The sequence below is a fragment of the Hirundo rustica genome, chromosome 2 (genome assembly GCF_015227805.2).
Source record: "Hirundo rustica isolate bHirRus1 chromosome 2, bHirRus1.pri.v3, whole genome shotgun sequence".
NCBI classification, from domain to species: domain Eukaryota; kingdom Metazoa; phylum Chordata; class Aves; order Passeriformes; family Hirundinidae; genus Hirundo; species Hirundo rustica.
Genome location: NC_053451.1, coordinates 110,902,899 through 111,047,077, shown reverse-complemented (window position 1 = coordinate 111,047,077; position 144,179 = coordinate 110,902,899). Strand labels below are relative to the sequence as shown.

The 144,179-nt window shown below is 45.9% G+C and overlaps 2 protein-coding genes across 2 annotated transcripts; both read right to left on the bottom strand.

Moving 5' to 3' along the window:
- Positions 1-24,271: 24,271 nt before the first annotated feature.
- MID1IP1 (MID1 interacting protein 1) lies at positions 24,272-26,036 on the bottom strand. The gene is made up of 2 exons (XM_040055461.2): positions 25,725-26,036; positions 24,272-25,544 (listed from the first exon to the last, which is right to left on the bottom strand). The coding sequence occupies exon 2, from the start codon at positions 25,385-25,387 to the stop codon at positions 24,893-24,895; it is 495 nt and encodes a 164-aa protein (XP_039911395.1). The 5' UTR covers positions 25,388-25,544; positions 25,725-26,036; the 3' UTR covers positions 24,272-24,892.
- Positions 26,037-59,377: 33,341 nt separating this feature from the next.
- Positions 59,378-142,960, bottom strand: TSPAN7 (tetraspanin 7). The gene is made up of 8 exons (XM_040055086.2): positions 142,813-142,960; positions 76,959-77,147; positions 74,716-74,790; positions 73,163-73,258; positions 71,254-71,409; positions 67,059-67,142; positions 60,863-60,935; positions 59,378-60,542 (listed from the first exon to the last, which is right to left on the bottom strand). The coding sequence occupies exons 1-7, from the start codon at positions 142,891-142,893 to the stop codon at positions 60,867-60,869; spliced, it is 750 nt and encodes a 249-aa protein (XP_039911020.1). The 5' UTR covers positions 142,894-142,960; the 3' UTR covers positions 59,378-60,542; positions 60,863-60,866.
- Between the last annotated feature and the right edge of the window lie 1,219 nt (positions 142,961-144,179).

The window sequence follows — 144,179 nt, the reverse complement described above, 5'->3', positions numbered from 1 at the left end:
CACCTCTCCAATTTCTGCTTATAATTTTGAGTCACCCTTCACATGGCTCTTTTGCTCTTGTGCAAAGACCAACTTTGAACTTTGTGCGTTACCAAGTTTTCTTCACTGTGACTTCTCTTTAGAAAATCATCCAAATTGAGGCCATTTTACTTTCAATGCTCTTTAACTTCCTTAAGCTGAAATGGCAACCTCGCTGGGCTGCAATTCGGACAACCTTCAAAGCTTAGGGAAGCAAATGTGACTTTTGCTGTACTTATCTAACGTCTTTAGTTGAAATCCTTGCTGTGCATATGGTTGAAGCACTAGGAAGTGTCAGAATTTACTGCAACTCCTAGATAAGTTGGAACAAAGGATTTCTCTCACATCTCTTACATACATTAGAGGGTGTATCTGTATCTCCTTATTGCTAAAATTTCACCATAGCTGGACTTCCCAGGGGGTTTCTGCACCCTCTCCATCTTCATCAGACTCAGTACGGAGAAAAATCTCCAAAGAATATTTTTTTCAGTTTCATTTCTGATTTTCTCCAATGCAGTTTGATTTTTTTTTTCCTTCTTTCTCTAGAGCGGAACATGGAACTTAATCACTACCAGGGCATCCAGGGGCTCCACTTAGAGCCAGGCCACTCTAAATTATATCCAAACATCTAGGAGGAGACAATTGCTGCCTCATAGCATGTACAACTGGGATGTCTTCTCTAAACCAGTGAGGCAGAAATAATTGTCTGCAAGATCCCACTCTTTTGTCTGTAAACTTCTTAGAGCTCTGAAAATATGACACAGCTATAGAGGGGTTAAAGCACCAGCAAAGACCGTGTGGTACTCAGAGAGAAAAGCCCTCTGGTGAGTGTTTTTCCTTGCATCAGTGCATAGGGGAGACCTCTACAGCCCCAGGTCAGAGACCTACACGGGCTGCACATCCCTCTCCAGAGGAGGCACAAACTCCCTCTGCCCTCTTGTCACTGACAACAAAACCACGGGGGACAAATTTGGTTCCATCCCACCCCTCCACTTCCATGCGCTTCTCCTGAGCCCCTTCCTCCTGGCTGGGAACTGGCAATCCAGGAAGCACCACATGCTACAGCAAAAGCCAGATGTTTGATCTTAACAAATTCAGCATGAAATAATTTTAAACCAGAAAAATAAAGATGACACTTAATGAGAGACCTACGCACAATTTTTACCTAATGAAACTTTTATTTTTTTTTGAGTACAGCTCAATGCAAGAACCACCTAAACCATTAAAACTGAATTACTAGCACGGAAATGCCCCCTTTGCCACGCACATAAGTAATTAGCCTTGTATTTTGAATATGGAATATTAATAAATAAAACTTAGCACCTATGCTGCGACTGTGTTTCGAACTGCTTTTAAAATTAATTAACTCTCACCAGCTTGTGCGAGGCAGAAAAACATTATTAGCCTAGTTTTTACACACCGAGGCTGAGAGCTTTCTCCAGCCTGCAAGCTCCTTGGGCAACATCACCAGCGAGCTCTTTAAACAGCGCTTTTAACTCCTGCAGCTCAGATTATTTTGCAAAGGAAATTGGCTTCCTCTCCTCGAGATGAAAGGAGCCAGGAGAAGAGAGCCGTCAGTTCAGAGGTCTAGATGTGTTTTATTTAAGTCCCCGGGGCTCCGGCGATGCCTGCCAGGTCCCCGTGCTGGCTGGGGGGATGTGGGGCCAGGCACGGGGGGTGTGAGGAGGGCTTCTCCCTGCAGTTACAGCCTGGAACGAGGTGGGCACGGGGCAGAGGCTCCAGGCCCTGGGCAGCGTCTCCTGGGTCTGCTGGCAGCAGACCTCATCAGAAGCAGGATCCTGAGCTGTCAGCCTTCCGCAGGGGACTGCAATTTTAGAAGAAATTGCTGTGCCAGCTTTCCTACGGTTATTACCTGGTTCCTCTTGGCCCAGAGCCAGAAACCTCTGGTCTCAGCCAAGGTGCAGCTCTCAGGCCCTGGAGGCTCAGACCTGAGCTGTGACTTGGGACCGGCAAGCCCTGAAGAACCTCCCTGGGGCCAAATGCTCCTGGACAGGAGATGGGAGAGCTTTGTGGGCTCCTTTAACCTGCTCCAGGACGGGACAGGAGCCCCGGGCACGCTCCTGGTCATCACCCCGACCCTCAGACAGGCTGCTCTGCCCGGACACACCACACAGCTGAGGATGCACATGAGCAACTGATTTGGCTGGGGCCGAGATGTAAGATTAAAACGTCCACAGGCTTCTCCAGGGCTCGGTGAGGAGCTCTGGAGCCCACGTGCAGGCACAGACACAAGCTGTCTCCTCCTGGAGACTTGCCAGAGTGGAGCCAGCTCCCCGAGCCAAACCCGGGGCAAAAGGCAGGGTTGTTTTGGTTCACTTCTGTTTGCTGAAACTAACTCGATGGAAGAACTAAATAAAAGGGGCTTGTAGGATTGCCGCTGCCAGGTGACAAAGGCCATTTAAGGAAGGCCATGGCTCCTCCTGGCCTTACCTCACCTTGCTGCTGGGTTTTCCCCTCACATCTCCCCTCTCACACGAGCCCTCTCCCCCACTTTGTGGCGTTTTACTTCCTCCAAGCTTGGCCCCACGCTGGTGTGTGCTGCACTCAGGAGAGCACTATCTACACCTGATAACACCACACACTCAGGTAACAACTGGCTGACTGGTCTGGTGCTGGCTTCTGGCAAAAATAAGTTGTCCTCTGCAGCAGCATCTCAGATGGAGTAAATGGTCCTTTAAAGCACAGGGGACTCTACATGGACACGGGTTTGATGGTCCTTGTAAAGCACAGGGGATTCTACACAGCCACATGTTTGATTTAACTTCTGAGTAAAACTTGCAGGGGAGGGGAAAAGCTGGGAAAGTTACAAATATTCTGCAGATTTCTGCAGTAGGTGACAATGTCACAGGGAAATGACCCCTATTGTCACCACCCTGGTCTCTGCAGGAGTTCAGGCAGCACTGGGATGTTTGGGGCTTGAAAATCTGTTGCCCAAGCATGGCCAGTGCAAGCCTGAAAAGCTCAGCAAGTTCCTCAGTGTCAGGAGGTGCCAAGGGGCGGTTCAACCATATTCTGCAGTCTCCTCTCTTCAGCAGAGATTGTGCTTGGCAAGACCTCATGGTACTGGCATGTCACATCTCAATTAACTGGGTCTTAATTTGTAGGAAAAAAACCCTAAACCCAAACCCCACCATCACTACCAAAACCACCCAAACAAAAACCCACAAACAACAAAAAAATATAAAAACCAGAAGAAACCCCAACAACAGCAAAATTCAATAATAATAATAATAATAATAAAATCTTTGAAAAACCCCACAGGGCTCCTCTGAGAGCAAGTCCCAGCAGAGCTCACAGGTGTGTCAAGCAGTTCAAGCATGTGAGACCAAAGGCAGAGGCTATCCAGGGGAAAGACCGAGAGGGTCCCTCTCTTCTGGGCTCTTCTTCACATAGGAGATTTGCTGAGCTTTAACAGCAGCAGGATGTAATAGAGTAGTAGCTGCTCCCTCCTCCAAATGATCATTTAGCCCAGGCTTACCAAGCCATTCATTTCATGCTTATTAACCTTTGGAGTATTGTTTTGTCCAGACTGCCAGACAAATTAACTTTTAAGAGGGGTCTATATGGATGTCTGCAAACTCCCTTAGACACAAAGCAACTCTTAAGGAATATTTAATGAAATATGTAACAGTCAGTTTATCTATCTATAAACTAACACATCGTTCTGGACAACAACTCACTGGAAGTGCTGTGGGTAATTCTCAGGGGGGGGAAAAAAAAAAAAATCTAAAGAGGCAAATAGGGAAGAAGAGCAAGACAGTCAGATGCATCTACAGAAGTGCTCTAAAATCCCCATGCCAGATCCCTGCACAGCACACCAAACCCAAGCACTGCAGCAAACTGCTGGGAGGAGGTGGCAGTTCCAGGGGATTCGGATGATGCTCATTTGTCACTGTGGAGAAATGTGTGGAAAGCAGATTCCCTAAAAATTGCCCCAGAGATTTTCTCTCACCACATACTTGCATGCAGGCCAAGTCTCCTTCTAAACATACTTTGCCTTTTGTCTTGTTTTTCTGACTTCCAACAACAACCCAAATAAGCCTCTGGAAACAATGAAAGCATTAAAGGAAAATGTCATGCCTATCAATAAATGCCTTTGTGGCTGTGGGAGCAGAGAAGGCATGATGTCACTGGGGGGAATAGCTTAGAAAGTTCCATTGAGAAAAGGGATCTGCCTTTAACACATGCAAAGCCTCCCAAAATATGCGCTGTGCCACCCAGATATCCAGGAGAGCACTGAGCTGTGATGCAGCACAGGCCAGGTAACTGATTTAATTCAGAAGTTACAGAAGAAACTTGTGCTTATTTACCATGGGACACAGAGAGGGGATAATTCTGTGAGCAAAGACATCGAGGGGAGCATTCTCCATATACTGAACATAATGACAACCCCTCAAGGTGTATGTGAAATGCTGAGGCTGGGTGAAGCTCTGCAGCTGAGCCCTTTGCTGGGCTGTTGAGTTCCACTGCAGGGCTTTGTGTGAAATCAAATAACAAGTTTGCTCCTCTCCCCTTGGCTGCCTGATGGACCTCTGTTGGCCTCAAGTGCATGACAAAGGGGTGAGCCTCTTCTCCTGGTGACAGAGATGTTAATTTCCTTGTTGACTTGGTCCTGAACTGCACTGGAAACAGCAGTCCGGTCCCTTAGGGCAGCAGGGTTCAAAAAGCCACCCCTGTTGGGATGGGAGTTCAAAATGGATGGTTCAAAAAGCCACCCCTGTTCACCTTCCAGCTCCCACCCTTCAGTGGCTCAGCTATTTTAAGTGCATCACTTAGCAGCTTTCTGGCTGGTGGCTCTCTATACTGACAGGCACACTGGATTGAGATCAGATGGCAGGATTTTGAATGTGAGAAGACCCAAAACTCTGATGGTTAATTTTGGATCCAGATGCTATCTTCCTGAAATTTCTGGGAGGGTGGGATCTGAAATTCTGTTTTCTGCAGCTACAGAGGTCCAGAGGTGAGTTGGGGCTTCAGTTTGGGGGCGGGTAAATGCTGCTGTAAGACACTTAACCACCTCTTCAGTTCACTAAAAACCTGAGACTTCTCCACCTATGAATAAGAGCGAAAAAGCAGAGTCCTGTACAGCAAGGTCCTGCAAAACTTTCTGGTTTTCCTCTCTGCAGTCACCCTCTTCTAAGGAACAACTCTGGAGGAAAATTAGATCAACTTACAGTGTTACAACAAGCCTTATACTGAGAAAGTACCGACTCCTGGCAGTCTGTGCTGGGATATCTAGAAATTACAGACTTTTGCCCAAACCCACAATCTACTGGGCTTTTGCTGTTGATGAAAGGCATTAGCTGGTATGAAACAAGGTGAGCAGAGAGACTGTCTGTGTTTGAGGTCATCCTCCCTCTCATTTGCAGCATGGCAATTGCCTGCTGTCAGAGGCATCTACAGGTCGCAAACAGAGGAAGACAGCTCCAACCGGAGCACGGGGAAGCGCTGAGGTACAATTTTGTTCTGGGAGAAGTGGTGGTTTGAAAACGCCAGTGCAGGGCTCAGAGCGTGTCTGCACTGCAGAGAGCAGCACTGCAGGACGGCTGAGGGGAAGGACACAACCTCAAACACAGGTGGAGTCCAGCTGACAGGGACTTAAACTGGCTGGAGTGCAGAGCTACATCCTCTCCCCTGTGTACCCAAACCGTGGGGCAGGTCTGCTCCCTATTTAGCGCAGTCCTGGGAGCAGGCTGGCACATGCCCCGGCTCCCTGCTTGCCTGCAGGTTTCCTTGCAATGTAGTCAAGGCCACTGCAGGGACTGCTGTGGGCCTGCACCTCCTCACAGCATGCAGGGATGTGCTCCCTTCCCGCTGATGGAGATGCTGCATCGGCCCCTTCATCGGGGTGGATGATTTCTGGCTCTCCTCCCCCCAAAAGTCGAGTTGTTACAGCTAGAATCCACTGAACGCTCCTGTTTATAAAGCAAAGGCCAGCACAGCTCACATTTCCAAAGCATAGCTGGATCTGGTTTAGAGAAAGAGCAGTGGAGTCATAACAACTCATTCTGACATTAAATTCAGCTGTCCCACTTTGGGCAGACTCGGGAAGCTAAACAGCTGAGGCTGAAGTTAACCAGACCCTTTTAAGGGTAGATTTGTGCTCTAAAACGCTACAATTTGTGGTTGGTAGGGTTCCTGTGCAATGCTAGCACGCGAAGGGTCACACCGAATGTCTACCATATGCTGCACAGGCACAGTTTCCTCTCAAGGTTTTGCATTATTACGTTTGTTTTTTTTTCCTTTAATTCCCTAGGTTGTTGTTGGAAGTAGATGCAGTTGTATTGCTGGGAGGAATTTCACCTGTTCAAATCAGGTTTTGAGGGATTGGGACATACATTTTTTTATGTTTCCTGATAAGCATTCCACCCCTTGTCCCTTCAAGGATGGTAGTCGCGCTTCTCATCTCCTTGCACAAAACCCAAGCACCTGCGGCTGTGCTGCACAGGGCTAAGGCAACACAAGAGCCCTTTGCTTACTTAACACAAGAATGTAAATGAATGTCAGTCTCACCTCTAATGTCACACAAGAGTCAACACAGGAAGATTATATTCTACCAAAAGCCTTGGCCTGCAGGTCACTGTCCCCCTGCCAGCCTACTCCAGCTATTCCGGGAAAGTCAACAGACCTCGACCGGTCATCTCTTCCAGGTGGGTCAACAAATGATACCACTGAGTTCATTTAGACTTTTAAAAAGTGTAGCTTTTCTAACTGGGAAAATATATACTGAGCAGATTTCATTCTAGCTCAGACACGCTTACACAAATTAGAGTACAAAGTTCCTCTGCCTGTTTTGTTTCTCCACAAAAGCATTTGCAAAAAAGGGGCAACCCACATCATTAACTGTACCAAGTTGGTGAATCAGCCAATTCTATATTTAAGTTTCTAATTCTGAGTTTCTACACATGATGAAGAAAGATTAGCTGTCACAATTTGTGGACTACAGTCAAAACCTGTAGCTTTTAAACACTTTGTTATAGGGCTCCTGAGTTTTGGCTCCAGCTGCAATTTCAGGAGATCTATTCTCAGTGAAGTTGTGGATCAGATGTAACAGCCAAATTAACGCAAACAAAAGGTAGCAGGTCAGGTAACTTGCAGCATAAATGCTTGGGAACCCACTCACATTACTCTTTACACAGACAACTTTATTTGGAAGTACCTGTTCTGAACAATTCAAAATCACATTTTTTATTGTAAGGGAGGCAGAGTTAGGCTCAGAGAGGTTCAGGATGAGAAGAAATAAAAGACTGGTTTTTATAGTAATGCATTCTGTTTCCCAGCTGAATCTGTCCTCAGGTCTTACTAAGGACATGTAGAAAGTGCTATAACTCCCATTTGATGTGTAGCATAGAGGTCTGGTCCTCCATTTAGTTAACAGCATTCTGCTCACAGCCATGGTAACTTTGCCTGGCTGTTCTAAGGTATTTCTGCAGCCACTGGAAAAATGTGAATTTTAATATTCCACATGGATATAATAGAAATGTGAATACCAGAAGCTCTCAAAGCAGAGCTCATCCTTCAGCTCGTAAGTGGGAAGCAATGGCTTTCTTGACTTCATAGCACTGTTGAAGATTCAACAAACTTCCCCTTCGACCTCCACATACTCTAGAGAAGGATTCCAAAAAGGATGATACTTGAGTTTCCCTAAAGCTTCACATTTCCTGGAACACATAGTACAAAGACTGAGAAGCATGGCTTCAACTGAGCATGTGAGTGTTCAGATCCAGTGAGGGCTGCACTGGATGGAGGATGAGGAAGAAGTCGAAGAGATGGTGTGGGAGGTGTACAGGCACTCCTCAGTCCATCATTACACACTTACTGTTTTTAAGATCACTGATCACATTCAGACTAACTTTAAGATACTGGATTAGATTGCTTTGGGACTTCCCTCAGCCCTTAGGAAATTTTCAGATGTTTCTTTTTAAATCACGACTAATTACAAGATGTGAGCTGATGCACAACAACTTTGTCTTTTTCTGCAGCCATCTTACTCTTACCCAGCCTTGTTTATTTAATGGTGTCTTAATCCAAGCTAATCACGTCCCTAGCAGCGAATTATGTTCGAAATGACAATGAATTATGTTAGCAGGAGGATGGTCAGGGGAGACCAATCCAATCACTTCTATTTTTTTCAGCATACCTTAATCAAAAATGGCAGAGAAGAAGACACATTGTAGAGCAGCAGTTGAGAGGAGTGAAGTATTGCTGAATGTACTTGGGCCTGCATTGAGCAAGTGTGAAGAGAGTGTAGGACCCCCCCATCAGAGCTGTGCCTTCAGCCTTGTGCTGATTGCAGGGCAAATAAAACAGGGCTCTGGGGGAAATGGGGAGAGGAATGAGGAGGGGGCTGAAGGAGGCTGGCTAAACAGTGTTACCTGGACTTGAAAGCACATTTAGGATCATGAATAAATGATAATTTATTAGTCCTGCACTAAGAGCCTGCACTAGCCTTCAGAAAAGCCCTTAATGGGTCAGCACACACTGAGTGTGGCTGGGGCTGAGCAGAGTTCCCCTGGCTGATCTGAGGAGTGGGAAAAGAGAGGGGACAGGGGGAGGAGCAGGCTGGGTGTATCCAGACTTGCAGCATCTCAGTGGATTCTGAGCAGAGACACAGTGCACTGCAGAGCTGCACAGCTCCTTCTCTACCCCAAGCTGTTTGTTTTCCAGGGAAGCACTGTAGTAAGGATACTGGGTATTTATTAGCCTTTCCAATGCCCCGACAGATAGGCCATATGTCAAACCTGCTATTTACCAGGAAGCACTTTTATTGATTATTTGTGATAAGAGAGTAAAATATTGGCAAATGCTCCTCTTACTCCTTATCATGAACATTGACATAGAGCAAATTCCATGCACTAGTCCCGTACTTTTTTGGCAATAATGTAGAAAGCTTAAATAAATCCATTCATCTCGCAGCAATGTCGCTCCTGGAATAGCTGCTTTGTAGCAGTTATTCAGTTGCTGGGAAGTGACAGATCAGCAGCCAAACAGCACAGCCAGTCCTGGCACTCCGAGGGGATTATCTGGGGCTAGACAACCACCCCATGCAAAACCAGATGCTAGCAACAATTTACTAAAGCGATATGTCCTGTCCCACAGCTGAAAAGTACCCTGGGACCCTTTCTCCATCTGCCTGCACACAGCTCTCCTTTGCTTCAGCCTGAACGATTCAAAAGTACATTTCGTCTTCAACAGTTTCATATCTGCCACAAACACCATGAGAAAACAGGACAAAGCCTCCTCTGCAGCGGGAAAAGAATCTTAATGGACAGCTCTCTTTCAGCAAGCTGTAGGGAAAAAATATGCTTCTAAAAAGGCTGTAAATAAATTGAGATTCAGCCTAAGTGAGTGCAGGCTGGTCTGTTTTGGGGGGAGGGAGGAAAGGGAGGAGTACAAAGTAAGAGGCACTTAGAGTCATGATAAAAGCTGAGAATCAATAAACAGACTCTAGAAGAGTGAACAAAATGCACCAGGATTGAAAATGAAAAAAACCCCAAAACTCAGACCCTCCAGCCTTGGGGAATTAGTGCTGCATATACAGGAAAAGAAAAATTAAGGGATCTTAAACTGTCAATGGCTGAGGCCAAAACCCCACACATCTTTAGTTCCCTACTTTAAAAAATATCTAATATTTCCCTTACCTTAATTTATGGCTCTTTAGGACTGGAATCAAACCCAGAAGGGTTGAGGTAGCAGTGTTCTGCCACTCTCAGGGGTTATGCTTGTGTGATGGGGTAGGAAGGAATACTGCAAGGAGAGGAGGCTTAGGAATTTGCCTTGGGAAGTCTGTAACCATGAATTGTATACACTGAATCCTCTCAGCTCCATACCAAGTTTATAACAAACACATGCAACGGAATATATATTTATTCTGCTTCTATTTCTTTCTTCAAAATGTCTTTCCATAAACCTGTTGGGCTTCTTAAAGCTTGGCATCCTGTTTGTTTAAGATGCTCTTCTCCTGCTGGAGATGTGCTTTTTCAGGCTGAGCACAGGGAGCTCAGGCAGTGAAGCTCTAAACACTTACTCCCATCGATTCCTACTATCATGCTGAGGGAAAAAAAAAAAAAAAAAACCAAAAAAAACCCCACCTCTCACCAGACTCTGCTCATGTCACGAAAATGCATAGGCAAGAAGACAGAGCACATGGAAAAGCACCTTGTCTCAGCACAAATGCCCCCGTTGATGACAGCAGGTTTCCTCCCTCAGGGACACCAGTTGCATTGCTGGTCCGTGGGGTGAGGTGATATTTCCAGCATTGACAGCCCAGCTGTGGATGTGTGAGCAGGTCTGGCCCATCCCAGCAGGAGTTTTCCCTGTGGGACTCTGTCTGACTGCAGTGAGTGGGAGCCAGAGCCTTCACACTCAGGGATAGTGACCTGGTACTGGGACAGTGAAGAATCCCAGAACCACAGAATATTCGGAGTTGGAAGGGACCCACAAGAGTCCAACTCTTAAGCACCAGAGCAAACCCGATGGGCTGCCCCAGGCACAGGTCTTGGTCACACTTTGGAGGAGGTTTTCCCTCATCCAAACAGGCTGCAGGGATCCCACCAACCTTGCAGCAGGCAGGTCCCTCAATGCCTGCCCCAGAGGCATTCAGGCAGTCAAGCCTTGTGTGCAATGAACTTTTCTGAGGTTTAGGACCCGCTTTCTCCCAGGCATTGGACCAGCAGCCCATGTGGCCCACGCAGCTTGCTCTCCCTTGGCAGGCAGCCCATGGCAGATTTTTCTTTCTGGAAAGGATGCCTGATAAAGAGGCTTGCTTTAAGCCTGGTTTTCAGGAAAAAGAAAAAAAAAAGCCCACATGATTTTCCTCTGTGAATGTACAAATGCCTGGATCTCCTTTAGCAGGCTTTGAATCCATCAGCCCAGCTCACCCAGGTTTGACAAAGGAGTTGGTATTTCCAGCTGCATATTCTGGCTGGGCCAAGCACATGGAGGTGGCACATGTCAGGGGATATGGTGGAGTGTGTACCATTCCCCACGACATTTCCCTCTCCTGGAAACCAGAGCCTGGGGCTGGAGGGACTGGGGCACTGACACTTGACTGTGTTTTGCCCTCCTACAGCGCGAGAGCAAACCTGTGGGACCCAGGGATGCAGAGGCTTGGGGGTTTTGCAGTCCAGACACAGCCAGAGATACCTGGCTCTGCGGGTTTTGTGGGAACAGGCAGCTGGGTATTCATGCTCTTCTCCAGGAGAAGACTGAAGCCTGCGGTCATGTTTTGTGGGCAGGGAACCCCTATGCCAGAGAAAACATGGAGACAGACCTCACAGTGCCCCAGCTTCAAGAAGAGCTTCAGCTGAAGCTTTTATTTCCTTAGATGCCAGAGTCAACCAACACCGAGACAGATCTGTACTAAACCATCTGGCCATTGGCTCTTTTACTTGCTGCTCCCCATCTTCCCTAGGCAGCCCCCAGCAGGCTCCCTGAGCCCACTCCACTCCTGGGGCTTACAGCTTAAGAGGAAAGTATCTGCATAAATCATACTTTTCATAGTTTGCAGTTATATTCTGCCCTGCACATCTTCACATCTGCCACAGGTTTTTCTCAAGGTCTCAGCTCTACAGGCAGGATTCTTATATTCCCTAGGATGCAAATCTGAAATCACAAAATGATCTCATGCATTTTTGTTTTGCTCTGGTTTCAATCTCCCTTCCCTTTTCCAGCACAATTCCAATATACAGAGTATGTTTCCCTGTGTTCATTTTCAACTATTTTCTATTTCCATTTTTGCGTATTCCTTCTCCTTGCTCTCTCTTCTTGTCTTTTGTCTCCTTTCCTCCTTCTGTCCTATTTCAAAATCTTCCCATGAGCCAAGCCTACTATCTGTAAAGAGTAATGCTGTCAACTTTAATAGGAGCTGAATAATTAACTCCTATGGTTTTCACCTTCCCGTTTTTTTTCCCCTGCATCCTCTGTCTGTTCCCAGACCAAAAAAAAAAAAAAATTCCCAGTTCCTGCTTCCATTTTCAACTTCTTTGGAACTTACTTGAACTTTTCTTTCCAGTACTTACCTCATGCCCTTCTGCAGCCCCTCCTTGAGTCTCTCCTGCTCTTTTCCCTCTGTGCATCTCACAGCAAAAAAAATCTGTCTAATCTCCCATTTTGCTGGCTACTGAGCATTTCAGCCCACACCCACCACTGGTGTATGGGAGCACCTAGTGCATATTAAGATTAGGATCTCTCTCCTGTTCTTTCCCCTTTCCTTCACGAAGGATGCCAAAAAGGCTGCTCAGTCGTTCTGCCTCTTCCTTCCTTGCTCCTCCCTAGCTCTCCTGGAGAAAGAGAAAGCCCAGAGATGTGGGTTATGCAAAATCATAATTAAGCCTGTTAAATGCAGGAGAGATTTACTGCCTTGCTTTCTCCCCCAGAACACGACATGAAGCCTGATGTAATATCATCCAAATCCATGCAAGGACTGAAATAAAACTCCGCAGAAGGAACAGACCCCAGGCAGAAGAGATTGGCAGAGGATGCGTGGGAAAAAAGAACTGGATGGGAGAGAAGACTGTAGAAGACAGGAATAAAAGGGAATATTAAAGGAAGCCCATGTTACCTGACACATTATCTCCTCCCTTATAATCACAATCTCCCTTGAAATCTGTATTTCACTGAAAGAAATCATCACTCCCTGGGGAAGTTATTCTAGGAGGCTGATCTAGACAGTAGGGTAAAGGAGGATCCACCCATCATGATTTCAGCTATTTCCTTCTCACAGTTCATAGGAAAGTAATTTTCTTACAGCCACTGCTTCTCTCAAAGTTCTGTGCTGTTCTGGGAAATAAAAAGGAAATGGGCAACTTTGTGTACCACCCAAACTTCATCACAGAAGTGCAAGCAGGTCTGGAAGGGATTCAGTAACCTTGACAATAACAAAAAAGTGTGGATCCTGCTCCCTTCTGTCCCCAAAACCAGGAGAAGACAGTGGGAGATATTCACTGGAGTACCTCCTCTTCCTGCAGGGCCAGGAGGGAAAGGAAACAGAAATCAACAAGAAGGGTTGAGAGATGAGAGCATCTCCTACCCTTGTCCTAGGAGCAAGAGAGAAGAGGAGATGGGAAATGAGGATGAGAACATCTAGATTTTCCTGGGCTGTGAAATATCTGCCTGGGAAAAGCAGTAACATTTAGGGTAGGGTGCTGGGAGCAGTATGGGGAGCAGAGGACTGAACCTAGCCCTGAGATTTCTTCAGAGATTTCTTCAGTTCCATCGTGGAAAAGGGCCAAAGGTGAAGTAAACTTACACCTATGTTTTAGAAAATGTGCTTCCAGCCCTGGAAGTCTACTTGGGCTGCTGCAGGCAGGCAGTTCTCCAAAACATAGACGCTAAATGCAAAATATACAGACAGGAAAACCACCCCAAGCTGCCAAAAAACTTCTCTGAGAAGGAAAAGGAAAGACAGAGGAAGAAAGAGAACATGCAGAAGGAGAAAGAAGGAAAAAACCCCTAAGATCATAAAAAAATTAATTCAAAATACCTTAATTCACAAAAATTCAAATCAGCTGTGTTAAGTAAATTGTGCTAGTAAGTTAGAACTGCCTTGACTTGCCTTATCTAGACAAATCATGTGCATTTGCCATGATATTCTTGCAACCAGAATTAGGTTTCTGCACGTTTTAGTTCTCCTCCTTTCCTACTGGCAGGAGCTGAGATGGAAATGATGAACAACTCTTTTCATATGCGTCTCACCATTTCCCCTTCCTTGATTACTCAAACTTTCTGCTCCAGGCAGCGTAATTAGCAGCTCTTTCTGCCATACTGAGGCTTTGCAGCAGGTACATGACACCAGCTCCTGTCCCAGTCTCAGTCCACAACGCAGCATTAATGTGGTGAGGTTTTCCACAGACTTCCATAACTGCAGGGAAACGCAATAAATCCACGTCCATTTGGGTGAATTACAACCCCAAAAAGAATAACTGGAAACTTGCTTGCGAAAGTCTGTAAACTTGAGAAACGGCAGCGTGTGGTTTGTGATGAGAGGTAATGATGTTGATTGTCACTAGAAGGAAAAGGATTGCAGTATAAATAATGCAAGAGGGAAGGAAGAAGGGACAAACAAAAATAATGTATTGTTGGTCATAATCAATAATAATCATCACACAGTTTTTATGAGAACCTGTCCTCCTTGAAGAGGAGAAGGCATAGGAGCATATTTCAGTAGCCTAAAAATTAGAATGTTAAAGAGAAGTAAAGCAGACTATGTTTTTACCACTTGTCAAGTAAAACACGACATGTTCCTGAGTAAATAAGGCGGTATGTCTGCTGGCAAAGTGTGCGGAGTAAAATACTGTCATCTGTATATTGAGGGAACTCAAATCTGCCAATTCAGAGAAAGTGGGGCTTCCTAGAAATGAGTAATTTCCTCCAATTAATAATGAAAATACTCTTCTCTCTTTCCTTATGGAACATCTCCTCTTGTTGGGTCAATTTCTTGGGGAATCCCCCCAGATCAAACTTCAGCCTGAAGAACTTGTGCCTGATGGTTCTGGTGACTGGCCTTGTCAGAGAGCAGAGTTTAGGAGGCATCCTCAGAAAACCCTTGGCCTGATAAACTCCTGAAGTCACAGAGATTATCTTTTCCCTAATGACCCAAATGTGCCTTTCTCTGCTCCACTGCCCCAGTGACAGATCATGCCTTTTTTGTCTGTGCACCTCGGGGTGCTTTCCTTTCCCTCTGTAAAAGCATCTTGATTTTTCTAGTGAAAAATGAAGCACATTTACATGTTTTCATACATCCATGAAACTCACAAATAATGGAAGAGATCTTTAAAATGCATTTGTGTTTCCTCTGCAGAGAAAACTGAAAGGAGTGAGGTCAAAGACAACTCACCATCTCTCCAACATTAGTCAACGTGAGACATCTATTCTTAGCTTTGCTTCACATCCTTTGGTATTCTCGTTCCTAAATACTTATGCTCGCTACCTTGAAGCTGGAGCAAAGGTGACCCACTCTCCTGCCTTTAAATGCAATTTAGAAAAGTGAAGACATGGCTGCACAACAGAAATGATGACTTGGCAGTAGATGCTCTTCCAGAATAAGTCACGCTGCTTTCCTAGGAAGGGGCTCTTACCATGCACTGGACATCGACCAAATTACTCTTTTTTTTTTTTTTTTTTTTTTTTTTTTTTTTTTTAAACTCAAAATACTGTCCTGTAAACCATACACTGACCCAGTGACATTCAGCATAATTGAGTGGAAGGAAGATAGTGTATATCTTAGCCAACAGAGACCGAACGATCAAGCACCCAAGGTAGTCACACTGTGTTCCCCTCAATATGCTCTGACAGTCCACAGACAGCTGGTTGGTCATATGGCGCCAGTCTCTTTCCCCCGCTTCTAGCTGCTACGCGATATTAAAAGGAGAATGAAGGACGGGAAATCCCTTCTTAAAGCCATGTATACAAACAACAGCTGCACCAGTGCAGATGGAAGGGGATCCTGTCCAAAACACACAGTCAAAAGAAGCAAGTGCTTCAGAGTCTGATGGCCAGTCTCTCCTGAGCCTTTAATGGAGAAAGCCACCGCACCTGGAGATGTCCCCTGAGTCAGGGGAGCAGGGAGAGGGATTTGGTGTGGTAGCCCCTAAAGCCCAGCCCCTGATGCAGAGGGCGGCTCCCACCACCACCACCGTCATCAACATCCTCACCCTGGGTGACTGTGTGACTCAGGCCGTGGGGCAGGGCCCTCAGCCTTGTTTCTGATGGAAACTCTTTTCCAGAATTGTCTGAGTAAGTCATTACACACAGGCAGACCAAAAGGGCACTGTGGATCAAGGCATCTTCCTCATCCTGTGTGGTGACCCCAGATCAGATGGGGGCGTGGTGAACAACATTCTCTCCTCCCTTCCACTTTCTGTACGAAGGAAGCTGGGCAGGAAGGTTGGAGGAACACTGTGGGTTAGCACTCTCGTTCACATTGCAGTGGATTCATTTCTGCTTCTCATGGAGGCAGAATCTTCTGGCAATATCAACAGGCGTTCCCTCCTACTCTTTCATGGTGGTACAGGCTCCTGCCTGCCACCTCCTGTGTTTCCTAGGTGGCTGCTCTAAGAGTAGGGAGGGAACAGAAGCTGAGAATCAGCGTAGGGCATGGCAAGGCTCCAGTGCCACAGGGAGGCTATGAGAAGGAGGCTGCCTGGGAAAGACAGTGCCATGCAGAGCTACCTACCCAACGGAGAGAATTAGGCAAAATTCTTACTGCCTCCCTTTGCTCTTCATCCATGGTGATTGCAACAACAGCACTGCAAAATTTTACCTTGCAGTGATGTGGAGGTAAGAGAAGAAGTTGGTTGCTCTTGCACCACAGTCAGATCCTACCTCCTGCAGAAGACAAGGTGAGCCAGAGGAGAGAACTGTGCCAAAATCTGCATTCCACTACACCACAGCACCCACGAGAATTGGTTTTAGGCTTAGTAGTGGTCTCATACCATGTCTGCTGAGAAGGACCCCCCACAAAATACTCTGCCTTTTTACCCACTGGCACTTTTGAGGGGTAGAAAAGACCTTCTTTTCAATCCAAGTAGCTTCAAGTTCATCTCTCGAGGTTTCTTTAAGAGTGGTTCACCACTTCAGGAGCAACCTGCTCTCCTGGCTCTCAGTCTTCTGGTCACAGCTTTACTTTGCATGGCATCCTTTAATTAGAGAGCAAGAGAGATCTTGTGCTCAGGGCGCTCGCTCCCAGGGAGGGCAAGTCCCGGGCTCCCATCCCTGCACCAAGGCCTGGCATGTGTCAGTGCCTGCATACAAGAGGCACCAGGGATCCTACAACCCAAAAGTATTAAACCCTTTCACACCAAGCAAAATTCCTGCCATGGCGCACTCAGTGTCGTTATGGAATCTCGTAGGTGTTCTCTGGAAAGCTGGGACACAGCAGGATGGCAGCAGTGCTGTTGGTAGGGCTCTGAAGGAGCTGAGGGTCTTGCTCCTAAACTCAGTGTGGGAGCATCTCCTCTTGGCCATGGCTCTTAAATGCCGTGTGGGAGCATCTCCTCTCTGCCATGGACACCACGAGGGGACGGAGGCAGCCAAGATCCAGAGGGATGAGGTGTGACCTCAGCCTCCTCAGTGCTTTCCCCCAGCGGTTCGAGCCGCCCTGCTGAGTGTCCCGGCTGCCAGGAGGGTGGTGTGGGGAGCTGGCACTGTCTCCTTAGAGGCTGCAGGCTCTGGCACAAGGAGCCGGCGCCCGGCAGAGGTGGAACATCAGTGCTGGTCCTGCCCGGCATCTCAGCCCCGAGCAGCCGCCAGTTTCAGCGATACTGCAACTCATCAGCATACAGACCTCTCTTGAAGATGGGACTCAGATGACACTTTCACAACACGCTTAATCCAATCTACTTGAAAGTGGCTGCCAAGAGGGGAGGTCTGACTGCCTTCTGGCAGCGCGTTCCCAACCCTTCCTCCAACACCAGCCCGCAGCTAATGCAGCTACACTTCTGCTGAATGAGGGAATTAGTACAGCTGAGAGCTTTATTCCTCTACTAATTTTGATCTGGATCAGCTCCCTAAGCCGGGTAACTCCATTGCTGCATGAGTGCTGGTGCCAGCACAACAGAACCGGGGAGCTCACGGGGCTGGGATGGGAGTCAGGGGAACAGAGCAGGATCAGCCCTCCTGGCACTGCCTAAGCTTAAACCAGTCAAGAAACCGTCACTGCTGGGTCTTGAAATAAAAAGCCCTTCAAAAATAGTGATCGTGTTTGGTTGTTGAAATTAAGGCTTTCGTGACAGTATTCACCTGGATGAGATTTTATTTTACTGTTTGAGAAATACCACGTACCAAGACCAGTGAAAGCTGAAAGAAACCTACTGCCTGTTTCATTATAAGCAGACTTCTCAATTTCTTTAAATGAGGCATTTTTTTTGCCTGATGCCGAACTTGAACACAAAAGCCTATATCAGAAATGCTAAGGCCACGATCTGCCAGCTCCCCTGCTTTTCCTTGTCTCTGTTCAGGCTCGCTACAGAGTGTGTTTTTCTCTCAGTGTGTGATGCTACAGTTAGTAGGAATGCCAATTATTAGGGCACATCAAAAGATGAGCACTGCACACATTAGCAACAGAAACCAGTTTTCTGCCTTGTTGGCTCTGCCTTCAAAACAGCTATTTAGACATTGATATTTCTCAAACTATGGATTGGTGATCAGCTGCCACTATTGAAACATTTTAAAAAGAATAGTGCCTCCACATGAAAAACAGCAGGTTAATAAAAGAAGTCAGGTTTAATTACACAGTTCAGATAATAAAATACCCTGAAATCACCTAATACTCCTGTTTGTAGTAATTGCAGTTCAGTTCAAGACTGAGAGCTGTCTGGATGACAAAATGATCTTGGTTTGCCAGGAATTTCAGAGAGGAAAAGTCTCGGAGAGTGGAAAAGGAAATGAGAAGGACGCATATTGGTTACGGGGTGAGAAAACTCCCCATCGCCATTCTCCATTCCAAACATTGTACAAACTGTAGTAAATCCCTAAAGGAATGGTTAATCTTGCATCTGTCTCCATGCTCCAGCACCTAAACCAATGACCAAAAAGCACTCCCAAAGCAAGAGGGCTGCCATGCTCCTGTGCTGTGCTCTGAATCATGACTTTTTAGGCAGTTCAGATACAGACGGGAAAGGGAGATGCACTTAGAAAGGCTCAGCTAAAGTGTCTAAAGTGGTGTGTCTGAGCCTGTGGGATATTGACCTTGCTGTTTGCACCCCAAAGTTGGTAAGATAAAACAGGCCAGAGCAAAAAGACAGAATCATTTTAGAATCAGATGTATGTAGATATACATGATAAAAAGATACAACTGATACTATGACAGACCTTACAAATATGGGGCAAACTCATTCATTGTTTTGTGATTTAACACGGAGGCACCTGCTTTCTCTGTAAGTTCTCTAAGCTTCTACTGTGACATTCCTTCCAGAACAAAATTCAAAAGCACAAAAACTGGAAGGTGGTTTCCTCATTCTATCACTCCGGGTGAAATAAGGATGTTTGAACAGGCAAGGAATATTACTTTTTACAAAGAGTGCCCATTCTGGCAGTTGGCTACCAACAAAAAGATATACCATTACTGCACTTCTATTTGCAAGTTTGCTTTTGGAAAGGCAGTTTTAGCTTCATTCCTTAAAACTAATCTTGACCTAAACTTGTCATGCAAGTCTGTGGTCTGGAAAAAAAAAAAATTGCAACATTGGAACTAACACATTCAGGTAGCTTTGGTTGTTTAGGGGCGACAATGACAAATAACAGAGAAATGGAGCCGGAGATGCTTTTGCAACACTCACCTTGATTGCACTTCCCTCAGATTTTGTGGCAGGTTATAACCCATTGTGTTCTTTTTTCCCTGTGTGTACTATCACTTAAGATCTTTGGAAGCGAATTACATCATGTGCATGAAATTGTGCAAAGCATTTGACACCGTCCCACACAACATCCTTGTCTCTAAACTGGAGAGACGTGGATTTGATGGGTGGGCAGCTCCGTGGATAAGGAATTGCCTGGTTGGTTGCGCTCACAGAGTTGTGGTCAATGGCCCAAGTGCAGGGCAGTGACCAAAGGCGCTCCTTGAGTGTCAGTATGGGATCAATGCTGTTCTGCATCTTTGTTGGTGACAGGGACAGCGGGACTGAGGCACTCTCAGGCTGTGTGGTGTGCTGCACACGCTGCAGGGGAGGGATGCCACGCAGGGGGACCTGGACAGGCGTGAGAGGTGGCTCTGTGTGAACCTTGTGAACTTCAACAGGGTCAAACACAAGGTCCTGCATGTGGGTCAGAGCAATCCCAAGCACAGAGAGACACAGGCTGGGTGGAGAATGGGTAGAGAGCAGCCCCATGGAGAACAGCTTGAGGATGTTGTTTGATGGAAAACTTGACATGATCCAGCAATTTGTGCTTACAGCCCAGAAAGCCAAATGTGTGCTGGGCTGCATCCCAAGATGCAGGCCATGGGAGGTGATTCTGTCCCTTGATTCTGCTCTCACAAGACTTCACCTGCAGTGCTGCATCCAGCCCTGGGGTCCCCAACACAGGAAGGGCTTGAACCTGCTGGAGTGAGTGCAGAGGAGACCACAAAGATGATCAGAGGGGCTGGAGCACCTCTCCTGAAAAGACAGCCTGAAAGGATTGGGATTGTTCAGCCTGCAGAAGGGGAAGCTCCAGTGTCACCGAGACACACAAAGCAGTCACACACAGGCAAGAGATTTTCGCAGAGGTCCTTCCCATCCCAGCTCACAGCTGAGAGAGCCGAGAGAAGAAGAGGAGCCCCTTTGTTTATTTTTACTCTTTATACATTTGTGGATCTAGCAGAAGATTGGCTTTTTGGGGTTTCCACCCATCAGCCTCAGTGGCCAGACCAATTGTCAGTTACAATTGTTTTCAGGTTAGAAATACGCAAACAAAGGACAGAGAATGAGAAACAAAGGATTTGTTTATATTACATCTGTGGGAAAGGTAGAAAACTGCTCTAATATTCTACAGTAACTAAAAGATCTGACTCCATTTATGAAAATCAAAAGGCTAATAAAGAAACTCAGAAAAACCAGGGTAACATTCCAGGGAGACCTTATAGCAGCCTTCTGGAACCCAAAGAAGGCTACAGGAAAGCTGGAGGGATTTTTGACATGGGCATGTACAGATAGGACTGGTGGAAAAGGGTTCAAATGGAAAGAAAATAGGTTTAGATTAGATATTAGATTTATTTTTTACTGTGAGCATGGCAAGGAACTGGAACAGATTGCCCAGAGAAGCTGTGGATGTCCGATCCCTGGAAGTATTCAGGGCCAGAGGGGATGGGATCTGAGCAACCTGAGCTGGCAGAAGGTGTCTCTGTCAATGGAAAGGGGGTTGAAACTGCACCTCTATCCAATTCTGTTTTTATGATATTTGAGTTCTTTGGAATATGGTACTTAATATGCTGTTACCTAGATACAAATGATCAAAACATTAAAAGTTTAAACGTATGAATAATAAAAAGGAATACTTCCACTCAATCCCTTCCCATACTCAAGACTTCAGGGAACTAAGTCAGTGAGGGAAAATTGCTGCAGACTTTTCTGTGAAGAGATTAGCGCTTCACCAAATCCAAGGCATAGAAAGGAGATGCTTTCTATTTCTTTCTATTTTTCTTTTTTTTTTTCCTGGTAGAACAGGGTGCAGAGCTTAAGTGCATGATAATAAGATCCTAACACAACCTTCCCTCTGACCACTAACATCAGTGCATCTTTCAGCAAAGCCAGTCTACTGATGACTCACATTGTCTTGGTGCAAGAGCCTGCGCAGAGGGGGGAGGACACAAACCACAAAACATGAATATCTTCATCTAGTTAGAACCCTCTGCAAGGAAGTGCTTTCAGAGGGAAAGTAGGAAGGTGACAGCCTGGCCTGACTCAGCCTAATCTGCTTCCATCAAGCACTGACCAGCCCACGATTCTTCTCCTTTCCACGGAACTCCCACCCATCTCCAACGCCTTTGTTTTTACGGAGAGGAAGAGAGAGAGAGAGAGAAAAAAAAAAGTGAGGCTTTCCCCTCATTTGTCCTCCTTTTGTACACACAAACCCAAGAGTTGACTCATGAAGTATAATGACAGATACTGTGTACTTTTATATATTAACTGATGCATGCCATGAGCAATGTCCTTGAGGCTCCTTGGCTGCAAGATGAATTCTGCTATAATCAATTTGTTAGTGCAAACAATTCTGAATCTCATTAGTTACTGCTCTTCTAATGTCTGCCCTATTCTCTAAGGAGTCTATTTCACTTAAGCAAGCTAAAAGTGACAACTGCTTCTCACCGTGCATATCCCCTGTTTTGAGCATGGCTGGCGTAGTTTGGCAAGCTGTGTTTTTACCTGTGTGTGACTAAGAAATTAAGTCACTTTCCAATGTATTAGAGATAAAAAAAACCCAAAAAAACAACAAAACTTTTTACATTCAACTGATGTAATTTGTCACTAACACAAGTACCAGGATCACTTTACCAGAGCAGCCTAAATGTTTGCTGAAATCTTTGTCCAGCTGGGAGCCTTAAAGTGATCCAGACCTTCAAAAGGAAACATAACTCCTTAATAATAAACCTAATTGTTTTATATAGTGCTGCGGATGGAATTTTTTCCCAGTTCAGCAGCCAACAAACAAAATCTGCATTAAGACTCTGCAATCTCATCTTTGCTTACTGCAATGACAGCAGTCAGCATTTATGTAATTGCCTGACAACCCCACATTTTAGGCCAAGTTGTTTTACAGCAAAGCAGCCAAGTCCCATCCCTTGTCCTTTGCATGAGAAATAAATCTCTGGATTTATCTGTCATTGTCTTTCCCCTGCATTTAGAGATCACTTTCTCGATCCCAAGAGCCTCAATCCTCTCCCATGACCTTGAGAAGGGGAAATTCCAAAGCAGCTCCCAGGTGGGAGGCAGCAGGAGTCTCTCCAGCTGCTGGGACTCTCTTTTGCATGGCTGAGTTGGGATTATCGGGGCTGCTGCCAGCCCAGCGCCTGGGCCCCTGCATGGGAGCCACGTGCAGTTCAGCAACTGCAGCTTAGTCACAGACAAGAGGCAAGGCAAACCCTTGAGTCACAGAATCCTCCTCCTCCTGTTACCCAAAGCTTTACTTCTAAGGAAATGCCACCGTTGCTTCCCCGTAGCACTATACACACTTCCACCAAAACTTCTCTCTTGTGTTTTTTTTTAGAATGCAAAGGGAACGGATGCCATACTCATGGCTGTGCTGCTCTAATGTAACATATTTTTCTGACATTACTCACAGTCTAAATCAGCATCACATTGTCTCTTGTGCAACATTTAAACAGTATTGTCTAAACCCATACCGGGAGAAGTTACCGGGAGATCAAAAGACACACGGGTGAAACTGCACAAGCTGCTTTTGTCTGAGGTTTCGCCGGCGCTCCCCAGCAGAGGCTGTAATGTGGTTTTCAGCTGATGGAGCACGGCCAGAAGGGAGCCACACAGCAGAACAGGTTCTCCCTCTCACCCTTGTCTTCAGAGCAAAACTTCACCATCCAGCACAAGGCACTGCATCCTCTGCATTGCATTAGTTCGACCGCGGAAAGACTGGCAAGCTGACATGTTAGGAAACCAGGGTAATCCCTCTCCTCCCTCCTGACTTTTTCCTGGCATCTTCCCAAGAGGGGAGGGGAAGAGGAGTTCAAAACATTACGAAAGGAACAAGCATCGCCAAACTAAAAATGATCCAGCCTTACAAAGTTCTTCTTTACCCCAGAAGGGAAAAACCTTCCAAAAAACGTATTTTTAAACAAAGATTGAGGCCAAGTGTTTTAACTTACACAAACATCTGCCAACTGGTACCATGTCTCGAGTGCTCATGCTTTACTAAAATGTCCTAACAGCTGGGCTGAAAAATAAGGTGCTAAAGAATATCTGAATTTAAACAAATTTAAACAAAGATACCCTTGAAGTTGAGAGAAAAAAATTCTTCTATTTTTTAGAAGAAAAAAAATCCCAAACTAACACCATCAAATAATCCCTAATTTGATGACAGTAATACAAAGTGAAATCTAAGATGTTTACAAACTTGGCATTTCAGTGCCTGAGAAGAAAACTTACATAATGTAAGGACTTACATATTTGTTAAACATTTACCCTCTGTTATATGTTGTATCACAACTAGCAAGTGCATTTTAATATTAGAACACAGTATAGACAGTCAATTCTGAGGTACTTTACTTCATTAAATGAAAAAAAAAAAAAAAAGTAGAGAGAAAGAAACCAATACAATCTGGATAACATAAAACCAATTAATTCCTAGTATCCAAGGCGGATTAGAGGAAAGAAATGTTAAGAGATTGGGGAGGCAAGTCTGCCAGACCTATTCAGAGGGAGAGAAAAGAGCTCCCCACAGTACATTAAGATACTTCCCGAAAAAAGCAAGAGTCATTCCTAGGCTTTGCTCCAGCTTCCATGAATCGCTGCCTGCAGAGTAACCACGACTCCATCTTCTCAGATTTTGTTAAAGAGACACTGACCTTCAAGCCAACACACACAGAGCGACTGCACCGTGCAGCTGGGAACAGCTTAGCAAAACTCAGGCCTTGTATGGTTAAGTTTAATACGGTCATTCAAACATTTTAGATATGTCAAGTTATCATCACTGCCTAATTGTTTTGATGGGGGGAAAAAAGCCACAAAACCCCCCGTCTCACACATACAGATTTCTGTACCTAGTAAGGCAACTCTGAATGTAACACAGAAGAAAAACAGAAGAATTCCAGATGTTAAAAATATCATTTAATTAGAGAAAGATAAATCATACCAAAAGTTTAGGTCAGTCTTAGTTAATACATTTGCATTTATTTTAGAATATACTCTACATCTGAGTAAAAAAGTTTTAAATAAACTCCAGTACATGTACAACCATGGGACCCCGCCATCTCTCCCACAACAGAGGGATGCTCCTTAGCTCACTGGGTTCCCTCCGGGGTAACAGAAGCAATTTTGTGCCAGTTTCGTTATGTTCATCGGCTTGAGCAGAGCCTCCTTATCAGCCAGCAATGCCACCACCTCGTACACGTACGGGTTTCAGCCTCCCCGCTGGGTCGGGCACAGCGACTGCTCGCCCCGGACCGTACAACGAAAAAAAAAAAAAAACCAAAAAAACCCAAAAAAAACCCACGGAGGGGGTCAAAATAATTAATAAACTAGTACTGATTAATTTACATCTCTTTCTCTCGCTTGTGCGTCGGTAGAAAACCTGCTGCAGTCCTGGGAGCGCGCAGGGAAGCCCCGGCCCGGAGCGCTGCCCTCGGCCACCGCAGCAGCGGCAGCGCCGGGCGGGGACGCGCCGCTCCCGCCGGCTCGGAGCCCCTTCCCCCGCTCCCCCCCGGCGCTCACTGCCCCCAGCTGCTGACGCCGATCTCCTGCTTGTATCTGTTGGTGAGGACGTTGGCCTTGCGGGTGAGCTTGGAGAGGACCGAATGGAGTCCGCTGAGGTGGTAGTGGAACTGCTGCTCCAGGTCCTCCTCGCCCTCGCCCTCCTCGGCGGGCCCGCCGCCCAGCTTGTCCTTCTTGCGGGCGGCCTCCTCGCCCGCCGCCGGCTGCACCACGCCCCACTCGATGTCGTTGCGGATGGACTTGAGCAGCATGTAGTGGCTGTACATGTCCCTGCGGGAGAAGTAGGCGCCGGGGTCGCCGGGCGGCAGGGCATCATCCCGGGGCGGGCACACGGCTCCCGCCGCGTCCAGCTCCTCCAGCAGCAGCGGCACGTCGCGCAGCAGGCTCGGCACCATCACCGTCTGGTCCATGTTGTTGACGGCGCCGATGAAGCGGTTCATGGCGTTGAAGAGGGAGTACTTCTGGCTGTACGAGTCGCAGATCTGCATCATGCTGGCGGCCGGGCAGGCGTGCTCAGCGACGCGGCTCGGACCGGACCGCGGGGCTCCTCCGGCGGCGACTTCTCTTCCTCCTCCTCCTCCTCCGGGCTAGCAGCACCGGCCGACCTCCGTCGCGGGCTGGGCTCGGCGGCTGCTGGCGATTAGAGTCCTGCAGGGAGGCGGTGGCGGAGGCGCCGGGGTTAGAGGCTGCTCTCCCTCCCTCCTTCCCTCCTCCCTCCCCCAACCCGCCTTCCCGTCCCCTCCCGCCAGCGTCTTCTCCTCCCCCGCCGCCTTTATTCCCGGCCCCGTGTCCTTCCTTCATCCTTCCCCTCCCCGTCCCTTCTCTCACCCTCCGCTCCTCCGCCTGCGCTGCTGCAGCTGCCGGGGCTCGCTGCCGCCGCTCCCCTCCGTACACAACGCAACGTAGAAGGTCTCCCACGAGTCCTCCCGGGAACCGGGTGTGGCCGAGGGGATGGCAGCCCCGCGCCGCGCCGGTGAATCAAAATTCAAGCGGTCCCCAGCCGCCGTGCCGCGGCGAAGGCACCCACCGCGGTCCGCAGCTGCTCCCCGCCGCCCGTGGCCGCGCTCCCATCCCCGGCACCGTATTTATAGCGCGGATCTCACAACAAGGTGTTCCCCAGTGCCATCCCCCGCGCCCCCACGCCAAATAAAGGCGGCGGGCGGCGGCCACGCCGGCTCCGCCTCTCGCCCCCCACCGGGGGAGTGCGCCGGGAACGGAGCCCGCACCGCGGGCATCCCGAGGGGGCCGGGCCGCGCGAGCTCGGCGCTGGCGGCACAAACGGCGGGGCTGAGCGCCCAGGGGAGCCGTTCCAGTGCGGCGAGTCCCTCGCACCCCGACGCTGGGACCAGGCAGCGGAGCGCCCCGCAGTGCCGGTGCCGCCGCGGGCAGGGCGGCAGCGAGGGGCAGCGTGACACGGCGGCGCTGCGGGCGCGCCCTCCCCCGCGGCCGGGCGGGGGCGCAGCGCCGGGGCGGGGCCGGCCGAGTGATTGACGGGTGATTGACGGCCCGTGCCGCGGGGACACGCGCGCCCCGCGTGCTGCCCGCGTTCCCCCGGCCCGCCCATTGGCTGCCGGGCGCGCGGCGAGCGTGGCACCGGCTCCGCCCCCCCGCGCGCCGCGTGCCCCAGCGCCACCCGGAGCGGGCGGCCGGGTGGGGAGGGCGCGGGGTTTGTGGGCGCCCGGCTGAGCTCGCGTTGCCACCTCACAGCAGCTTGCCGAGAGCCGCGGCTCCTCCACCGCCCTCCCGCGTTACTGCTGCCGGGGGAACGCGGGGGGAGCTGGGGCAGCCTCCGGGCGGCCTTCGGGCAGCCTTTGTCTGTGTCCCGGCGCTGCGCGGGGCGGCGGGCATCACCCCACAGCCTCACCTCCGGGCGCGGCCAATCGGCGCGCCGCCCGTCCGCCCCCCGCCAATCAGCGAGCAGCGGCAGCAGCCAATAGGAAACAAGAGCACCCCCCCCACACACACGCCCCCGCCATGGTAACAGGCGGGCTGGCCGCGAGCGCCGCCGCGGGTCACGTGGGGCCGAGCGGCGCGGGCTGGGGGGGGCGGTTGCCGTGGTAACGGCTCGAGCATCGCCCGGCTCGCCGGGGCCGCGGCGGGCGGAGCGGCTGAGGGGGCGCGGCCGGGCCGCTCCTCCCGCACCGCCGGGAATGCCGCCTGAGACCGGCCCGGCCTGAGACGGGCCTAGAGCCCTGCCCCGCTGCCCGCCCGCCCTGCTCCCCGCAGCCTCTGTGATCCCCGGGTGCCGCCAGGCCCGGGCCCGAAGGCAGGAGGCCTCTCCCCCGGTCTGTGTGAGGGAGGGGGCCGCGGGCGGCTCGTGCGCTGCGGATACTTGCAGCTAAGCTGTAGCCGGAGATACGGGCTGGTATAAAATTATGAGTTGTTCGCAGATAATTCACTACGGGGAAAAGAAGAAATTATCTCACCGGGCCAGAAAATTGGCCGCGACTTATATTTGCGTCTTTATATAGATGCGGTGTGTCGTTAATAGACCATTAACGGTTTTGCTGCCTTTAATTGAAATACAGCCCGCGCTGAACGTTCAATAAATTGGAAAAAGCAATAAATCTTTAGAAACAAGGGGAATTGGTTTATTGTCCAACTTTCCAAATTAAAACAATTAAACATTTGAACAAAATTAAAACTGAAGTCTTTACCTGAGGTTACAACGTGCTGACTGTGGAGGAGGAAGAGTTGGCAAAAGCAACCCAGCTTGGAGCTGCAAAGGGGGGAAGTGCCTCTGTCTTTGGTGTGATGGTATTGTATGAATTAGTGCCTGAGCATGAAATAATTTTCTCTCACACCTATCTTCTTTATTTCCCAAAAGATATAACCACACAATCTGCTTCCAACCTGGCTGTAAATGTTTCCTTATTTTAGGGGGGTGTGTGCCTCACCTGTTAGGCTGAGACAGATCGTATTCAAGTCAAAATTAGCAGCAGAAGGGAATTGGCTTATTTTTTTTACCTTCCTTATGTTCTGATCGATTTTGGTAGGTGACATAAATGTCCCTGGTACCTGTAATTTGCATCATGAGCGCAAGCCTGGGTAGGTTTGATTCCTTTTTGGTTCAAACAAAATAAAGGAGCACATATTCCTTACTCCAGTGGTATGTAATTGACATGGCTGTGCGCATGAGAGTAAAAAAAAAAATGGCACTTTTTCCACTCCTCTTGAGAAAAAGATGGATCTCATTTGAGGCAAAAAAACTTTTATATGCAAGTGGCATTTGTTTGAAATATGTCCTCCTCAGAATGATTTGGTTATCGTGGCCATGCAGGCCATGAAGGGGGATCAGGTGGAAGGCCCTTAATGCGCCCTGAGCAATGAGGAAGTTTGCACGTTTGCTCTCTGGCAGTCCAAGAAAGTGTAAATGTGTACCTTTGCCCAGCATGGTCCTGCATAAGGAGACCAACGTGGCAACATGCAACAATAATCTTTATCCAGCACCTCAGCTGGATGGAGCACTCCTGATGTACAAGCCCAGCAGAGCGAGGTGAAAACACGTTTCTGCTCGAATAAACTTGTTTCTGCTATTCAGGAAAGCAGAAGTCACATAAAAGTTATTATATTAGCTAAAAACCTTTAATTTTCTCAGAAATGAATGAGGGCTGGTGGTGTTCAGCCCTTTGTGGACAAGAGCCTTCTTTCTTTCTTCATCCTGAAGAAAAACAGGGATGAACTATAGCTGTTAGTATTTAGCTGTTCCTGTTACTGAGCTATTAATGGCATTAACTGTTTGACTTAGCTGTAAACTAGTTTTTAGCCCCAGGAACACCGAGGTTAGTGCTACAAAGGTTAGCTATAGGAGCAGAGCTGCTACTGGCCTGTTTCCTCTGGCAACATAAGCAGCTGTGCAGTGTTTTTCAAGTAAAGACAGATGATTCTGTCAGCTTGCGTGGGTTTTCATACCATTTGCGAGGCCTATCTAATTTCTCTGTTCAGTGGCAACAGGATAACAAACCGTCTTTGTTCACAGTTTTCCCAAGACACGTGCTGGCACGAAAGAGGTGCCACTGGCACGCTGCAGACCAGAAATGGCTACACTTTGGTGGCTATGAAGTTATTCTGCTGCACAGTGTTTGCAAAATAAGATGAGATCTTGTGCGGGCAAGAAGTGATAAATATGTGCAAATATTTAGTGTTGCATTCTTCAGGCTGGGAGCGCCATTTGGGCCAGCCTTGTAAGGGCAACATCTCTTGGGAATTTCACTTCCTCTCATAATCTGTTGTCAACGTGACATGGCAGATTAGAGTTCAGCCTTGGAAACTGCGAGTTGTTTCCTTCTATTCCTATTTGACATATATTTTTGCTCAAACTTGGGAACCGCTCCCATCATTTTGGGAAGCGGTACAGATGCACGCATTTAACACTTCTTTCTCTTTCTGGAAGCGAGTCCAGTTGTACCAAACACTGAACCGGAGAAACCCGTCATTTCTCATCCAGAAGGAATGTATGCAAATTTATCATCTTAATTGATGCCTCTCCATGAGGTTCATATAATCAGCCCTTGTAGCTTAACATGCTAATGAACAGGGTAAGTAGAAATCTAATATATTAAAGGAATGCAGACCAATTTGTCTGAGCCCTGCTGAGACCTGCAGTGTAAGTTTTGCAAAGATTTACTCATCTCTCTCCTATCTTTCACTTAGCTCCTTTTACTCCTCTTCCTGTTGGTCTCCTGCAAGTGGAGTGATTCTCCGAAGTGCGCAGAAGCCTCTGTGAGGATGTGCAGAGGGGTCAGGAGGATGTTTGGACAAGGCAGCGGTGATGGTAAAACCCCTTTCCCTCTGGCACACGCACAGATCTGCCCAACACCGAACGCTGCCAGGAGCAGCACAAGAGCTCAGCGTCCTCGTATGCTGGCACAGAGCAGCAGTGCACAGTGAAAAGTGTGGGATCCAGCGGGAGCTCTGCTGGCAGTGGGATCAGGGAGCAGTGCTGGGCAGGTAGGCAGCTGTCTCAGGCAGCTGAGCTCCTGCAAAGCCCCTCTGAGTTGCCTGGCTGCAGTTTGCACCCGGGTCTCTCCAGGTCTGTTGAGTCCTTTGCTTCCTCAGCTTTCCTGGAAATCATTACAGGCACAGCTTCAATCTGTTTGCCAGTTACTGTGTATTTTCAGAGCCTGGGATAAGCTAGCTAGTGCTGCGAGGTCAAAACAGGCTGAATCTTCTTCCTCCTTAGAGGAGCCGGTGGGATAAATGCTGCCACAGATTGTTTGCATGGCGTGTGCGTAGCATCCCTCTCCCCTATCTCTTGCCAGCCTCATCCATCTTCCCTGGAAGCTGGTCTGAGCAGGCACTGCAGTGTGCAGTGCCCAGGACAGCAGCGGCCCTTTTCAAATGGCTCCTTAGTGCTGCCATAATAAGCCTGATAAATAAAACATGGCTTGCAGACACGGATTTACTGGAGAGGGCTAAGGGGGCTGTAGCTCCCTCATTAGTATCTCCCGGTGCAGCATGTGTGCTCCTCATTATGTGGCACAGTGGCGGTTGTCTAGTCATCCATGATGAGGCTGCAGCCACTCCAAGGATGCACCAGGGATCCCAGGGATTCTTTTTCTTTTCTTTTTTTTCTTTTCTTTTTCCCTCCTGTGTTAATAATAGGAATTTAGAAGGGAAAAAAAAAAAAAAAAAAAAAAAAAAAAAAAAGAGCTTGAATATGAAGAGGATGAAGGGGAAAAGATTGCAACCTGGTCTGATTTTTTCTCCCTTGCATCTCTGTAAGTCAGCAGCAAACGCAGAGAAATCCGTATAGCTGTGCTAATATGGAATTGGCATGAGCAGGATCGAGACCTCTGTACTGCAGAAACTCTTATTTTGGGGAGCTTTGTTTCTGTTCATTCTAAAATGCTGCTCATAAACTTGTGGCCCAAGTATAAACTTTATCATCTCCCTCAGATTTTTTGTCTTCTGCTCAAGGGAAAGGAAGCAGTTTGGCTGATATCCAGTTCCTTAAAGCCAGGGACTCAGGAATCTGGGTTAATCTGAGCATGGTTCTTGGAGGTTTGATCCAGCTGTTCTTTCTGGCCATCGCTTAAATCCCTCCTACCTCCGGCACACAAGTTACAACTGCATCATCTTAGTAACCCTGTGACCAAGAGGCATGAGAGTCTCCTCTGAGACTGTAATCTCACTCTAAACAGCTCTCTGGCGGGTGCTCGTGAGTGGCGATACATCATGCAATTTTCTCCTTTAGAGGCGTGCGGTGTCATCTCCTCCGTGATCCCTGCCCTGCCTGGCCTGTGCCGGTGAGCCAGGGACCAGGGCCTGCCTGGGAGCGTGTTCCTGGCACGGCTCTGCATGGCTGGGGTGTGTGTGGGGTCAGTGAATAGTGTTAGCAAAACCTGCCCCTTCCTCTTTGCCTCTCGGCCACGCTCTGGCAGGAAAGGAACCTGTTTAGGATGGCTGGAGACTTTACTGGTGTAGCAAAATAATCCTCAGTAAGCTCAGGACTTTTCTGTAATGGTATTTAATATGCAGATAGTCAAACGAATGCCACTGTGATATATTTTTATGGACAAATATTATATATTAAGCCCTGATTTATACGTTTGAGCGTAATACCTGGGGCTCTGAGGAGAGCCTTTAATCTCTGTCAGCGAGGCAGCACACATGCTAAAGCGCCGAGTAAATCTGCACGGGAGCGCTGAACTGAGCGCAGCATATATCAGAGTTCTTCCGCCTGATAAAATTAAATACACGAGACCACCTTTCTGTGACATTAGCGGGCTGATACACAGGGGCTGACAGCAGGAAATACCGATCTGTGCTTCCCACTCTGACCCAAACGCGCACCATTCCTGCTGCTGCCGCCACCCCCGTCCCAAGGGTGCCGTCTGAAGCTCCCAGAAGACGTTCCTGGGTGGAGGAAGGTCTCTGTCCGCGACGTTCCCCTTCTCCTTCCATCACCTTGCTCCCATGTGACCGCCTGGGTGCAGCCGGGGGGTGCCGGTGCCCTATTTCCCCTTCACAAGCGCGCGTAGTGAGGTGAGCATCGTCTCAGCATGGGGCTCTGCATTTAATAATCTCACCAGCTCAACTGTTTTTATCTGAATCTCCCTCCTGAACTGATAAATCTAAATTGCACATTTTCTAACCCGCTTTAGCGGAGGGGGAAGATCTCGCAGGTATCCTCAGGTGACGCTCGGGCTCTGCCGCGCCTCTCCGGCTCCATCTACTGCGCTTTCCCGGGACTGCCGCCGCTTCCCGGCCGCTCCCGCGGGAGCTGCGCCTTCATCCCGCCGAGCTGGCGGGGAGACGGGAGCTCTGCTTTTGTTTGGAAGGCCCGGAGCTGTCCAGGCGGTGAAACAAACACGGTACGCGTTCGTACAGCCCGATAAATTGTAATTCCTCGTTGTAAACCCGGTCACTGGTTTTCAGCGCCCGGCTTGCTGGGTGAATTCTTCACTTCCCGGCGCTCGGGAGGAGAAGCAGCAGAACAAAGGTGGCCACGGTCTCCGCAGCTTTCCGTGCTGGCCGGCGGAGCGAGAACTGGGGACGTGGCAGGACGAGGGGCTGGAGGAGAGCTCTGTGTGGGGAGGAGGGGGTTTGCCTAGGAACAGATCTGCTCGCTGCCAGAAAATGCCGAGGGGGAAAATACCGACTTGGACTTCTGCCGTCCGATGAGGACTTAGAGGGCGGGACTAGAGGCAGCAGAATTTTCCTGTGGAAGTCCTATCTCTTCATTTTACACTCAGTATTATTCATTCAGCTGCTCTGAAAGAATATCCTACTTTTCCTGGCTCTGCAGCTCAGAGCTGACATGGAGGCGTTGTGTCCTTATTATAAGCACTCCCATTATAGTGTGGTTTTGGCTGGAGGATGCTGTGTGGTTAAAGACGACTATTACAACCAAAAATAGTACCAGAGCTTCCCGAATGCTATGACTATTACGAATTTGTAGGATTAATATTTAGTTACTCTACAAAAAGCAACAAAAGCTGGAAGTCAAAATCAGAACAAAGTGGTGCTAAGGACTGCATATAACTTTTTAAAAAATATATCTATTCATAGTGCATATTTCTGTAGGTGATAGATTAACATAAAAATACTGCCAGTTTTTTCAGGGTTGTAAAACGCAAGGTACATAATATATTATTTTTTAATTGAGACTCAGAATATCTGAGTTTGAAATTAATTTATTTCAATGGCAAGTAACATATTTTTCCACGGTCTTTGTGAAAACTGGAAATAAGGTAGATTTGGCAGCTTAGCCTATGAAGTTCTGGGGCAAATCTCTAAACCAAAAGACCACAGGGTTTTGTCCTGGCTTTGATGAAGTTCTGAAAAGAGCTAAATTAAATCCATGCTGTAGCCATATGTGCAATTTTGTTCTAGTGGAATAGCTTATAGCTGTCAGTGAATTTCTCCATACTCCCAGCATTGTGTAAGGGATGACACAAGAGCCTAAAGATTACTCTCTCCAGTGGTAACATGCATTTGCAGCCTTAAAATTATTACAACAGCTTTTTTTTCATTTACATGGCTGGAGAGAATCTGTTTTTGCACTAAATTTGTATTTCAAAGCAGATTTTTGTGTCCATCATTATCACTGGTTTACAAGATTTCTCTTCCTCCCCCCCCCCCCCCCCCTCCCCTCTCTGCCATTTGGGGATGTGGGAACAAATGAAATAAACCCGTCATAAAAAATAATTTTGTCCAGGTGGAACATAAATCAGCCAAAAAAATATTATTCTACATGGCAAATAAAAAGCATATGCTGTATTATTTAAAGCACAGCCTCCATATTCACATACAAAATTAATGCTACAGTGGGAGGTAAAACTGATGGAGGCAGACAATGAAAATATTAGGAGTAAAACATCATGCCAGGAACAATTCAAGCAGAGCCACTTGCAGGGTCATGGTCGTATTCCATTTCAGATGGGCATGGAAATACACTGTGGGTTATTCTTCTCCAGAGATGCACACATAATAAGCACCTGCTCCCCACGTCTACTCTTCCCTTTTAACTGTTGATTTATTGGATGTTTCTGAAAGCTGTGGTCAGGCTTGTGAGGGATATATAACGTGGTGCCTGCAGGAAGGAATGGGAGTGGGCAGACGAGCTGCCACGCTTCCCGTCCCTACTGTGGGGTGAAGGGCTGAGGGGGAGTCACAAAAAAAGCTGGCTGCTCCTCAGCTTCCAAGGGAAAGGGACACCACTGGGAAGTAAATCATAGCCATTGTGCCTGGCTCGCACCTAGGAAAGTCGGTAAAAAATTATAAACCGTGCTCCTTGCCTCCAGCTGGAGGAAATGGTGGGTTGAGAGGAGAAACACACAGCGTTCAGCAGTCTAAGGCACCAGAAGGGACCTTTGCCATCGCCAGGTATTTGTCTTCCACATCATCGAGGAAACGATATATGAGTATAAAACATAATACTGCATGTGTTTTAAATAATTTTCAGAAGATTATGAATCCACCCTTCTTACATGCGTGGGAAGGTACGTACCACTATAAATATACTATATATTATATACTATAATATGTACTACTGCTCCCCTACTACACTGGGGACATTATCACCAGCAAATATTTATTCTCATCCTGTTTCTCCCTGGACTGGGAGGGGTTTTCATTTCATTCGTCTTCTGAAGTGGAGCCTCACTAAATAAGAAATGAAGATAATCTTCAGATAATGTTGAAGAGGGGTCACTACAAAGAGACTTTGAATTAACATCATGTTTATCCCTGTAACTTAACAACAACAACCAAAAAAAGTGCAGACAGAGAATGTTCTTGCTCTCTGCCATTCTATTTCACTATTCTCTGGTATTTTCTTCTCTGCAGCAAGTGTGGAGCTTCGCAGCCATGAGGTCTTGAGATATTCTCATCTTGCTGGTCCTTGAGTGACACAGCATGCCCATTTAGAAACAAAAGAAAGAAAAATTTATTTAATTAAAAATGTGAATCAGAAAATGTAGGGCTATTGAGAATCATCCTGAATTGCTCATTCTCATACACGGCAAAAAAAAAAAAAAAAAAAAAAAAAAAAAAAAAAAAAAAGATGCACTCTAGCAACTGGAGTAATTCATGGTTCAGTTCCCCTATGATGGTAAGCAGTTTATTGACCTAGAACTACAAAATCATTCAGAATGACATTTGGGAATGCTGAACTTCTGACACAAATCCCCTGATGTAAGGAAATGGAGAGGGCAGCCACACAACCTTCCACTGAGCCCTGCTGTGTGTTTAAATAGCAGCAGGAGAGGTGCACCTAATTGAGAAAAGAAGGAGAGCAATATAGGAGCAAGCGACTCCTGCATTTTAGCCCTGGCTCTTTCAGTGGTCCTGAGTCAGTCACCTTGGGCCGGACATTCAGGTGTTGATCAGCCAGAGCACAGGCCAGGCTTCACACAGGGCTTCCTGTGCTCACTCCTGAGCCCCTTGGACCTCACTTCCACACCCAGAGAGCGTCGGGGCGTTTAGAAACCACGTCCTGGTGGTGCCTGCTGAGAGCTTTTGAGGAAGGATCCCTAAGGTCTGTTCTTACAAGTTCATGATGGAGCTGTGAGTCCACCCCAGGTGCAGCTCTGCTCGTGACACCTCTCAGTCCAAGCCCTGGCTCGTGTTGTCACCTGCAAGGAGACACAGCCTTGGCCACCGCATTTGCTTCAAGGACCTGTGGGGGCTTCCTTGTAGCATGAGTGCATGGGCAGGAAGGAAAACCGGCAGACCTTATCTCTTGCCTGGCAGGTTGGTTTCCTGGCCAGCAGAGGGTTCTTGACTCAGTGTGAATCTGTTTCCTTGACAGGTCTGTTGAAAGGAAAACATGTTTCCCAGCCTGAGCTGCACACATGGATCATGTCTGCTCTACCATGTAACTGGAAGGGAGCTTTGGGCATGGGGTTGGCAGAAAGCACAGCCAAACTTAGGAAGCAAGCACACCTCCCAAAATGGGGGGATGTGAATTTACTCTCTGATGGCTTTCAGCTCTAGTAATTTCAAGTGGTCCAGTAATCTCAATTTCTATAAATAACACTGAAAATGTTCTCGCACAGAAGCTTTATCTTTTGGCTGATGCTGTTAAGATGCTGTTGTGCCCAGTTTTTGCTGTAGCCAAATGGGACTAGAAGGAAATCAATAGCCCCGTTTTGCCTGTCACTTACTTAAGCTTGATTTGAACCCATGTTTGTAAAGCTGAAAGCTTTTGTAATCCACTGTTGCTGTGCCTCCCACAGCCAGCCCACCTCTGAGAATTTCATATTGCTACATTTTAGGAAGAAACTTATTGGACAATGAAAATACATGTTTGTTTCATTTTAATAAGTTGAAATCAACACTTTTTCTGTTATTAAGGTTGTGCCACAAAGAGACTGCTTTGAAAGGAGACGCATCTGCACAGAGCAAAGACTTCCATAATTCATTCAGAGTTATTGGTCATACCCACAATATTAGTGATAAAAATTGATTATCCATTCCTGCCTGCTCGACGATCCATAGCTTTTTTTTTTTTTTTTTTTTTTTTTCCCCCATTCATATTATAAGTTGGTTTATACAGGGTGAGACAGTGTTATTTAAAGAGCCAAGGACAAGCATGATACATCTTACAAAAAGCCCACACCAGCAGAAAGCAGAATTCTTAGTCTTGTCTTGTCCTGAAAGTAGAAATAATGTAGATTTGGCAAGTATCTTGACTTCTTTCAACCCTGAAGAGCAAATACCTTTCTGTCAGTGCGTGTGCACTGCCCATTTACGCTTACTGCTGCCCTTTTATCCCCAAGTGCAAAGTTTGGGACTTGGTGGAGCACTGTCACTTAAAAAAGAGTTTTTTGATATTCCTAACTCACTTTGGGACTGTCACTGGCAGCTCACAGAAGGCAGGGGAGAGGGGGAAGGGCTGAATATTGCAAGCATGGAGAGAAAAATTAAACCGAGGGACAAAGCTCAAAGCTTCCTGCAGAACTTTGTGAGCGAAAGCTCTGTTTTGAACGTCATGTTTCAGCAACACGGGCTCAGCTGCTCCCAAGAAGGGGACCATGCATAAGACACCTCCAACAGGGTGGCATCATGCCCATTAGCATCCAGAGCCTCATACACTTTCTTGCTGGGGAGAGGAGGAACGTTCCTACCATCAGTCTTGTGTTCACAAGCATTGAAAGGGCAGAGAAGTTTGGATATCCCCTTCTGATGTAAACATTGCAAAATCTCCAACTGAAGTTGATCCTTGGAGTCTAACAGGTAGATGTGGTTGGAGAACAGAGGTAACCCTTAAATGGTATAATTTGTAGTGTTGCAGTTGTGAGGATGAGTTTATTGACATGACCTTAACTCCCTGTTAAGAGAGTGATTAAACCGTGACACTCCCTTACAAAAAATAGAGAGGGATTTACTGGCCTGCCCATATCTATATCTATATCTATATCTATATCTATATCTATATCTATATCTATATATATATATTTGTTTTTTTTTTGGTGTTTTTTTTTTTTTTTTTTTTTTTTTTTTACTTAGACCTAAAAGGTTTTTGTTTTTTGATCCAAAACTGGATCCTGCGGATTCCACCTTTCCCTCTGTAACTCCTTATAGCATAAACAGGTATTATCTGCGCACAAGGGAAAAGGGAGAACAGACACCTCATAAAAATACTTCACACCTCAAGTGCATAGGTGGTAGCTTCCCTCACACAGTAAAACACCCAAAGACTGACATGAGATTGAAAGGAGAGGTGTTTCCGCTTGGGACTATTAAGTGTAAATCTATTTTTGTACAATAAGGGGACGAAAAACATTTTGCCACTCGGTTGCTGTGTAATCTCCTTCGGAGCGAGGGCTGCTCGTCCCGCACGGGATCTCGAGCTCCAGATGGCAACCGCAGCGCCGGCCACTAATGCCAGCAAGAGCCATAAGAAAACCAGCCGCGTCTGCATCCTTACAGCCCGCTCACCCTCGCTGTTTGTGAGCCGCATCCGAATCTTTGTTTAGGGCGCGATCTCCGCGGCCGGCCGTGGCTCGCAGGGGAGGCAGGGCACGCAGCGGGGCAGGGCAGCGACGCGCAGCCTCTCCCCGGAGCCGCGGCCCCGCTGCCGGGCCGGGGCGGCGCGGCCCGGCCTGCGCTGCCAAACCTGGCGCGGCTTTGCCATCTAGCGCCGCGCCTCCGGATTGCAGGAGCCAGCACCGCGCGGAAACGCGGCTATTGACGGCAGGGCCCGGCTGGAGTTACCGGAACTACAGCTTGGGTGGGTTTCGTGGCTTCTTATTTTATTTTGGTTTATTTTTTAAATTTTTTTTTTTTCCGACGTTAATTCGCATCGATATTTTACGCGCCGCAATGGAAGAAGCGGTGAGGGTTTCGTGCGTTCGATAGCAGTGAGTGGGAAGGGGATAAATCACTGGTGGCTCGCTGGGGAACCCTTCCCTCACGGATTTGCAGTGGCCTAAAACAGGGTGTTTAGTGTCACTCGGATCTCCCGATTTAGGGTTGGAGCTGGCGGAACCGAAGCCGCTGCAGCGCTGTTGCCACCGCTCAACTTGTTTGGCAAGTGAGGCTGCTTTGAGTTGTGAGGGACACGATTTTACAAGGGAAGGCCTGGGAGCAGAGCCAGGTGAATCCATCTCAGTGACACCGAGTAATGGCTCCCATCAGCTTTGTGGACCCCTCCCTCTCACCTGGAAATTGCCCAAGAGTAGGTCACAATTTCCTCACATGAACCCGTTCTTCTAAATTGCTGGGTCAAAAATTTCACTGAACATAGGACATCCCTAAAGGATGTGCAGGCAGTTTACTGGGGAGCCCTGGAGTCACAGGTTGACTGGAAGCATGTACTGAGTGCATGCTGGACTGGAATGTTGACTGGAGCACTGTACTGAGCCTTTTGGTCCAGACACACAGGGCTTACTCTTGTGTATGAATTTCTGATTTACTCTCTGAAATAATTCTCCCCTGTTCATTTAGAGAGTGCTGTGTCTACAAACTTCGGGTCTGTGACATTTTTAAGACTATAACCAGATATGAAAAAATGCCTGAGATGCAAATCCAACCTAATTTCCCATAAAGTACCGATTAATATTTGCTGAACCTTTTTGTTTTAGGTTTAATTTAAACAAATTCTAGTCACCTCTGAAATAGAGAGGGCATAGATAAGTGAGTTTGGCTGCCTCACAATCAATTCCCAGCATGTAGAACTAAAAGGTCTTATGCTTCATGAACTGAATTTAACAGGGACAGGTTTGGACTTTGAATACCATTTCCTAAAAGAAGAAAAAACCCAATCTTTTTGTTAGCAACCAGATTCCAGGTGAGTTTTAGAAATTATTTCTGGCTTTGTTATGTAAAACTTCTTTCAGCAGTTGGGTCCACACAAACATCTTTATAGGCCTAAGAAATTGTCATAGGGAGGAGCTGGCATGGCTTGGGTGAAGGACAAACACATGAAGTGTGTGCCAAGCAGCTTAAAAAGTAGGTAATGATGAGGCAAAGCAAAAGGAGACTGAGTTAGGCTGGAGACTGAGGCAGTCAGAAAGGGTGAAGACAGCAATAATAAACTAATGAGCTGTTTTCAGAATGCCTCTCCTGCTGCACAGGAAAACAGGGCAACAGATGTGCCATCACAAAAAAAAAGAACAAACTTGGCAGGTTTCAGGCAAAGCCATACCACACCCTGTAGGCTTGGTGAGCTATGAATAATACCAAAGTTTCATTTTACATGCTAGCACAGGCTATATTGTCATCTACAATTCAAATCTTTGCCTAGGAGGTTACTGGGTTTGCTACCAAGAGAGAATAACAAAGAAGTGTTTGAAGACCTGGTTTTCTACAGATTCATGGCTTAAGGCTGAGCACCTAAGAGGAATTTGTTCTGTGTAATAGCACTCATGCCCACACTGTACCCTTTCCCTCAGCTGGGAATATTAATAAGGTCTTTTCCTTCCACCTTCCTGCTTTCATGCAACCCACAGGAAATGTCTGTCTTAGACATCTTTGGCCCTCTGTCACATTTGGTTAAATTGGATGGTAAGTTTGAAAGCTGTTGAGGTTACCTGGACTCAAAATCAACAAATGGCTTGAATTAGTCTGTTTTCCTTAGCAAGCTCAAACCTAAATTGATTTCAATCCAGGTAATTTCCAGCTAGTGATAATTTTTATCCCCCTACTTTTGCACTGATTTTATATATTATCATGATTATTCAACACAGAGTTGGAGGGATAAAGACTTCAGCCTTCAAAAAGGATTCTATTGCAGCAGAAAGGATGACCTTTTCTAAGCCTGGCAAGCATTTCCATCATTATCAACAATAATGACTAATAAAGTTATAAAAATAACAGCTGAGCTTTTACGTAATAGCTTACATCTCAAAGTGCTTTTCAGCTCCATTTCTCCGCTTTCAGAGTAATTCTCTCAAAATTCATTGCATTTTTCGCAGTGCTGTTATAGCCCAGTCCCTTCTTGGACAGGACAAAGACAATCACATGGATTGCAGCACACTGCACGTCAGTGGAGGGAGAGGAAATTTTAGGCAGAGACATTCAGATAGATTCCTGTTTGTTCATAAAATATCATGGTTTCTTTCATATTGAAGCAAGGAAGACAGAATTTGAACAGTAGATGTCTTTATTCAGATTTTTTTTCTTTCTTTGTTAGACCGGGCAAACCGTGAGCATCATTGTAGGTGAGACACCCCAAAGCCAATCTCCTGTCAATACAAGGAGTTGAGTTTGGATCAGAGTAGTACAGGAGCACAACAATGTTGATTTTGTGAGTTGTGCAGTGATGTGCGATCGCACAGATCCTGAAACATCCAGAGCTCACACCAGATAATGCCTCACATCCAAACTAGTAAATGCCTCTCTTCTGAGGACTTGAATGCCAAAGATGTGTTCAAAAGCAGAGAACAGGCCATTGAAAACCTTTTGAAAGGATTGCTGCTGAGCTGTGCTTCAGTTTAACTTTTGGGGAAGGATATTTGCTTGTATTCTTACAAAAATGTGAGCTGTGGAGTCTCTGCATGTATTAGGATATGCATACAAAGAGACGGAGAGGAAAAATTACTGAATACTTTATCCTTCACAGATTCCAAAATTGGTGGTAGTTACACGTTGAGGGGAGGCTGAACTCACCTGCCATCAGCACAGAGACAATGATTGTGACATTTAGCAAGCCTGCAGAAAGGGTACGATAACATTAATTAGTTTCTCTTTACAGTATTTCATAAAGGTATTGTTATTATTATTGTAATTATTATTATTGTTATTATTATTGTTACTATTGTTGTTATTTTTCTCCCAGTGCATGTGAGAATGACTTAATAAATTGGACGGGCAAAGCATGATTGGGAACGAAAAGGGTTTCTAAGCACTTTGTTTCCCTCCATCTTGTTCCCTCCAGAAAAGAGAATAAAATCCCATGGTTTTTTGCACAGAACTTTGGGCAGGAGACAGGCAGCAAATAATGGAGCATTCTTTTCTGAGAGCTCAGCTTTGGTACTCCCTGTGTGCCAGCAAGGGTAGGAGAGGGCTGCACACAGCCAGTGCTCTGTCTCTGACCCAAACTGCGCCAGAGGCCAATGCCAAGAGCGGCTGAAGTCCGACAGATGGGCATAAACAGCAAAGGGTTTGCAGAAGGTCAGCACCTGGATGATCTTTAGAGGGAGAAAGGAGTGGCACACCTTTACCTTCTCTTGGGTTCATATGAAAGCAAGTTAGTGGCATAAGCCATGTCCTGTGACGGTTCTGGCTTCTTTTTCCCTGCCAAGGTCGGGATTAATACACGGGAGTCACAAGTCCGACTTGGATGTTTATTATTATTTCTTACCCATTTACCGACTCACGAGCTGTCAGCTCTAACTAGCAAGTTAGAGAAATTAGGTAAAATAGAGTACCTCTAACACTTTCCAAGGTTATTTAAGCGCTAATTACCCAATAAGGAGGTGACACCTATATTATTTATACTTTTAACCCAATAATGACCGCCCAAGGCCTGCAATGTGGACCTTTTTCACCCAATTACAGAAAACCACCTAAATCCATGAAGAAGGAAGAAGGTGAAGAAGGACTCAGACAATGCCCAAGGTCCTCCATCTTGCCTCATACATTACCATATACTAAAATCCCAAATTCAATCTTTTTATCCTGTGAGATCACACGATACTACTCAAATTACACACCCACAACCCCGGTGCTATCACTCAACTCCGGAAGCCTGTTCCATGGCCTCAAGTCAAATGTGGTGCCTGCTTGAGGGTCAGCACCTTTTAGCACAGAGAGCCTGAAATTTTCAGTCTCCAGGGTTCCAACAACGTCCATCTCCCTGAGTGAGACACAAGGACAGCCAGGAGAGGATGGAGCAGCCCTGTTACACCAGCTGGGATGGTCTGGGCATGGAGCTGATGGACCAACAGGATGGGATCCTGAGAAACCAGCCCTCCACCCAAACACTCCTCTCTGATAAAGGAATCTTGGATGGCTCCTTTAAAGCTCCTTAGAGCTACAGAAGCTCTTTTTTTTCTTTTTTTTTGGATGAAATAATGGGTGTTGCTGGAGGTGGAATTGAGACGATAGAAGGATAAACTACACTGAGGCTTCCTTCTGTACCTTGGTGCAATCAGCACAGGTAGCTAAACGGAGGTGCAGCACTTTGGAGAGACAAAGGCAGATAAGGAAAGGACTGAAGAACTTTTCAGAAGGGGTGAACCACTTTTCCATGTCAGTAATGCTGTGTCAGGAATGTTCTTCGATTATTTTTCCCCCCAAAATAATAATATGTGAAGCTGTATGAAGAATGTTTGGTAGGAAACACCAAATTGTGTGTAAAGCTACTTCTGGAAGTTCTATAAATGAGCTTTTCAAGCAACTTACGGAGGTGTTAGGTCAATTTCCATCCAATTTTAATGGGATTTGTGCATCTGTTATTTCGGTCTTGAACAAAATTCTAAAACTGTTGGTTTTCACAAGAGCATTGCTTAACTGCCTTCTTTGTATTGTAGTAAAAAAAAAAAATCAAAGTCCTTTAAATACAAATCAATATAATGGACAAAATTACCATTTGAAAATCATAGGCTACTATAGTAATTTAAAGAAAACGTTCCTAATCTAGCTAATCCCTATTCAAATAAATCCAACAACTACTTTAAGAGGCATATAATGATCTAATGCACTCAGCCAGCTCTGTGTCTCCTTGAATAACTCAAGGGGACAAAACAAAACAAAATTCCAGCCAATAGCCAGATGGGGATATGGCACAACTTAGTAAATTAAAATAAGATGGGAGACAGATGGAGGCCTTTTCAGGAGTCAGATTTTGGTAGCTGGAAAGGACAGTGATACTGAGGCTGTGATAAAATCCCAGCAGATTGGACTTTAAAAAGCTGTGGGTAATGTGTGGTCACAGCCTGACATTAAAAGTCCGTAAACTGTTTGCAAAACTCCACAGATCTCGGATACAAACGGTTTCTTAGGAGCATTTCTGGGGTGTTTGGGCACGAGCAGTGCTGGAGCACTCGGGATGCCGTGAGGAGCAGCATCAGCAGGGATTGCACTGCCCTGATCGAGCCCCTCAGTCAGCTGCCTGGAGGTGAAGGGCCCCACTTGACAGCTTTCAGGGCAGACACAGAGGTCCTTCTCCCTGTCCACCCTGGAACTTCCAGGCTATTTTCTCTCCATTTCAATGTCAGTGAGCAGAGTCACTGTAAAGTGCTTTCCCACACTCCCCCTTCCACTCCTTCCTTTTCAGCATCGTGGGAAATACCGTGCCCACACTTTTCATGAATATTCCCTAAATGACTGAATGTTTGTGTGGGGGGGATCACTTACACCATCCTGTGCTTTGAGGGTTTGTTGCTGTTACAGTATTTCCTCTCTGGCTGCATTTCTCTCCCTGCTCTCCCCTTTTTGCTGGAGATGCAGCACATTGAGCCTTACCATGTTCACATGGGAGGCTTCTGCTTTCTCCCAATCATTTGTATCTCATCAAGCTGAACACGCTGGCAATTACCAGGTGGAATGCTGGCTGCTCTTTTGAATTGACATAATTTTTTATCCAGACTTTCCACCTGCTAACAAAGGCACTCACAGTTACCTGCCAGGGTGCTTCTCCCTGTCTTTTCTGTAATGTAGTGGTTTAGGTGCAATTTGTATTAGGATGCTCCAGAGTGAGAGGATAACCATCAAAAGAATGTGCAGTGAGCTACATGGCCTGGCACATCTTGCCAAACTCGTTCCCATGCTTGTTGTGCCTCATGTCAAGTCCACTACAGGCTATGGTTACTCCAGGTGTATTTCTGACACACCACCTCTCCTCTCTTTAGTTCTCCCTGTGGACATCTTGTTCTTTTTCTTTTTTTTTTTTAGATTAGCAGTTTTCCAAAGGCAGAGACAATTGATCATCCTCTCAGCTTCACCAAGCATGTTAAGTCTGTGCTGCACATCAACAGATGTCACACTGTTTGATGGATTATAGTTTAAGAGCGAAAATATGGCCATGCTAATGAAAGAGACACTTGTGAAGGTGGGAACTACAGACCATGGAACATTTTGTAGTCATTGACACAGCTTGGCAAAGTCCTATTATTTATTTACAGCTGCATTTTGCCCTGTAGCCTGAGCCTGATTGTAGCGGTAGGAGGGTGAAGGAGGAGGAATACTGATGATGCCTGTAAATGCTTCAGGTCCCTGCTGTCTCAGAATCACACAATGGATAAGGTTGGAAGGGACCATGTCCACTGCTCTAGCTGGGATCATTACTCTGTATCTGAGCCATGCACTTTCTTTAGCAAGTGGTTTGAGTTGCGTGGCTGGGTGTGAACAGACTGACCTACTTCAAGCTCCTTTGCAATTTCTAAATTTCCCTGTTTACCCCTTTCGTTGTCAGCTTGTTCACTGTTGCTTATAATCAGAAGGCTTTACTGCCTTTGTGGTTGGTTTCTTCAGACACGATTAAATGGTCTGCGATTGACATCTGGCTCTGCTGAGGTTTGGGTTGCATCTCCTTGGCTGCCTCAATGTCCTCCTTGATTTGGGATTCTGATCACTGCCTGCCCGGGCATGGCACATCATCAATGGGCACTTTCATTCCTGAGGACTCCCTTGTGCCTACAATAAGGCAGTGAAGTGTTTCTGGCTCTCAGAGCACTCTGGAAGGTTATTTCAAGACAGCCTCAGCTGTTGTGCCTGTTGTGCATGCTGGAGCCTCCAGCAGGACTGCATGGAGCTATGGGAATTTCTGAGGGTCCCCATCCCTTTGCAGGAGGCCTGTGAGCTCTCCAGGGCTGGGCTCTTCATCTTCACCCCCAGCCAGAGGTCTTGTTTGGAGCGTCCTTGGTCCTTCAGTAGCTGATAAAGTTCTGACAAAAAACTGATTCATGGAAGAATTTGGTTCCTTTCCTGCTGTCCTTGATCTTGCCAAAGGGTCAAAGCAAGACCTCCTGGTCCCTCTCCTGTGCCCCTCCTCTCCTCTGCTGTTTTTTATGGCTTAACCCAAACTGAGAGCTGAGCCCCAGGCAGCTGCTCACTCACTCCCCCACCAGTGGGATGGGAGAGAGGATCAGAAGAATGAAAGTTACAAAACTCATGGATTGAGATACAGACAGTTTAATTACAAAAGCCCTGTGTGCCAGCAAAGCAAACCAAGGAATTCATTCACCACTTCCCATGGTTGGGCAGGTGTTCAGCCATCCCCAGGACAGCAGGGCTCCATCACGTGTAATGGTGACTTGGGGAGACAAACAACATCACTTCTAACATCTCCCCTCCCATCTTCCCCAGCTCTGTAGGCTGATCATGATGCCATACGGTACGGGACACCCCTGTGGTCACTCGAGGTCAGCTGTCCCTGCTGTGTCATGTGCTCCCAGTGTCACATGCACCTGCAGCCCCCTCGCCGGTGTGTCAGTATGGGAAGCAGAAAAGGCTTTGATGCTGTGCAAGTGCTGCTCAGCAATGACAAAAACACCTCTGAATTACAGACACTGCTTTCAACAAATCCAAAACACAGCCCCATACAACCCTGTGAAGAAATTTAGCCCTACCCCAGCCCAAACCAGCACACTGCTATGGAGCTTTGTCTCATTTCATATGTTACAAGCTGTGCTATCTACACTCTTCATCTGCAATGCGTCTTTTAATCCCTTAATTTCAGGTTTGTGAAACACTGCAGGTGGTGACAGGGACAGGATTCGTCTTTTCCATGACATACTCTTGTGTTTCTGCTGAACAGCCCTGTGCTTTTCCTATGGATGCAGTTGGCCCCTTGCTTCTGGGAAGAATTTTTTCTTTTTATTGTTGTAGCTTTTGGTGATGTGGTGGTGTTAGACCCTCTTGGTCTCGGGCCTAACAGCGCAGGTATATGCAGTCTCACAGCCTACAGCTTTTCTTTGTCAAGTTCATTGACTTTAATGGATTAAATGACAAATACCCAATGTAGAGATGCCACTCACTGGAAAGTTTGGCATGGCCAGTTTTAATCTTCATACTAAATTTCCTGAATTTCGTGGTCCTGTGCTTGCTTGCCTGGCCATGGTCAACTATGACTGTCACTAGATGTTTTCACAAGTGAGAGTCTTAAAACTTGACAGATTTTATTCCCACTGTGCTTGAAGCTGCTCCTTTAGTCTTTCCTGTCAAGACCCTCCACATTTAACCTTCACCTCCCAGTTTTTCCTGTTTTGAGCTTCTTGTGATTCTTTCTGGTTGGAAGCTCTTCAAGGTATTCATCCCATCTGCCTTGTTATCACGCCTTGTAGGAAAAGTTTCCCCCTTTCCCCTGGGTTTTTCATGCACTTTTCCTCTGCCTGCTTTACTCTGGCATTTCCAGCCACATGCTTTTTGATGTTTTCTAGACACCACTGTATAGATGTGTTCATTCATTTCTGCTTTGCCCAGTGGGATCTCTGCACCCACGCAGAGGCTGCCACGTATCCTTATTTCTGTAGCCCAACAGGAGACATTCTGCACGCCTGTAGGATGCTAAACGAAGATGTGTTGAGAGCTGATCAGTTTGAAGTTACGGGGTTTCTTTAATACGCCAGACTAACAAGGCTAATTATTTCTTTTGAGTCTGTTTTAAATATGTAGGATTTTTTTTTTTTTTTTTTTTTTTTTTTTTTAAATCTCTGACTTCTTATGCAGAACATTGATCTTTGGTAGATCATTTATGTAAAATGTATAATTTCTGAAGTAATGTTCTTCCCTTCTTACCCTCACTCTCAGCTCTCGACTCCCACCACTAAAACCAACAGAAAGTGACACTGGCTGTGCTCTGTCCCATTTTCCTACCAAGAAGCAGGCCTTTATCTGATTTATTTTTCATGGCATGCTTCCATGTCCCCTACAGTTAATCTTTAACGCTTGGTGGCTTGATCTGTAGTAAGATTTTTAAAGTAAAGAAAGTCACAGCCCTCCAACACCACCGAGCTTTAGTCTGGGTGTATTTTGGAGCTGCTTCCCAGCTCCGTGTTCAAAGCACTGCCAAAGTCAGCTGGAAACTTGGTGCCCCACGGTGACCCACGAGGAGATACAGCGGCTCAGAATTGCTGCTGGGCTTAACATTTCCCTGGAGATAACCCAGGGATCTTCTCCTCTGGGCAGAGACTGAGCCTCGCCCTACAGGGGCTCTTCCAACTTGCACTAAATGAGACATCCATTATCTATGCCAAGGTGGGGAATTGTATAATAAAGTCCTAGTATGCATTGCTCTGATCCCTTGCACAAAGGCAATCTATGAATTTCACCTTTCCTTGATTAGGCAGTCTTCTCCCAAGCACCTGAGCTGCATGGAAGTTCAGGCCCAGCCACAAGAGCTCTGAACAAGCCCTGGCTACGTGGTTTGAGGGGCAGAGCCCTGCCTGGGAGAGGCTGGAGCTATTCTGGGCTTTGGGTGCTGGTGAACAAGCTTGTTTAACAGAAGAATATCTGAATCCTCAGTTTTGCACCCATGATCCTAACTATATAAAGAGAAATCTTTCTTTAACCTTGTGGGTTTGGTGCAGAAATCTTCGTATCAAGTTCCACTGATGATCAGTGTGTCCAATTGTGCATTTCAGCAGTACCTCATCTACACCTGGACTCATTAATAAGAGCTGATTTACAGGAACAGCCACTGCTGGAGAGACAGGGATCCTCTCTTCCTTCATTTATCTCCCTGAGCCCTGACTAAAAGCACTCCTGAGATGAAGGGAGTGGACGCACAAACAATTGATAGCCAGCATAACTTGTTTTCCCCCGGTGGAGCTGCCAGAGCAATCAGCAGAAACCAAATTGGGACCAGTTTCAGGCGACTGCCCTTTGTTTGCCATCGATTTCCGAGCTCCCTCCGTGAAAGGCTGATGGGGCTGCCGGGGATTCAGGGGATGCCGGGGATTCGGAGGATGTGGGGGATGCAGGGATGTGGGGGATTCGGGGGATGCTGGGGATTCGGGGAATTCCGGGGATGCGAGGATGTGGGGGATTCGGGGGATGCTGGGGATTTGGGGAATGCCGGGGATGCGAGGATGTGGGGGATTCGGGGGATGCCGGGGATTCGGGGAATGCCGGAGATGCGGGGATGTGGGGGATTCGGGGAATTCCGGGGATGCGAGGATGTGGGGGATTCGGGGGATGCTGGGGATTTGGGGAATGCCGGGGATGCGAGGATGTGGGGGATTCGGGGGATGCCGGGGATGCGGGGATGTAGCAGATTCGGGGAATGCCGGGGATTCGGGGGATGCCACCGCGCACCCTGCCCCCGGGTCGAGCTGCCGCCGTCTCACAAAGAGGCGAGGACGACTTTGATTCACGCCCCAGGTGAAATGGCAAGTACAAGTGCGAAGCTTGAAAGGGAAGCGCCAGAAAGCAGAACACGAGCTCCTTCAGCGGAGACCAACAGGAGCGCCACGGAAACAACAGCGTTATCCCCGTAGCGAGCGGCAGGAGCGGATCTGCGAAGGCAGGGAATCTGCCAGCTGTCCTTGCAGCAGCACCGCCGGTGCCACGGCGCATTAAGTGGGAACGAGGAGAGGTGGTGAAACAGGTGTCATTGCGATGGTGCTGAAAGGGACGCTGGCACAGCTTGCAGACCTGAAATGCGGCCTCTCCGTCTCCTGCGTGGGTGCGCGGGAGGTGCGATGCTGTATTGCACTGAGGGCTCCTCCGCCTCGTGGCCCCACGGTGACATCCGAGGATGCAACATCCTGAGCTTGTGAAACTCAGCCCTGACCTTGTTCGCAGCCCAGAATAAGCAGAGGACTGTTCTGAGTGGGAATACCTCAAACAAAGTGTTGGGTACGGCCGTGCTTGGGACCGCTGTGGTGAGCTACCAAATCCCTGCTGCCCTGCAGAGCTGTGTCTGAGAGATCAGCTTTAAAAGCACCCAGACCCCTTTAACTTCTCCTTCCCTTGCCATGTTCCCTTCCTTCCCATAAGGCAAAAAATGTATTCGATTTCAATCAGGGTATAAGTTGTACAGGTATATTATACAATGATGATGATGATAATGATGATGATGATAAATGGCTGTCTTTTTTACACACACACAGATATGAGTACCACCACATGCTTACATTATAGAAAATGCTCAGTATAAGAACTATCACCTAAGTATGGTTTATATGATCATATTTTTACTCTGAAGGAGAATTGGTAAAAATAATGAACACTGGTAAATTGGAAAGTGTTTATAGGGTTTTCCATGGAACCTTGTGCTCAATAACCTGCATAAAACAAAGAAGTTCACATGGAGGGCTGGTGTATCATGCCCATCTTCCACTTTCAAGATGGTACAGGCCAGTTTGTTAGTCTGCCCCTAATACTTTCAGTTTATTATTTAAATCAATCAGCCATGGGTTGTTGAGCTCTTTTGAGACTGTGCTTTAGAGGCAGAGATGTGAACTCTCACCGGTACCTTCCCCAGGTGGCACAGACACACACCTTTCTCAAGAAATCAAAACGTTGAAAACATTAATTGGTGGAGAAACTACACAAAGCTTGGTCCTGGAATGCAGTGCTGAAAATTGCACTGTTGGTACCAACACGGGACTGGACTTCTGGAACCGGGAAATGCAGTTCTTGTAGACCTTGGCAGCTGCACCTCGGGCTTGTGTCCTCCACACATGACTGAGGTTTAGTCAGGAAGATTGGGCTGGCCTCAGCATGGCAGAAAAGCCAGGCCAGCCCCTATTTGCACCAGTGGCATTTCGGTGGATGAGCCACAGAAGGGAATGAATTTTCAATGTCTTTTGTGTGCTGGAACTCTGTAACCAAGTGAAACTGTGCTCTCCACCAGCCAGGGAAGGGATCAAAACTCCTGTGAGAGGGGAGATAAGAACTCTCCCATGCCATTTATCAGCTGCTTCCTGGCGTGCTGGTGCCAGGGTGAGCATCGCAGGCTGGAGCGAATTGTGGGAATTGCACCTGCCCTTGCACAGCCACTTTGTGGAGGGATGCAGCCCCATCACGAGATAAATGAGGCTCTAGGGATGGAAAGGCCACCTGTTTCAACCCCTGAACATGACCTTCTTCAGGCAGCAGGAATCATGGAATTAGAGAACCACAGAACCACAGAGCAGTTTGGGGTGGAAGGGACCATAAAGTTCATCGAGTTCAACCCCCCTGCAATGAGCAGGGACATCTCCAACCAGATGAGGTTGCTCAGAGCCTCACTCCATGTAATGCCCTGTTGCAATTCACATCTTAAAAGCAGCTTGTTTTTTTCCCAGAGAGATGACAGTTTGCAGTGACTTTTGGGGCACCTGTGCACACAGCATGGTTTGTTTGACCACAAGAGAGGACTAGCATGGCCTTGAAAAATGTATCCTACTTATTAAAAAAGAGAGTCCAATTATTCTCAAATACGAGACACTGGTTGGCAAGAGAGAATTAGGAAGGCTGAGGAACAGTCACAGCCATAGATTTTCCAGTTTGGAAATAAGTCAGTGACAAACACAACAGCTCATTTGTCCCCCAGGTAGAATTTGCCTCCTGACTGTTGTAACTGTGCAGGGTGTCCAGCATTTGAAACCCTCCTGGGATAGTGTAATGGTTTTACTCAGCTGGCAATTGAGTACAAAACAACCACTCACTCACTCACTCACTCAATCCCCACCCACTCCAGGGGGATGGAGAGGAGAATTGTGAAAGAAAAGTAAAACTTAAGTGTGGGTCAAGATGGATTAATAATCAAAACAAAGTAAAATATTAAAAAATCCAATAAAAATTATACTACTAATAATAATAATAGTAATTAAAAGGAAAGGCAGAAAGAGAGAAAACCCAAGAAAAACAAGGCATACGCAATACAAAGTCCTGGACTTAGTATAAACACTACTTAGCAAAAACTGGACACACCAGTGTGTTATCCATATTATTCTCAATCTAAATCCAGGACACAGACTTGTGCCAGCTAATCCAGGACACAGACTTGTGCCAGCTACTGTAGAGAAAATAAACTCTATTGCAGCTGAAGCCAGGACAGACAGGCAGCTGTGTGCAACCTCCAATGCAGGATAAAATGCAAATAAAAAGAGTAAATCTGTCCACGTCCTTTTGTCAGCCTTTGCTCTTGACCCACTGCTGTGCACAGCTGTCCTCCCAAAGCTCAGCAAATCCATCCAGACAGGGAGCCAGGGGAAAAGGAGGTGCTGGATGTGTGAGGCCAGGATTGTGGCAGCATCCTGGGCAGGACAATGATTCCCCTGCAGGCTGAGAGTCCTGGCCCAGGGGCTGGTGCAGTGCAGGTAACAGCCACCCAGGCTTTGCATTTGCTGTGGGATAGGCTCTTTAGGTGCTGTATTAATGGGAGTTTTGTGGGGCAGAAAATCTCTAGGGAGGGTTGGTGAGCATCTCCCACTTCAGTAAGTGCATCTGTGTTCGGGGTGACAGCTCCCACTGACACAAAACACTCTCACCCTGTAACTCCCCCTGGTTTTGAGCTTGTAGCTGCCTTTATGTCTCAGAGTATGACCTGACCTGGCTGCAGATACAAGCAGTTGGTATTTCTTCGTGTCGTTGCTGTGATGGCATTAAAGGATAATTCCCTTTTTCCAAGCTTCAACTATTCCTGCAAAAATTTCCCTTCCTCATATTGCAGGCAAATGGGTGAGGGAAAATATGGACTCCAGTGCTGTATGGTTCCATGGGAGACCTAGCCCTGGTCTTCCTTGGTTCTCTAGTAAGATCAAGTCAAATCTTCATCTATTCTGTTTGTTGAAAAAAATGAAAAAAAACCAAACCAAACCCGCAAAAAAGGGACAAATCTCTAAAAAGCAAAACCTGCAAATACAGTCACATTAATTTTAAATATCATTATATTACCAAGAAATGTACTCCTTGACCCCAGATACTTCAAACATAGCAGCTAAGTGATTCCTAGTTCATGTTTCAAAGCTAATTACAGCTTATTGAAGTTCTGGAAACTTCTGCATTGGAAAAAATCAATTTTTTTCCCCCTTGTAAAACTTTCCCTAGAGGTCTGCCAACCTTTCCAGCAATAACAGAGAATAAAACCCTAGTGAGCATTAAACTGAGAGATCTTTTTTTCTCTTTATACTAAAATGATGACACAGCAGGGAAATCAGCCTCCCCAGGGAGCCCCATGCTCTGTGGGAGCATTCCCTCAATCCCCACGACTCCACAGCCCAGGCAGCTTTTCCTTTGGGCCAGGAGCTGAACGTTCCCACTTCCCATCCCATAAAGAGCTGGTGAGGCAGGCACTGAAGGGCTGATGTAGGGATTGCAGCCCTGCTAAGGGTACCTCAGAGCGTGGTTATGGTTCCATGTGAAAAAAAATATTCTCCCGCATGTACTTTATTTTTGAAGTGAAGTAATTGCATCAAAACAATTGTGTGCTGAAAGAAGCTTACAGCTGTGAAATGAGGCACCCATAATCTACGAAACAACAAAATCGAGATTGCCCAAAGCAAGTCTAATGCAGCTCTGTGCTCATTGCACTGATCCCAACAGCCTCCACACTGCCTAATGATCTTCTCTTTTTTTTTTTATTCTTTTCCCAGGGGATATTCCAAGCTCGAGGGGACCCACAAGGATCCAGCCCTCTGCCCTTGCTTGTTCCTCCCCTCACACCAACAGCCTTAGCTCCTCAGCATGGCTGAATTCCCTTGACACATCCAGGGACACGGTGCTCCGATCCCTCCCCGTGTCCTGCAGGCAGCTCTGCACTGCAAGAGGAGAACCATCACAATTCCTGCTCCTCCGAGGGGCTCCTCTCTCTGACACAGAGTGCAGCAGCTGTGCCCACCACAGAGGGGTTTGGAAAGCTGCCTGGTACAGCCTGGGCTGGCTCCAGAGCCTGCTGCCACCCCTGACCCCAGTGTCACACGTTGTCCCAGGGCTGTGGCACCATCTCCGAGCTGTCCTCATCCCCACCGGGGGCTGGACTGTCATTGCTTCCCACGAGAGCACAGCTGGAAAGGGGGAGAGGCTGGAGGCATCTTTTTGCCCTGGAGTGAGAATGGGCTCCCCAGAAAATAAGTGTGAAATAGCAGAGGGAGGTGTGGGCAAGGAAGATTTTTCCAGCAGCCTGCAAATGCGCTGTTGGCCTCCTTAATCAGACCTCCCACTACCCACTGTCTTTCCACAGGGAAAAGCCCTGGGGTCAAGCTCCCAGTGTCATCCTGGACCACTTCCCAATTTGACAGCTGTGCACCTGAATGCTCAGGTTTGTGGGTGTAACAGGGTGCTTTTACAGCCTGGCTGTGCCAGCAGTCCCTGCTCAGTAGTGGCGGCTGGGGTTCCCACCAGAGCCCTGCCCGTGCTGTGCTCACCACCCTGAACAGAAGCAGGTGGCTGTGATGGGTTGTCAGAGCAGGAAAGCCACTGAATTGAGAAGTCAATCGAGTGGTTTTTGCATCTGCACTAACACATACCTCACCAGAAAATGCCAACAATCAAACAGGAGCAGGGGGAAGGGGTGCTGTCACCAGGTGCTCGTTCCCTGTGGTGCCAAAGAGTTAAGGGGACTGCAGGGACACACAGCCCTCTGCCACTCAGCTGCCAAACACCTCCAGACCATAAAATCACCACCTCCAGACAACCACGCAGACGAGTCCTGTTCCACCTGCCAGGCTCTAAGGCACCATCAACACAAGGCTGTGGCCAGCACTGCTGCATCTCCACTGGCTTTCTCAGCTTTGACTCAGGGAAATGACACCCAGATTTTTGTATCCATTGCTTCATCTCCTTTATGAGTAAGAAAAGCCTACAGCACCAATCCGAGCAAATTGTAATGATATTCCATTTTTATTCAACCAGCTCCAGTGCTCACTAGAGCAGGCTCGCCTCCTGCTTGTGACTGTCCTGCTGCCTCTGTTGTCAAACAACGTTGTTTTATAACAACATCCGTGTTGAAGTGGATTATTATTGGGCTGACTACCCCTTGGGGTGTAATGAAAAGCATTCATTAATGCTCAGGGCAGGAGGGCTAATTACTTCTTTATAAAAAATCCGTGCTAATTGCCAATAACTATTTTATTGAATGGGTCTCATAGAGATAATTTTGGTTGTGTTTTGATTTCCCTCTCATACTGTAATGCTTAATGCACAGTCCAAAGAAGCTGGGAACAGCTAGGTTATCCAGATGAGCATGGGGAGGAGACCCCACCACTACAGAGACCAGTGGACCATGCCAGTCTGTGCTCAGCTCAGTGCTCGAGCCTGCTGTGGTGCTGGCCAGGATTTTCTGGGTCTTACACCTTCCTGCCTCCACCAAGCAGGTGGAGACCTGTTTTCTGTACTCCCCCAAGGCACAGCATTGATTCTGGCAGGCCCAGAGAATTCTGCTCTGGCAGAGCAGAGGGAGTGCACAAGGCTCAGGCAGGTTCCCTGCAGAGCTGAATTCCACCTCACCTGCTGGAACAAGGAAGTCCCTGGAAATAACTACAAGGCTGAAGGTACCAAAAAATCAACACAAGCCCTGACCAAGTCGTTTAAGTTCCGTGGAGGAAGCAAAAACTTACAAACACTACATTAAAAACAAATCCCACAGAAATACAGTCAGCCTCTGGGAGCCAGAGTAGGAAACCACCGTGGTCCAAATGTTCCTGCAGAGCCTCAAGAGGTGCCCTTGATTGCTGCTGGCCGTGAATTTGGATGTGCACTGCAGTGGTTTCTGGCTGTCTGACACCTACAGACTCCCACAACAGGCTGCTCTCACACCCAGGGGATGTAAGAGGTGTCCTGGCAGGCGACAGTCCTCTCCAGACCAGACCTCAGACCCCGGGCTGCAGACCTGAGCTGCTGAGCCTACTTACCTTGGAGCTGTTGTCAGACACACCATCAGACTGAACTACTTCCCTTTTCCAACCCCTCTGACTGCAGAAATTCTTTTTTCCTCTTTTTTCTTCTCCTGTCCCACCCCAGCAGTTCTATGGGGTATCAGTCTTCTCTCACATCATACTTTCTGTTTCTTTACTCAAGAACATAAAGCACACAAACCATGCCCTCCATATGCAAGCTGGAAAGCTCTTTCCCCCTGGAAATCACAGTTTTAAAAATATTAATGTTTTTTAACTTGGTTGAATGGTCCCCGTTTTAAGAACAGATAGGGCTTTCAGAAAAAGTCTTTTCTCAGTGCCCTGAAAGGTTTTGAGAGGGCTGGATTAACAAAAAGTTGGTTGCTTGGCACTTTCTGAAAGCATTCTGGAAATACCTCCAGGGGTTGCCTGGAACCTACTGTTTCTGCAAGCCTTGGCCAAGTATGGTGAATAAAAAATAGCATTCAGGTGAATTAGTAGTTGATTTGGGGATGTTTTCACTGTGGCATAGTGCACCAGGGATAGAATCACAGAATTACAGAATAATTTGAATTGGAAAGGACCTTAAAGATCATCTGGTTCCATCCCTGCCTTGGATGAGGCTTCACAGGGCCCCATCCAGCCTGGCCTGGATATTTTGTGTCTGTAACATACACTCCCCAGTTATTGATCACACAGGAGGACCACAATCTAAAATAAGTCCTCGGTGTCACCTACAGACAGCTCCAGACACCAAAAATAACCACAGTGCAGCTACCAGGGAGCAGAACAGGCTCCAGATCTTGAGGACTTGCTGCCTCAGCACAGCTTGCTTTTAATGAGCTTGCACATACCAAATATCTCCAGTCATGCTGGACAAAACTGAAATGGCTTTTGAATAAAATGCTGCCTGGTCGCAACAGGAACAGGTGCAATGACAAGAAAAAGGCAAAAGCAACAGCTTTTTACTTCAAAACCAGGCCAAGCTGGTAGAAACAGCATGCAGAATGCTGACTATACTTTACATGTTTGGAGGGCAAAACGCTTTTACTTACAAAATAGAGAAGTGTCATTTCTGTGTCAAATCATGAGGATTTTTATTTTTGTGATACAGGTTCATAGTGAAGCAGGCCTCACTCAGCCCTGTAGAACTGTGATATCCTGATCCATCCTTCCCCTCCAGTGGGATGTCAGGTATTTTTATGCAAGGGGCTTGGCTGGCAGTAAATTAATTTCCTAGCTTTAAAATTAACTTCAACGGTAATGAGCCATTAAAGTCAGGGGAAGAATCACAGAAGACAAAATCATCTTAGGGGCTGCACTGGGTCCTCCAAGGAGCAGCAGCCTGAAATCCTGTAAGCACAGCCAGTCTCCTCTGCAGCAATGCTCACCCAAGGATGGCAGCAGCAGCAGCAAGGCCTCCAAGAGCAGCCAGAGCTCACTGGTACCTTGAGACATCACCTTCACAGCATCACACTGTCCTCTCAGCACGGCTCAGGGCTGTCCTCCTCAGCAGAAACACACCCTGGGAGGCAGCTCAGGTCAGCACACACATCAGCTGAGGCTGCTGGTCCACCTTACAGCCAAACCAGGCTGGCAGCTCACTGGGACCAAAGCATGGTGGTGCTCCTTCTTCCTCCTCCCAGAGTCCTGCTTCATCTGTTGTCATGATTTTGTGATGGATTTGGCAGTGCTGGGATAACAGCTGGACTGACCTTAGGGCTGTTTTTCATCCTAAATGATTCTATGATGCCCCACTCTGCTCAACCCCCAGCCATGCCCCATTCCTCCCACCCCTCCTGGGGCTTCTCTGGTTGCCACATCAGCTGCTTTCCCTCCCACTCCTGCCCACCCTTCTTTGGCCCAGCTGGTTCACTATTTGCACAGAACACAATTTGTTCAGGTGATGCCTTAAGCTTTAGCTTTCCTGTTTTTCAGATTCTGTGCTGCCTAGGTGTGCAGCTCTGAGCCTCATATCAAGTGTTAGTCAGCTCTCTTCACAGAGTAGGCAGAAAAATCAAATCCTTTCCAGATGGAGACCAAGGACAAGTGTTACAAGTTTTCAGGCCCAAAAGCACAAACAACAGTGGATCGAAGGGAGAAAACTAGAAGGACGGGACTTCATAACCTGAAGCTGTAATTGGACAATTAAACCCCAATATGTAAATGGACCAAAACTTATAAAAGTGTGAGACCTCGTGACCGTTTGTCCATTTTGTGACCATTTTGGGTCCGCCTTGGGTGTAGCCCTGGCCAGGCTCTTGTCCTGCCCAAGGTGTATCCTTCAAGGCCTTCTAATAAACACCTACTTTATTCTCTTAGCTCTGTCTCCTCTCTGTTCCAGGTCAGCCTTCCCAAGGGAGGGATGAGGCGGCCAGAGCCAGCCCGATTCCTCTGCTGCCCATTCAGTTCATACCCGAGGGAGCGCAGGCACCGCGGCCCCTGGGGCAAAGACCTCCGGTACCTGCGGCAGCTTCACCTCCGGAAGGAAAATCCTGCGCATTTGTGCCCGGCTGACACTGACCCGTGTCTCCGCTGCTCCGGCTTTGTTTCCTACGTTCCGCTTCTTTTTCAGGGGGGAGGAACGGAAGGGATGGCGGGGATGCTCCACCCGGGGCGGGGATGCGGCGGTGCCAGCCAGCGCAGCCTGTGTGGTCCCAGCCCGAGCCAGGGGGATTTCGCCAGGGAAGCCCCTGGCAGCTCCCCCACCAGCCGGATCCTCTTCGGGGAAGCTGCCAAGAGCCCAATTAACACACCCACCCCATAAAAGCAGCAGCGGTGCTGCGCTGAGGGAAACAATCGGCGGCGCACTGAAGCGCTTTGCTGAATGGACTCAATTCAGCGCTCAGGCCTTAGAGCGGGGCGCAGCTCAGCTTCCCTGAATGGGGACAGGCGCGTCTGGAGGCCTGCTGACCTGTCACCCAACATCAGCATCCTCAAAAGGAACAGCTCCTGGCACACACAGCTCTTTCTTTCAGGAAAATGAAAAGAAAAAAAAAAAAAAAAAAAAAAAGAAAAAAAAAAAAAAGAAAAAAAAAAAAAAAAAAAAAAAAGGAAAGAAACCCAAGGAGAGGCTGGTGGTGCTTTTGTACTGCGGAAGGTCACCGGCGGCCTCACCCACCTCCCTCCCCTCCGTGCGGCAAGGGGAGACCTGCCCGCGAGTGAATAGCGGAGGGAAACTGGGGCAGCTGGTGGCCAGTTCTCCCTGGTGTGGAAAAACGTGGCCCTGTGAACATCCTGTGCCTGCAGGAGAAGGGCAGCGCTCCGGCATCGCGTAGCCCCAGCAACCGAGCGAGCGGCTGTGACCGCTCCGGAGGCCTCAGAGGAGACTGCAAATGTGAGCGCTGTGACCCGCCGAGCGGCTCTGTCCCCAGCTCCGTCCTGCTTGGCTGCTCAGCACAGCTGCAGGACCTGGACTGGCATCTCCGCCTTTAAAGATGCCTCGCTCCCTCACGGTAGATGTTTTATCGAGGGCGGATTTAAATTTGGGGGTCAGATTCCTGTCCTATTTGCAAAGCTCTTTTTCCCGCTCTGGAAGCGCTGTCTGAATAAAGCTAAAGAGGATGCTATTGGGATTTTTAAGACATGCTTGCAGGTTTGTGCCCGTGTGGCTGTCACCCTTTTAGAGCTGTGGGTGGGAGCGCAGTGACCACACCAGCACCACTCAAGCGTTCACCAGGATCGGATGCTGGAGGCACCAGGCAGGGGCAGGGGGTCACGGTGGCACTGGTGCATGGACAGACAGACAGACAGGGGAAGGATTGGGACTCCAGCAATCAGAAAGCTCCAGGACTTCTCAAGTTTCCCTCTCTGTCCACACTGCCAAGCTAAGGGCTTGGCCCAAAATTCCTGGGTTTGAACTTCCATGGGTTTTCTGTCAGATCTGTGATGTTTCTCTTATTCATTTGAGAGATAACCGCCTGCCTTTCCACGAGCCACCCCAAAGCTCTCTTCTCTCCTTTCTCACCAAAATCTAGAGAGAAATGCTCAACGTCAAAATCACTCACAGCACTAAGGATGGGATTATTAAACACTGAAGATTTTTAACAATTACAAGAATAATAATTGCAGAGTGTATGTATTTGTCATGTGGTAAAACTAGCTGTAGAAGGAGTTTTGAAACAATTCCAGCTCTTTCTCCTTCCCCCCCCCCCCCCCCCCCCCCCCCCCCAGGGGATTAACATTTTTCTCTTACAAGTAAATTAGTTGTTAAAACATGCATAGAGATAAGTCATGCCAAACTGTGCCCGGGTGTTTTACGTTCACTTCCTCCCTCCCAAAAAAAAAGCGTTCGCTTATAACTAAAGAATGAGAAGGAAGCAGATAGAAATCTGTAATGGTTCCATTTATTAATACGTATATCACAAATACTCACAATATCAATGCATTCTCGTTGGCATGCTAGACAGAGGCATTATTAAAAAAGTCCTATTTTTTTAAAAAGGTTTTAAACTTTTGCTTTCCCCCAAAAATATTTCATATGCCTGTTTTTTTTTTTTTTTTCTTTTGTGATTTTTCTTTTTTTGTGTGTCTGTGTTTGTGTTTTTATTTCAATTTGATTAAACAACGTATTTGGTGGCTGCAACCTCAATGCAAAAAAAGAAAGAAAGAAAAAAAAAGAAAGAACAGGAAAAAGGTATGAAGGCCGCAGTACAGCACAGTTCAATTAGTTCATAGCTACGTAATAAAAATAAAGGGAGCAAAAAGTTCTGCCTTCACAGTAAGCAACAACACAGCTTAATAACAGTATTACACAGGATCAGGTTCCGAGGCAAAATGCACTAGACAAAGCCTACCGGGATACGCACTAGGCATACAACACTGAGTAAGAATCAAAGATGTAGAAGAACACCAGGAATAACAGTTCCCTTCAAGCACAACATTTTAACATCATTTTCAAGTATCTTTATGTTATGTTACTGATTCCTTTGTTTTTGGGGAAAGGGGGACAGGCGCAGGGGAAAGGGGGAAAGGATGGAAACCTTAGTAAAGCAATAAACGAAACCAGAAATTAAGGTAAAACCCAAAAGAATATATATATTTCATATACCGGTTTATATGAACGTGTGCGACACTTATTAACCATGGCGAAAGGCTAATTACGCCCTCCAGTCACTACATGCACAGCCCGATCAACGCTGTTAAATGAGTTACCTTTGTTAACTTACGATGCGAACTACTGTGTGACCAAGAACATACAGACGGTGCCGTCCTCGCGCCGAGCCGCGGCCGTGGCGGCCGGCTCCGGGGGCCGAGGGGACCCGGCCGCTCTCGGTGGCACCGTGGAACTTCACAGGATGGGACACTACGCATGGGACAGTTCGGGAGGTGGGGTGCGAGCGTGCGCGCACACGGGCTGGCTCGTGGGGGTGTGCGTGCGTGCGTGCGTGCGAGAGACAGTGTGTGCTAGAACATTCATGTCAGTCTTTCTTCTCCAATTCTGCAGCTCCTGGTCTTCACACAGGCTCTGGACTCCACACTTCTCGAAAGACTGGAGAGCGGGGAGGACGGGGAAAAAAAATAAAAATAAAATGAAACGCAAGCAACAAACCAACAAGCGGGTTGCTTTGGTCGCTGGCGGTATTCACGGCAGGTGTTTTGCGCTCTCTTTCCAAGAAAAATGAAATGGTGGAATTCAACACTGCGTTCCCCTCTCCCCCGCCTTTTTTCCCCCACCACACACAAAATCAGGATGAAAATCCCATAGCAAAGAAGCCCATGGGAAAGCTTAATTCTCAATGAACACACCCAGAATGTAAAACTCGCTCGCAGGAGCACAGTTTTACCACCAGGAAAATGGGGAAAGCTCACCTTGTTACACCATCTCGTACTGGTTAGCAGTAATAAACCGGGACAGACAGCATGCCAGCAGCATCCCGATCAACTGTTCCACACAAGACAGAGACAGAACAGAATTTAAGTGAAATTACATTGATGTAGAGCAGTGGTATACATGTATTTCATGTTCTGGAGTTATTATGCACAACGTATTTATGCCATATTTTAAGGACTGCTCTGATTAGAAAAACAGCATTTAAATTTGTCATCTTTGTCAGATCTTTCTCTTGATTTTTATCATTTATTTGACAAGCAACATGACTCTTTGGTAGTTTTCAATCCCGTTGTCAATGTCTGGCCAAGCCAGGTGTGGATGAATGAATTGCTGGGAGTATCAGCATGTTACAGGCTGTGTTCCACTTGCTCCACCTGGATCTCTCACCACCACCCATCAGCCCTGAGAGCTGGTGCCTTTAACTTCTTTATCACTGTGCCAGAGAAAAGCTCCCTGATGTCCCAGAGTGGTTATGCTTCCTTTACAAGTGATGCAGCACTGTAGAAATGAGCGCTGCAAATCTGGAAACAACTTTTTAAAAAGTCATTCACTATTCCCTTGGCTGTCACTCAGATTATTGAAAACAGATCCCAGGCTTCCACTCATCAATAAGCACTCAGTCTTTTCAATGTTTTGTTGACTGCAGTTTCTAAGTGCTTCCTGCATGTGGCAACAGTGCTAATATGCCGTAAATAATTCAACCTGGCTTTTCTCATTGGGGTTGGTCAATTAATTAACTCCTCAGCATATCCAGAGCATGCCTAGGTATGACTGGCTGGCTGCTCATCCAGTCTGGCCCTTCCTATTTCACTCCTCAGGATTGTGTGTCCCTTCCCCTAGACCAGGCAGCACTCCCTGTTAACACAATCACCAAAATACACATCTTCTGTACCAAGCAATTGCTTGATTCGGGCTGGCACCAGCCCAGAGCAAGGCCAAGCCAGGGTAACTCAAATCTGGATGAACTCTTTCCTGTCTCTAAGATGTCACAGTCCTTGTCAGACCATGCTTGTTTAGCCAGAAATTTGCTCAGTTTCCTGTTTCGGTGTCCACCAGAGCTGTCCTGGGCATTTCAAAAGGGCACAGAGTCACATTTAACAGTGGGTTGAACCCTCCTGTTCCTCCATGCACTCCCTGATTTTGGCACCAAGGATGACACTGCCTTGGTTGTAACTAGATGTGGGGCACTGGTACCACCTCCTGACCAATCTCCAACGAAAACCAAAGCTACCAGGGTCCAGGGGCTGAGTTTTTAGCTGCCAAAACAATATGTGTGAGGTGAAAACCCTCCTCAGCTCTGAAAATCTGACTTGATACTAGGAGACATTTTAGCCATTTTGTTGCCTTTTCTACTCATCACTGGGAGGATGATATAAGCAATTGTTGAAGGTGTTGCTGAAAACCAACCACGTTCTACAGCTTACATGACACTCCTGCAGCTGACCCATGCACTATTTCTTTAGCTCAGTTCAATTTTGGAGAATGAGACTGCTGTTTTGAACAGTGCTATGTATTTCTCCATGCTCTGACAGGCTGAACAGAGTGAGTGCCTCTGGGTGGTTCTGTCCCACCTCCTTCACTCTCACTTTTCTGTGTTTGTGGTGACTTTCAGTCTTTCTTCACGTTCCTTGGTTGGACTCAGAAGTTACTTCTCTGCCTTACTGCATTTTTCAGTAAGATGAACTACACAGTGCATTTAATCCAAATTATTTTCCCCAAGCAAATTCCAGCCCAGACCGAAATCAATTCTTCTCTACAATGGCCAAGAATATATGTACATTGAAGTTGTTTATTTTTCCCCATCACAAGAACCCAAATTACAACCACTGTTCTTCTCAACCACAATCGGCTGCTTTTATCAGGTTCACAAGGGGAAAGATGCTGTAGCCTTTACAAATAGGAAACTACAGGCTTTTCTTCCCCCCTTCAACTGGAGCAGCCTTCCCCAGATACCTCTAATTAGGGATTCTTCTGTTCTGTGTAGGCTGTAACTCTAATAATCAGTGTGTCTAAACTTTGTAGCATCTGCAGGCATCTAACAGTGTTTTGTTTTAATCAGCTCTCTCCTAAGACAAATGGCAGGTTACTCATGAATGTCTCCTCGTGATCTCTGGCCCACTTATTGATTCTTGGCTCTGACCTTAGGCTGGTTTGGGCATTTAAGTGGTTGTAGTGACATAATGTTTAATGGCATGCATATCAAGCCATTGCACACACGTTTTACTCAGCATTTCTAAGTATTACCAGAACATAGCAGAGCTCTAATAAATATTCTAGAAATACTTTGAATGCATATAAAAACATGTGTTTTTCCATGTGTTGACTTCCACATTTAACCACAAGAGCACTGTTCCTCCCGTAGCCAAAAAGAGGCAATATTGTATTGAGTAGCTGGATTTTCTTCACGGTGCTCTTTCATTACAGGCATAACTACAATCCTCTATATTTAAGTCAGGCTAGAGGCTCCCAGACTGTGCAGCCCAGATCAGCATTCTCCACCCTGCCGTGTTCTCTGCATTTGTTCCACCACTTGCCTCCTCTGCTCTTCAGGCAGGAGGAAGCTCCTTATCCTATTGTGCCCCAGGTCCCTGCAGCTCCTTTGAAAAAACAGAAGAATTGGAGTTAAAGGATTCCCACAAAGAAACTGCTGCTGGGAGCTGCATTCATTTCCCCGCACTCTCATTGCCTCTCAAATGCCCCTTCTCGACTTTTATCCACTTATTCATTTATTTGATTTCACTGTCTTGATTTTTGAGTGCTAAGATGTCAGACTTGGTTCTGCATTTGTCTTCTCTCACACTTTTTTCCTTTCTTCCCTTTTTTCCTTAGATTATCTTGGTCTTCTGAGCTATTACATAGGAAGCAGAGGGTTTTCCATACCCTGGTCTTGCCACAGGAAACTTGAAAACGCTGACAAATTCTTTGGTTTAGACAACTGGGAAACCCACACCCTCAGGTGTGTCTTCTGTACTGCTATCCTGTTGGCCACAGGTCATTCCAGCAAGCAGAATACAGTGAATTTCTCATGGTTTCTAGGAACAATCTCAGGCACATCTTAGTTCTGACCATTGAAAACCATCCACAGCATATTTTGTAGCAGTCTTATCCCTCCTGTACACATAATAATTGGCTTTTTAATACACTCATTCTGTAGGAATTACCACTGACTGGAAGCTGTTCTGCATGACATATTTATTACACCTTATTATACTGTAGAGAAAGAAACTGAATTGCAATTTGAATTTCCATTTTATTTTGGGTCTTGGTATCGTCATAGTTTTTCATTCTTTGGGAGAATTTCTGTAAATAGAAATGTGTTGAACTAACTTGGAATTCATCAGCACATCAGGTAAGCCAAAACTGGGGGGGGGTTAATCCATCAGGAATAATTTTTCAGCTCAACACCCTGTCATATTCTCAAAATGCAAATCTCCAAACATGCAGTTTCTCTGGCTCTGTTTTAAAAGAGAGAATTTTCTATGTCACATGTTTATTTGAGTCAGCCTCCCGTGCCGTGGTGTGCCTCTGTCACAGATCCTACCTCCACACTGAATCCACCAGTGTTTAGAAACCGAACTAAAAATTAGTCTCTAGAAACAACCCAGTCTTAGAGCAGATTTCAAGTCACATATTGCACGCTGACGTGGATCCCAGTCCCTGAGCCCTGAGCAGGTCCCAGCCTCGCTGTGCTCAGGGAGTTGTGGCAGACAAGGGGGATGATGTCTGCACCAGAACTGTGTCCACGTTCAGGCAGAGCTACCCACATTAATGCTGACAGTAAACAGAGCAGGTGGATGTTGCACAGTACAGGGGGCCCATGGCTGCATGGGAATTTATCTCAGTGTGATGGGACCTGAATATGCCCAAACAACTGCTTTGGAGCATGTGGGGAACACCTGATTTTCAGTCCTTCAGCACAAAGGGAATAATGTGGACTGAACACTGCACTGAGTCTCCCCTACTTACAATCTATAAACCTCTCCAAGACAGTGTCTCTTGCATTCCTTAAGCCAGTGCTTGCACTGTAGTTTTATCTAGGCACAGCTCTCCATCATCTATGCAGTTTGCATAATTTTATTCTCTGCTGGGCACAACACAGCAATCATTTTTCTGCTCTGAAGAGCACCTGCTAAACGGAAATTATTCCAGCTGGAAGTCAGCATTGGCATCCAAGTCCAAAAACAATCAAATTTTATTTTATTGCTATTATTTCAAACCCAAGGAGCAGAGCAGACAAGGTCAGCAACACAGTGGTTTTTATAAAAACTCTTGACTCTGGTGGGGAGGTCTGTGCCAGTCCTGTAAGATTTCCCATGCCATTACATCAACTTTCCCTATTTCTGGGCCATCAGCACATTCCCCGTGCTAGTCAACACCTAACAAACCACGTGAAGGAAAGGCCCTTGAGCGTGCTTTACTGTAGAAGAGCAACATGATTTAATTTGTCTTTTATTTAGATTAAACTTATTCTCAATAGGAACAGCGAAACCTGGCCTACAGCTGGAGCCCTGCCTGGCATTGCTGCCACACGTTAACCTGAAATCAATCTGCAAACACTGCCCCTGACTGGGCCCAGCAAAACAGATTAGCAGTAATTTACTGGCCACCTTCTATTCCTCACAGCCTGGGAGAGCTGCATTTTTCTCCTCTGCAGCCCCTCTCTCCACTTTGTCTGTAACACCTCAAGCAGCTGGGTATGTCCTCGCAGTGCCAGAGCCCAGTGGGGCTGGGGAGTGACATCCCCACCTGGCAGCAGGGCTCATGGTGCCACCACATCAAAACACACCTCGTTTTCCCCCTCAGTCAGAGGGACAAAGTGCCTTGCAGCCCGTGCTGCCTGCAGCCTGCCACAAAACACCCATTTTCAAGGCTTTCAGGCAGTATTGGTCCTGACTTTTTCCCCCAGCAGCATTTTTTACAATTCTACTTGTCTCATTCTTCTCTTGGATAGCTTTACACGAGGCATTTAAAAAGATGCTTTACAGCCTTCTGGCTATCTAGAGCCCAAGCTGAAACCCAAGCTTGGAGTCCCATAGCAGGGATCAAGCCATAATCAAGGCTGGAGGAGAGTATCAATGCTGTCACCATTCAACAAGAACTAGAACAGCCCATTAAAAAACCCCCTCCACTCATCCATGCACAAACAGCTCCAGATTATTCATCTTTCCTGGATCCCAAAAACCTGCCGTGCAGGCACATGCTCTGAGCAGCTGCTGCTGTGATGAACCAGCACCTCCACCCACACCAAACCACGCGCTCCTCACATCCAGCACCTTGGCTACAGGGCATCAGGCTTCCAGATGTGCCCAGGCCAGGGCAGTCAGCCCAATTTTAGGGCTCCCTTAGGGTGTGTGTATGCTGATGGAGAGGATGGAGGGGGTGGGGCATTTTCCACAGGGCTTGGGGACAGTTTAGAATTGTGCATATTTCCCTCTCTCTCATTTTTGCATGTTTCCAGTAGAGTCCTTGCTGTCACACGTGAAGTCAATGGTATAAAGGAGCATCTTGTTGAAAGATCCAGGTGCTTTACTGCCCCTTCTCGATCAGAAGAACCTGACCACACCTGTACCTTCCCCAGTTCCTGTCTACTGAATATCATGGAACAGAAAACCCCTTCTTAGCTCTCCTCTTGTCGCTCTCGTGCTACGCTCCTTTTGGTGCAGACAAGGTTTAACAATCTGATTTTGGTAGACTTATTGTTTCTCAGTGTTCACTGCTAAAAGGAAAATAAATAAAACTGGTCACAAAGTGTCCCCTCCAGGCTCCAGGTCCAGCATGGGGAGGCCTGAGGGTGCACTCGTTTGAATTCTTGAGTCCTTTAAGAACAAATAAGAGTACTTAGAAAATAGAAGCCTACCCCAACGATGGATAAGCTATTTGTCTTCTTAGCTGTTTATGCTCCATTTAAGCCAATGTTTTATTGGGTTAACCTCTATTTGACCCAGCGGAGGGACAAGTTGTTTTCCTTGAGCTAGTCATTAGCTCAACCGTAACTGATATTCCCAAGGAGAAACTTCATTTAAGTTGAAAAAAAGAAAATCAATGAACAGATGACCTCAGGACTAATGAGCATGCTGAGTTCAGTCCCTTTCCATAATCCTTTCTTCCTTGAAGTCCAGGTAAAGAAAAAGAAGGGAAAAGAAAAGGGGGGAAGGGGAGCGTTTATGCACTTACCTGTGAGAATGCAATCCCAAAAGCCACTCCAGCTATGATTCCCATATTTGTCTCCATAAAACTGGTCACCAAGTCATAACAGCCCTGGAAAACAAACATCATCACTCCTTGTACTGACCTTCCCTGCCATGAATGCATAATTTCCCATTTAAAATGAACTCTGGTTAGACAATATTTCTGCTGTAATTTCCAACTCTGGCACCTCTTTTTAAAATAGCAATTTGGAGCGAATGATGTGGAGTTGTGGAAAAAAACAGTTCCTTTTAGAAACAAATGCATTTCAAGACTTTTAAAATCTAAGTGTGATGTTGCACTCATTTTTATGGGTCTTTTCAAAGAAAATTTGTTAAAAACCAATATAGCTTTGACCTGAAACCAAACTAGTAACAATACACCGATGATATAATACAATACAGATGTCAAAAATGAATAAATGATGCTGATTTCTTAATACTCTAGACATTTAATGGAGTGTTCCTTGAGGCATTCTGCTTGCCTTTACCCATCAAAGGACACCAGGCAAGGCACTGAACAGCATGTAACTTTAAACCATGTAACAAAGTTATCAAGGGATTTGTATGAATTTTCTTGGTTCATTTGCCCTTGGACATAGAATTCCCTGTCCTGCTCCCCAAACCAAATCTTCTCTCTGCTGACTTATTTTCTCAGGCCTCAATTCACAGACTGGGGCCAGAGGATTCATGTACAATATCTGCCCCTCTCTTGGATAAACTTTTTTGAGAGGTTCCCCCTCAGAACAATGTTTGCCAAGATTCTCCCTTCACCTACCTGACCCCTCAGAAAAGAATTTGAAATTATCATCTCCCAGTTCGTGGTATTTAAATTAATCTAAACAAGTGACTTGATATGTGAAGAAGTAAGAAAGATGGCATTTTTTTTTTTTTTCATTATTAACCCATCTGTCCCCACAATCCAAAGCCACTGCTCAGTCCCTCTTGCCACCTTCCTCAAATGACCAACACTCTGGCTTAAGGCCAGTCCTGAGGAGTTTTTTACATTATAACTTTTTCCACTTTATCAGAAATTGGAAAACTCAGAAATAACAGTGAGTTGCCTTTCCCAACCTGGACTCCTGTCCCAGAAGAGAGAAGTGTCTCCACATTTCACCTACACCCACACACCACTCGTTCTGCAAGCATTGTAAGAGCTCTTTACGACCTCAGAGCATCAGCTGCTTGTAAAAAAATAGCAGCAAGAAGGACAAACAATGTCCTTCATTACAGACAGGCCATTCATTAAATAAATGGTACCATTTCTTTAACTTCTTTTATAACATCACAAGACATTCAATACTGAGAGTAATGAAGTGCTCAACCCAATAGTAGCTGAGGACCAGCACAGCTGGTCCTGATTAATTTCTGAAATGTTTATGTGTACATATTAACTATGTTTTACCACAGTGTACAGTAGGTCTGATTCAAACTTGCTTATTTAACCCATCAACTATGGTTTGCATGCTTTACATGTTATGCAATGGATTAGATTTCTCAAGCAGTATTCTCATTCTGTCTGACACGGCTTAATGCTCTCCCAGCCCTTCTGAAATCTGTTCTGTTGAAGGGCCTTCAAGAGATGCAACACCGAAGCACAGTGGTAATTGCAGGGAGACAGAAGATCTTGTCGACAAAACGCGCAATGGGAGGGTTTTGATCACCCTCCTCACTTGAAGACTGTTTTCCCAAGCCACAATAATCTGTTTACTGAAGCACACTGTTTACATATGGCTTAATTGCTCAGTCCTTACTGTGCATGGACTGGGAGTGCGAGCAGCACCCACGAGCTGCATTTCAGGACAGAAGTGTGTGCAGCGCTGTGTGAGCACCTCTGGGTGCTGACCCAGAGATCCGGAGCACAGCAGGGACAGTTCACAAAGGATCTGATCTCTCTTGGCTCCGTGCATGTGTTCCTTTCTTAAGACTTTAGAGAGAAATAGTTCTTGAGGTTTCGTGGTAAAGAACTGTGATTAAAAGCACTAGATGAACGTTAATTAGCTAATCCTAATGACAGCTCTTAAAGTTAGGTATTAGTGCCATTGGAGATGAAGAAACAGAGAGCCTAAACAATTAACCCAAGGTCACTAAGCAAGTTAGGGTCAGAATTGGCAAAGAAAATCCAGGAATGCTGTCCTTTAGTCCTGTAATTATATAATTAGTTTAATCCTCTTTGGTTAATTCATTATTAGTCCTCAGAAACTGCTAGTAATTTGATTAGCTCATAGAGAACTCGTCTTACTGATAGTTTTGCAAGATCCACCAAAAGATGTAATCCAAATATACTTGTCCACAGGCACGGTGAGAAGGGTCTTCCACAACACAGGCAATAAATATTTTCCTTTTTCTCCAACACACAGAGAGCAAAGGGCCTGTTTCCAAGACGAGCAAGGGGTTTGGGTCAGAGGCAATGATGTTTGCTACCTATCTGAAGTGAAAGGATAGGGCCAAACAACATTTTCTCCTTCTTGCTTTTCATTCCCATGTGACTTTCAAAAGCATTCCCCTTTGCTCAAATGTCTGGGACAACTCCAATATCTCGCAACTGTTGAAGAGAAATCTTCAACTTTTGTTTTCCAATGGCTATGTCAGAAAATGACACAAAACCACATCAACTTCCAAGCATTCAAATTTCCTCTAGGTAATCAAATCAAGTAATTACTTCAACGACTTCCTGAGGAATCAGCAGTCTGTGCATTTGACAGGAGAGCAAGGAGCAAGCATGGCTGGAAATGTGTTCCTAGCCCTGGACTAGCACACACTGATCCCTCAGTCGCTTCCTACAATTCAGCAGGCATCCTGTGCCACGGGGAACTCCAAAGTGGACAGGGATTTCCCTGTGTGGGCAGAGCAAGCCTGGCACTTGTGGGAAACAGCAGATCAGTGCTGGGAGTGCAAATGGTACCTAAATGGTTGTGCAGCCAGGAAAGGTTCAGAGTGCATGGCTGTCCTGAACTGCAAAGCTGGGATGTGCTGGTGGAACACCAGTCACAGCAGGAAGCTTCCTGCTGGGAAGAGGAGCAGAAGCAGGGCTCAGGGTGGGCTGCCCAGCAGGCACCATGCCTGCTGTGGGTGCCCTGCACATGCCCTAGATGCACCCTGCCCTGCCCCTCACCTTCCTTCCACTTCTACAGAAAGAGCTAGTACAAATTCACAGAGAGCAGCTGGACAGAGTGGCTCGCCCTCTAGACTTAGGCAAGACTGCTCTGCCGGTGGAGACTGTGAGTTACTCAATCAATGGACACCACCAGCATTCCACACATCTGCAAGTGTGTGGCTCTCATTAAACCATTGCAAAAAAGGAGAAAGGCTTAGTGGAAAATAATCCTCTAGTATCCCTTCACAATACATGCCAGAAAACGTTGTCTACTTGACTGGTTTTCAAAGATGTTTCAGGCTGTGCTCAGCCACCAGCGCAACCTTGTGAGTCACAGGTGACTGAGGTGAAAAAGACAGAAACAGAAGAGACAGAGGCATTTCCATATCTCCCCTGTTGTCTACTCAGGACTTCTATTTATATTTTAAATAGGTCTCTGAAAATAAAATCAGAAAAGAAAATAATCCTTAAGTCTGACTAAGCTGTGCTGCAAGTTAGAATGATGACTTAGCCACAGTATCACTCCTCTTACCAAAAACCTTCCCTCTCTTGCAAATCTCAAGTGAGAAAGAATTGATGACACACTAGCACTTGAAGCAATAACTTGAGCTGCACTTCTGCAGCACAGTGTCTAATGCATAGAAGTTGCATTATTTTCTCTTTATTCTTCCTCTTCTTAGCATTTTCTGTATTTTTATTTTCTAATTTTTCATTTTATTTCTGTTCTCGCAACTTGCTTTCTATTTCTGTCTTCCCAACCCTCTCCTTCAGGTGACCCCAGGGAAAGGGTCACTTTGGCTGTGCTGTGCTCACAGCCCTGCATGCTCAAAGACTTTAACTCGCAATAAATATGCCCACCAATCACCTGTGTTTCCTCAGAACTGCTGCATCTGGGACTGGATTTGAGAAAGGCCAGCTCAAAGAATGTGAAGCAAGCGCAGGACCAAGCCCATCCTTACCCTCACTCCAGCCTTATCTGCACATTATCAACCAACCATTTGAAATGAAACGCAACTGCAAGCAGCCATACACTCCACTGTGGGGCTGGATGGGCTCACAGCTGCCCCTGGCACAACGTTACTGGTACCTTCTGGTTTACTTTGGTGGCAGCCACGGTCATGTTGCGCAGATCCTGAGTGTTACAGTCACTGGAGTTCATGCAACAGCTCGTAGGGATGCCGTGCTTGAAGAAGTAAGGGCTGGTGCTCCAGTTGGTGTAGCTCTGAATGCCACAGCAGCTCAGCTAGGAGGGACAAGGGGCAGGTTTAAAACACACGGACAAACAAAACAGAATTAAAACGAGAACAGAATTAACCTCAGCCCACTTCATAAGCTCATAATCAAAATAAAGACAGGGCACCACAAGTTTTGAAAAGCAGATACCGCCCCTGCCCCATGAATTACAAAATACCAGGGATGTAAGTTGCAGAACATGGGAGCTGATGACCTACTAAAAAGAAGGTATTTTATGAGCAGAGCTATTATTTGTAACATTTGACAGAGGTCCAGCCATAAGCCCATCCTTTTCAGTTGACAGTCTGTTGTGTTTTCTGTTTGTTTTCTTTTTTATTTGATTAAAGGTGACCCTGTAAATTTGAGACCTCAGAGCATTACACAGAATTACATGTAACACATACAGGTTCAAACTAGTACAAATCAATAAGGTGAAGCCTCTCTAACTCACCAAAATAATTTCTAGGACAATTCACTGAGCTGTGAGTAGAAAGAGACCATATGTTCACAGGGTGTATCTAGGAAATCAGCTACAAAACCCTAAACTGGGAAGGATGTTCTGATTTAGATCCTAAGCTAGAAGACAGAGACTCTGACATATGGAGTATGTGCTGAATTTTCTGCATGGAAAAGGCTTATAAATGCAGTTCCTGTAAAAAGAGAACTATGAATGAAATGAGCATTTTGCTACAACAGAAACATTGAAAACCTACTCAGAACTATTTCATTTGGTCAGCTCCAAGAAATCAAAAATTTAAAATACAGGTTAACATTATGAAAACAGACAAATTGACAGCAGAATATACTCAGAATATATTTGGAGCACTGCATTAATGTGCTAACCAGGAGAAGCCAGGTTAGAGTATAGCTTCAGCCATGCTGAAGGGTCCAACATAACTGTAATTTCTAAAGGTCTAGAAGTCATCGATACAATTACATTGACATTTCAGCCATTCATCGAGTTACAATCACAAGGAAAGGAAATTGGCTCATAGAATGTATTGCAAACTGAAGGAACAGCTTCTTGCTATGGTAGAGCTTCCAGTGGGAATGTAAATGTGAATTTTATCACTCTGTGTTGTAGCTGGTGAACTTGGTCTCTTGTGGGTGGCATCCCCAACTGGTTTGGCTGTGCTGTGGCACCTGCTCCTGCCCTGTGCCCTGCTGGAAGGCAAAGCAAAGGCAAAACTGCCCTGCTACCACCCCTGAGGGTCAGAAAGGCTCTTCTCCACCAAGCTGCCGCTCCATCCCTCCAGCACAGCTTTCACTGCCAACCTCAGCAGTTTTCCCCTCCATTTTCCTCTGGGGAAAATATACCCAGTTTTTCTCTTTAACTCACTAGGTCTCCTTTGCCAGCCTCACTCACTGTACTTGTGAAGGGAAATGCTGCAGTTTATCAGTGATGCAGGACACAAGAATGCAAAACCCTGTCTCATCCAGCTCAAATTTAAAACATTTTATAATCTTAACTGGCAAATTCTCTTCAGAACAAGGTGTCTTCTTTAGGAATACAACTGCCAGCTAAACTCATCCGAGATCTGGAACCAACAACGAGCCAGTGGGACAGGCCTTGCCTTTATCAGACAGCTTTTTCACTAAAATTTAGGCATCCTGGGCAAGCGTTTCAGTTGAAATACTTTCCCTTCAGATCAGTTTTGCCAGGCTCCAATTTTGCTTGCAAATTGCAGCTTGCAGACTGAGCCATCAAAACTTCACATTCCTTCCTCTATTGACTAATTTTTGGTATCCAGCTCGAGACTTACGCTTTCCTGTACGTTATCCACTGCATGGCTCCGCTCGTCGTTCTTGTTGTAATTCTGGATTGCCTCAGTGTATGTCCTAAGGAAAGTATCCTTGATCTGTGAGGGTGAGGGAAAAAACCCAAAAAAACAGCCCACGTGAGCAACAAGAAGCACAAAATCTGAAGCAGTTTTAGCAGGAAGCAAATGCATTTCCAAATTTCCTAACAAGACACCCAAACTAGCCTTTCTCAGTTGTTTTTAAGGATGTTTTTAGAGCTGGCAGAGCTCCCTGTTAACTGTCAGGACTCATTCATGCCATTTTTCCAGTGGGGTATCAGACACAGAAACAAGACTACCCCAGCAAAACTGATATGTTTAAAAAAATACTGTAAAATTACTTAACCTATCAAAAAGGTATGATTTTATGCTTTTCCCCCCAAACTCTTTGTCCCAGCACTGAGCCTGAAGGAGACTGCATGCTTCTCCCTGCTCACGGATGGGAGCCAAAGCTTGTGCAAACACCCTGGGGACACAAGCCAGTGGCACCAAAGTAAGCCATGAATCTCCTGACCAGGCATCCCCCGCACCAAAGGGATTTGGGTAAGGAACAAGAGGTCCCTCAGCTGGAAAACATCAGGCACATCACCAGGAATGGCACTTTGACTGGGTGGGAAAGGGGCTGGGGAGCAGATGATGTGAGCAACCCAGACGGCTGTGGCCCTCACAAGCCACTGTCTCTCCCAAAACGGAGCAGTGTGACACTGGGGCTGCTGCAGGTGAGGTGGGATGAAATGGGAATCCTCAGCAGATGGACAGGCACCTCAGGACCACATTAAAAACATTCCACCGCTTGCAAGGGTGAGCAGCAGAAAACTCTATGGCAATGGAAATGTCATGTCAAAAGAGGAGACTCGAAAACCAGCTAACACAAAGAGAAGAGACAAGGAGGATCTCTGGGGTTGTTCTGGCTCAGCCCCAGTGGCATGTAGGTCCATGGACTTACAGCCAGAGATAGACCTGATTACACTGGATAAAGCAGAAGTGTTACTACAAATCTAGACCATCACGCTTTTTAAAAGCTTCTTCCTGCCCCAGTTTCCTACCTCACTCTACTCCTAATCTCTCCTTATTCTCAAGATAGAAATGAAATCCCATCCCACTCCCTCCCCACCCCCCCTCCCCTCCAAGGAAAAAAAGAAAAAGATTTACAAAACAGCAAGTCTGGTGTGATGCAGAAGTTGTCTCTTCCTTACAAAAAGAAAAGCATTTAATCTATTCTGGAGCCCTCAGCATATGTAAGAGAGCAAAGAAGATCTTACATGCTGGACGCACAAAACCTGATAGCTCCAGAGTAAACCACCAGGCAGCTGAGGGCAAGAGCTTTGGCTAAATCCCTTCATTTGGAATCACATAGGATTTTAAGAGCTGTACAAGTAACTGTTGCACATCCCTGGAGATGTGCTGGAGCCCCCGAGCTCAGCACCCCACACGTTCTCCACGCTCCAGGGAACTTCTCAGCAGCTCCTGCCCAGGAGCCATCCTGCCAGATGCAAACTCAGCACATTTCCACCTACCTCGTGGCGAAAGACAAACCCTGAAATGCCAGCCACTAGTTCAGCCAGGAACACCAGGGACAAGAACATGGCATACTGAAAAGGCAGGAGGCAAGAGAAGTCAGAGCATGACAGGCTTTTGTCCCAGCACAGACATTATCACATAAAATGCAACTTTTCCCTCTAGGCAGCCTTCAAAGGTGTTAAGAAACCAAAGGTCTCTCGGAGGAGATACACAGGTTATGACCTGAATGTAGCACGTGTTTATACAACTCACAACTGATATATTTTGCTTAATTACTGGCTTTTCTGACATTTCTGTTCCCACGTTTCTTAGCATTCTTATGTACATTAAAACACACTCACATGCCAGGGGTGAATCCAAGTCACTCACATTTTGATCTTGAAATAAGGATTACAAACTGACCCTTCCTGTTTGCACGGTGCCTGCTAAGGTTAATAGGCTTCCCCAGGTGTTCTGGTTTGTGTTTATCTATCTCACTGCCAGATTGGGATTTGCTGCCTGATTCCTGAAGTTTCTTCAATGAATGAACTGGAACATTGCCTTCACTGGAAATATTCTCACTAGACATATGCTCCAAATACTTCGCTGAGCCAAGGTCCATATTTGGCTTTAGGTGCAGCATTTGGATCAGGAGCTAAATAAACCTTGAAAACAGCGCTTTCAGTGTACGCACTCACCAAGTACTAAAAATATATTTAAGCAGAAATAAAGAAGGTAAAGAAAAAAATGCAAAGTGGGATAGTAAAATTTGAAGTTGGGGCTTAATCTTCTGGAGGAAAAATTACCTTTTTACTCCACCTGCTAAGTTATATAAGGAAAGGAAACATTTTCAATTAAATTCAGTCCTAGCAGGATTTAGTGGAGAAAGGGAAACTTAGTTTTAATGAAAGGTTATTGGGGAAAGGAGCACAACAGTGAACGTGGAACTAGGGGAAAAAAAAAAAAAGGAAGTGTCCAATTAGTGCAGTGTTAAATCACTGTCTGTTCAGGAGAGAAAAGAAGTTTAGAAACATTTCTTATATGTCCAATGAAAATAAGACCACGTGCTTGGAACAGCACATGCTACTGTTAGTGGCATAGCTTTAAGAAAGTTACATGAGTTATGGAGCAGCTAGCAGAGCCTGATTTCCTATGGATTTATTACATCATTCACCTTTATCCCTTTCCCATCTGGACTGCAGTGACTCCAGCAAGCCTCTGCACGTGCCCTGACGGCACATCACCAGCAAGAGACAGCAGTGAGGTATTTGCCAGCTGGCCACCAGCTGATGGAATTGCAGCGGCTACCTCTCCCCTTCCCCTCCCTGCCATCATTTGAGGAAATGAACTCCTGTTAACATGTCCTCCTTTTCCAAAATGCAGCTTAAACTGGAGAAAAATCATCCCATCTCCTTAGAAAAGCAGTCCCAAAATACTGCAGCAGGAGATGCATTGCACTGTCAAGCCCTTCCTCAGCAGTTCAGTGTTTCACAAGTGCTATTTGCACCCTTGAAATCATTGCACATGCAGGATTTTGCTCCTAAATATGCCTAGAAACACAGTTTATCATGGAAGTTTGTTTAACCCGTAGCTATTTTGAATTTTAAGGTAGGCTGGAAAACTCAGAACAAAGAAACTCACAATAGGAGAGGTTAAAGTAGACTGAGGGACGGCAGCTTCCCCTCTGCTCAGCACACCTCGAGCCCCTGCTGCTTTTGAGATGAGGCCAAACATACTATACAGTGCTCTACTTTTTGGGTTGAATTGTTCTAGCCTAGTGACTGTTAGGAGAAAAAGAAGGGCTGGTGTGCTTTTAGGAGGTCCCAACTATTTGTTCCATAATTTCACCTCAGGGTATTAAACTGACTCCTTAAAATACAGTTTGAAAGAATTTCACATTTATGCTGCTTTGGGCATCTTTAAGATTGTAAATATAAATATATTCATCTATCTGGCTCACAGAAAACCAGAATGATTGCAGAACGACTCACAGAGCAATTCAGCAGCATTCCACCCTGCTCCAAACACTTGGGCCTGTGTGCCACGTGTAGCAAAATTCAGTCAAAGTCAGTCAAAAACTGGTTTTGGTGAAGGGCTTTTTTTCTCCCCTTTGTCCGAGAGGCACACACGTTGAACATAAAGATTTATAAAACCTAGCTTATGAGCCTAAAAAGCTTCATCAACATCTGTCAGGGGGCGGGGGGAATCCCAGCTGATCCAAAATCCCTCCTCCCCTCCCAAGGCACTGGGGTTTGCTCACCAGCTTCAGCATCCATGGGCTGCCACGACAAGTGGCAAAGCAGCCGAAGAGCCCGAAGACGATGATGGTGGTGCCCGTCCCGATGAGCACGTAGGGGGCATTGGTGGAGTTCTCAGCAATGAGAGAGATGTAGGTGCCGAGGGTGAGCTTGCCCCAGACGCCGACTGCGAGAAGGATGACGCCGGTGATCTGCAAAGCAGGGGGAAACGCGTCAGGAGGCACCGGGGAAGGCATCCGAAGGCAGCACACGGTCATCCTGAGGGGATGGCAGAAACCTCAAGACTTCTATGAACCTTTTCCAAAGGGACAGACAGACAAGATGAAACTCCAGCATCTGTCACATTAAGGCTACCAGTGAAGGAACAGCTCTCTGCTCCGAGAGACGTGGCCAACTCCCCATGTCCCTCTGTCTGGGTGTCCCCTGCTCCCCTTGATCAGCCTCAGCAGGCGCTGGCATTTCTCCTACCACTTTGGGACAGGATTAGCAGAGGCTTCTGCTCTCCTTCTCACAGTGGCAATAAGAATAAATCCAGCTCTTGTCCATCTCTCAGTGCAACTGTGTGAAAAGTGCTGATTCCTTGCTCTTGCACCTGACAGCTGAATGTCAGAAGCAATCACCCAGGAGCACACCAACCCACAGACATCAAATGCCCTTGCCAAGTCCGGTCCCATCCCTGCACAGCACCGTCTTCACCTCTCCTTGTGCCGAACAGAAGTGGATTCATCAGCAAAATCTGAAAGCAAGCTGCAGAGGACTGGGAAATCTGCAGAACAACTTCTGGTTTCTCGCCTCCGGTTCCACAAAGAGCTGGTTTCTGTGCCTAAAAGCTGCTGAAAGTTTTACCACTGTCCCCAGGGAGGCATAAAAGCAGCCTACACTGCCAAAATGAACAAGCAGCTTCACATATGAAAGAGAGCTCGAGCCTCGTAATAAAAAGCATTTTTAGCTAGCTGTTTGAAACAATTACTAACCCTTTACCATGCGTTTAAAGAGTTTGGTTTCCCCAGGTCTCGGCGGGGCCCATTCAATTTATGGCACACACAGACTTTGGAAAAAAGGAGGAAAGCCTCTTGGTGGTTTATTCCCCTTCTGGTTCTTAACAGAGCTCTGATTTACAGGGACCTAAGGAAGCCTAAGCCCCCAGCGTGCTCGGCAGGGTGCAGAGGGGATGGGATGTTCCCACAAAACCACGCTGAAGATGCACCTCGGGTTGCAGCAGTGCTGGCTGGAATTTTGCTTATGAAGACAAAACACCAGAAGACTTCCCTACAGACCTTTCCATGACCTTTATTTAGCAGAGCACAAGCAGTGGTATAACTAATGCCTACCTCCACCTCAAGGCAAGCCTCATTTCCTTATTTCCAGGACACACTTTTTATCACTGTCTCTCTGTGCCATCACACAGTCTAGGGAACAATGAATGGACTGATTTCTGGTTTGGTGTTTAGATTTTTCTTTAAAACCAGAAGAGACGTGGGCAGATAGAAGACTGGGACAGTGCTGGCCTGAGAACAGGGCAGCAGGAATAGACACTGATCCTGACACTCACCACCAGCACACACATCTTCCCTTTACCTCTGTCTCCTTCCTCTGACCCGAAATCTCCCCACTAGCCTAATTCTGTGACCTGTGGGTTGCAAAAGCAGGGTGCTGTGGGTCCCTTCACACCTGAAATGTCTAAAAGGAAACTCAGAGCACCTTCTCCAATGCACCATCCCACCCCAGTCTTCCCCACTCCCTTTCCACTGTAAAGTTTCAATTCAATGATCCTACAGGAGATGTACAAAGCATTTCAGATGTCCTGGCAGTCAGAGGAGAGTCACTACCAGCCCTTTGACCTCTAGAGCCTCTCTGAGCATTCAGCATCCAAAGGAACTTCTTTTACAAACACCTGGAAGAGCCAGCACACATGGAGCACGAGAGCATCAGTCACATTCCACCAGTGAACTTCTACAGCAAAACCTGGTTTTCATACGGCCCAGCAAGAATTTTAAGATTTGTCCTGGAAATGCTATGACAGCTACAGCCTGTGAGGAAAGAGTGTCACAACACCACTCCAGGTCCTCAGCAGACACAGAAGAAATGAACTGGCAGCTGCACAGCTCAAAATGCCCCAAATGAGACATCTGGAGGGGTGCAGAAAAATAAGCATTTGCAAAGGAAAAAAAAAAAAAAAGAAAGAAAGAAAAAGAAAAAGGAAACAAACAAAAAATCCAAAAAAGCACTCCCAACCAAAAAAAAAACAACAAAAAAACCCCACAAAAATCCCCCAAAAAGCCAACAAACAAAACAACACAAAACAAAAACCAAAACAAACAAAAAGCCCCCTACAGAAACAAAAAACAAACAAAAAGCAAACAAACAAACAAACAAAACCCCAAACCAAAACAAAACCAAAACAAAAAACAAGGAAGAAGTTTGCTTCTAAAAATCAAGGACACCCTACTTAAATGTAAAGATGTGGGATCCTGTCCTTTGGTGTTTTCAAGGGAAAGCAAAAGAGAAAAAACTACCCCAAACACCAGGTTTCAAGGTCTGTCACAAATTTACGGAATGATTTTGATTCAGAAAAAAACCCTGGAGTTTTCCTTGAACTTTATACAAGCCTTGGTTTAAGCAGTAATAGCCACACTGGATAATACAGGCAAAGCTCATATCCAAACCCAACCAGACACCACCAGCAGAGAGATTCCTGCCAGCAGCCAGGGCTGGTCTGATTTTTTATTTTTTAGGGACAGTTCCTGTGATCATAACAAGCCCTAGAAACTCAGACAGGTTTTGTGTCCACAAATGGGCTTGCAAGTGGTTTGTGCCGGTTTTGGTTGCCCCTTTTTCATGCTTGCTCCCTATCCTGCCCCCCACACTGTTTTGATGGATTTTTCCTGCACCTTCTGCTTCTTTTCTGTGTTCTTTCTCTACTTTGCAACATTATTGGAAAGCTATTTCATCCTGGATTTCATCAGAGGTAGGTGATATCTTCCTTACAAAAGTTCACTGCCATTGGAAGCCCCTGGACTCGTGTTTCCTCAGCCAGGAAACTGGAGATGTAGCATTCCATAAAACATTTTTAGTCCTGCCCTTCACTTTGGCCAAAATTTTAAAGGTAAAAAGAAAAAAAAAAACCAAACAAAAAACAAAAACCACAGGACATGTCCAAGTAGGGCAAGGATTGTAAAGGCTACACACAAGTAGAAATCATGTTGTTTAGCCCCAGCAGGTCTCACATTTCAGTGCCCCTGAGCTCAGGCTCAGCAAACACATCCCAGAAGCCCCTGACTGATGAGATGGCAGGAAATGAAGCAAGTGGGCCACCTGGACATTTTCTAAGAGAAACTGCACTGAAATCAAGATGTTCCCACAGAATGTTTTAATCTAGATGAATTGGATTGTTCTGGCTTAAGGGAAAAAAAAAATAAAAAATCTGTGAACAGCTCCCCCCCCCCCCCCCCAACTCTACCCCTTGCGTCTCCTCAAGCATGGTATCACATGCACATCCCACTGTGAAATCCCTGATTTCAGCCAAAGGAAAGTCTTCTAATCCTTTTACCTTCCTTCAGCCTCAGTACAGGTGTTTCCAGTGTCACCTGCAGTGCTGCTCCCAGTTCTGGATGTGGTGGAAAAGTTACCTTGCAGCAGGCAGGCAGAAATGCAACAGAACTGACTGGCAGCTCCAACTCCACTTGTCCAACAAACCAACTCCTCTTTAGAGACACACACACAGAGATGGGCCCAACAGCACTGACACAAGGGTACGTGCCACAGCTCCTCAGGACACAGGGAGAGCGATGTCCTGGTAACGCTGGGCATTGCTGAAATCAGAACTAGTACTAAACACACAGAGTTTCTCATTAAAAGGCAACAGAAAAATGTCTCAGAAGGACTTCCTTTAATAGTGCCGAAACAAAGATCAAACTAGCAACCCCCTTGTTCTAGGTAACAGCAGCAGAGCACGCAGAGAGGAGTATTCAGAAGACAACTTCTGAAAGTGCACTGCCTTTAATCCTGACAGTATTAGGCAGAAAAAAAACCATTTTTTGTACTCCTTTCAACCTGGTACACATCACTCCTACAAGAGTCTGTTGTCTTCACACCCCAAAACCCACAGAGCACTGGTGGCACGATATGAAGGTTCCTGCTGATACAGGAGGCATGAAAGGTTCTACACCTCGCATCCACAGAGATTCCAGACCCTAATTCAAACCCCTATTTATATTCAGGACTGCCATATGGAATATATAAAGTTCGTCACATACAGAAGTGAAGATAAATGTGCAGCAGGAATTGCTAGTTTATTGGTCCACATAGTTCATGTCCTCCTGTTCACGACTGATGTGGGCTATTTTGATTCCTATGGTCTGCCAAAATTAAACTTGGAAGCCAATCCTGATTGCTGCAGAGCACACAGCAATCCCTACCACCCCCAAAAGCAGCAGGAAGAGCTCAGCATTTCTCTGGACCAGCTCTTTATCTACAGAACTGAGATGCAGAATGACAACTTCATTATAGAGGATCTCACTGTAGGCATAATTCTTCTATTTTACTTCATATTTTCAGCACCACTAATTGAATATAAAATGTGGGCAACTTAAAAAGAAATTCAAAGCAGCAGCAAAGAATCAGGCACAAGGAAAATAACCACACTGTTGGTATTTTCAGTTTCTCAATTCCAAATACTTCCTTTTCCAAACACCAGCCTCCCTGCATTTTGGTAGAGGCATGCTGTCTCTGCACAGCTCCCCTGCAACCTTCTCCTCAAACAGGCTAGAGAAAGGCTGTGCATGAAATGGATGAAGCCAGGGGAAGGCAGACAAGAACTATCTCAATCCATCTTGGCTGTAGCTGAAAGGTCTAGCAAGAGGTTTAGCAGGCTGTGAGGAAATGAGAGAGGAACAAGGCACAGAGCTAATTAGCTCTTCCAGACATTTCCCCAAAGGAGGGAAACTTTTTCATGAAGAAAATGCCCGACCTTGACAACATCCAGAACAAATCCTGCGTTAAAAGCATGTCCAGAGAGACTTAAAAATAACCGGCCTACCTCTGAATATTTTATAACTTTCCCAAAATAGGCAGTGGATCACATTCAAAATGTTCTTGCTTTACAGCTTGTCAAGCACTGGGAGTGGCTGGTTTGGAGTCTTCTCCTGCCTCAGCCCCTGTGCTCTCATCAGGCAGGCAGGTGACTAAAACTTATATAAATCTTCCTTTGAGCTTCAATGTCAGCTCTTCACAGGCAGGGGCAAAGCATTAAGCCAAGCTAGAACAGAACATGGAAATGCCTGTAAGCCAGCCACACACATTCTCTGTCCTCACACCTGCTGATCTCGACTGCACCTGCAAACCCAACTTGGGTCAGCTTTGCACAGGGCTGATCTCTGCTGGAGTGAACAGGACACGAAGATCCCACCAACTGTAGCTTTGGAAGAAGGCAAGAAGTTGCAAGCCAATTAATAACCATTTCTCAGTTTGCAAACTGAGAGACAGCCTGCAAAGGTCAGTGTTAGGAGAAAACACCTGCAGTGGCCATTCTTGTATATAACTGTTCTAGTGTCTTCTAGCTCCTAACACATTCCCCCAGTACTAACAAGATTATTTTGTCCCTCTACTCTTGTAACTCAGGCCTGTCCCTCTTCTTCTTCGTTCCTCACAGTTTTCCATGTAAATAATTCCTTCCTAAAAGACACAGCCAAAAGGATTTAAAGGAAAAATGCCCTAAGATTAATCCACATTCCTCTCTGCGATCCCTTGCCTGTCTCACCTGGGCAGGCTGCCACGCTTTGGGCTCAGGCTTTTCTCTCCCTGTTGCACGTGTGGAAAGTCCAGAAACACAAATCTGGCTTCATGCCTTCACCTCAGGAATCTGAGTTATGATCCCTGCTGATCAGCATCCGCCTAGAGCTAGCTGCTGTCACAAAACTGATGATCCACCACAGCCCTTGCTGTTTCAGTGCAAAACTGAGATTCCTGTGCATTAAAACTAGCGGTCCACGTCCTCCCTGTGGAAAACTTCATCAGGAATACCAGAACGTGCCAACCACAGCAGTGGGAATGCTGTCTCTGCTCTCATGTCACCACCAGGTCAGAGCTGAGTATCAGTGCATTCAAGCCAGGGGACAGCCACTGAATGTGCCCTGAAATACAGTGGAGATTTTGATTAGACACACTGGTATCAAGCTTAGCAACCTGTTGTTCTTGCAAGCTCCTTTCTGTAAATGGACTACTATCCTATACCCTTTTCAAAAATATTTTTAATTTTCAGGGTTTGTCTTAGCTGGGACATTATTACAAGTAAATGAATAGTTATCCCAAGTGAGCTGAGATCAGATTAAGGTCCTCAGAGGTCAAACTGTAGTGCTGGTTAAAAAAAAAAAAAAAAGCGAGAGAGAGAGAGAGAGAGAGAGGAAAAATGAAATTAAAACATTGGCTCTCACACAGATGACAAAGTGAATACAAAATTATCACAGAGCTGATCTGAATACTGCAGACAACAGTGTGTACTAATCCCTAGCTTTAATAGTGCCCCTACCAACTACAGAGTTAAATGACCTCTGAAAGGAAATGACCACTTTATAAACAACCCAGGTGCTTCCCAGCACACCCACCCATCCATACCCCAACCACACACCAAGGCCTGACAGTGATTTCCTTGCAGGCTGGGGCAGAAATGACAAGCAGGACTGTATCAGTTACTCTGTATGGAAAACACATTATAAATCACACAGAGGTGAGTGCAACTTTCTCCTTGCAACCAGAAGAGGCAAATGATCATTCAATGAACAGCAGGGAAGAAAACATCACAGTAATTTTGTTTGCTGCAGGATAAAAAATTGGACATGGCCCAAGAAGTCCTAGGAGCACTAACGAGGACTGCAGTGGGAAGACAAGAACTTGAAAACAACCTTGCAGCATTGCTCAAAACTGAGGATTTCTTGCTAATACAGTGCAAATACCTATTCTTAGAGAATTTTTCTATAAGGAAACAATTGATTACCTGACACATATAGGAAGATCCAGGAAGAATAAGGACATCTGTGACCTGATCTCTACACTAATGTCATGCTGGTGATGAATAGTTATAATAAACAGCCATATTCTTATGCTGAAGATGTAGCTTTGTTACATCTTGCACTTTCAGAAAAGAAGTTGGAAATCTCAGTAAAATTAAGTTCTTTATCAAGAGAATTGTACTTATTTTTATGTAAGACACTTTGTTAAATGAGAGGAGATATTCTGCTTTACAGTTTAATCACCAGTGGCTCTATTAATTGATGTATCTTTTAAGCCAGCTTGCAGACAAAAATGTGGTCATCTCCGGATAAAAATAAAACGCAAAAATACATTCCTGCTGGGAATTTTCAGACCTAATTTCTAGAAATGTAGTTTTAAAATATGCATGACTGAGCATCTCAGGGAAAAGAACTTGGAGAGTGGAGACTTCAAAAGCAGCATCCCACCCTGCAAGGCTATGGCACACTCCTGGCCATAGGAATTGTGGTTGTTTTGCAGGTCTAGGAGTACACAGAACAGAAGGAAATAAGTGATACAGCCAGAGAATATTTACCTGTGGGGCCTGAAAGGTTTTGGAAGCTTAAATGCACCAGCTGTCCCTCATACTCACACTTTCAAATCTCGTCAGTAGCAACACACAGAGGTGACAGAAATGTTGTTTACACAGCACGACATAGCTTGGCCTCAAATTTTAAAACAGTTACTATTTTACTGAGATATAAGACTTGAAATGATAAAAAATGCAAGACAATAAAATGTTTTGAAAGAGGACTACCCCCTACCTAAATACTTTATTGTTTCTTAAATGTTCTTGTTTGCTTACCTCCTAATAAATCAAGGGAAAAATCTAAACTTCTATAATCCCTCTGTGAACAAAGTAAAGGGATAAAATTAAACACCCTGAAAAACCGCCTCTAGTGCTATCCATGCCCATGAGACTAGCACTGTGTCCAGAGCCCAGGCTGAGTCAGACTTCAGTGGAAAGACACCCTTGTTCCTCAGGAGTGAGCAGGGCAGAGAAGATTTTTGAGAGAGATCTCACCCAAGGAGTTTTGGTAATTTCAGGGGATCAATCAGCTCATAAATTCCTCCCTGCACATGTAACAGCCTTACAAAGTTTGGATTTAGCAATAAGAGAACTTGAAAACACTTAAAAAGAGAGATACAAGCTCATTAGTCACCGCACACAACAGCATCGGCACGAAACTCTTTCAGAACCATTTTTTATCCAAGCAACTACAGTCCTAATAACCTTCAGACAAAGCAGAATATGACACTGAGGTGTGAGATGATAAATTCAGTAGCACTAAATGCAAGGTCATGATGCTGGGACCAATTCCAGCAGTTTCACGCCCCTAAATTTGCAAATAACAGCGGAGGTAAAGGATTTCTGAATGCCAGCTGACCACGGTGTTAATGAGGAACCACTCATGGCACACGCATACAGAAGGCAGCACATGCAACCCGGTGGTGAATTTCCAAAGGCAAGGAATTTCCAGAGGAGGCTGTTTCAAGAAAGCTGATGCTACAACATGTCCATGGCAGGACTCCCGGGATGACGAGGCACTGGAGAGTCCCTCGGGCAGGAGCTGGGACGTGCGGCTCCCAAAGCCTGGATGGGGAGGGGTGAGGGGATCTAAACCTGCCTGTCAGGGGATTACACTCCAAGGACAAGAGGGAGTTGGTTGAGCCACAGGACAGCCCAGCTGGGAACAAAGCGAGCACACGCCGGCCACGAATGCGCTGAGGGTGCAGAGGAGGGTGATGAGGGTGGGAGCAGCCTCCTCCTCTGGAAGAGGGAAGGAGGCAAAGGCAGCAACACAACCAGAGCCTGCAAAGGGCGACAGCTGGGCAGCTTTCACCATGTGATGAGGGCTGCACAAATGGAGAGCTGGGGGGTCCCACTGAATGCCGAAAAGGCTGGAGCCTGTGAAGAGGAAGGGGAGACAGCGGGGTCTCAGCCTCCATCCGTGCAGAGCCAGGCTGCCTCTGGCAAGAAGGTTGTCAGCTGCAGCATTAATTTCGGTTCAGTCCATCAAAAAATCAGCTTGGGGGCACATGTAATGATAAGGTTTTGTTTAAAGTTTTAAAAGGATTTTATTATTGCGACCAAGCCCCTCATGTCCTGATCCCATTTTATGGAAAATGACTGGTTATTTACATTCTCCTAATCATACTCAGAATGAGCTGAGGACTGCCATTCCTACTGTGTGGCTGTTTCATTTTTTTTCCCCAGAAAGGACACATTTCTTTCATCATTAAAACTTCTGGTTCTTTCCCTTTCTCCTTTCATATGAGCCATGTTTTCCTCTTGCGTTCTTCCAGCACCATGCTCCAGTGTTTTCTGGTGGTCTGCTTTTGGAGGCAGTGCACATAGGATGCATCCCACAACGCTGTTTTACAGTTCACATGAGAAATAAAATGTTCTCAGTTCAGCATACCCAAGTCAGTCCTTCAAAACCAACCATGCTCTCCATAACCATCTGCATTTGCTCTCACCCACATCTTGGCTACTGCCCATCCTCCCAAACACAACCAGCAACACATCAAGGAAGTGAAAAAGGCAACTAAACGAGGCTAAGGATGGCAAAAGTAAGGTTTGTTCTACTCTAAAACAACCCAGTTTTGCCCAGCCAAAGTCCAGCACTCTGGTTCTGCATGTGCATGACAGTTTTCATACTGCTCTGTTGTTCATTTGTGGACAGCTCTAGTTTTCATCTGCTGCTCCTGCTACAGGAGCCAAAGTCAAAGCCAGAAGTTGCTTTTAATACTTCAATACTTTTTTAGAGAGAGGAAGGAAATATCTGCTCCAAATCCCAACAGGATTGCAAAATCAAAATTCTATAGCTTATAAATAATGATTTCAAAATAGTTTAGGGCCTGTAACTATTCACCAAAACTCTCTGGATGAACTTAAAAGAAAAAACTGAATTGTGTTTTATATTCCTATATGCACACATATACTGGTGCTTAAATGGTTGAGATTCTGGAGTTCCTGTTTGTGGGTATTCACTTGAGTATGTGTCTGAAAATAAAGGCCTATTCCTCATATATTAATTGGGTTTTGCTACATGTCAGAGTTGCCTAATTCAAATACTGACACCTTTCAGTGTGTATGACTATATGTGCTTGCATGGGAAAAAAAAGTTTCTACGTAGCCTGCACTCAAACTGCTAAATTCCAGCTGAAACAAAATGAAAAATGTCAGCCAGAGCAGAAACAAAACCTCCAACATTTCAACCCAGATGTTTGATTACTAAAAAAACCAAAACAACACTACAGGGAAAAAACCAAAAAAACCAAACTTTAGTTTAGCAAACTAAACCAAAAAAATCAAACCAAACCAAAGCAACATTAAAGAACCCGAGCAACAAAAACGAAAATGACAAAACCCCAAAACCCACCACCACAACAGCAAAACCAGTAAAAAAATACCAGATAACTACAACACCAAAGTGACACTGCCATATTGCTGATAACACCCATGTAACTATAGTGCTGGTACTTTAATGCCCTTTTGAGACACAAATAACCCACAACTCTCTTCCCCATCAGGACAGTGATCCCACCAGAAAGTCTTTTAACCAAAGGTCTCCCACTACTTAAATTCATTCCTTGGCATGGCAGTCCCCCAGAAGCTGTGGGATTCCATCATGCAGGATTCCCTCGCCCCACCCTGAAGCTTTGCCACAGCTCCTGTGGGAGCACAGGGACAAATGTCTGTGTCATTTGTGGCTGAGCCGCTGCCAGTCCCCTTCAGAAGAGCCTTGGGAGGCGACGGCTGCTGCTTCCATCTGCAGACCCCTCGTCCCTGCCCGTAAACTGTCCTCTGTCAAAACCACCAAAATGCCCCAAAACGGAGCAGGAATGCTCCTGCCATTTGAGGTGCAGTGTGAGATTTGCAGAAGGGATGGATTTCTCTTGGGTTTTAAATCAAACTCTTGGATTTCTACATACAGTACTTGCGGCTCACTAGCTGCTTAATCCTTTAAGTTTTCTTTTCCTGAAACAGCTGCAGTGATGTCCTAAATGACAGATGGACCAAACTGTATGGTATTTTGCATATCTTATTGCTATGAAAGATGATTCATTTTTAAATACTTTCAGACTTCTTTACTCCTGTTCATCTCATCAGCTTTAGTCAAGTTTTGATATACAGTTGTTAACCAAATCTGCAATCAGTGCAAATAAATTAAGTGGGTTGTTTAAAGGAAAGAAGAGGAGGACTTTATCTGATTCTTGGCTCTGATGCACACAGCTCCAGACTGCAACTTGGAAAGCCTTTCTGAGCCTCTAAGAGCAGGCACTGGGAAGGCAGGGATGAGCAGCCATCCCACTGGATTTTGGTGATGCTCTTCAGTCCCCCAGGCACGAGATAAATTCCACAGAGTGAGAGAAGGAGATGGGGATTGTTCTGCCTGGCAACTCTTCAGAGTTTCCTTAAAAGTGCCTGTAACTACAAAAACTGGAGAAAGCTTCTCTGCGTGCTCAGCGTTAGTGCACTTCCATCTTCCCTGGAAATTGGGCTAATAAACCTCCCTATGTTTATACAAAGCAGAGAAGAAATATGTTGAGGAAGCAATTTCATTTTCAAGCTTGAATGGAAGTACTGCAATTAACGGAAAGAAAAAAGACAAATATAAAAAGTAGGCATTAAAAAACCTGTTATGTGTTTCAGAACAACAATTAAAGGAAATGATTCACTGTGGAGCCCCTGTTGAAAAGATTAAAGAAAACCACTGCATCTTTCTCAAGAAGAATTACAGTTTGAAGGGGGGGTTCATGCTGGTATAATGCTAGTTTATTTACAGATATTCAATATTTATCTTGCTAGCATTCGTATGAGCAGTAAGGCAAGCTAATGTTACCATCATTATGCACATCATTCTGTTTTATTTCTTTTGACTGGTTGTTGTAAAATTCATGTTTGCACCGTTGCCAGTCGATCTTATTCTAGCCTCATCTATGCTCTTTATAGGTTCCAGTTTGGGGAACCACCTACTAACGACAGAAAATAGAAAACTTTAAAAGGCTGAGCATGAGCCATAAAAATTCCTAGCTGATTACTCTACCAAGCTTTCCTCTTTTACTTCACCAGCTCTTACTACACCCTGGCAGCAGCTGTCACTAGGACTGAGTGCCTCCAGGCAGGGATGTAGCTCCCAAATTTGCCATCCCAGCTGGCTGTAGCTGATGCCCACTGTTATCCAGGATGACACACCAGCACCACGGTGGTTTACCAAACAGGCTTCTCTAAGCTTAGGGTATCAGAGCCTGACAGAGCAGCAGTACCAGCAAGGAAGGAAACAAAGATAAAATTGCTACACTTACAATAACAATAATAATCAAAGAAAAAATTGAAAACCTTGGCACCAAACAGTACGGGGAAAGACCAGACACACCTTTTTCACCTCATGCTGCCAAGCACACTGTTAACACACAGCTCTCTTCCAAACTCCAGGCGTATACAAAAGGACCACATCCTCCTACTTAATTAACATACAAAATTATATAAAGACCAGCATTTTGATATGGATGATATTATAAGGGGAACCAACGGCTTCCAAGCATGTCAGGCTGTTGGGGAGCTCTCCTGCCTGAATGTTGTGGAGGTCAAAGCTTGGGAATCATGCACTTTCCTAAGATTCACAGGGAGAAAACAAAGGCTGCTTCCAGCTGTGACAGCCCTGTCCAACAGTCCCAGCAAGTTCTGTTTCTTCAAAAACAAAACATTCCCATCTAAGTGTTACTGAAAGGGAATGCTCCAAAATCAACGTCTGGAGAAGAGAACCCAACAAGTAACAGGAACTTCTCTGAGAGAGTCTAATATAATTTTTTATTTTCTTGCGGTTTGGTTCCTTGATTGAACTTCACACAAATGATCCTCTATACCAAAACATGCTGTTCCTTTAACCCTTTTTCTGCTGTTTCTTATGGCAGTTTTCCACATGGGCATTTCCATTCACACTTCACTCACACTGATCTTGGTACTTTAGTTGCAAATTTATACACTGCAAAGTCTTCATGGATTTTACAGTGCATTTTGCTGCACTGCAGCAGTAGAAACCCAGAATCAAGATCAGCAGGAAGCATCCCAAAACGTGCCACATCAAGAAATGTGAATATCTAAAATTAACAAAAATTAATCTTCTGTTTGTGCCAATAGGGGCATATTTTCAAAAGATATTCTGGATACAGTGTGAATTAAGAACAGAAGGGCTGAAACACACTGACCTGTAAGTCACCCAAACACCATGAATGAAACACCAGACGAATGCCTTGTCAATTAAAGAAAAAGTACAATTCGGTAATATAGCAAGAAAGACAAACCATATGACTTACAAAGTTCTTTGCAAAATGCAAATTGCTTAGAACTATCCCCTTCTATAATTACACCATCTCAATAGATCAGGCAAAAACCTTTGTCGCTCAGGCCACCAAGTTCTTACTATCCACCTTCCAGGTTCCCACTTTGTACCTTTCTCGAGAAATTATAGGAGAAACATCCAACCAACCACATCCGTGTCCTAGACATGGAAAAGGGACTTGATGCATCTGTTGTTAGAGCAGTGTGGTGTTGCCAGAGTCAGGAGAGGGATGACTGGGAGATCTGGACGGCCTCTCTGGCTCGGGGCTGAACACTTTGGTTAGCAGAGCAACCTGGACTTAAAGGTTTAGATGCGTGTCACTCATAGAGGCTAAAACCGATGGCTGGATGCTAAGGCACAAATGCATAAAGGGGTGTCCAGATAAGAACACATCCCAGGAATATTCCACATGGGATAAATGATGCCTCTGTGAGATCAAGCTGCCTGACAAAACAAAGCTTAGGCAACTGCACCCCAAGAGATGCCTCAAAGCAAAAGAATGCTTAAACTATAGTGAAAAAATATTCTTTCTACATATTTTTCCCTCTTCCCCAATAGAATTGCTCAAACAGGGCCCAACACAACAAAGTAAGCTGAACTTTCTTCAGTCAAATTTGCTGATCAACACAGAAACCTAAGGGCTTCTAAAACACATTTACACTCCTGTTGAGGAAAATATTTTCTCATTCAAATGGATATTTTAATGACAGCACAAGTAAATACACCCCTGATGCACTGTTACAGCAACTGCACTGTTTAACAATGCAAATACCAGAAGAAAGTTAAAAAAAAAAAAAAATTAGAACTATATTAAAAAAAAAGTTAAGTAAATGTAGATATCATTTTCGTTGTACAAGATAATAAAGTGTCAATATAAATGGGAAACTAGGGCCCACCTGTTGAAAATAACATTCTTGCAACATCTGCTATCAGGCACGGTCATACCATTGGGTATGAGTCATTGCCTCCACTTCTTGGAATGGGTGGCCCCTGGAAGCAAGCCATCAGGAAGGTATTATCTTCACCATTATTTCTTCAGCTCTCAATGTCCCATCAAAATGCAACAATATTATGAAAATATTCCTTTCAAAACTTAGCACCAGCATTAATTTTCATATCCAGATGATCAGCGTACATCTTTAGCAGCATTTCCTACATTACTGCAGCTAAATGAAGCAAATCTCCCCAATATTTTATTAATTTAAACAGATATCCTATTTTGACCACAAAAAAAGACTAACATAAAAATATTTTTTTCTAGCTTGTCTTACTTGCTTTATTAAATGAAGGCAATAGAGCTAAGTAGGAAGTGGGATAAAACCATGCAGAAAGCAAGGCTCACTGAAGCTTGGTTATTGCAAATTAACCCGAATAACTCTTTCTGAAAAGCTGACTCACTTTTTATACAACAGAAATACCTCTGGAACCATCTGAGCTCCCTGCAGGAAACCTGCTGACAGAGCACCACGTGGAAAACCCGAAAAAGCTGTACTGAAACAGCCTGGTGAGAAAGGAGCTGGAAACACAGGGGAAGCTGCAATCACCTGTGCCAGCAGGAGTTATTAGAGAAATTCTGCAAGCACTGGAGCTGACTTGCTTTTATGAGCGTCACAGAAAATGAGGAACATCCTAAGGAAAGTTTATTGAGGATGAAAATGGCCAGCACTGTCACACTGAGGACTTGTGAGGAAATGAAGGCATTTTACAGCAAAACAGAAGGAACTTGAATAACTGTATAATGTCCTGAGCATATGCATACAGACCTCTGGCATAGGCTGGTCTCAGTGCCCAGGAATTACAGCTGAAAGACCTGCATCAGCTGCTCAAAAGGCGAGTATTAGCTACTAGAGCAAAGCAGGTATGAAAAATGCTTGTTCAAACTATGTACTTCCAGCACACAGAAATATGGGTACTAAAGAACAAAGCCCTGATGAAATCTCCTCTGGAGCAGAGCATGATTTGAGCTGTCCATGTTCAGGTTGTTACACGATGAGTATGGCAGACACCATGCCTGCTGCAGAAACCACAGCTTTCTAGGCTGCTCAGGGGCTCCTTGTCTTTCTTCAGCAGCACCAGTCATGCTCATGACAGTGCAAGAACAAGGTCTAAGGGCAGTTTTATTGGCAATTTTCAGTAATGCTCGTAACTGTTTACTTCTTGCAAGCACGCACGGCCGACGTGACTCCGTGCATCACGTGTAAAATTGGTTACACGGCCAGTTTAAATTAGAGCTGGCTGGGAAAAAAAAGAATGAAATGTAGATCTCAGTCTCATTTGCAGCTTCCATGTTCCAACTTGACAATTCCTGCTACACTTGACAATTTTTGTTACACTTTCAGTCCCCACCTCTGAAGCATCAAGCACATGGCTCTCTAAATCCACCCAGAATTACTTCAACATAGTTCTCAGGCGCCACTTCTGCTTTTTTAACACCTAAGAGCTCCCCCACAGACAAAGAGCACCCACACAAAATATTGCTTGAACTGACAGCAGAAACACTGAAATAAATAAAACTGAAATAAAGGTTTAGAAGTCTCATCTATGAAAGCACTTTGAAGACTACAGGTCACTTATTTTAACAGATTTTAGGTATCTAAACCCTAAACCAGAGTTCTGAGTTCCCATGTCCTCTATTTCCTTCTGCCATCTCTTGTCCAAAAACCCAGTGTTGACTTTGGCTGTCAACACTACTAAAGCATGAAGACTGCACCCAAGCATGGGCATCACAGGGCAGAGGATAAAATACAGAAGCCACAGCTTCCATACCTACTTAAACCAGATTGCCAGAGGTATAAAAAGCCTAGCGTGTAAATAAGGACATTTCAAAAGCACCGAGCGACTCAGAAGAGATAAAGCAGTGGAAAACAGGCACCCTATTTCCAAAGGCTGTCTTTCATTGCACAGAGGTCCAGCAGCCTGACCATCTGAAAACTCCAGGACCTATCAGCACTTTCAGGTAGCTAAATGGAAATGTGACTCTACATAAACATCACCTTTTCTGACCACTCTCATGCCAGCATTAGTCTATCCCTTCTCTTACATCCCTTGACTTGTGTTCGTTTTTTCCATTTAAACCATCTCAGAACAACAAATCAAAGTATTCAGTAACTCAGCTCCTTACCCTCAGCCTGTTAACACAGACATAACGTGTTTACAGCAGATTTCTAATATAGATGTGTAACTAGAACACCAGCAGAGATGGTTGCTGTAAGGAAAGCATCACATTAAATATACTCTGCACAGGACACAAAATCAGTGACATTTTGACCATCAGGCCTTGGGGAATGATCTGTACTCCCTGCTCACAGCGTGCAGGCTGGTGCTGGGCTGATGCTGAGCAGATGGCTGCAGAGCAGCTTTGGCTGGCCCTGAGCCATCATATTGTTTTTCCCTCACTCGTGAAGGTTGGGTTATTCATTTATTACGTGGCCTGACACAGCTGTGATCGGGGCACGATGGAAATGCAAACGTACGGACAATAAGGTGCTTTTTGCAGTTGTGAGGGGCTGTTCACGATCAAACTTTGATTTTTCTGCCGCCAATCTTCCATTTACCACCTCTGGCCTAATAAAGCCTTCCCTCCAGCTTATTGTTCCAGCTTACAACCGCTAATGAAATGCTCGGGCGTTTCCATGGGGGATGATATTGACGTGTTTTTCCTGGAGTTTTCTTTCTTCCCTAACAGCACTGATGTCAGCAGAGATCCCGCAACCACTGCTGCTAGATCTCAAACTAATTGGCATAAAGATAGAAGTGTCTTTAATTAAAGATCTGTGGCAGTGCAAGGGGTTAAATACAGATGCAGGATTATTAGATGCTAACTTTCGTACACTTTTAATGAGCTAATAAGCTCATTTTTCCTTTATAAATAAATCCCTCTAAAAATGGTAACTTTTATTTTAAACTCTTTCCCTATCACTAAGCCTCTCACAGATGCTGATTTTGACATTGAATTGGAGCAAAAAGCTAAACAAGAACCAAGTAAGTGTGAACTAAAGTAGAAATAAACTCCGTTTGACTCCAAACGAAGATCCACACAAATTATGCTGCACAGAATCAATAACCATTCTGCCTTTTGCATGCATATTTAAGCAGGCCTAATCCCACACATAAAGGTGACAGGTTTAACAATTACAAGACAGTCATCAGACAAACTTTAGATCAGCCAGATGTCCAGAAATATACTGTTAATCTCAACTGTAGTTTTACCTCCAAAATTACTCTGTATCCTATCTTCTGCCCCCCCTGCCTCATTTTAAAATCCTTCTGCTATTCACTCCATAGCTTTTTATTATCCTCCCCTTAACTCAGTGTGATCAGTTAAGTTCCAGCAGATGAACACATTCTCCATGTGAATCAGAAATCCAGCACAGCCACAGTGCTGCCTGGTATTTACATGTAAAGTGGTAAATCTTATGAGAAGAAAATTAAAATGACATCAATTTATACTTTGCATTAAGTGGATCAGACATCTCCTCTCTCCCTTCCCTCACTCCCTCCCACCCCCCAAAGCTTAAATGACGACAGCAGTACTTAATCTTTTTTGCTGAAGGATGTTAACAGCACTAGGCTATGTGTTCTGCTCCTCTAAGTTTGTTGTTTATTAAATACTTTTTCTGCTTGGTTGCTTTCAGGCTTAGAGTAAAGTTAAAAATAAATTAGTACAATGCAATTATTAATACTCAGTTCTGAACCAACTTTAAGCATTTAAGAGGTAGTGACGGACCACAGTAAATACACTCTAAGAAATTTTTATTTCCTTTATTTCAATTTAGAGGTGAAAGACAACAAAAATGCAACATTTCTAATGACTGACAGGGAAATAAAAACTGAGGAATGCTCAGTGCAATCGACCTGCTTCTAAAAATATTTCGATGAAAACTAAACACGAAGCCACTTCCTTCATCCCATACAAACTCACAAAAAAACCTGGTGTGCTTTGCTCAAATAGCTTTCTCCTGTAAGACCCCACAACAGTATATTCAAGGCTTAAGGTCCTGCCTTGGTTCTGGATCTCAGTCTGAAAAACAAGAGGGTGTTTCCCATTTCACAGCCCAGGGCTGCCCAGGGCAGCAGGGATGAGACCCAGGTGAGGACCACAGTCACATATCCAATACCAAGCAATTCTCCACCCCACACCAACCACTGGATCCCTGGAAGAGAAAGCAGTACAATTTGCACTCTGCTGCATAAATGCCTCATTTTCTTTTCCAGCTATCTCAAGTGACAGCCATTCCTCTTATCGTAGCAATGTGCTTTAGTAGAATGAACATTACCCAAGGCAAATGGGTTAATATTTTTTTTTTGGAAGAGGAGGAGTTCACATCAGAGCAGCTGGCATGAGGGACACTGGCAAGAAGGTATACAGCAGCTCCAGGGATGGCCAACAGGAAACTGATGACTAAGAGAGTGCCCTCAAGAAGGCTTTGGGTTATTCAGTGGAACATAGTCCATGGCAGGAAAAAAGCAGAGGGAACACGGCTTTAAATGAAGAAGGCAGGTCAGTACATGATGCAGTGACACACACATGGACAGTCAGCTGTGCTGATAATCAATTATCCCTCTTACAGGCGCTGCTTTATATCAAATACCATGATTACGTCATTTAAATTGTGGCAAAGCACATGGAGAAAGACAGAAACGACAGCAATCCATACCTCACAACACACTGGTATCACTCCAAACTGAGGCATGGGCTGAGTCTGTCAGCTCCAAGCTCTGATTTCCCAGCAAACATCCAGGTCTCACACCCCACTCCCATGGCCACAAGAACTTCCAGTTAGCAGGAATGCATGATGCAGCATAACTTGACAAAATAAAGGTGGGTAAAACACAGTTGTTACTGGATCAAAATGCATCTTTTCAGACAATGCAGTAAGCATGTTCATGGCCAGAATGGCATTTGCATTTTGTCACAGAAACATGGTGACACAAGGTGGTTTTCCTGGATGGATTTTTGTAGCCATGATCAAGTTTTGTTTTTCTTCTTCAGTGGAGTGGAGTAATTCAAGCTTTCTCCACAAGCTCCTCTCTCATGCCTGAACTGGATTTTCTGGAAGCTACACCTATGCAGCATCTCTTCTGCTTAGGAAACTTAAGAAAAGCATCCTTAAGAATAGTGTCCTTTTCATACTCCTCTTCCTAGCAAGGAAAAGCCCACACCACTGCTCCAGCAGGTCACCACAGGCTGACCAGAGACAACCCTGTCCATGCAGCACTGTCATCCCAAATTTCCAAGCATATAATTAGTAACTCAAATGTTTTTCTGGAGGCCTTTCCTTCTGTGTTTTCAATTTCCTCCCACTGGCATCCAAGGGTCCTGAATACATCACTGGAAAAGGATCCACTGTCATGATGGCAGCAAAGTAAATTCTGGGTTCCATCCCTTGTGGACTGCATTTTGTGCAGCTCTCAAACAGCCAGGCTGGCTGGGCTGGTGAGGGCACTACTGCATGAGCACCACCATGTGATGTGAACCATCCACTTCCACTCAAAATAACTCTGCCAGCAAGGAGCAAAGTAAATAGGGATTGACAAGACAGGAAAAAAAAAAAAAAAAAAAAAAGCAAGAGTGATGGAGTAAGACAGCAAATGAAAAGATGGAAGGAAATGACACAGCAAACACAGCTACAATGTTCCTATTGTTCTTTTACAGCCCATCTGTGAAGCCCTACATGCTTTACTAGTGCATCTCTTTTGTAAAAGGAGATGCTAGGAAAAGTCAATCTCTGGTATGCAAATGCTTCGTGGTGTAACTACAACCAGGTAATGTCCTTGTTACACGTTTAATCTGCCCCTGCTTTACTGTGAACCAGTAAAACAGAAAATTCTAGGATGTGAGATCACAAGTGTATCAAAGAGCCCTCTGCCAAAAAAAAATACACAAAGCCTGTGGCGCTCTAAAAGCAGTAATCTGGTTTATGGCCTTAAATGCCTAGTAGATTACACATACAATTGATAATGTACATTTTTGATGGCTAAGTGACCGTTTCATCCTCAGACACTTGCACGTGACGCTTACACTGTCATCCTGTGGTGGCTTGACATCTTCAAAGCAGAGGTCAAATCCCCCTGTGGGTTCCAAACACCAACAGATAACTTAAGATAGCCGGTTGGCTCTTCAATTTATGTCCAAATTTCTAGCAGTCAGTGCTAGATTCACAGCAACCTGTAACCTGCAAGCCAGTCTTACTGAAGATTCTTCACCAGCTGCTCCAGCCATGGGGCACAGAAAACAGTCCAGGAATCCGCACAAGCCTCTTCCCAACCTAGAGGTCTGTCACACCTGGTGTCTCCTCCATCTGGGCTGGCTGGGAGAGGGCAGGCAGAGCTCAGAAATCAGCAGTTGGGAGCCTCTCCCTGCCCATCAATTTGTCCCTCAGCCTCTGCTGTCACAGGAGGCTGCACAGAGCCACGAGGCAATTAATATAACAGCATTTCGTTTGGGCATGTTCAGAGCACTGTGCAAATAGAGGGATTAATTAATCCCCACAACAGCAGAGCAAGGTAAGCAGCGCTCTCCAGATGGAGAAAAAAAATGATAGAGGCAGCGTGGAAAAGCCAAGAATAAAATGCAGGTCTGTGTGCCTTGTCAGACTTGATTTCAGTCCCTCAGGCCACAAAGCAAAACATTTGCCTTTAAATGGGAGTGATTTATGATGATCTGGATCTCAACCTTGACCTACTTTAGCTATTATAACCAGGCAGGAAAAAAAAAATCTCTCTCAAATGTTAAATGAGGGTTTTAAATCAAAAGCATCTATTCCAATGCAGAGGCATTTTCTGTACAGAAGGAAGCAGCAAACTCCTCCTGGCTCGATGGTGGCAAGGTCCTGAGCTCATTTACCCCAGAGCCAGGCTGAAAGGCAGCAGTGCTGGGATGTTTTCACAAACAAGCTGAGCTACTGGCTCCCAGGTAATATCTCGTGTGTGGCAGCAAGCACAGAGCTGTCCTGCTGCTGTTTAGAACCAATTGCTAAATTGCAGCAAATGCAGCTAAAATACACAAAATTAGTACTGTCGTGCAGAAGTGCCTGGTGTAACTACCCCAGGGGTGCTACACAATACTGAAATGCCATGAAACAACTCCTCTGCTGACGCATGAGTTGCTCTGCAGGATTTGCAGCCATTGCACTGCACGACACCTTCAGCACAACGAGTTTATTTCACTTGCACACAAAAGCCAGCCGTCAGGAAGGAGAGGAAAAACTACTCTTTGCCACATGGAGGAGAGTAGTTGATAAGGAGGAGACGCCATTCTCCAAGACAGGAGGTAGAGTCCCCTGGGTTCACTCCAAACCCAAGATGTTTGCACTTGCTCCTTCCCCACAAAAGGATTGAGCAAGCTTTCATGTGATCACTCAACTGCTGGTATTCCTGTGCAGGCTAAGAATCAGTCATCTCGAACACAAAAGATTGCAGAGTGCAGTTTTATTGCTTGGGAGATGCTGTGGCAGTTCACAGGCTGATATTGTCCCTTAATGCTGCCCCTACCATCAACCAAGAGCCTCCCTCTGATTCCTCATTCAAAACATTTGAGAATTTAAGCATCTAATCAAGCCTAGCTGTCATCCCCAGTGGGAAAACAACTATGGTAAATATTTCACCTGATAAACTATAATGGACTTGGGTATAATTCAGACTACAAACATCCTTGTAAAGTGCAGGTTTTAATGTTTAGGAGGTTTGTTTCCTACATGGGATGGCACACTGACACTACGAACAAAGATGAAATAATTTTGTAACAGTCTAGCCAGAACAAGTTTCTGATATTGTCACCAAAACCCCTGTGGAAAATAATTTCAAAATAATGGACTAAACTCATGGTCTCACCAACGACAGAAAAAAGGGGAAAGGAAACAATATTTTGGGCACCTTCCTGTGGGATGATTTCTGTTAAAACTTCACAAAGCAAAGGATAGGGATAATAAGCTCAAGGTAACCTCGTGTTGCTCTCTTTTTTTGCCCTGACACCTTTCTCTGGAGCTCTCACTCCTTTTGGTCACAGCCTGACTCCATCAGCCAGAGCCCTCCAAGGGCTGCCCTTCAAGATAAGATGCTTGGTTCAGAGGCACCGTATCTCCTACTGTGCTGGAGCATTTCTGCTCTCCTCAAAGCATCCTCTGTGACGTTGGAAGGCTGGGACTTCACAGTGAAGAGAAGTCCCACACGCTGAACAAAGCCAGTGTTTTCTGAAGTCTCTTCTGTGCAGAATTCAGCCCTGCAATACCAATGGACATAAACCTTGGCACTTGCCTCAGGTTTTCTTTGGAGGCAGCCAGCAGCTGCTGCTCCTGTTCTGCCCTCCCTTCAAACACTTAAAGCTGGGGGGTGTGGCCATCTACTCATGGAGTCAGGGAAATAAACAAATGGTAACTGTGCCTGAGAGGTAAAGGTGGGAAACCAAAAAAATCCAGGATGGAGGAGCTTTGGAACAAGCAAAGAAGAAACCCTCAAAAACAAAAAAGAGAATAAAAAGAAGATGCTTGTAGCTGTTGCCTCATTAAGCCAGAGAAAGATGGGACAAGCTGTTGATAATTCCATGCCATCCATATGAAAGAATTGCCAAGATGGCACAGAGTTCAAAACCAGGAGAGATGGTGGAAAAGCCCCTTCTGGAATACAGTACTACTCACTGCACAGGTAAGAAGCTGTGGGGATTGCACTTCCCAGTATTAGCTGGCTGGTCTCTTACCTTGGGATTGGAGAGGAAACATGGATTTTCAGGTTCCAATTTCTACCTAAAATTGAAACAGGAGTCCAGTCTGCATTGTGCCACACAAAATTAATCACTGCCAGTTTATGTTCCCACCAAGGTCTCACTGCTCCTACCCAGAGAGAAGGCAAAACCAGGTATTACAAGGGGAACTTGTGAAGAGAAAACAAACCAGTACAGAGCGAGCCACCCTTCCATTGGCAGTGCCTTATCCATCCGTTCCTGCTACTGGTGTTCACAGAGAAACCTTGTTATTTCTAAGTGACACAACTTGAGCACCAGGGAGAGAGGTTCACTGACACCTTCGTAGCAGCACACACAAACCCCAAGCCCCTCAGCTGGAATGGCAGCAAGCTCATAGATTGAAATCACAGACATCACAGAATAGTCTGAGTTGTAAGGGACCCAGAAGGATCATCGAGTCTTACTCTTAAGTTTTGTTGCACCTGCCACACAAATGTGCATTTACTGCCCATTCTGCTTGTTTTATCTTCATTTTTGTCTTTATTCAGTGCTTCAGAAAGGGAGGAAAGGAAAGAAATAGAAAGGACTCAGTTACTTCTAGCAAAAGTATGTTTCTTTCTAGCTTAGAATGCAGCATAGTTTTGTTCCCAGACTTGGCCATTTTCTCAAAGCTAACCATCTAACTCTTCTGGGGAATTAAGTGTAGAGCAAGAAAATATGAAAAAGCCAGCCAACGGCATTCAGCTCTTCTGCAGCATTTGCTATCATCAACCTCTCCAAGCATCAAAGCAGGTCTTAGTGAAATTTCACTGGCAACATTTTAAAACAGAATGCACAGTGTTAGTGCAAGCTTTTAATTTAATGTCTAACATTATATATATATATATAGATAGATATAAACACCTACAATTCTTTGGAAGGTCTGGCCTGTTCCAAAATCCCCCCTTAGAGAAGTGTTCCTTCCCGGAGTGGGGAGGAAAATCACTCCAAAACACAATACCGACAGCTAAGTTAGTTTCTTTCCCTGCAAAGCTACTGAAGCTGCAAAGTCTCATGTCGGAGCTACTCTCTTGGCAAAATTTTAAGCAATTAACTGCATTACCTGGTGCTGCCACGAGATGTCAGGGAGCAATAGAGAAAAATTAGTTGTGGATGCCCTAAATCACGGAGCTGGCGTTGTAAAGGAGGGGTAACATGGCCATGGCAGATCCGACAAGGGATGTCCACAGGATTCCACCCCTATTTACTGCAACGCGTCTTATCACACCGTAACATCTTACAGGCAGGGAGTCTTCTTTCAAATAAACACCCTCAGGTTCTGAGAGCATCGTCAGGGGACGGAAGGAAGAAAGGAAAATCAAGCTTGGTTTTCTGAAGCTGGCAATTCAAAAGAAAAACCCTAAGGTAATGTAACAGCACTATGTAGGTCTTAAAGGCATACGGCTCAGAAATACCCGCTTCCAAGACCAGCCCTGTTTTGTGCACATGTAACAATATTTTTACGTGCACTGCTATCTTCTCCCTTTAATTATCATGCTGTTGGCAGCAAAATTTTACACACTTTATTCAGAATCCCCACCCTCTCCAAATCCTGTTTCAGTGATGAATAAAATGAAGAAGGATGCATTAGAGGCTCTACAGCAGCCACACTGTTCCTGCCAAAATTGAAGTGTCCGTTCAAATCACTCTGTAGCAGAGTCTGAGAGCAGGAATTGGAATATGTGATGGGGAGGAAGGGCATACAAGGTGACTGCAGCATGAGTTTGAAACCGTGGATTGTTCACAGGTGGTGAAGCCACAAACTGGGCTTGGATGGCAAGATAGAAATGTTAAAAAAGAGCTACCCTGTATCATCCATATGTCACCTTCCCAGAAATTCATCAGATGGCTTTTCAAATCCTACCACAGCTATTTTTTTTTTTTTTTTTTTTTTTTGTATCCCTTCAATATGATGGATACAAGGCTTGGAGCATGCTGAAGTCTGTTACATGATGTAGAACACTTACACTTTCCTGTAAAGAGAGTAAGAATTTAAAAAAAATTGGTATCTTGAGTCCTTTCCAAAGTAAGATGGAAGTGCTACAAGTCCCAAGGGAAGGGGAAAATTCATACTTCTCTTGCAGTGCACATCTTGTTGAGGAGCAGTCCAAGAACATGCTCAAAGCTACGGCTGTTTAAAACACACCTTTGACTCGCTTCAGGCAGAGAACCTTGGAGGTCCAGAGGAGAAAAACATTTCTACGCCAGATCGAGCGACTGAAAAACACATCTAAGGCTTTAAGACACTCAAGGCTGAAACAGGGCTGCAAGTGAAGAGAGGGAAGCAACCAATAGCATATGGCAAATTAATTATTTATTGTAGGAGTTTTGCATGTATGATTTTATACATTGCATTCAATGAATATACATACACATCAACATCCAAGTACAAAAAAATCTAAGGAGCTGCGTTTTGAAGGGGTAGTCTGCCAGCTCTTAGGGCTTGGATTAATGGGCAGCTCCTCAGGAAGCCTGTCCCAGGTCCTGGGTGGTACATGAAGAGGACCAGCAGCTGGGAGCACAGCTGATGCCCTGGAAACCTGCGAGCAGATGGGAACTGGAACGATGGATGTCAGCAGGGGAGCGGCATGGGCAGCACTTTGTTCCGGATGCTTCGCGCTGAACGTAGGAGATTATCGGTTATGTGAGCAGCAGATACACGGGCAACAGCTCCGGCTACCGTGGATGCTCTGCTTCCCGTCATAATCCCTCTCCCAGGTGATGAGAGCTGCAGACCCAATGCTTTCCTTTCCTGTCTGGAGCACGGCACAGTGTGGAGTACAAGGTAAACACAGCGTCAACAAATTGGTTTGTGCCAGCCTCGGCATAAAACACTCGGTACACACAGCACATGACACGGGCCTAATGGAAATTGCTTCGGAGGGTTCAAGTTCCAAATGCCTCAGTGAGGAGATGTCCCCATCCTTCTGTTAAGCCAGAACACTGAGGAAATCCCGTGACACTGAGAGCAGTTCTGCTGGCTGTGGTGGTTCTGGCTGTTGCAGGCTATAAATACAGCCACTAAGGCTGTGCATTAGTTCCACAGTGCGTCAGGCAGCAGACGCTTCTAGTATCACACACTGCAAGCAGTACTGCCTCCTAAAAATTCCTTAAGGTTATGGCAGCTTGGGTGTGAAGCAGGTCCTTAGGATTGCAGTCTTGTTATCTGATGCCAAATGCTTTTTAGAGCTACCTTTTGTACCAACAAATTTATTCTATAAACAACACTTGAAAAATCTCCCAAAATGTACTTGCATCCTTATTTGTTTATAAATCAGTGAGTAACTCATGAAAGGGAAGAGATGGGTACAAACAAGGTGCCAGGATTCTAACGTAGGGATATGAAGAAAAAAACTTTTGGCTTTGAAAGATAAGACTACACAGCTGTTTTCAAGCCCTATGATGTCATTTTGCTCTTCCAAATGCACATCAGTAACCACAGGAGAGATTAGTGGTTCAGAGCCTCACCACAGAGATCCAGGCTCAGACCTGCTGAGTTTGCTGTGGGCTTTTTCACATAAATGGCTTTATCCTTGCATAGGAAAGCAGGAGGCTGCATGAAGGCATTAGAGGATACTCCATGCAAACCAGTAATTTGAATTAAAAGCAAAGCCTGGAGAGCTATGCTCCAAGGGCTGATCACAGCTGCAAAGAAGGGTTGTCAGGGAACACTCCAAATCCTTCAATAAGCAAACTTGAACTTATTTGATAGACTGACAAAAAACCCCACCCTTAAAAAGGAGGCCCCAAGTTTGTTAATGCCCAGTTTACTTTCAGACACTGTTTGTCCAGCTTTTTAGCAAAATGCAGGGCAGGTTGATCATACCCTGCAACTGCAGGCACCAAAAGGAGTTCACGTTTCCAGCTCCTACTGCCAGCATTTGAGTTTGATAGAATCAGGTCAAGATCAAGTCTTGCACAGTCTGACGTAATGCAGACTTCTGGATCCTACCCTGCTCACCAAGATGTGAGACTTCATTCTCCCTTCCCACAGTCAAGCTCTTAAAAACTGCCAGAGAAGTGCCGATAGATATAGTGCTGTAGATTGACACATCAGCAAAAACCTCCAAACCTTAGGGACAGAGATCATTTTCAGAGAGGTGAAGCATATTTCCTACCACCACAGAACAAAATAATGGAAATGGATAGTGTCCCAGAGCAAGCGGGTACCGTAACTGAGAACCATTTAAGTTAACTGCACTCCCAAAATCTATTAAAAGCCAGTGCAAATCTTGATGTGCTGGCTTATCATGTTGTAAATAAAAATAGAGTGAACAGAATGTGGTATCCTCCTTTCCTAGCTTTGGCTCCCACAGAAGCATTTGGTGGTGTGCACTGTCACAATTTCTTCTCCATCCTCCTTCTCAGGTAGACCATGCAAGTCAGAAGGTCGGGGCACAAATAATTTTGCCAAGTGCTGAGAGCAATCTCAGCTAAAAATGACCAGAATCTCCCGACATAAAGAAATGCCTTCAGAAAACAGAACTTCAAACCCCATAAGGGTTCCTTCCCAAGCGGTTCAAGCAGAATGAGCTAACATGGAAGGGACATGGATTAAAGGAAAGTACTGAGGCTGTCTCCAGAAATGGATATGCACATATTCCAATCAGTGAGGTCTTTTAATTGATGAAAGCCTCCTGTAAATTGAAGGGGCTGCACAGAAACGTCAGTAAGGCAAATTAATGCTTCAGCATATCCCCTAGAATTTACTTGGGGAAATCAAAGACCAGTCCACTCCTGAATTACAAAAATAAAGCCGCAAATCGGTCCGAAATCCAGGCTGAAAAGTCAGCTGGCTTGGGCACCGGGAAAACACGGTCGTTAAAGCACAAGCACCGTAGCTCTGCGCATTTTGCCGCTCCAGTCAGCCTGAATCCCTGTGACAGCAGCAAGCGGCTGCTGATTGCCACCAGCTAATTATAGCGCTGGGCTCACGGCAGGGCGGCCGCTGCTGGGGCGGGGTGAAGGCAGCAGCTCCGTGAAACATTCACCAGCAGCTCCGTGAAACATTCACCAGCAGCCCCGTGCAACATTCACCAGCAGCTCTCCAAAAGTGACCCGCTCCGGCCCGCCTTCCCCTCAGGGCCACCGTGGAGCTGCCGACCGCGCCGGGAGCGGCGCAGAGCCATCGCCGGCTCTGGCCATGAGGGCCCACGGCGGCTCCTCCAGCCCCACGTCCTCACTGACAGGGAGCACCTGGCCCTTCTTGATGTAAGAAAGCTCAGGGCAAGACCTTATGGAAAGGGATGTATGTTCCAAGTCCCTCCAGATCCTTTCGGAGGAAGCCGGAGCTGTCAGGGCCGGCAGGGCACCCGCTGCCCACAGCAGCCTCCTCAGGAAGGCAGGGGGCCGGGGAGCAGCACAGCCACCAGGCTGCGCCCGCTTCCCTGGGGCACCGGCCACGAAACAACTGCTGCTGCACGTTTATTCTCCTACCTCCACTGCTTCCCAAGAATGAGAAGCAAAATAAAACGGGGAGGTTATTCGTCAAATGTTTTCCTTGACCTGGAGAAAGCAAGAGCTTGCTACAGACTTCCCGCTGGCCTGCCCTCGGTCAAAGCAACCGAACGGGCTGCTGCACGTATTTCCATCTCAGAGTTGTTTACAGAGTTTTGTCCTTCCCTCGGGCGCTTTCCTTCCCAGTATTAGCAGCGATGTGTGAAGATACTCTGGTATCAGTAACCTTTTCCTGGAAGTGTTCCAGTCCACCAGCCCCAATGACTGCTCTGAAGGGCAGCATTATCCCCAGCCTCTGCATTTCTCACCCAGTACAAGTCTCCCAGGTTCCTTTCCATACAGAGCCAGACAACAAGGCACACACAGATTTGCAACTTGACTCTGCCAGGGTATCTCTGTAAGACTCATCTTTAACAAGACTGTTTTCCCTGTACTTGTGATAACCAGGCAACCAAAATGATGCCACACAACCTTAAAGACTGCAGAACAAGACAATTCTAAAGAGATACTCAACATAAAATCAGTGCTAAGTAGATGGCGAAACAGGGATGAGGAAGGAATGAAAAATAAAGCCAGCAAGATAGCATATCTTAGTTACTTTTCTATCCACGCAAGCTGCCTCTCTTGGAATCAATTCTATTTGCACCTAAACTAAATCTGATCAAAGTTGCTGTAATAATTTGTATACTTAAAGTATCAACTCATCAGTAAGAATGAAACGCAGTCAGCTCATCAAATGCTTCTCATTATTACAGTCTTTCACAGCAGGAGCCTGCAGCTCCCATCCCTGCAGACATCTGCTGTGCTCATCAGAAACCCAAAGAAAGTGGCACGAAGACTGTCTTCTCAGGATTATTTCAGTGTGAGCACTTGTCGGTGCTACACACCCCATCTCCATTCTCCCCAGCTGTCACACATGGAGAAGTGCAAAAGTACTATGAAAAGAACCTACTGCAAAACCCACACACTGGCAAGGGCTTTGGGGACCTACATAGCACTTGAACCTACATTTGCCTTCAGTCTGTGAAATAATTTAGCTTTCAAGTCTATGAGGCCTTTTAACACGGGAGCTTTCAATGCCAATCTTCCTGAATGCCAGCACCTAGTTACCTGCTTTTGAACATTTAAATCCAGGAGTATGGCCATTCCAATGTCTGCTACTTCCCAGCCTCCAAAATCCTTATGTTTATGACTGATTTACACTTCTGTGCATGATTTTTTTTCTCATATGAAGATTTTCATGTGAGAAACCTGCACTTACACCTCCATTGTTTCGGACAATTTCTTGCTGTTGCAACTTGACTATAACTAAATGGAAGAGGAAGAGAGTATATTAGGAGCCCGTGAGTTTTCACTTCTGCAGGAAAGCTCCAGATACCTTTGCACAAAAATATTTTTATAGTTTTTACTTCATGTACAGCCACACTTCCTTGGATGCTGCATTCACAGATGTTCCAATAAGCAATGAAGGAAGCACAGTCTTGATGAAACCAGCAACAAATGTCATTAATGGAACACTGTAAAAGCAAAAAGAGATGTCAAATAGGTTTCCTCCTTTTTTTTATTTTTTTTTCCTTGCTCTTGGTTCTATTCCCCACTAACATTCAGTGAAGGAGAGGAGGAAGTAGAGGACATGCTTATTAAAATTTGCAGCACACGAGGCTGGAGGGAACGCAATTACACCAGAGGACATGATTATATGAGATTATTTCATCATTTGAAGACATGCTTTGAAATTCAACACGGCCAGAAGTACAGTCACTACAGGCACTCAGGAGCAACCAACAAAGAGAGGTTGGGGAAAACTGTTCAGACTCTTCAGACAACAGCTCTTCAGAGGAAGATTTGGAGCGCAGCAAACTATAAAGGGAGTGTGCCTTGGTGAAGTCATACTGTTATGAAAGCTGAACAAACTGGGATTAATAAATACAGGAGCCCACATCACCTACAATATAAGTCTTCTGCTCTGCTCAGCTTGCTAAGTTCTTGGATGAAGTATTATCTCCCACACTGAGTACTTTAAGTAAATAAAAGGGGCCCAAAGGAAGAGAGTACAAAACCCAGGAAAGACATCTAGAAAATAGGACTTGTCAGGAGGCGTTACAGAAAATGGCAGTGTTTTTATCTAGTGAGGAGAATGCTATGAGCAGGGTGATAATGGACTGCTGTGTACATAGAAACATGCTACTAAAGTCAATAGAATGATCTGTTCTCCATAACCACAGCAGATAAGGAGTAATGGGCTGAAATTGGAGCAAGAATGACTCAGATCAAACATCATAAAAACTACATATAATGATAAAAAAGCACAGGAATAGATTTTATTCAGAGTTCTCCAAACACAGGATAAATTAACAGCAGTGTTGCATTACTGAAGCACTGCTGATCATATGCAGGAGCAGGAGGAGGACCTTGGCAATCTCGTGGCATTCTCCCTCCATCCTATTTTTTCCCAGTTTTCCATGAATCTCGAGCTGTACAACTGTAAGCACTAAGAGCTACAACAATATTATAAGAGCTACCACAAACCTCAGTGAAGTTTACATGCATTGAGTACCTCATTAATACCAACCACTAAATCACAAAGGGTTCGTGCTGTCTGGTCAATGTGATGGTAGGGAAGTGCCTTTTACTAAGGGACTAACCATTAAATCACAAATGGTTCGTGCTGTCTGGTCAATGTGATGGCAGGGAAGTGCCTTTTACTAAGGGCATGATTCAGATGACACAGGATTAGCAGAAGAAGAGAAATTTCAGCCACGTATCACTCTCAGCCCCCAGCAGAGTCAACAGAGACAAATGCCCATGGTCAACACCTGCTTTGGGATAAAGGCTGTGTCAGGGGTGTGCTCTGTGCTGGCTGGGCAGGCACCCTCAGGGCTAGCTCAGGGCTTGGCTGGAATTGTGAGATTTCTTGTGCAGGTAATACAGGATGATTTGTCTGTGTGCACTGAAACAGTCACCTGTGTCCCCTCAGTCAGGAACCCATGCTGACATTTCCAGATCAGTGCAGCCAGAGAAGATGCTGCACGGCACTGGCACATGAAGTCTCAGATGGATTTTAAATTTCTCTTCTAGGAAGATTTTGGCTATAACCTTTACTACACAAGGGAGCAGAGCATCCCAGCATGCTTCAGGGTTCTCACTGATGTTATTTTGGAATTCTGGAAACTGAGAATTTGGGATTTTAGTATATAGTAATACATGTGAGTCAACATGGAGGGCTTTGGGCATTGTCTGAGTCCTTCTTCTTCACCTTCTTCTTCCTTCTTCTTCACCTTCTTCTTCCTTCTTCTTCATGGGTTTGGGTGGTTTTCTCTAACTGTGTGAAAAAGGTCCACATTGTGGGCCTTGTGTGGTTAAAAGTATAAATAATATAGGTGTCACCTCGTTATTAGGTAATTATTGCTTAAATAACCTTAGAAAGAGTTAAAAGCACTTCATTTTACCTCTGTTCTCTAATTTGCTAGTTAGAGCTCACGGGTCATTGAGTCTTTAAATAGATAAGAAATAATAAACATCCAAGTCTGAACTCGAAACCGATGTTTCCTGGGTATTAATCCCGACCTTGGCAAGGAAAAAAAAGAAGCCAAAATCTTAACATTATTCCATATGGGAATGTCAGCATGTTTTTAGAGAAACACTTCTTTGAAAAACGCACCATTAGCCCTGGATCCAGAGCCTTATTATTATTTTTTTTTTGTTTGTTTTCAAGACACAACTTGGGAAGCTACCAGACAGGAACAGCTCATGCATTATCCTCACTGGAACATCAGGCTTAGCTTCTTGCAATTAAGAAAAGCACAACCCTTCAGATTACATTTCAGGTTTGGGGTCTGCCCATTTGCACTGGGCTTTCTCCTGGTGGGGCATGGCCTCTCTGGAAAACATTACAAAGCCAGGGCAGTGCTGTCCCACAGCTCACGGGCCTTTTGCAGGGTACAGGAGTTGCTTTCTTACACCCCAGCATTCATTCCAGCCCCCTTGGGGCTAGGAGGGCGAGGAAGGCATACACAATTCCCCTACCGTGGAGCACTGAGATAATTTCTTCTAATTAGAGAACTCTAAATATTTGGAAGTCAGCATCCATTATTATTCTGGAAACTTCACAGAGCACTAAAAGATGGGTTGATTCTGGCAAAAATTCTTTGTAGCAAAAGAGCATTATCAGGCAAGAACAGAGACATTTTTCTGTTTTTCAGTGCAGTAATGCCAACAGATACATTACAGCCAGTCAGACAACTCAGCTATCTCTAAGGGGGAAGAAGGGCAAATATGAAAATTTCAAATTAATTGCATTCAGATATTCCCCCTCCTTTCACAGATGAGCCTGTGAAAAAGATTTCTGATAAAAATGGCACAGAACATCAACTAAAAAATAACCATGAATTCATATTCAGCTGCATCTTTCAGATGTCAATACAACTTATGTGATTTTTCTTCCCTGAAATTGCTTTGGGGGGAAGGAACAGAAAAGGAGAAAAAAAGAGAAAAGGGGAAAAAAAATTGTTCTGGAATTGACTTTGGGAACAAATGCTATGTCAGCTGGAAGAAAGCCAAACTTAAGTTGAAATAGCACTTTGCTATGTTCAACTCTACAGATTTTTCTGACTGGAGATGGCTCCACTCAAGGACATTGCCATAATAATTGGGAACATGCTGACATCTGCATCAGAGGTTCAGTCTAGTCAGAAGCAGAAGTATGAGAAAGAGGCAGTGAGATCAGGCTTCAGGATCTAGAAAGCTTGCAGTCGGGACAGCATTTTGGGGAAGGTTGCCTGTTTAATCCCAAAACGTCTTCCTAAACTTGCTGAAAATATTGGGAAACAGAAAGCTGATCCTTTACTCAAACACTTGTCTCAGAGTAAACCCAAGCTATCCACTTCACTTGATTAAACTGTAGTTAATTCACAGGCTTTACTCAGGCAGTACCACAGACTGTATTTGTTGGCCTGTTGCTGGGACAGGGTGATTCCTTCACCTGTTAATCAATTTTGCACAGGTCTAGTTATGGTTGAAAGGTTAACTTTCAAACAGCTAAATTCCTGTAAGAGAGAAAACCAGAAGGCTTAACAAATAACAATTTGAGTTGTGCTCTCTTCTTGCCATCAATTTGCAGTGTTGGGAGCAGCAGAAAGGGAAGATGCAAAACAGAGATGATGCACAGATTTGTGAGAAATTACTCATCAATCCAAACCCCAATATGCAGCAGGGCAAAGAGGAATTTAATTTCAAATTAAAAATGTCCAGTCACCAGCACATAAAATTGCTTCACAAGAAGTAGCATTTCCAGTTGCAGGCTGTGTCTGCTTAGACACAAAATCCATTGTATTCCTCTTTCCCTTGGTATGCAGTGCACACATGAATGAGAATTGCTGCTTGCTCTCAGGGTTGAAGGTGACCACATTCCTCCTAATTATGTAAGACAATTCCACTGACATGGTGATTGTTGCGACAAGAACAAATGTGTAATGCATGGGAACAACAGTGCTTTGGGACTTCAGCAGATCACCCCACTCTGTTCAGAGGATGCTGGGACCTCTCTTTCTGATACTCAGTTCCAAATACATTAGGCACCAAGTGCCTTGCTTCACTTCCTGTGATCTGGCTTCCTTTCAGTTTCCTTCCCTGCATCCACCAAGGATGAAGGAAAAGAGGTAACAGCTTTTACAGCATGGTTCTTCAAGTACAGGATCCAGTTTCCTACTAGAATACAATAAATAACTGGTTTTCTGCTACTTCTCTCTTTGTTCTGAAATTAGGAGTCCTTTTATTCATGCATAGGCCAGGAAGATAAGGGCTTGCTCTGCCATCACATGTTGGTTTAGCATGGCTTCAGGATACAGTATTTGCTGAATTTGTTTGAACTTTCTTTTGGTTACCAGGCCTTCATCCAAAATGTTCCTCAAGTAGAAAGAATTTCCTCTTTTCCTAATACTGGCAACAACATAGCCAGTCTCCTGCAGCACCCACCAAACCAAAAGCTGGTGAAACTCAAGAAGAAAGCAAGACTTTGCTTCCAGCACATACCAAAAAAACCAGGGAGGTGGGATGGAGAAAACAGCTTTCTTTAGGAATATACCCAGGAGTTTGCAACTGACCGTGATTCTACCTGTGTCTGTCTAAATCTAGAATGAGATCTTTGTCTTCCAGGAAAAGCGGGCAGACAATGGGGGGCTCAGAGGAAAATAATAGTTTAGTACAAGAAATGGGCTTCTTCATTCATGTCATGGCGCTCCCTGGGATACCAAGGTAGGAGCTGTTTTGTCCTCTTCCTGACTTGGCTCACACAAATGGTCAGACACTTGCCCTGGCCAGTGTCCAGCAACCTCATCTTCATCTTCATCTTCCTCACTTGAAAGCGTTTGGCGGCACCACATGAGTTTAAGTGCAGAGAAGGTTTGTAGGCAGCCATGCAATCAAAGGTTTGTAGGCAGCCCTGAAGCAATCAAAACCAGCCATGAACCTTTCCTCAGCCCACATTTGCTCTTGCAATGTTACGTTTTCTTTGCTGTCTCCATCAGGGACTGATTGGACCTGACATTTGACCTGCAATCCTCACCAAAACTGCCTTTTCTCTGTTCTGCATTTTCCTTTCAGGGTGACTGCTTGGTCTCACCTTCACACAGGAGTCTCCAAGGGCAGAGGGCAAAAAGGGAACTGCAGGAAGGATGGAGGAGAAAAAAGTCACACCAGCATGTGGACAGCAACCCAGACCGCAGCCCACAGCAGAACAGTCAGACCTTTCTCTCGCTGGTGGGGACGACTCACGTGGCACAAGATGAAAGTTGGTGCTGTCAAACTTAACATTAATCACTGGCTGTCAGGAGAGGAGCTGCAGTAGCCTGGCTCTGTCAGTGTGGAGCACAAGGAATCGCTCAAGGGTGCTGGTTTCTCCTGCCATGGGGATGTGCTGCATCAGCAGTCCCAAAAACAGGACCATGGCGTAACAGACGTGGAGACTGCTGCAGTTAAAGCAAGGAAGGATGTAAAATGACAGGCTGTAAAACCAGCACCCTCCTCTTCCCAGAAAACCACCAAGCAAACTCAGAAGGCTTTGAACACAAAGGTACTCATGAATTCAGTAACGAAATTACCTCATATTGTTAAAACATTCTTCCTTCTCCCCAAAGGCTGCCGCTGTCTCACGGGCAGAGCAGGCGAGGACATTGCACTCGTCTGCACATCCCCTCAGCACCGAGGATGCATCACTGCACCATTTTAGGAGAAACACCCTGCATTAGCATGTCAGGTCTCAAACGGGCAGCTTTTTAGATTTAGGGCAAACCCAGTGTTTTTGGGAGCTTTGGGAGCTTCTCATTCGTGCCATTCCCTAAAAAGCTGAGCTGGCTATTGCTTCAGAGGCAGCTCTGCACAGGCCATACTCCCACAATGTGCTTCACATTTCTCTGCCCACACAAAATCCCCCTCTCAGCCTGGAAGAGGGCAAGCACCAGATGCCCTCAAAGCAGCTCTCTGTTTCCTAATGCAACATTTCACAGCCAAAAATAAACCAGCCCCAAACAACTCAGTGGCTTGGGGCTGCACATCTTATCTGTTTCATCAGCTAAAGCCAAGCTCCGTGCTGCAGAAATAGTTACACCTTGAAAGAAAAAGGTCCACTGGGGTAAAGAAGCACAAAGCAAAATTAAAGAGGGCAGGGGCTCTCGTAAGAAAAGCACTCTGGCACGTCTCCTCCTCGGTGGCTTGGCCCCCTGAGAAGAATACAAATGAAGAGCATCACTGACAGCCCAGTCTAACATCTCAGTCCCCTTCACAAGCCATCCATTCGGCTCAGGGCACAGAGACAGTGCAGGCATTGTCACAAATACACTGGGCACAAACAGACTGAGAGGGAGGCCCACAAACAAACATCAGCCTATTGAGACTGAACACAGCCTTAAAAATATACTAACAGATACGGCTATTAACATGCCTGCACAGAATGGAATATGAGCAGAGCACTCAAAGTGCTTGTTCATTCCTCATCCTCCATTTCAAGCTATAACGTCACCCTGTAATTAGCTGAAATAACCTCTATTCTGTTCAGCTTCACCACTGATGAGGAGCTCACAAGGAGCATGAATCGCCGGGAAAGGTTTAAAAATACACCCAAATTTAACAGCAATGACAAGAGACATAAAGAACTTGATTTTTTTTTTTTTTTTTTAATCTTGCAAGGGTTGATTAGCAAGGATGGCACCAGTTTAGTTTTGCAAGCTAGTTCATAAGAATTAAGTGGGAATGGACTTGTCCTAAGCGGGAAGAGACTTCCAAAGCTTCAGTTCTAAGATAAAACGACCATGCCATTGCTAGGAAATAGAGGGGTATTACATTCTTAAACAAAGGTACATTGCAGAATCTAGCAATGCTTAGCTTTAAAATAGATTAAGGACAAAAGATCTAGTATCAAGGCAAAAGAATTAGCATAGCAGAATTTCCAAAAGAAATAAAAAGTTGAAGATGTCATATATTTTTACTGACTGATCATCCTTGCAAAAAACCATGGGTGGGAACTAATTGTGGGCAAATAAGAGACCCTGCATTTAAATAGCAGATTATTCATGAAGGATTTTTTCCCCCACCTTTATTACTCTGAACATCTGATTCACTGGGCCTTTTGTGTTTTTTCTTTAATCAAACATTTCAAGCCATTCACCACATCTGACTAATGAACCCTGCATCTTTCATTCTTGTTTTGTGTGCAGATGGGTTGTCCACACAGCTGTGAGCACTGTGGCTTATGATGGTTAAAAAACAAATGTAGATACAAAAACTAAGAAAAAACCCCCAAATCTAATGCAGTTTCAGAAGCTTGTGAGAAAAACACAGTCTGAGGGCTGGGGAAGCTCAGGCTGTTAGAACGCCAGGAAAACCTCCAGGAGTCATGTTTGAAGATGAAGAGATAAATACTCTGGGATAACAAAATTATTACAGGTGAGAATTGTTCTTTTAAAGAAAATGATGGGATGCACAGGAACAGCAAACTGTTCTCAAGCCCAGTTCATGTTCTCTAGGTGCCACATTTACACAGACTGTAATGAGAAATGCAAGCTTAATTAACCTTTTTATTTAAAGAAAGAGCTGATAAAACATGAAAAAGAGAAACCCACATCTCTGGTATGTATTCCCCCTTCTTTTAGCTTTGCTTGCTCAAAAATCAAACACAGAAAAGATTAATTTATTGGTTGGAACATAAAACCAATTAAATAAATAAACAGCTTGTCACTCTGGCTTCAGAGTGAATCTAGTGGAAAATTTTTTTCCCAGGAAACCTATTTTGGGAAAGCAATAAACCACAGAGAAGGGCAAAGGCTAGCGAAAAAGGCTAGAGGCATAAAAAACCCCACCTGGAGACACTGTGCTATTTTTGACGTTATTGAGGATTTTTTTGGGAAGGAGCCTGCAGGAGCTGTACGCTCCAGCCCTCCTACAACAGCAGCCCACGGTTCTCAGGTGCCTGGGCATCCCACTGCATCTCCAGCCATGCAACCACACTGCTGTTCCCATCCACATATCCATGGCCTGTGCTATTTAGCTTCAAAAAGAACTTTTTTTCCCCTTTATTATTTTGCTCCTGATCTATATGACTACAGAAAGGCAGTGGATTCCTCTGCATACAGACCAATGAAGCTGTGCTAAGGGTTATGGAATGAAATCATTGGTGAAGGGTTCAGTTCAAGGTGCACCATTACCAACCACCCCCATGAGGAGGTGAGGAGCAGCACTCTTTTTTTGCCAGCCCAGACTCCAAAGTAGAGAAAATTATAATACACAGCACAGAAAATGTTTCCTTTGGCAGCAGTTATGAAAATGCCATTCATCCTGTACACAGCCTGTATGCTCCAGCATAATAAAGAGAGTGATTGAATGGTCTTTTGAGAAGTTTACTGGGTCACGTTTCTCCTGGACTAAGGCCAAGGCTCCCATTATTCCCCAGTGCTGGGTGCACATTGCACAGATCCTTTACTGGTCTCAGCACTTGTCTCTCACTGATGCTGACAGTGCCTGAGAACAGAAATATGAACCCTGACATCACTTCTAGTGTAAAACATGCTTCCAGAGGTTGTCTAGGGTAAATTAATAAGCCCACCATCCTTGCTTCTTAGGTGTCCAAAAGGCCAAGAGAAGTGGAGCACTTATATCTGTGTCATCCAGCACACGCCATTCTTCATAGGCTTGTAGGAGAATGAGAAACAAACTAAAATCCAGTGTGATAGAATAACGTGAGAACTTGATTATGCAAGCCATTAAAGTTAACGGCAGTAGTCATTTAAGGACAAATTATGCCAGGGACTATGGTTTTGCAGAGACGTGCATTGACAGTAAATTGTACTTTCCAGCTAGGCATTTATGCAGCTTCTAAGGCAGTCAGTCCTCCTCTCACCACAATCAAGGAGCTACATTTTCCAAAAAACACTCAATGCTGAGGGCAAGAGCCTGTGCAGGGGCACTGCTGTGTCCTCTCCACAGATGAGCTCAATGCCTTGAGACAATCACCTGCTGCATTCAGGGGTTCTCCTGAAAACCAGCAAAACACAGAGACATCAGCAGATGCACAATCACTTCTGAGGCTCTCTAGGTCAACAGGAATTGCTAGTAAGCAATTCATCTTTTGCAAAATGAAGCAATTTCTTACAAGAGAAGGAAAACCAGAACAACTAATTTTTTCCTTCTCCTTAGCTGTACTATTGGATTTCTCACCTGTTTAACCTATAGGTCTTCTAGAGAAGTTCTTTTCTGCTTTTATTTGAATGATTCAAGCATTATTTTAAGCATAATTTAATATTTTAGTGCTTCGGGTACTAGTACTTAAGGAAATCTCGTCAAGATCCACATTTCAACAAGCATTTCCATAAACTGAGGATACTGAAGCTCTAGAGAATGGCCTGTGCACACTGGGAATCAGCAGCAGTCACACATCCAGAGGAGGGTGGGAGCAAAGAAATGACCAAAAAACCCAGCCTCTGATTCATCCACAGAAAACCTTCCCAGCCTTCCCCTACACTGCATCCCAGCTGGCTCACTCTGGGCATCGTGGGCAGCGGAGAAATTGCAACACAGCTCCTTCAGGAGCTCTTTGTTGCACGCTTGTTTTAGTGACTCTACAAGGCAGAGAGGCTCCCCCAGTCTGGGTCTGAACACACAGGACCTCAGCTGTCTCTGCACAAGCAGAAGACACCCACAGAAGGTAAAGATTCTACAGGACACAAAATAAATAGGCACAGAGGGACATTTGCAAAGTCTGGCGAAGAGTTTCACTCCTCACTCCTATTAGACTAATGGGCACAAGAACAAGGAGGGATTCTTTATGCTGCCCAGATCCGGATAATTCTGCCCAGAAGCTCCATCTGTGGCAATTTTAAATCATTTCAGATGTAAAAGCAAAGACGGGAAAGTAAGGGGGGAAAGAGCAGAAAAAGAAAAGAGGGAAAGAGCCTTTGAATCTCTCCTATTTATAATGTTAAAAAGTCCAAATAGCTTCATTTCAGACCCAAGACCTAATTTACTGAGCAGTAATAGCACTGTCACTGTACTTATCACAAAGAGCCATTTTGTTCCAGTGAAATGTGCCCTTGGAGGCACTACTGAAAAGCCTGCAGGACAGGAGGCTCACTTTTCTTGTCTGGAAGAAACTTTCAGCCTGTGAGCCTTTGACTGAGGTAGCTATGCACAAACATAGCAAAATCATGTGCCCTCTTCTGCTGATGCTCTTGCAGGAGCTGTAAATCAGCAGTGCACACACTTAACTAACATCTCACCGAATGCCAGAGAGGCAAACAAGCAGGATTTGCTTTTGCAAGAGGCCACGAGCTGCTGAGAGCAGCAAAGCAAGAGCATTCTGACAGTGGTGATGGCATCTTTGGAGGGCAGCGAGGAGCCCAGCTCCCACTGCGATGAACAGTGGAAGGGAAGGATCTCCTCAGCATCCTTCTGCAAAAGCCTCCTGGTTCGTGCAGCTTCAGGAGCAAAAAGCCTCTCTTCTGGTCTGCTGCATGAGCAAGGAGCAACTTTGAGCCAGAGATCCCTCCTGGAAGCACCCCAGGGCTGGGAGAGCTCAGCCCCAAACAGACAACCTCCCAAAGAGATTTGAAACCAGACATTTGTCCAGGCAAGAGGCGGCATGACAGATGCTTCGTGGATTTTCTCATTGCTCCGAGTTACATTTTTGAGCCTCCCATAAGCTTTCCCTGCTGGGATCTCCACTGAAAACTTGGCTGTGAAGAGGCTGCAGCTGCGTGGGACTGCACTGATGTCTGGCAAAACCCCCAACTCCAGGGCAAGGATGCAAAAACCAGAAGGAAATGTCGACACTGCACTACAGGCGCTTGTGATGTGCCATTTCTCTGCTTCACACTGCAGCAGTTGGGCTCTCTGGTGCTCCCAAAGACCCACCAAACCCTGCCAACCCTCTCCTTTTCTGCTTGTCCATTGGTACAAGCCAACAGTGTTTCTGCAGTGCCATCAGCAGTTGTTCCCAGAAGAAAATCCAAGCCAATTTTGACATGTCTCCCACAAAGGAGGTAATTTTAACCACACTGGGTACACTACAGGCAACATTTATATTTGCACAGGTTTAAATGAGCAGAGTGTAGTCTCCTGTAGACACAGATCAAGCTGTGGTAAAAATTTAAGCTTGTGACACTTGTAGGAAGGATGGCTGGACTGATAAGTGGTGACTCAGACAAGCTGGCACTGAGGAGAAAGATGACAGAACATTTAATTAAAAAATTAACTTTCTACTCTCTTAAATAATCATTACAGTCTCGCAAACATCCAAGAATACAGCTTTCAATTCCTACCTACAAGGCTGCCCCTGACATTTTTCCAAGCCTTACTTCCCAGTTTCCATTAAAAACAAGTTTACCTAGTGCATCATCAGACGTTCTGCTGACAACAACATTCTGCTCTGAGCACTTCTTTGTAGCTGCAGGACCTATTAGCCAATTCCTCTGAGTCACTTCTAGCAGAGTCCCACTCTGTCAGCAGCACAGAGTTGTGTGAGTGTCTGTTTGCTTGGCTGCCCTCCAACCACACCAGCTTTTCTGACTAAATCCCCTGGTCTCTCTCTGAACAAATAGGAGTCAGGAGGCATGCAGAAAGTCTTCTTCCTATTGGGAGGGGGGCTCAGCAAAAAAAAATCCTGGAAATCTTTTTCTGAACTGACTTTGAAGAAGGGAAGGAAAATGGACAGGAAAAAAGATAGAACGATGTATGTTGTCATAAGAGTCTTAAGACCTTTGTCCCTTTATGAAAATCTCAACCTTCCAAAACTGGGTGGTGTGTGGAGTTAACCAAGCTCATACTGACTGCTGAAGCACATTTCTAGAAAATACACAACTAGAAGAAGTGGCTAAAGCTACAAAAAGACATTTTTATGTGCTAACCTGATCCCCTAAGACATTGGATCAAAAATCTGCCCAGACAGTTTGGACTCCTGCTTTTTGGTCACTGTCTTTTCCCCCCTCCTGCACACAGCCCTTGCTTCCCATGCTGGAAAAAAGATTTATCATTAGCAAATGTTAAGGGCTTTTGGAAGAGGTTTGGCTCCTGTTTCCCAAGATAAGCCATTTGCAAGGTCAGGAAGGCCCAAGCACCCATTTTTCCTTTTGAGCATCTGCTCTCACATCAGCCAGTCCTTGAACGCAACAGTGCAAATTTCTCCAGCAGCCACCATTTGGATAAAATTATGAGTGTCAGTGTTTAAGAAGCAGATGGGAGCATCAGCTCCAAACACCATTCAGACAGGTCCCTTGGGCTGGGACCCTTCTGCAACCCTTGCAGAAGCAAATCACCTATTACTTACACAGGAACTGGTAATAGTCATTTAATTGTAATTAACAGTTTGCTGAAGGAAAGGCAGCAGTAGCAAGGCCAGGACACAAAGAAAGGGATGCTTTCCCTCCTTCCTGGGACAATAACAAGAAGCAGAGACTTCCAGTGATCCCAAAGAGCAGACAGATCCCAGTCGGGGAGCCTTGTTTTAATGGGAAAAGGTGTTTTGGCCAGGAAGTTTTGGAAGGAGTAACTTCCCAGCAGCAAGTGCTAATTTCAAAAGCCCTGATGGAGACACAGTAAGGAAATCAGGAAGCAGTCTAGTCTCTCCTCCGTTTTCCCCAGGGCACTCTTCCCATCCTCCGCGCCTCAGCGCCCTTCGGACGCTTCCTCCCCGGAGCTACGGACCTGCTCACCGCATTACCATCAGCAGGAGAATCGGGGTTGTTTATTGTCCCTCTCCGGGAGGGCGATCCCGTATTAGGAAGATTAAGGTCATCCTGCGAGCGCGTGACAGGATAATCTGCTGCGGGCGCCGAGAAGAGACAGCGACAGGGCACAAACCCTGCCCGAGGTGGGACAGAGACAGCGACAGGGCACAAACCCTGCCCGGGCTGGGACAGAGACAGGGCACAAACCCTGCCCGGGCTGGGACAGAGACAGGGCACAAACCCTGCCCGGGCTGGGACAGAGACAGCGACAGGGCACAAACCCTGCCCGGGCTGGGACAGAAGAGACAGCGACAGGGCACAAACCCTGCCGGGGCTGGGATAGAGACAGCGACAGGGCACAAACCCGGCCCGGGCTGGGACAGAAGAGACAGCGACAGGGCACAAACCCTGCCCGGGCTGGGACAGAAGAGACAGCGACAGGGCACAAACCCTGCCCGGGCTGGGATAGAGACAGCGACAGGGCACAAACCCTGCCCGGGCTGGGATAGAGACAGCGACAGGGCACAAACCCTGCCCGGGCTGGGACAGAGACAGCGACAGGGCACAAACCCTGCCCGGGCTGGGACAGCGACAGGGCACAAACCCTGCCCGGGCTGGGACAGAAGAGACAGCGACAGGGCACAAACCCTGCCCGGGCTGGGACAGAAGAGACAGCGACAGGGCACAAACCCTGCCCGGGCTGTGATACAGACACGGCACAAACCCTGCCCGGGCTGTGATACAGACACGGCACAAACCCTGCCCGGGCTGTGATACAGACACGGCACAAACCCTGCCCGGGCTGTGATACAGACACGGCACAAACCCTGCCCGGCTCCGCACCGCAGCAGCTCCGCACGCTCCTCTCACCCCTCGGCGCTGCTGCCGGGGCGGTCACCAGCAGTCCCCGGCTATAAACACCACACCGATGCCCAATCTCCACCCAGAGCCCTGCGCTGGGATGCTCGACCACGCAGCACAAGCCCACGGGGTCTGTGTGACCTCCACGGGGTGCTGGGCCTTGCTGCTAATATCCCCTGGTATCAGCCATTTCCCAGCAAGACACAAGATTTCCGTGAAAATATACCAGCGTTGCTTTGGCATCCCCTCCATCTCCCTGGCACCCTGCAATATGCTCTCCTGTACCTCTCAACAGCTTGTGAGCCAATGTCCTTTATAAAGTGTCAAACAAATTACACCAGAAAAGTCATGAATGATTCCAATGAAGTGTGTCTGGCGGGAAAAAATATCTGAGAACGGTCGCCGTTATTTGTGTCCTAAAGGAACGAGCAACCCTTCTGCACAGTTTGTGAAAGCAGAATCCCGACTTTTAGATATTATCATTCACCTCATGAAACTAAAGGAAATTTAATTTCATGCTGAATAAGGTAGCTGAACACAAACCATATTTTAAAACACAGCAGCACCCACAGAAAAAAACCCAAACACAAAACCCCCCAAACCAAAGACTTATTTCTTGTACAGAATATCGCTTTACTGCTGACTCAGGGCAGAAACATCAAACTATTCTTAACCAGCCTGGTCACAGTAAATTTCTTCAACAGCAAAGCAGAATTTAAGTTTCTGGATGCTCAGCAACTGCAGCTCACAGCATTTCTAGTATTTTGCAAGCAAAGCCACAGGACTCCCCTTGCACAGTGTCCTGACAAGAGGCCTGACAGTGCAAGAGCTGCCTGACATGCAAACCAGGCATGCTGTAGGCAGCCAACACAGTGTCCAGGTATCCACAGTGTGAATCCCCTCTATGCTTGTGGGTGCTTTATTTCTTTGATAACTGATGCTCCCCACCCTACCTCGATTAATTTCTTCATCCTCCCTTCCTCCACTGCCTCCACTCACAGGGGAGACCCCAGCCCGCAGCTCTCGTGCACTCAGAAGATGCAGTGCTGATTTTTAGCAACCATTCCCTCTCTCCTGCTCTTGTTTCACGGATGAGCAGCAGCTTTGAATGCTTGTCTTCCCTTCAGACACTTAATTGCTTGATGTATTGAGAAACTACCTCTTAAAATTATTACGCAGCTCTGTATCACTAGGTCTCCATCTCCCAGCATCAAAACCCGTCATGCACAATCAAGCCAAAGGAATCTTTATTTGTGGCATCCCAAGGAAAGAAGTAAGAACCTTATAAATTAGGAAAACTGCTCAGATTGCAGCAAGTTTGGAATGGTTGGTACTTTCTGTCTCAGCCTTTCTTCTTTAGAGCGAAACCCACTTTTTCCACACCTGCCTGCTACTGATTTTGCACCAGTTTTTCAAGTGAGGAAATCAGTCTGTTCCTTCTCAAAAGCCCAGCTTTATCACAGGTTCTGTACCGAACAGTGTGAAAAAAGAAAATAACCCTTAGTGTGGTTTTGAAATCAGTGCAAATACAGTTAATATTTAAGTAAGAAAGCCCCAATAAGTAAATCTTTATGTCTAGAAATCTAACCTGCTGTGATTTCTGTTTTCCAATCCCCCTCCCTACCTCTCCTCTAAGCTAGCAAAGCCAGCCAGAATGATCAGAATGATGGTGCACAACAGTTGGTGTTTGGTGCACAAAATAGCCCCTCCACTCCCAATCCACTCTCATTCCCGAGGGCTGAGATAAGATTCTGGGTATTCCAGGTATCTGCTTAGCACCAACCTCAAGGTCAAATTTTCTTTTAAGATCCACTTCCTGCAGACAGCGATGAGTTCACTCTACCAAAGGTAACTCGAAATCCAATCATCTTCACTACACAGAGAAATACAGGGGTGTCAAGTGAGAAAAAGGAATGGAGCCCCCTTGGAGAGAATCACAGCAACTGCTGAAATATTAATGAAGCTCTTTATTTGAGAGAGTCTAAAAAGGACTTTGAATAATGCATTGCAAGCAACGGTACATCAGCAGTGGCTTTTTTATCCGAGAGGCAGCTGGCATTTTAAAAATAGACAACTTTCAACTTGATGGGGGTAGCTCACCAGCAGAGGAAATTATCCAGAAATGCGCCATCATTTAAGAGAACAAAGCGGGCAAACAAGCAGAGCACAAAGGAAGTTCATTAGTAAAAATGCTCTGAAGCAGTCCTCTTCTCTCAGCACAGACTTGCCCACCATAAGCTTAACTTCACTATTGTTGGGTGTCTCAACATATTCTGTCCCGTAATATCACCAGAAAAGTCTTTTTAAGCTACTCTGCAACAGGCATGGCCTGGAAAAGATCTAATGATTTTCACTTGTAAACAAAAGAGATGCTCTGTTCCCACCAGGCAGCTCACAAACTTCTGAAACTTATATTTAAAAATAGGATTACTTGTGATACAGGCTTTTTAATTCAATAGAAGAAAAGGAACTGGGAGAAAATGGAATTTTGATAGGAATGGAAAGTAAGATCCTTGAAGCTTGCTCTCCTGCACAGCTGATGATGGGACACGTGGAACCCCTTGGCTTTAGGACTGCACTGAAGGCCCCAGTCCCACTGCACAAACACCTTCAGCACATGGAACAGACACGTGGGGTGCAGCCAGCGAAGTGCTTGGCTCGTTGAGGGCTTCAGTGTTCACATTCATTAACAGCAGTGTGACTGGTGGACAAAGATGTTGCTGCAGCTGACTTTTTGACAAGTCCCCCAGAAAGTGATGTAGGTTCTTCCAGCCAGAGATGCTTCCTAAGTATCCTTGATATGCACTCCCTTTTCCTGCACAAAAAGCTTTAAAATACAGTCACACAGGCACATCCAAAGGCGTGGGGCTGGATTCAAGGCACAGGTGCCCTTGCAGTGACACTGCTCGTGGCCAGTGCCATTGGCACCATTGATTTGTGGGTCAAAACACCGTGAATCTTGATGCTGCCAGGAGGGACAACATGACAAAGCTGTTTGGAAAAGGGACTGATACAAGTTTTGTATCTACACAACTGGAAATTTCCTTCCCTGCCCTCAGTGCCACGCTGCCTCCCCTTCCTCCAGCCCCTCTGGTTCTGCTGCAGAGACTAACCTGCAGATAAAGGGGTTTTATGCCACGACTGCAAGTTGAAAAGAAGCACAGGGATGTCTTCCCCTACCCACTTCCCAGAGTTCTTCTACCCCAACACAACCCCTGAGACACACCAATCTCACAAACTATCCTGCTCCCACACCATTTCCCCCTTTTCCTCTCCCCACCAAGGAGTGGGGTCAGTGGGGCAGCAGCTCCTCACCCTGAGGCACAGGGAGCCAAAGGGGGAGCAGAGGGGGGCAAGAATAGGCCCCACAGTGAAGCACCAAACTCAGTGACACAGAAGTGTCACACAGAAATGTCCCAGAAAGAAAGTGAACAGGGCCATAAAACAGAATGCCCTGCCAGCCTTATCTCCCCTTCCACCTTCCTGATTTATTCTGCCTAGACACTTACTTATTTTACTGGCCAACAACTGACTGGTTGGTTGCCTTAATTACCTGTTTCACTTTGCCCTTCTCCATTAACTTCTGCCTTCCTTCTCCATACATCCCCCTACTCTCTGTTAGCCCACCCTTTCTGCTTTGGCATCTTTGCCTGCACAACCAAATTTAGTCACTTGTTGGTGCCCACATTTCACACAGCTAGAGACAGGCAGCCATCAGCACCCACACCCACACTCACTCCTGGCAGGTGAAGCTGCCTGAAGGAAGAAAAGCCCAAAGGAAAGAGGAGAAATTCCTACCCCAAAGGCATCACATGCTATTATGGCCTTGGAGAAACTCTGAAAATGGCATCAGGGGTTGAGGGGCAGGGATCCCTGATGTAGCTTTGCTCCTACCTTGCACTGGGAATAACAAAGGGCTGCTGCCCTACCAGAGCCACCCTGAGACAGCAGCACTCACTCCTGCTGCTGGAGGATAACACAGGAGGCAGCCCTGGGCTCGACTTGTTTTCAAAATCAGCTTTGCCTTGCCTGGGCACGGGGGGAGACGCTTGGCCAGCACTAACACCACAGTGTGAGCCACAGCACAGGCAGCCTGCCCTCAGCACCGCCTCTGGGGAATACCTGGGTGGTGCTGCCAGTGATCACACAGCGAGTGAGAGTTCATCTGTGTGCAGGCAGACGGTGCTGTCCGGGGGGTTGGTCGTAAATAAGGTGACAGAAGAGGCACCAGCACGCACAGAGATGTCAGGAGGGCAGCCCCTGCATCAGCACACAGTGCACCGAGGTGTAAGCTTTTGCACCTCACTTCACACTTTTTCCGTTTTTTCACCTCTCTTCACCCCTTCCCCTCCCTTTTTTAAAAGTAATGCAGCCTTTTCTTCCTTTTTTTTTTTTTTTTTTTTTTTCCCCTTTCTTTTCCCTGCACACTGCTGAATGTAGGAAAAAAATCAAACCGACACACCTGAAGGGCAGAGCAGGATGGTGTGCAGGATGTGCAGGGTGTGCAGTGCTGCCCAGGGCACAGGTGCTGATGAGGGCAGGGCAGTCGACCACACCGAGCACACACAATAAATAACTGCAGCCTCATTAGGAGAGCGTTACAAATCCCGGATACAGCTGGCACAGGATGGATTTAATGTGGTTCTGCTGCTCAGCACTGGTATAAACCCTCCGTGCCCTAAAGTTGCATCCCCTGCACTGCACTGCAGCTGCCCCCTCTCTTGTTTTAGCAATTCCCAAGAGGCAGATCCCTCCCAAAATGCTGAACAAGGACAAAGCATAGGGAAAACAGCCTGCAGTGAGGGCTTGGATGTCCAGACTGTACCACAGCCTAAAAGTCCCAGCATCTGGGCTTCTGACAAACTAGGCAGAGTTTCAATAGAGGGAAGGCAAGTTTTTCTAAACCAACCCAAAAACATGTGGTAAATCTTTAAACTGGGTGGAAGGGGGGGTGGGGGGAAGGGGGAGAATAACAAAAAGAGAGAGAGATTATTTCATCAGTTTAAAAAAAAAAATAAAAAAGGAAAAGGGGAAGTGCAGGAGCGCATGGTGTTTAGGATGAAGCATACCCTGTTGGAGCAGGTCATAAAATCAGAGGGACCCTGCTGGTTAGCCAAAGAGAAGTATTAAAAATGGGATAACTGTTTCTGCTAGAAGCATCAGAAGCAGAGTGAACTCTGAACTTTGAGATTACATCCAGGATCTTCAATATTTTTTAGTATATTCCTGTTAGTATTTGGGTTAGATATATACACAAATACTATTTTATCATTAAGTGTTTCAAGAAAAACTGTTCCCCGTTTGTCTTCTACTCCTAAAGCTGGGAGCATCAAAAGTGCAACCCAGGTGTGCTGTAGAAACACTGGCAGGTATGTCAGGAGTAAAGGGATATAAAACTTCAGTAGTTTGATATTTGCGAGCATCTATTCCCTTCATAAAGAGAGTTACAAAACAAACAGTGCTAGAGTTTTTCTGCATTCAAATACCAACATCATCAGACTACGTTACCTAAATTCTTCCAGCTTTTCTGTATGAATCATCTTTCACATATTGTCAGCTGTAACAGAAAGCACAGTAAAATCTTCTGTCTCTACAGGCCTCCTCACCTCTGACCAATTTGAAACATGTAATGCGAAAATCTACCTCTTCCTACAACAGGAGCCAAGTACAAACACTTACATTTTACAGTTATTCTGTGATTTTCTTTCCGGTTTCAAAATCAGGCAAAAAATTCATGGTGCATTGTAACAGTGAGCCAGAGGCAAGGCCAGCAAGAATATTCTCCTTCCTAAGGAGCTAATGAACTTCCTTTTCCTCTAGCAGTGGAAACCCATACAAAAGGAACCTGCCAATTTCTATCTGTCTGCAAGACTGATTTATGAGGTCAAAATATCCTGATAAAGATCTTTTTGCCTGTTGACTTCTTATATACACACAGATCTTTGAAAAGGATAGAAAGGTTCCACATCTAAACTCTAGTGTGAAGTTTTGGGAGGAAGGTGGCAGTTAACTTTGGAATCTGTGTAAGTTCTACAGCCCTTACGTGATTTCTTAGGCAACTTGTCATGTCCATCAAGAAGAAATTTCATATATAGCAGCCTGTGTATGAGCAGCAGCCAAACTAGTTTATGGAATAACAGGAGAAGCAATTTCCTCACCATCCAGCTCCTGATCTCCCCACTGGAACAAGGGGGGAAAGAGCAGGTTCCTCCTGCTATAGAGAGACCTGACCTGGACCAAAGCCATTTGTTAGTGGCTTTCCACCCCCTCCTTTCTCATCAAGGCACTGACAAATTAATAAGCTATTTCTCAAGAGCAGAGCTTAAGGAGGGAAGTGCAAGGGAGAGTTATCATTAATTACTTTGATCCCTTCAGCAGCTTAGGTACAAAAGCAGGTGCTCCCTTCTTTGCAGCTCTCAAGAAGGAATGCCATGGGACCCCACTCCAGAGCTACCAGGGAACAGGAGAACCAGAGAATGCCCTGCTGCCACCTCCATCAAGGGTAAATGCATTTGACCATTCTGCACAGCCATGTATTCCATGTCTCCTGGAGAAAGTGGGGATAAACTTATCTTTCCTTTCCTTGAATGACCAGCGTCGTGTTTCTAGTCCTGTCTCCATGCACAAGATTGTTGGTGAAAAAGCTTTTAAGTGAATACAGAATCTGGCTTTACCCTGGACCGGAGCAAGTTTGTGTACATGGGCCAGGGGGAGAGGAGGAATTTTCACCACTTTACCTGGTTTCCTCTTCTCTCCCAGAGCATTTTAGAGGCATTCCTCATGGATTGTTTTCCTGACACATTGCAAACATTTTCTGCTTATGCTCAAAAGACACACATCAAGACAGCGGGAACCATCACAGTGATGTAGCACTAGAAAAATGCAAAATTCATTAAGAAGTTGTGAGACAAATCCTTCCAGGCCAGGCTGACGAGAAGGGTCTTCCCCTTGCTCAGCTGTCCGAGGATAAGGGCATATCCTGATAGGATTGCCTTAGGTTATCTTCCTGAGATCTTCCACATCATTCTCTGGGCAGTTATCTGCTACAGGTTATTATCCTGCTGGTGAGGATAGAAGTCAGAGGGTGGTGAGGCACCAGAAGAGCTTGCCCAAAGAAACTGTGGCTGCCCCAGTCCTGGAAGAGTTCAAGACCAGGCTGGGTAGAGTTTTGAGCAACCTGGTCTAGCAGGTGGCATCCCTGACCTTGGTGGGGGATTGGAACCAGAGGATTTTTCAGGTTCCTTCCAACCCAAACCATTCTATGATTGCCTCATCCCAGCACGGACACAAGCTCTTAGTTGGCTTATACAAAGCAAGGACTGCTTAGTCTCTGTCCATGCAAGGGAAGGAAAAGGATTTAAATGTCAGAACCAAATGAAATTTTATCTTCTAAACTGAAAGCTTCTAGGACAGCAACAAAATCAAAAGCAGAAAAAAAACCCCAGAAAACAAAAAAACCCACAAAGTAATGAATTTCCCATGTCTGTCTGTCTGATAGTGAATTCTTCAGTAAGAAGTTTCTCACATTTTTATTCATGTTGTGTCTTAGTGTCAAGATAAGACAGGTACCAATATATACTCTAGGAATCCTCTGAAAGGCCTGATGTGCCAAATCTTAAGTCACGTGGCCGCGTCTAGGATCTCTTGGCCTCTTCCTGCTGGCACGTGGACAAACATCCATTATAATAGAGTACACAAGACAAAGGTGGCTTGGCCACCTTAGCGGAATCAAAGCTTGACCTCCACAGACTGTGTTTAAGATCACAGCTTTCTCCATTCATGCTTTTTGCCTGCCCCCTTGGAGATGTGCCCACTGGTACAGATGAAAACCAGGTCGAAGCACAGGGGATGCTGCCAGCCCAGCGTTAGGAAGAAACTTTCCCAGAACATCAGCTCTGCAAGGCAGCCACTTTCTGACACATCTCCTCTCCTCTTTGGCCTTTTGCCTACCATGGTACCCAAGTGTTTTAGTCCCAGAGCAAGCTAGAGGGGGAAATAATGGTCAAACCATCTATGATTAATTCTGGGTTTTTTTTCCTTCAGTTTTGCATTAGTTACTCCATTTTCAGGCCGTCCTATGGTAGAGCACACATGGAAGCAAGACTACATTATGGACCTGGCTGCCCTCTTCTGTGTATCTCCTCACACAGTACTTTTGACTACAGGATAAGAAAAAAAACAAAACAAAAACAACAAAAACAAAACAGCAAAAAGACCAAAAAGAAAACTAGCAAGCACAGTGATTTTATTCAAGAAGAGGTATAATTCCAATATTATTTATCTAGCCCACCATGAACTTGATTTTCACATATGCCAAGACTTGGAATAGAGAATACCAGAAATCAGATCTCTGCAATTCCAGTGCCAGCTGTGCTTCCTCCTGGGAAGCATTCATGATGCAATCCAAAACACATATGCAGATAACACTGGCTCCTACCCCTGTGATCCTTCCTGTCCTCGCTAGCATGGGCCATCTGTCACTGCTTAGCAGGCAGCCCCACTAGACACTTGATTGGTACGACTTGCACAAGAAGTATGAAATAAACTGCCAGGAAAAACGGCATTAAGAAGTCTTTCCTAAGCAATTTACCATTTGAAAAGTGTAATTTAAACTGCACCACATAAGGTGAAAAAAGAAAACAAAAGCATGAACTAAGCCACAGAGCAATCTCTGTCCCTACATGATACCCACTCAGGGGGAAGGAGAAGCGGGAAACAGAAATCATGCTGTGGCTAACCTGAAAATTCTCTCTGCCTAGAAGCAGCATGGTCCAGGAATGCCAGAGAAATTAATTACCTTCTGCTGAGTCCCTGCTGAGCCCTTTGCCCTCTTGTTCACCAAGCCATAGGAGAGGATAAGAACAAACCAGAGACTGCTCTAAGCCATTCTGCTCTGCTCTCAGCCTGACCAGCTGGGCAATAGCCATTACAAGGGATTTCAGATAGAGCTGCACAGGGCCGTCAGAAGAAAACCAGCCTGTCATTCACCCACTCAGACCCAAGATACATGCTAGAATGGATGATCACATCTTTCCATGAGCTGTCACCGCCTACACCCACCAAACACCAAAATACACCTTAATCCAGGCAAGTGAAAAGCCTTAATTTAACTCTGACACAAAACCAAGAGCAGCCGGCATTAATTTCTTCCAGAAGGGTCTCACTGGGGTGTGGGAGAAAGCACAAGTTACAGAATAGGCTCTCAGCATGAACAAACTCCCTTCCACTTGAAGAAATCCCCAAATTAAGTTTCCTCCGAGCAGTAAGTTACCTGATAACCTTTTCCTTATAACATGCCTTAAATGAAGCCCCTAGTGCCCTTCCCAGCACAGTCTCTGTTCCAGTAGATGCCAGTGTTCTCTTCTTGTGCTAAAGCAGAGTCCTGAGAGCTGCATCCCCACACAGAGTGGTCTTTTTAGCTGCTTGATCACAATTTATCAAACAAAACTGCTAATAATTCTTTGCAGTTGTCATAATATCCACTGCATGAGTAAACTAGAGAGAAACCCTTCTTGGGCTAAGAAGTCAGTCCAGTTCCTAGAAGCACTTGACAAATCCCACTCACAAAACCTGGCAGAATCCACAAACGACAAAATTCTGCATCCTGGTCTTTAACCAGAACTCCACACTAGCATAATCTTCCTCTGTGTCTTCTTGTCCACAGCAGGGTAAAAGTAAGCAAACCACCTTTTTCTGGAGGTCACCACTTAAACCTGATCCTGCTTGCCACGCTTGGAACACACCATGGGGATAACAGATTGCTGGCACTCAGCACAAAGAGGGTGAGGACATTCTGAAGCAGGTACACCAAGTCTCCTCTCCACGGGGAAGTGTGTCAACATGCTTGTGCCCCAGTCAAATGATCTTCCAAAATAAAGGTGGATATCCATCTGCGGAAATGTGCAGCTCTTTCCATGAAGAAAACTATCCCCACTATGCCCTGCATGCCAGGATTTTTTTTTTCCCCCCACAAAAGGGCTTGCCTGATCTGTGAAGTCAGGGAAGTCACATGGATCATTCCCAGCTGTGGAAGCCCACTCACCCTGGGCCTTGCTCCCAAGATATTGGGCAGCCTGAAAGGTTTTTTTCAGAGCATTGTCAATGCAGCTTGAGAATAAAGAAGCATCATGGTGTATCAATTTTCATAGCTCAGATACAGCCAGCTGCTCCATCATAATCTGTCTTCACAAGCAGCATTCATTAGGTTTCTCAGAAGCATTCCTGTACCCTACAAGCAACAGCAGGCAACCCAAATTTTTACGTCAGCTTGCTACTCCTGCAATTGAAGTAAGATGTCAAAGTGAATGCTATGACATAATAATTATTACAGTTAGGGACTTAAAATAACTAACTCACAGCTGTGCCACATCTTAGATGTATAGCCTGACTTGCACCCATGGCTCTGTCTTATCAAATGGACATGCTAACTATTATTTTTTAAGGACTGCCACTGGTAAATAAATCCAAAGATTTAGTGTTGCCATAAGTAATTATACAATGCTTCTTAAGAACAGAGAAAATATAACATACAGCTACCAATGTTGTAAAAAAAAAAATCCCATCTTATCAACATACAGGGTGCAGCCAGGGTCCAGTTTTTTCTGAATTTAATCCAAACTCTGCCATGCCCTCTGATGCCAGCCATAATACTCAGCATTTAGTCATTTATTTCACCAGCTGACTCGTATGGTCTCGCACTACACCATCTCATCTACACAGAGGTGTCTTTTGCTCTTGTACTCTTTTAATTTAGGCTTTGTTTTCACAGAAGCAAAATCTTCAACACAATTTTACCTCTTTTAGGGTCCATCTAAGCTTCAGTGGGACCACTGCACCAGAGGATCACGTACCTTCTTGTAGCATGATGTTGTGCTGCAAAATCACAGAGTAACCAAAGCAAGTCTAGGGACCAGAGGCAGAATTTGACTTGACAGAGGAAGGGGAAGAAAGTTTATCCTGTTGAGATATCCAGGACACGAATGAATGATAAACTCTCCCAACCACATGTCTATGGGAATTCTGTGGAATCCAAGCCAGAGTAACTGTCTCTTTTACTGGACATGAATATTAAGCACAGGTGAGTTTCAAAAACCATTGCCTGACTGCTTAAGACAGTTTGGTCATATTTGTTTCCCACTGAATTTAAGCAGATCAAGATGATGTTCTAAGACATTTTGCATCTTTCATATGGACCAAGCTGAGTCCACCCACATGAGCCCATCAACCAGAGCTGATGTAATTCTTCTTAAAATGTCTTTTGATTTCATATCTTTTCTTACCAGTATTGCACTAACATGTGATGCAGAGCGAATATGTTTTCAAAAGGGAAATTTGAGTGCCCCACAGACTTGGGCTTGGGGCACAACTGATAAGCTGGTTAATGGTACTAGAAGAAAAACTGGGTAATTGTCTGCTCCTGATGAGGTGGCACTTATTCTTTTATCATTAATAACTTGATTGATTGCCTAAAAGCTAAGACTTAGCACGCAATTCTTCTCTATATTCTTCAGATTTAGAGGTCTGCAATCTTAAATATTTTTCATATTCAGTAGTGCTGGAAAAATAGGAATTAATTTTGGTCTAACACCTGCTATGGCACTGGAAACTAAGTGAAATTAAGAGAAGAAATCAACTAAGTGGTTGTGATTCAGTCATATTCTTTACCATTTGGGGATTGCATTGCTCTAGGAAACAACCAAGCTCCTTTCTTTAATACTAGATATTTTTCATGGCACAGGGATTAATCCTGTCTGGTCCCCCAGCAATCTGAGGTCAGTGAGCAGAAGGCAAGGGAATACATTAAATCTGATACTTCTGTTAAAAAATAGCTATGGTGCAGCACGCTCAGGTTTCTGTACAACAGGGACCAGGTTTGTTTTGTGTTAAAGAGTATTACATGCATATCATGCCAGCTCACAGAAACCAAGGCAACTTTTCCATATCATTCTGATCAATTCCATGAGCTGAAAATTCCCTCTACCACAGACATACCTATTTTGAGTACAACCATCTTGTCACAAAGCAACAAGCTGTTGCTTACAAAACACAAAAGTCCTGAGAGTGGGAGGTTTTATTTTTGTTGCTGGTTTCGGTTGAAAATTACACAAGAGCTGGACGAAATACTGTTTATTACCACGGTGGCTGGTCCAGCACATCTCCTGCGGTTTGTAATTTCACTGGCTGGCGAGCACAGAGGGAGAGCCCACCCCACACCTGCCTGGCAGGGCTCTCATGCTGGCCAGGAGGCTGCCGGCTGTTCCCTGGCTGTGGCAGGGACCACCTTGGATGGGACAAGGACCAATGGCCCCGTCTTGCACGTCTCCCTGGTGAGAGTGCCAGTAAACACAGCTGAGGGTGGGTGAAGTCAGTGCTGAGCAGGGCACAGAGGGCACTGAGCTGCCCTTTCCATGCTGGGAGGATGCCCAGTGAAAGCATCGCTTTGGAGACCAGTAGGGAAAGGTTTAAAAAGGAGTGTTTTTTTCCCATAAGGAACTGTTTATCTACAAGGCCATGGGCAAAAGCAGCAGTTGCCCCATCCTGCCAGCGAGAGTTTTGCATGAGTGCTCTGAAAGCTGAACAGACATCCTGCACATATTCAGTAAATGCAGCGAGGTCACACTGCCTCCTAGAAAGGCTGTCCCGTGTCCCCAGTCCTACCTGCCAGACAGAAATAAACCTGTAAGGTCGACTCCGTGAACTACACTTTTTTTTTTTTTTTTTTTTTTAAATGGTGTGACCTTCTGTTGGAAAATCCTACTTCAATCCCTTTGCATCAGCTCCTGTTTTGTGAGAATAGGAAGCAAGGAATATACTGAGGGTTGGCTTGTATGTTCCAGGAAATAATAGGGAAACGTTCCTGAAAGTCAGCTCTCCAACATCTTGGGGTTCTGGTTCTTTCTTCAGGTTTTAGATCACACTTGCACAGAAGAAAACCAAAACCCTGAACACTGCAGGTGATGCACAGATGGCCTACAGGTTACTCTGGGACAAGAGAGATCAATTTAAGCCTCTAGATTATTTGACCCACACGATTTAACTCAGTTTTCCTGAAGTATACTGGAAAGAGGAACTCAGTTCCAGGTAACACTCAAGCTGACCTCAACATTTACAACCAACTGCACACTGGACCAGCTTTAACTGACTCAAAGATTCAACTATACAAAAAAGAAGCTCTAGCATAGCATCAATGGCCTGAAAACAGAGGAAATTTGAAAAAAATCAAACCCAGGCAATAATATCAGCTGCTGGTTTCCTCTAAAGACGTTATTTTGTGGGTAAATTGAATCATGCTCCGTCTGCAATCAGTGCATGCCACAGAGCAATAAATGCTACAGCCAGCACAGGGCAGCTGCACCAGTGAAAATGAACACAGCCATAAGATGCAGCCATCAGGGAGAGCATCAAGGTACTGAGGGTAACCTATCTGTATTTGTTTCCTTTCTTTGTTTTCAAAGGGAAACAGACATGCACTTAATTATGTTCCCATTCCAAGCCTAATTAGAGCCAGTTAGATGTTAAGTACTACTGGAGTGAAACAGGAGGATTGAGTTTCTATCCGTTCTTCTGTTAATGCATACCTGGAAATGTCTTCTCTTCTATTTTAACCTGTTCTTCCAAGAATGAAAGGCACAACTTGTGTGACACATTTCTGGTGTGCTGACTGCCTTTTGATGCAGTGGTGGCCACAGCAAGTTGTAATAAAAATGCTTTGGGCAGGAGATTATTAGGGAAGACAACAAAAATCATGGGTTCTCCATTGCAGGAAATCTGCAGCAATCCTCCATCTCAAAGAGCTTTTGGACTTGACTTGGATGTGTTTCCACGATCTGTTTACAATATCCTCCACCCTTTCTGTGGTTGAGGTCACAGCAGAGTATCTGGACAGTCCAAGCAAGCTGCACACCGCCATGTACCTTTGTATTATCTTCAAGTGTGGACTAAAATCCCAGTCCAGGTGTACATCCTTGCAGGCCACAGGGCCCTGCAGACCCCAGGTCCCCACCTCTGCCAGACTTTCGCCAGTGGTTGGGCTCCAAACCTCAGACACAGCTTCGAAGCCTTGGTACTGCCCAATTGGACTGATGTGACACATGCCATGACACAACCTGTGATGCCATAATCTGGCCTCAGTTTCAAGTCCAGGTACAAAAAAAAAAAAAAAAAAAAAAAGAATTTCAGTGCTACCTGGCATGTTTGTGAAATTCTCATCTCTTTGACAACCTCATTTTTTTAGAATTTCCCAAATCACTAAGTTTTTATCGTTGAGAAGACTGCCTCCATCAAAAAATGTCAGGGTTTGATATAGCTCCCATTTACTTTGAGAAATATACAAAATGAGCAATTTTTCATACTCTTTTTGCCAAAAAATACGAAAATGAGTTCTTCAAACGCTTTAAAATTTTTTTCCAGATGGAGGCCAACCCATGAGAAACTCTGTCCAAACGATAAATGTTTTTAAAACTTATCAAATTACTAAACCAGCGTGGCCTGGCTGACTCTTCAGTTGCAGGAAACGTACTCAGGTCCTTACAGTAAAAGTTTCTCATGGGCTGAGTTGCAGACATGCTTTGCTGGTGGCATTCACTGCAATTTGCTGCTCCTGTGTACTGCATTCTCTGAAGCAGTGCCCAGAATCCGATCAGGAACAAGATCCTGAGGAACTTGTCAGCTTCCCTGGTAGCTTCAATCCCGTGGCAGCAGCAGGTCTGAGCTGATCATTTCTGTTCAGAGGCATTAAGGCACTCAGTGGTTATGTGGGTCAGGCAGCAGGGGCTTCCTTCTCTTCCCAGTTTTAGGGAAATGTAAGCGCTCCTCTTCCTATGATATTTACAGGGTTTCACTCTCTTTTCTCCTCTCCTACTTCTCTGCAGCACCTTATAAGCATGCCAATCTTTTCCTTAGGTCTGCTCCCAAGATCCAGAGGCTTCTGCAGATTAATCCACCACATCATTATTCACCCCATCACATTCTCCTAGCAATTAAACTCTTAAAAAAAGACCTTTTTGACTATAGTAACAAAAAAATAACATTTCAGTTTGATCCATCCAAATCCACATTCAGCCCAAACCAAACACAAAGCCTTCAGCAAATATCTCCTGATAATAAATGATGGCAAGACAAAATTTCAACCTTCTGCTTAGCCCAGGCTGTGGGTAAATGTGGTGAGTCCTGCCTGGCTTTTGGGAGAGGGTCACTGCCAGCATCACACAGTGACCAGCCACCAACTCAACTCAGCACAGCAATTCAGGGAGATGGGAAAAGCAAGAAACAGAGAGGGAAGGGGAGCTGCTTGCTTCTTGTAAAGATTTTAGTACTGTCCTCAGAAGAGCAGAGATGAAAAAAAGCACATCTGGAAAACATCTCTCAAAACACTACGTGGAAATTACAGCAAAATTAGTATTAACAGCATTAGCTTCCACTCCTTCATTACAGCTCCTAAAAATCCCGAGTCCTCCTGCCAGAGCTCAAAGAACCGGCTCAGCTGTGAAGTAACAATAATCCAGCAAGACACAAGTGTGCCATGCTTCAGAGTCCTTCAGTGCAAGGGAAATTCAAATGCTTCCCTCTCCTAACCCAGAACTGTTATGGACACAGAACATTTCAACCATCTGCCCACCACCATGAGAACGAGCTAAGATGGAAAGAAGCCTGCTCTGCCCCTGTCAAGGATCTCTTCTCTGAGAGATTATCAAATGCTAATTAATAGAAATGAGCCTAAAAAAGTAGCATTATGCAAATAAAAATGGCTGGACAATATCTGTCATCTGCTCCCCACAGTCACTTCTGGAGTCCTGCATTTTATCTAGAGATTCAGTCTCCGAGGTTTGCAAGGCACTGGGATCAACAGGGCTGAAAAGTGCAAATTTGGTGGCTGCAGAAGGGACTCAGCACTACAGCAAAGCCAGCATCTATGTAACAAGCGTCACTGGGCTCAAACAGCATGTGAAAGATTGAAGGAGATGTTTCTGCAAGCTCACATGCACAAAGAGCCTTTCTAGATATTCATCTATTAACTCACTGGCACGTAAATTTGTAGGACAGTTGCAACAATAGAAGAAATCATGATAAAAACCCAGAGATGGAGACAACTAACGGTACCAGGTAACCTAATTTCCCTCCCTGACAGCATGGGGAATTGATAAACAGTCACAGAATCAGAGATAAAATCAGATTATTGGATCCATTTTAAATTCCCTTGGTTTACCTACGATAATTGCCTCCATTTCCTTGACAAGCAAGGCTGGAATGAACCAGCATCCAAGGACTCTGCTGCTGTTTTCATGGAAAAGCGCTAACAAGGCTTCTCCAGCACCTTTCCCTAGGTTTTATATTTACCCTGTTTAGGCCACACAACAGGTTGCTCAGAGCGTGAGGGAATGCTGAATAACCAAATGTTTACTACACACACAGTGGCACTCCCCCACAGCCTCATCCCCTTCCCTGTGAAAAACAAGGGCCCCTGCCACTGCCTGGTGATGAATGCATCCCATGCCTTCCCAAACAGAACTGAGACAACTTCCAAGTCCCCCACTGCCCTCCTTCACCAGTCCAAACTGACCCATTAATGTGAAAATGTCACCGTCCTCAAACTACAGAACTGTCCTGATGCAAACCCCAAGGCCAAGGGGCCGCACCTGCAGAGATGCAAGCACAGCTCCACAAAAGGGAAAGAAGGAGCATTTAGCCAAAGGCAAAGTCAATTATTCCATTACATGAGGTGTAAAATGCTAATTTGTACCAAAACCACACAATTTTCAGAATGTGGAAAAGTCCCAATCAAAACCTCACTAACCTAAACCAAGCTGGGTGCACATCCCAAGAAGGAACTTAGAAAGCTGACTCTGGAGTTATGGTTTCAAACACCATCTAGCCTTTTTTTTCCTTTTTTTTTTCTTTTTTTGGGGTTGTTTTATTAAAATCCAGTTTTTTATTACCCAACAGAATTCACCTTGGGCTATGCTCACTAGAGAACACCATTATCTTTAATCTTTCATGTACATGATTATGAGAACAGAACAGGAAACAACTGACTTAAGGAGGCAACTGCATGAGGTTTGTGCCTGAACAGTGGAGCACTTCAGCTCTGTCATGTTGGGGGGATACTGTGTATTTTTGAGAGCTTGCTTTTTTTTTTTTTTTGAGATTTCAGGTAACTACATGTAAGTAATAACACCTCTTTCTAAAAGTATAGCAATGTTGACTTTGCAATCAAATGGAACCACCAAGAGATTGAGCAATCTTAGCCACATGGAAAAGCTAAAAATTTCCCAAAATATTTCCTTTAAAACCATCTGCTAACATATACTTTGAAAGAATTAAAAGAAAAGAAATACAGGCATGGTAAGAGGTATTAAAAAGACCAGAAACATGCAGGAACCAATGCAGAACCACTGGAAAGAAGATTTGAGGAGAAAACCAGTTATTTCAGCAAGCCAGCTGGACACTTATAGGGGAGATGACTAATGCCACTAGTAACTCAAAGGGACACGCAAATTTAATGCCACATTATAATGCACAGCTCAGATGGCTGCATTTGAGGATGGGTCAGGAGTTGAGCCATAAATCTGTGTTCCCGAGCAGGCCGCCACACTCGCTCTTTGTCTCGGTCATTTCCCGGAAAACAGCTTTGTGAGCCCCCGGAATGTCGGGGGAATGCCCCCACCTCCCTCCTGCCACAGCAGGAGCTCCTGCCCTAACAGCAGAGCCACTCCCAGCACCCACAAGGGATCTCCTTTTGGGGGAGTTCTGAGGAGATGGAAATGGAGGGGGGCACTTCAAAGCAGACACCAGGACTCTCCACACCTCCCGTGCCAGAGGGCCACTGAGCCCATCGTCCTCCATAGGGCCACCTCCAGACCCCCTGACCTCCACACCACTGACACCACATTCCCAGAGGAGCCGGCTAAAAGAAGAGGAACCATATGAAAACACACAACTTCAACTCTTTTAACGTCACAGCCCTGGTGTGGCCTCAGAGCCAAGCAATGCTTTCCTGCCCCACCACTCTCCTGCCACCTGCTAACTTCCAAGGGGTCACACCAGGATGCACAGGTCTATTTTCAAAGCAATAAAAACTCGGAAAAACAAACTTCCACTAACTATGAGTAGCTACCTTAGGTCTGATTTTGTCACATAGCCAAAGACACACCAAGTTCTAAGAACCTAATGTAGTCCCGAAAAACTTCGGAAGATGCTCTTCGGGCCAGTGACCCACCTTCGGAACATTATCTAAATGGAAACTCTACCTCCATGCTTTTATTACATTAACTGACAGCCAGAAAACCCAATTCCAGCAGTACAGCACACACAAAGCACTAATTTGAGTGCCGAGTGTCTCACAGGGCCTAGGATCAGAGGGTAATCACTTTGCTATGGTGCCTATTTGGGGCAACAGCAAGCTTTGCATGGAAGACAAAACCCATTTTCCTCAGCCATATATCTTTAAGGACAAGCGCATGCACCCTTAAAGCTCCCTCCCAAAACACATTGAGGCAGGCAGTTAATTTGGTAACAAAATATATTTAGAAGGCTACAATGCAATATTAATTAAACACGTGTTTTAAGACCAAAGGTTACTTAAGTACTAGACAAATACAAGGTACTGAGGGGTGCTTCAAGGTTTCTCTCCTCTATAAAAAAATTCACTTAGAATTCTAATCCAAAATTCATCTTCTCTTAAAAACAAGACAGGCTGTATCTCGGATTTCTATGCAAGCAATTTATGACACCCAAAAGGAAAAAATAAAAATAGCTAACAGCCAAGCAGAGCTTTTATCACCTTTTTTTTTTTTTTTTTTTTTTTTTTCAATCTACTAGTTCCAAACCAGATGCATTCAGTACAGAATTTTCAGTACAGAATCTGATTAGGAAAAAAATGGCTGTTGAATTTTTATTACTACATCCCTTAAGGACCAAAAGCGGTAACCTTAGGCATTTAATGTGTTCTATGAATAACAATGCATATGAGAGCACAAAAAGCTTGTTATCTCTGTTTATGGAATTTTTTTACCATGTTGATACATTTACGGAAAGAAGTTGGTAAGTATGGTGAGGGGGAGGAGAGGAAGCTATCAAAATAACAAATCACATTAAGCAAAACCTATTTGAAAAGGAACAAGCTACACGGTATAAAATTTGACTGAGCTGTGTCTCCCCATTGCGGTCCTACAGCTGCCATGAAATCTGTGCAGCCTCATTTAATGCCTATGCTAAAAGCCTCCACCTATACACATCTGTCCCACAGATACAAATGCAATTCATATTTAACCCTGACAAAAAAATCACTTGTTGGGGGAACACGCTCCGTGCACGGATTTTCTTATTTTATAAACAATGTGAAACACACAGAAGTCCTTCCTGACGGTTCAGAACAGCTCACTGGATGCAAAGAAACATCTCCCCACTCCCTCACATCTGTAACCACCTGACCCAACAGGCAAAGGGTTGCCACCACACACCACCCTGTCACAGGATGAGCTTCTGCCCTGTACTGTATCACAGCTCCACTCCCACAGCTAGGAAAAAAACCCATACAAACTGCAGCTAAGCAACACAGAGCTTTCTCCTTCAGAAATCAGCTTACAACCTCTCCAAAAAATGTGGGAAAGCCGTCAGAATAAAAATTTACAAACCAGCCATTTGTGGCGCTGGCATGGTTTCCTTCTGGCATTTAGGTCGGTCCAAGAAATAAAATTTTTAAAATAGTTCTGTCAATAGAATCCTTCCCATATTTTCAGCTGTGAGAATTCACAAGGACTTGAGTTACACTGACTCTGGAGCCAGCAGCTTCTAAGAGTACAGAAATCACCCCAGAAAATAATGGAGAGGGGGGTGTTTGAGGGAAGTCCATGCATCCACCAGCTCCCAGTCTTGCCTGAAAAAAAAAGAAATGAGCATACAGCCAGAGCACATGGCAATAGCACTCCTCATGGCAACAGCTGCATCCTTGCTCCAATTTATCCTAAATGGATTTAGAGCCCAGAAAGGGGACAAAAATGTGGATTAGTTTTGTTCCTTCTTTTAGCACAGAAGAGCTGATAAAGACTTAGAATCTGCTCTCAAATGCTCTGGACCTTTACCAAATCCTTTCCTGTCTTCCCCCACTGAGGCCTGCCTAGGTGTCCCCAGGCTGGTGCCTTGAGAAACCAGATGCAACAGCAAGCATGATTCTTCATTCTCCTTTGATCATGGCTGCAGGATTCTGTCCCCAACCATTGATTTCCTCCTCCTTTTCCAGGCTCAAGGAAGAGGATAAACAGAGACTCTGGCGGCTGTCGAATGTTAAGTAACTGGAAGAGTGGGCCATGGCCTTGGAGAAGATCAGGACACAAGAGAGCCTGACCCACAGCTCAGAGGAAAAGAATCCACAGCAGAGCATCCCACCAGCACAGCCACGTTGCTGGAGCCCAAACCGGAGCTCAGCTGTGTTATTTACCCTACAAGGTCCCAGCAGTCAACCTGGCCTGGCATCGTGACAGCCTACGGCACAAATGTCCTCAGCCAGCTGCTTGGCTCAGTGTACAATTCTCCCTTTTTAAATGAGATTAGCGTTGGTGAAATGTGCTAGCTCAACGGGCGTGCTGATCTAAGCCCTCTGTTTATTCGGCCTACAGCAGATACAACGATCACTTGACAGAAAAAGACGCAGTTTTAAAAGATGCCATGAATTCGCCTGAGCTCCTGCAGTTGCTCACTCATCACAGGATGAAGAGGGGTTTCTTACAGATCTGCTGAGAACTGAGAACTGGAAAGGACGAATCTTGAAACTGTAGTAAGTATATAAACTTAGCCACCTACCTCCTTGAGACTAACATGAAGGATCTACTTGCCAACAAAAAACCCAGCAGATGATTCCGGCTTCCTATCCATTTCAGTCATCAGACACATCTGCTGCCACCAAAATTACAAAGGGGCCAATAACACCGAGGTGCTGCCATAACTATGGATAAGCAAAATGTGTTTTGGTTATGCTAAAAAAAAAAATTAAAAACGAAAGCCTATGAAGTTAAAGTTGAAACAGTTGTTCAGTGTAAGGATGTCACTCATTGTTGCCATGAATAAGCATTTCTTTGTTTAGAATGCCTTTTTAAGCAGAAACATGAAGATTTGAGGCACTGTGTTTCACAGACCCTTTCCCCAGCACAAAGCTACCAGACCGACAGAGCGCAGCCAGCTCCCCTGGCGAGGAAGCCACAAATGCGCCTCGGCGCGCCGCACCGATGATGTGCGGAGCGGGTCCCTAACTGCACACAGCGGGGCCATTACCGTGTGCTGTCACCGTGTGCCATTAAAAGGTCTTTAACCTGCCGATCGCCGCCGCGATACGCGGCTCCTGCCGGGGATCTGCTGAGTAACAGGCCGGGGAGCTGCGAAAACCTCCAGCCCCCGGGGGTCGCCGGAAAAATACGGCCGGGCTGCGCGTCAGGCAATCGCGGCAACTCCATTAATGCATCTGGGTCAGGAAAATGGTTTGCGGGAGCCCGAGCCCGGTTACGAAACGCGGGCAGCGGCGGTACCGCGGCCGGGCCCAGGGCAGCTCCCGCTGCGCGCAGGTACCGCGGGCTCGGGGCCGCAGCGGGTACCGGGGACACGGTCCGGAACTGGGGGCACCGTCCGGAACTGGGGACACGATCCGGCACTGCGGACATGGTCCGGCACTGGGGACACGGTCCGGCACTGCGGGCATGATCCGGCACTGGGGACACGATCCGGCACTGGGGACACGGTCCGGAACTGGGGACACGGTCCGGCACTGCGGGCACGGTCCGGCACTGGGAACACGGTTCGGGCACTGGGAACACGGTTCGAGCACTGGGGACACGGTCCGGCACTGGGGACATCATCCGGCACTGGGGGCACGGTCCGGCCGGTCAGAGGGGTGGCGGGGAGGGGACAGGCTGTGGAGGCTCTCGGGGAGACCCCCGCAACTTTCCCCCTCGGGGGCTCGGGGGGATGTGCTCGCCGCGGGAGGAGGCAAACCCCATCATTTTTTATACATACATATGTGTGTGTGTGTGTATATATCTATATGTGTGTGTGTGTGTGAGCTCCTATATAGGTGCGTGCAGATCCGCGTTCCGGCGGACATGCCCCGTCCCCGCTCGCCCAGCCGTGCCGCCCCGGCGGAGCCGCGCTGCGGAGCCCCCGGTGCCCCCCGCCCCGGGCAGGTGGGGGCCGGGGGCTGCCGGGCCGTGCCCAGCGGTGCCCGTGTGCCCGCGCCGCGCAGCGCCGCACTCACCCAGAACACGAAGGAGTAGATGATGAGGAGGGTTTTCAGACACGTTATCACGGGTTTGGTCTCCATTCTCCTCGATGCCATAATACTGAGATCCCGGCTGCGGGCTGGGCGCGGGAGGAGGCGGAGGAGGAGGGAGGGCAGGGGGAGGGAGAAGGGAGCGGGGGGGCGGAGGGAGGTGAGCTCAGCGCCCGGCTGCCGCGGCCGGGCTCACCGCGCCTCCTGCTGCTGCTGCTGCTGCTGCTGCCGCTGCCGCTGCTGCCCGGGGACCCCGGCACCCCAGGGCAGGGCACAGCGGGCTCCAGCATCGTTTGCCGGGCGCGGCCGCAGGGGTGGCATTTGCTGGAATATCTCGGGGAGATGCGGGGGGGAGGGGTGGAGGTCTAGAAAGATGAAGTGAAGGACACCCCCCGGCCGACCCCTTTTCTCGGGAAGGTGCTCGGAGGCGTTGCTTGGGCTGCTCAGGGGCTTGGGGATGGAGGCGCTGCATGGTCGGAGCTGCAGAGGGAATTGCCGGTACGGGAGAAAATCTTTCAGTGTCACGGTTAAAATGTGTGTTCCTGCGCAAGCTTCAGTGGTCTGGAGACCACAGCAAGGGCAAGTAGCGCGGGTTTGACAGTGCTCTGGTTACAGCCACGCAGTCTGGCTGAGCCAGGCTGTACCTAAGAGCAAGAGCTCTGCTCTGAAGCCATTTGAGGAACCGGGGCTCCCCCAGCTCTCGGCATGTAGCGTGCCGCTCTTGCAGCTCTAGTGCAAGTGACCGTGTGGAGCCTGTAAGGGCTGTGACCTATGAACGTGCCTTACACGAGCAGGTCACGGAGCTGGGGTGCTGCCGGAGCCTGGCCCTAGCCTTGGCTTCCTGTCAGCCTCCGATCTGAACTCTATGCTGAAACTACTCTGGACATTGAACCCCAGCTAAACTGATCAGAAATCTCATCCTTCTGTGTCTTTGAGACCCTCAGCTTCAGCCGGAGCAGACCTGGCTCAGCTCTGCCTGGAGAGAGCACAGAGCTCCGGAGAGAGCCTGCATCTCCTCACAGCCACCGCAGGCACCAGCCCCACCAGCCCACCGGGAAATGCGGCAGGGGATGGGCAGCAGGGCAATATCCCTGCCGGGCTGGGCGTGGGAAGGGAGCTGATCCTGCAGAGCCTGGCAGCGAAGCGGTGTGTGGGCCTCACCAGCCTCCCCTGGGTGGGAATAAAAGAAGCTTGTGGGCTGGCTGCCTCCAGGAGAAGCATGGCCAGAATGAGGGCACACACGTGCCTTGGCAGCCCGAGCTGTTGCGCCAAGACTGTGGGCAGGCACAGAGGGGAAACCTTCAGGGTTTTTTCCTCAGTTCACATTTTGGAGGAGGTTATGTGTGCGGGGG

What these genes read in the sequence shown, in the direction of transcription:
- MID1IP1 (XM_040055461.2), bottom strand. Translation starts at nt 25,387, where the DNA reads ATGATGCAGATCTGCGACTCGTACAGCCAGAAGTACTCCCTCTTCAAC.
- TSPAN7 (XM_040055086.2), bottom strand. Translation starts at nt 142,893, where the DNA reads ATGGCATCGAGGAGAATGGAGACCAAACCCGTGATAACGTGTCTGAAA. An exon ending in TCTACTCCTTCGTGTTCTGG is followed by an intron (nt 77,148 to 142,812) that starts GTGAGTGCGGCG and finishes CCTGCTTTGCAG; the next exon opens with ATCACCGGCGTCATCCTTCT. An exon ending in TTGGGATTGCATTCTCACAG is followed by an intron (nt 60,936 to 67,058) that starts GTAAGTGCATAA and finishes TGTGTGGAACAG; the next exon opens with TTGATCGGGATGCTGCTGGC.